Below are 144,179 nucleotides of genomic sequence, written 5' to 3'. Positions count from 1 at the left end.
AATGGAAAATACACTAGATGCTAAAGACTATGCAAAAATTTCCTTAATGGCGAAATTACTAGATAAGTATCAAGCCAAGGATGACCCTTACAACTTTATCGAGTAATTTCAACAAGTTTGCAAGGCTAATAATCTTCTTATCGATGCCACGCAAGCACAAGCCTTTGGACTTTGCTTAGGAGAAAATGATCAAACTTGATTCATGAGTTTTGAGGTTGTTAAGAAGACCTCTTTACACTACTCAAGAACTTACTCATGAAATACTCCATTGAAGCAAGACATGGATATAATCTCATTGTTTAGCTCATGAAAATCGAGTACTCAAAGAACAAGGGTGTAAGAGATTACGTTTCTAAAGTCTCGAGTCTATATAAGTGGATCCCTATTACAAAGAGACCCACCACCAAGGCACTTATGAAAGCTTTTATTAAGGACATTCACAATAAAAGGATCTACAAAACCTTAGATGGGAACTTTGAACTCAAGTACTTGAACATCAACAATATTCTAACAAGGCTATCTATGTGGATGACCTCCGCCATGAATGCAACAAAGATAAAAGGCCGTATGGATTCCATCAAAATATACCTACAAGATCCACGGGACAAGACCACACAAAGTCCAAGAAGGCCCATGACTTGCTCATAGATTTTAGGAAAGAAGCAACACTAAGAATTGATTAGGATGGCTAAGCCATTCAAAGCCTCAAAACCTTACCACCAAAATGTGCAATGTGTTCATTGTGGAGAGGCCCATCTACCTTTGGAATGTCCCTAGCCACCTTGACATTGCATAAACTATGGCCAATTCAACCACAAAGTAGCATATTGTAGAGCCTTGCAAAGGCTCCCTGCTCCCAACTTTTCCTAAGAGTTAAGTTGAGGAACTAATCATGCTAGGCAATCCCCACTCACCCCACAACTGGCATTGCTAGCCCACCAGCAGCCACACAACATGGTGAGATTAATCCCTCTTGAATTCTAGACCTCTTATGTCGATTGTCACACACCCACCTAGTGACGCCCCATTCCATTTCATCGAAGGACTAAGGGAAGATAAGGAATACATGGATCCTTTTTTATGTTGCAGAAGAAGGGCACCCAATCCTTATAGACTATACATTATTATATTAGCACAAGGCTACAAGCGAGGCACATCTACAAATTGAGATCCCATAACCTGTTGGAACTACGAACAGCTAGTTCACGTTTCCTTGAGATGCCCCCCAAAAAAAGAGCAATCTAAGGTCAATGATATTGACAAATGTTGCCTTGAATACAAAATCAACCACACGTACCCAAATTGTCCACAAGGCAAGGCAAGTAATAGCAAGGCGATAGTGTCATATGTTCCTTTGAGCCTACTTGCAATAGAAATTATCAACAACAAAGACAGTATTCCCATTCTAGTGCATGCCATCACTCATGCACAAAGCAAAATTGGAGCGACAAGCATTGTAGGACCTATGACGATTAATGGATTGGTTATAGAAAAAAGGAGAGCCAAGAAGAGAAGAAAGAGATCTGAACTCAAGCTTAAGAATGAAGAGCTCACATATCATCACCCAAAATAGCTCCTATCTCTAGCATTGAGAGTGCTACAGCTACACCTCAAACTACTAAAGAAACTATCACCAAGTATGAGAAATATATTTCATGTATAGCAAGCCAATGAGATATTGACAAGGACAAAGAATGGGTCAAGGTAGCTCAAGACGAGATGCATGTATAGCAAGCCAATGAGATATTGAGCCTCCCAAGCCTGTCCCATGTATTTTAGCAAAAGAAGGCTCAACGTCTTGACAAAATAAAAACTAAACCCTTACATGAGCCTACCAAAATGACCAATCAAAAATGCTCATTTGACATATCTCTTAATCAAGATTCAAGCCTACCAATTGATCATTGGTAAATTGTATCACCTAGGGCAAGATGGGATGTTAAGATGATGTGTCCATGAGCATGAAATTGAGCATGTTTGAGAAGAAGCTCACGAGACATAGTCGACAATCACTTTGATGCCAATACGACAACCCAAAAGCTACTTCAAGCCCAATTGTGGTAGTCCACTCTCTTTGAGGATATAACCAACATTGTCAAGTGGTGAGTGCCAATGCACAAAGTTACCCATTTGAAATGATAAAATGGAACTCATGATGATAATTTCCCATCAACCCTTTGAGAAATGGGGCATAGATGTCATGGGATCCAATAGTCTATAGCCACTCAATGCTCACAGGCTCGATATATCATTGTAGCCATCGATTACATGACTAAATGGGAAAAATGATGCACAAACCATGACATAATTTCTCTGGGAGGAAGTTATCTCACAATTAAATTGCCCCATTGAAATCAACAATAACCAATTGACACACTTTCTCAACCAAGTGATTGAGCATCTGCTATTAATGTTCTTAATTATCCACACGAAGTCTAGCCCTTATTATCCCCAAGCGAATGGCTAGGCAAAAGCCACAAACAAGGTCCTCATTAGGGTATTGACAAAGGCTATCTCAATGTCACATTCAGACTTGGATCGTAAGCTCACGACAACACTATGGACCTATTGGACCGGCCTACAAGACTACCGCATGACAAACTCCATTCTGACTTATATATAGCACAGACAATACCATTCTCATAGAGTTTTTAATCCCTAACATATGCATTGCTAACCAAGAAGACTAGGAAGACACTAGAACCTGGCAACATTGCTTCAAAGAGCTTGAGCACTTAACTAAAACATACCTACTAGCTACCCACTCCCTACTTGTTGAGAAAGCCCAACGAAAGGCCTGGTTTGACAAGCATGTTAAGCAATGATCCTTCAACAAGGGGGATCTTATATTACTCTATTTGATTAAAGGCCACAAGTAAAAGTTGAAACTCCAAGGCCTTCAACCCTTTCACATCCATGTAATCATAAGGATAAGGATGTCAAACTAGAGACACAAGACAACTAGTCCATTTGCCATTTTAGTGGTAGCAAAATTAAAAAATACTGTATGCCCAGATACCCTTCCTATAAACCACCCATGATGAATAATGAAAGCCCCTTGCTATGCATAGAATAGATTTTCTTTGAACAATTTGAGCAACTACAATCAGCCAGTCCTACACCACCCTTCCAATCAAATTCAATTGATGCCATCATAAATGTTCAAGCAATCACTCTTAAGAGTTTAGAAATACAATATGAACCCTTGATTCCAACTACTTACCTTTGTATTCACATTACAATGGCTAAGTCAATCTTGCCTAATGCACTTATTGATGACGAGGGGTCAAATTGTAATATGCTTACTTATTACTATTGGAATAGACTAGGACAATCACAGCTCTAGTCCACTAAGGCCAGATTGAATCCCTATGAAGGGCATCCTTACTCATTGTTGGGCAAATGTAAATTGACTGTCACTATTGAGATTGAGAGCATTCCACTCCTTTTCTATATTCTTTTGAACTCTAACGAGAGTGGCACTAAGATTTTGTTGGGATGAATATTCAAGTTCTTAACCAACTATAATGTCAGCTATGTTGATAAATACATCCATCAACAGTTGGCAGATGCTGGCATAATCACAACCTTTATTCCTAAGTGGTGCAAAGTACACCTACTCAAATTATCATCATGTCTCAAACTGGCTCTACACCTAAAACCGTCACACTTTGGTCCTAACTACTAAATGACCAAATTTGCAAGAAGCCCCCTATCAACTCCACTTCTCAATGAAAAGGGCAACCCAAGAACTCCACCCACCTCTCTTTGTGATATAAAATAGAGAAACAAAAGCAAAGGCATGCCACAAACATCGCCACAATTTTCATAACCCCCGTGCAATGGCTTGATGGATTCCAAAGGCCCTTCTCAAAGCACAAGGGTATTACGATGACTGTTGCATGATCTAGCGACCAAAATCATCCAAGGCTACACAAATAGCCCTTCACCATACTCAAATCAATGTTGTTACTCTAATGACACACACCTCATAAGTCAACCAAACCACCCCTAGTAAACATTTATATCGCACTTCTACTACAACCAAAGGATCACTAGCTCTTTTGCCCCCATTGGCGACGACTACTTCCAATTTCCCAGTCAATACAATCTCTCAATCCTCCAAATCACACACCACTATTGTTACCAATCTACCTCCATAAGAGGATATTCTTTCTGTCATATATCAAGCTCCACCATATCGAGTGAGCGAATACCAACCTCCCCACACCAACCACATTAAGGCTGCCTTGTCAATGTCATCCATCTATAAAATGACAGAAGAATTATCCACCCAAGCAAGGAAGCCCGTGTCTGAATGCTTTTTGTAGCTTGACTCCATGTTTGGCACCTTTGCTAAACTATTCACCATGGTTGACCTTGGGCTAGCTCGTGCCAATATGATCATTCTCGCTTCACAATGGCACCCCACTTGGGAGGAACATGAATACCTCTCCCAAAAAAGCATTCTTGTACAAGACCAACTAGCCTAGAAGATTCCCAAACAACAACTATAGGCTTTCCATATACTCCTTTCTTTCACCAAGGTGAAATGTTCATTGAGGATCTTTCTCGCATTAAGAGACTTCACCATCCTTGTAATATGACCACTCATTTTCTCAAGTGATGGTATGCTATGTGTTATGAAGCTACTATTGCAAGAAATAGAGTGATCACCACAACTAAACAACACAAGATTGTCAATGTTCTCACTTATGACCTAACATACTGTGAGAACACATCCTTATGTGCCATCATCGAGGCCCGCATGATGACACCCCCAAGCAACCATTTCACTCTCCCAAGCTAGGAAGCTTGATCCACTTTTGCAAGGAGGAGATAGGAAAGACCGAATTGACATCAATGCTAGAATTAATTGAGTGACTATGGTTCATATTTACCTCCAAGCTCTATTATTACCAATCTATTAGATCAAATTATGTTGGAGGATATAGGGGATAGCACATTTTCCATGTGTTCACACCCATTCTTTCCAAATGCTTCATTTTGCAGTTGTGGGATCATTGCACCTAGGGCAACCCCCTATATCTTCCACACATCACAAGTCAAGGTCTAAGCTTGCCTGGATGATCTATCACCTTGAGCAAAGCATTGCACTATACTCCACCAACTAGGTCCTCAAGTGTGGGATGAGGTTCCAAGTTTACTTAGAGCTCAACCCATCTCCCAATTACACAATATGTGCATATCACTACACCCGATAGGGGCCACAATTTTATTTTTGAAAACAAATTATCATGTCATGAAGATAACCAAGCTCCTTCTCGTGCAATTCTATTCATGATTAACAAACACCAGAATGCCAGGTATGTGTAACATTATTTGTAATTAAGTAGGCCAACTATAGTAAGAGAAATTACTAATCATAAGGCCAAGAAAAGGACTAGATGCCTAAGGGGTATGGGAAAACCCTAACCGTTAAAAATATTTATTTAAAGAATGAGTTTGAATAGCACAAGCTATCCATGTGTGTGTAAAGTTCTTGTTCTTTCCTTCGTGCTTTTTGCGATTGTGACAAAGAGTGTGAGAGAGTGTGTGAGATTGAGAGTAAGAGAGGGAGAGTGTGAGGGTAAGGGACCAAGTGGTGAAGCCTCCTTCCTTCTGTTTGGTGCTCTCTCATGCCTGTGTCTATGATCATCTCTTATATGCAAAGGCTGTAGAGGATTCGAGAATCAAGAAAGTGCATCATGGATCACGGAGTTTGCAATGTGCATCTTTTGTGCTTGAAGGAAAGCCATGCATGTTCAATACAAATAGATCATAGCATCTATGACCTCATAATGGAGTAATGATTTGGCACGATGAATTTGGGAATTAGTTACTTACTCCTTTGATGAAATTTTGGATGTTGAAGCTATCAATGACTAGTTTGATGCTTTGTCTAATGCTGCAAATATGCCACCCATCATTGCTGTGATAACGGATATAGTTGATTCATCAATAGAGATAATACATGACTTGTGAATGCACACAATACAATGAAAATGTATGTAGATAATGTATTGACTGAGGATGTAGATAAAACCAATGATTTGATTGAGGAAGCAAATGTGATGGTTACAAATGATTCCCAATTTAAAGTATGGGTGGAAGGCATAAAAGACAATGAGATAAATTCACTGCTTATGCACATTCCAACTACACAAGTGTTGAACTACTCAAAACAAGATGAGATGGATGATGAAAAGTTTGCAAACTATATAAGAGATATGCAAATTGAAGATGTGGGTTGCAAATCTAGAGGGGGTGAAGATAGTCTTATGATACAAGGTAAGCAAAATAGATATTAGACAATGAACAAGCATGCTTTCACATGAATGATTATGTCAAAAAATGGATTGAGTGCATGCTTATGAGGGAGACAGGTATTTGTGATTACGATCCAAGTAGATATTATGATGCACATGAATTATGTCAGGAATCGCTTAGTGGAGGGACTTGCTCGAGTTGTTATACTCATTATACAAAAGGAAGCTCACTCAAGAACACAAGAAGAGATATGGAAGCCATAACGTTTTTTTGTTGGTTTCTTCTTCTTCTTTCACCCACAATACAATGTACAAAAATTATAGATAAGATACAACATAAAGGAACGTGGCCTACTAAGTCAAGTACTTCACAACTAACTATACTAATTGACTGGCACTATAACTATGCCAGTTGTAGGTAGGTGCAACAAACTAAATATAATAAGTGATAAGTGAGTGGCCATGTGAGGATCGTAATGACCACCAACATGCTAAGTGTAGATATGTAAACCTATCTAACTAGGTTGTCCATCATCAATGTTTGCACATATTGAGCTTGCCATCTCAACACTCCCCCTCAAGCTCAACTGTATCTCTGCAACTCCTAGTAAGCTTTGAATTTCTTTAAGCTTCTCTACACCTAATGCCTTTGTGAAAATGTCAACTATCTGAACCTGTGTGTGTACCAAGTCAATCTCACCTACAAGTACCTTCTCTCTCACAAAGTGGTAATGCACCTCAATGTCATTTGTCCTAGCATGAAACAGTGGATTTCTAGCTAACTGTATGATGCTCATATTGTTGTAGTGAATGACAACTAGACCATCTCTATATATGTCTAAAACACCCAATAACTTTTGCATCCATACCACCTCATATACTGCCATGATAGCACCTTTATACTCAACCCCTATACTCGATAAAGAAATCATAGATTTCTTTTTGCTGCTCCACATAACTACTGCACTAACCAAGGGAAAACATGAATCCACTAGTAGATTTTCTGTCATGCTACCAACCCAATCTGCATATGTATATCCAAACATCCATATATCCTTACCTATCTCATGAAAAGGTCCATAATGGAAAGTGGACTTTACATACCTCAATATACATCTAACTACATCTAAATAAGACTTTTTAGACATCTACATAAACTAATTGATAAGGCCAACAGCATAACTCAAGTCTAGCCTTGTGATAGTCATGTAAACCAGACTCTCTATTATCCTTTTAAACATAATAAGGTCTTCTATCTCATCCCCAACATTAGCACTCAAACTTCACATTTTGTTACAATGACACTAAAAGAGGCTTGCATGCTATCATACCATACTTGGACAACATATCCAAGCCATACTACCTTTTGGGACAACCATATACTATTATCACATTTGATCACCTCAATTAGCTCACCCAAATCCTTCATTTCAAACTTCTTTTTCAAATGGTTCTTGACTTCTGTGAGATTGCACTCTCACTCTCACTATCACCTATAATGATCAAGTCATCTACATATATGACTATGATAATCAAACTTACATCTCTCTTTCTCATATAAAGTGAGTGATCAACATCGAAAACATAAAAGCCAATGTTGACAAGATACATAGATAGTAATATGAATAGCTTTAGACCAAAAAATATTTAGCATATTCTATTCAACCATCTATGCCCGTGCAACTTCTGCAATATGTCTATTTTTTCTTTTTGCAACCCCATTTTGTTGTGGGGTATATTTACAAAGTAAACTATCTATTTATCCTATGAGACCTCAAAAAGTCAGTAAACTCATTAGAGAGGTACTTTGCCTCTCCATTTGACCTTAAGCATTTTACTTTCAAGCTTATTTCTATTTCAATAATAGCCTTGAAAGTTTTGAAATACTTAAATACATCACTTCTTTTCTTCATAAAATATACACACAACGTTCTTAAACAATCATCAATAAACAAACAAAATATTTGTTGCCACCAAGAGATATGTTTTCTGTAGGCCCCCAAACATCTATATGCACAATGTTTAGTATATTCTTGCTCACATCTCTATCATACAAAAAATGTTTTTTTGCTAACTTACCAAACTAACATGCTCCATACACTTTATGAAATTTTGCAACTCTAAAAGCAAGCAACTATGTAACCAACCCTTAGGATTGCATTAATTTCAATATTTGTACGTTCGCATATCCTATATGTTTGTACCATATTTCAATGTCTACAACCACTCCTTTGCCTTTAGCATACATGGCAACATTCATAGCAAGAATTCCAATATCTAAGGTGAATATTGGCCAACTCTACTTCCTTTTACGACCAACTTGCACTTATCATTAAAGTCTTTCACAAAAAATATTTTGTATTAAATTGAACATATAATTCTTGCTCTGCTATTTGGCCAATAGACACTAAATTCTTTATGATTGATGGCACATGTAATATATTTGATATACTCTTTATCTAATCATCATACAAGAATAAGAAAACTTTTTTAATGTGTGAAATTTTGTGGCATAAATCATCACCCATCTACACATAACCTAGATTTTGTAAATCTTACATCTCTCCAAACAATTCAACTTGACTAGTCATGATTAGATGTGCCTGAATCAACATACCATACATCATCATGTGTTCCCTTTCTTGTAATAGCATTCATCTTATACTACATAACAAATAGATGTTCATTTCTCTCTTCATTTTGTCGTGAAGATGATGTATAATTTCCTTATTGTAATTTACCACTATGGATATTGTTGTTCTTAGCATAATACTTGGCTACAATATGACTTGTTTTGCCACAATAATGATAAATAATACAATATTTGCTAAAACCTCTATTCTACCATCCACCTTTTTCTCTAAACCTCTCCCTACCTCTAAAGTTTTCATGACCTTCTACCTGCATTTCACCTAACTGCTAATTTAACTTGTTTTGATGGACATCCCATACCCTGGTCTCTTGAGAAGGATTTGCCACATCCTCTCCCTAAACTTGAGTAAAATTATTAGACCTATTTATCACTTTTTTCAAATGATTCACCTTGCATGTTGATCTCCTCAATGATCACGAGAGAGACCAACTCATCAAAAATTGGAAACAGCTTCCATATATAAATAATAGTGACAAATGATTTTCAAGCCTTCTCATTATTTAGGCCTTCCAAGCTAGATGAAACCAAATCATCATTATCAAGCATTGCATCAATAGTTGTTAATGCATATGTAATGCTTCTCACTTTCAAAATATACTCATTTATAAACATCATCCCTTTCTTCAAAGTATTAAATTCTTGCTTGAGTTGAATCTTTCGTGCCTTTATGTTTACTAAAAACATATTCTCAAATATTATCTAAGTTGCATGTGAAGTTTATACATTTCTAATATCCCCCAACACAATGTTATCAATGACTGCAAACATTCAATACACATTACCTTTTTGTCTATTGCATTCCAGTCATTCCATACCATTAATTCTTCTACAGTCAACAGGATTACTTACCCGTTCATGCGAAGGGAGGTGCGGCGTGTGTAGCTTAGGGTGACAAGTCTAACCATAGGTGAGTGTTACCTCCCTAGGTATGTATTGCCCTTGAGGTGCCCTAAGCGTGAAGTGGGGAGTCAAAAAGGGCTAGGGTGTTAGGAATAGAGCCGGCCGACCGAGGCCACCGAACGTGCCTAACTTGAGGATCCCTAGGTGCAATGACTATGAGCTATGTGCCCTGAATTGTGTTTGGGCATGTCGCATGCTCCTTTCATTGTTATTTTTTTTATGTCTTTATGTTTGGCCTTCTCTTTTCTTTTCTTTACTTTTTTTTTTGTTGCTTGCTGAGTTACATGATTCGGGAAGTAGCTAATTGCTAGTTTTATCATCATCAGAATGTGGTGGGGAAAGGGATTTAATAGAGTGACTCAAAAATTTCCAGCTCTGCATGTAACCCTTAAGGTTCAAGCGGACATGGAGAGAGGTGGTGGAGAGGAATGGGTGGTTACAACTGGTGAATTGGCTGTCACTCATATCCTCGAGAATAGCTAGGCAGAAGGAAGGTAGAAGGCTGGCTCGCATCATTAGGCGGGTCATTACGTAGCTATCTATGGCGTTCGGATCAAAAAAGAGTGGGGGAGACCACGTTCTACTGGGGTGAGATCGTGCTTAAGTAATATTTTTAATAGCCTAAGGTAGTTGCATGTGGTAATGAAGGCGGGATTGGGACACGAGAAGAAGTCAGCAATAAAGCAGGTCATGGTAGCATCTAGGCTGTCCGAGGTGAAAGTGAGGGCTTGTGCTAAGGTAGTAGTATGGGGGTTATATATGATGGGGAAATCATAGCGACCATGGGTGTTTGTATCAAAATCTACTCCTACCCTACAAGGATACGCCATGAAAGTGGGGTTGTTTCTCTCAAAGGGGAGGGTATTACAAAAAGCCATCCAAGAGAACACATTGTCATCGCAAATGCATCTCTGCCATAGTGGTTGGCACTCGTATCTGGGCACAGACTGAGGCACTTCAAAAATCTTATTTTGCCAATATTCTACATCCTCGATGTCCCAAAGGGTGGGATTCTTCTCTCTTTCTTCCAGTCATTGTTGGTCTAGCCGGCTTCCAATGTCGATCACCTCTTCAACTACTTTAAGGGGAAGGACTCTGCGCAGGCCATTAGGGAGGAGGAAGCCAAAGTTAAAAGGTTGTTTCTCTTTTTCTTATCTCTCCCAGACTCTGAGTTCTACATGGAAGCTAGCCGATAGGTCACCTAGGCATGGTGGAAGAGGTACGGACGGCTGTGCCATAGGTTTGGCCCTCAATCTCTATCTGGCTTCTTCCACCATTTTCTTTCTCTTTTTCCTCAGGGTGGTTTTTCTTTTTGCATATGTGTCTGTTGATTGCTGTTGTTCTTCAGAGTGGGGTGAAGGGGATTGTGGGATCACTTCTTCTTCGAATCTACCCCTATCGAATTGCAGTTCAGCTTCACCCCTTTGGCGATCTTCTTGTTGTACCTCCTCTACAAACCCCAGTGCATCAATCTCCTAGGGGGTTAGACCGGCCAACAATAGATACTTGCATTGTTCATCAAGGGGCTCAACCCAACTGCAACGGGTTGTGGTGGCATGTGTAGCCCTACTTGCAAAGCTCTGCGTGCTATGCTTAGCTTCTTCTTTACCACCTCAAGGGACTCCCCTTCCTCCATGTGAGTGGCATCCATCAGAGTATTCAGGAAAGCTTGTTGTTGAGTATTGAAGCCCACTTGGGCTGCCTTTGCTCTACTTTTTGCTAGGACTTTCTCTTTTTCCACGAGAACCAGGCAACATGCCAAGGTCTTCAATCTTCGTTCATTTTGGCATGTCCATTCTTCAGCTCTCTTTCTCATAGACTCCTCCATATTTTCTCATTGTCTTTGTACCAGGGCCATGAGTCTCTACTCCTAGTCTTCCAATTCCCTGCTCTTTCTCCCCTGCTCTTTTCTTTCAAGGCTCAACTTTTCGGTCATGGTTTCCATCTCTCTATGGTATTGCTCCTCTTCTTGCTTCCTTTCTTCTTCCCTTGCACAGCAAACTCTTCCATGTCTCATTCGATCCGATCTATTTTTGTTGCCAAATCCTCATGTTGCATGATTAAAAGTTTATATCCTCTTGGCATTTTCACTAGCTCTTGATTTTCATCTTCGAGCCGTTGCCGCCAACTTTCCTCCTTGTCATCTTTGGCCTTTAGTTCCTATTTTAGATCAAATGTCTCCTTTTGTTGCATGGCTATTTGCCTCGTCTTTTCAAGCTTGAAGGTTGCCACTGACTCCTTTTCCGCCTCCAACTCGGCCACTGCTATCTTTCTTTCCTTCTTTGCCTTCTCTAGCTGAGAGAGCAGTTCAACAACATATTCATCATAGTTTGTTGGTGGCATCATAGTAGTAGAGATTGGGGTGGTCGAAGATTCCACCTTTTGGTGTTTCGGATCTTGCTTAGACTTGGTATCTGTGGCCAGTCTTTTCTGCCCAGTGGCCATAGTATCCACACTCTTTCCTTAGGCCAGCTCCTTATTAATGAAGTACTTCATCCAGGCCACAAAATTGTTTACATCGGCACTGGCTATGATGCTTGGAGTGAGAGTGGTTGCTTCGCTGGTGGGCACCAAGAGAGGCGGGATGGAATGGATGGGAGCCTTGCCCTTGCCTTCGATGACCACAAGCTGTATGACTTCGAGTACATGAGTTCTTAAACCATGTCCCTCATCCCTGGGCGAACTTAAAGCCCCTAGGTCATCGAGTTGGCTTTGATGTTCTATGGACCGGCGAGTTGCTTTGGCCATGTCTTCCTCCTCCTTTCTCCTCAACTCTGCCTCCTTTTTCACAACTCTTCTCTCTCTCTCTCTTCCTCTATTTTCCTTGATTCTTATGCTAGCTTTTCAACTTCTTCCTTCTCTTTCTTCTTTCTCTCTTCAACCTCTTTTTTTGACTCCTTCTTGGCTTTTATGGCTTCCTCTTTCAACTCCTCTGCCTCTTACTTTTTCTTATTCTCCCTCTCTTCAGCCTCTCTTAGGAATTCCCTTTTGGCTCTCTCTAGATCTTCTTTTTCCTTCTTCGTGCCCTCATCCTGTTTCTTCTTTTGAGCTATTTTTTTAGTGGGCTTCTTTGCTTTTTTCCTTCTAGATTAAGCCTCCTGATCCTCTTTCTCTGTCTTAGTTTCTATCATGTCGCTCGATGGCTCTTTCTCCTGGTGGATTGAAGACCTATCCGGAGTCTCATCCTCTCCTTCTTCTCCTTGCTAAGCTTCTTCTATAGCCTCCTGGATGATGGCTGTCAGCACACTTCCATATCCGATGAAAGAGGCTTTCGAGGAAGGTTTCTTTCTCTCAGTACTTTTAGAGGCTAGGGACTCTCCACCCATCGATCTACTGCTTTGGCATGCCATTTGGCTCATGTGGAAAAGGACAAAGTGCTAGCCGAGAGTAGAGCAAAGGCTATCCAAGTGAGTTTTGAAGCCCAACAACACGCCTTCCTGAGCACACTACTAGATGTCACTCAAACGGAGGAACGGGAGGCCGTTGACTCCACAAAGAAGAAGTTACGGATTGCAGGCAGGGCCCTGAGAGCATGCATGTAGACGCCATCGCAACTTGTGGGTGACAGCCTTGGCCTTAAGGACCAACGAAGCTATCTACTACAGGCAAGCTTGACCCCACAAGAAGCCAATCCACTAGGGTATGTTGAGGGGGCACAATAGGCAGACCAGTAAAGGAGAAGGGGCTACTACAAGCTTGGACGTGGGACCTCATGAAGAAGATTTTGTCCCACAGCCTCCTTCCCCATGATGCCTAGATGAATAGCAGTAGTAGGTAGACACCTCTACTAAAAGAAAAGTAGAGTTTAAGAAAGGAATAGACAATGGATGGTGGAGTAAGCAAAGCAAAGATTGAAGGCCAAGTCAGCAATAGTGTCAATCGCGCCCTTCCCACCAAGCCAGGACGATGGCCTCCAGTGAGATTTAATGCCGAACTTGTGATTTGAGAGCAATAGGAGACCACAAGAAAGCCCTTCAACCTTAATTTCCAATTCTCCACCAACTTGCACAGAGTACTGCCAATCAAGGTGGTGGAAGAGGTGATTAATGTGGGAAGCGGGCTAGGAGACAAATGGACCTTGGAGAGAGAGTAGAATCCCACCCTATGGGGGACTGAGGACATAGTTTTTTTGCAAGATAAAATTTTTGAAGTGCCTAGGGCTATGAAGGACTATGAGTGCCAACCCACATGGAGGAGGTGTATTTTTTATGTGAACATGGATGCTTGGATGGCTTTTTGTAACACCCTACCCTTCGAGTGAAATAATCCAACCTTCATGCCATATCGTAGAAGGATAGGAGTGGATTTTAACATAAGCATCCACAGCCAGTATGAGTTCCCATGGATCTACAATGTCAATGTTACTAAGCTTGAAGAGGCCCTCATTTTCATGCTAGAGGGCCTATTTGATTCTATAGTCCACTTCATCGAACGAATTCTCCTCTTGTCCCGATCCCGCCTTCATCACGACATGTAATTATCTTAGACTACTTAGGATACTACTTAGACAAGATCCCACGCCGCAAGAGCATCGTCTTCTGAGAGCTGGATTCTAGGACCCGATTTGGACCCGTTCTTGAAGCGTTAAAGCTTGTTTTGGAGCCAGAAAGTGCCCGAGAGGCATTAAAGAGCCAATTTTCATGAAAAATCAAACGGTGGTGGATGGCCGAGCTAGAATTTTTCTAGATGCATTTCGACATCAGGAATCCAACCCAAGTTTTGGTTCGTCAATCAGAGGTCGTTTGACCCCCCATTTAATCCCCGCAAGGTTCGGCGTTATAAAGCAGCGCTTTGGCTGCTTAGTCTATAGTCTTGCATACGTAGCCATTCTAGTCTACCTCATCCAAGGTGTGGGCTACCACATTCTCCAACATAAGCACACTAACTCAGTACACATGAGGGAGTTATAGCGCTAGCTGGAGAAGAGTGGGTGCACCAATTTTGTCTGCATGCAAGCCTTAGCATCGGGGATATCTTGTATGTTGACGCTGTCACTTGTCAAAACATCCTCCCTCTTCATCTTTAGCATAGCATACACATCTCTCTTATGTTTCTTTTCCACCTTAGGTTCCAACCCCAGTGCCTTCTCCACCAAGGCGGCTTGGTTCAATGGCACCTGCACCTGTTTAGGATTCTCCCCTCTTCCCACAGTCACCATTCCGCATTCTTGATCGGGGTTTTACGTTCTCAGAAATTCCACACACTTTGTGTGGTCATGCTCCTACACAAACTTCTCTAGGTACTTCAAGATATTACACTGTTCCACCACTCTCCTTGTAGCCTCCTCCTTGGCCACCACCTCCTCGAGGTTGTGGATATTGCAAAATTTCAGCTGATTATAAGCATGGTTTTCTAAGCTAATGCCGTACTCTCTCCTCCTCCATGAAAGGGAGTCGGTGAGCATGATCTTGCTACGACATCTTTCGTTCCTGTCATGAACCGTGATTCCCATTAGTGCTTTCAAAACAATTATTTGCTGAAGAAAAGACTTTGTGTCTCTTGAATGAAAACATTTAAGCTCCAAAATAAACTTTCCTTTCAGACTTTTCACTCTTTTTTTCAAAATTTTTGTCATTTTTCCTCAATCACAAGTTAACATGTTTCTTTCCTTTCGTGTTTAGGTGTAGACTGAGGTTTTCACGGCATTGTGTTTTTTTTTATGTGTTCATGCATTTGCTTGATTTTGATTGGTTCTAATTTGACTCGCCTTTCCCCCCTCCCCTTCCGGATTTGAGAAGAACCCTTCCTAGGATTAAAGGTTAGTGGGCCAAGGACATTCAGTGTACGGGTCAAGTGTTTACCTTCGCATGAGTCAAGCATAGAAGTCTGGATTGTACTCCAACTGAGCTTCGTGGTCTAGATCAAAGGGTCGGCTGCCTACATGTGTGATGTAAGTAAGGACATCCATTAGAAAGTCATCGGAATCGACATGGCTAGCAACATGTAAGTCTTCCTCAGTCATGAGGCAATCAAGATAAGGGTGCCCTTTTATGTGCTCTTCCATGGGTCGTCCACAAATAGTTGTTAACACCCTATATGAGGTTGGAGCTAGGTCATACTTCAATGCCTTGATTGCACGTTGCTGCTCAACATTGGTTATTATTTGGCATCCTTTGAGTTCCCATTGCAATCAAAGAGCGTACCAGTTCCGTAAGAACGGGGTTTTGGTTTGAGCAAGCTATTTCAACTCCTCAATTTCTTAGTCAGTGATAGCAAAAGTAGCTCGCTTATTGTATGACGTAATGAGACGATGTTTGATGGCTTACTCTCTAGATATCTTAGTGCTGAGAAACTCTACAGCAGCTGAGTGGGGTGCTTTGACAAATGCAAATTCGAATGTGTCCCATGACCAAGGCATCGTACGAACTTCGATTGCTAAGGGCTCTTGCAACAAGTCCAAGTCCAAGTGGTCATAGCTCAGAGCCAATGACATGAATGTGGCATCTAAGTGTCCAAGGCAAGCAATCACGTCATCCCCTGTGTCTTTGGCTAGATCTGCAGCCAATGTCAATAATGATTTTCGCTCATAGGAGGGTATAAGGCCTACGGGTGGTTGGGGTTTTACAGAACTAGAGAGTTTGGTAGCAGATGGTTGCGGTTTTGGTTGTTCTTGAGATTGCGATTGGGTCCCTTGTACAACGGGCTAGGAATGGACTGTTAATGGGGCACTACTACTTATAGATGTGGCTTCCTGGGTCTTGGTAAAATTACGTGGTACTGGTTTGGGAGTAGCAGGCTGAGACTTGGGCCGATAAACTTGGTTGATCTTCGTGGGCATAATCAATTGTGAGTCTATGGGCTTGGTGTCTCGAGGCTTATGCGGATTTAGGCTTTGACACATTGTATGGCTCGGTATGGTTAAGCATGAGGGCGGTGATTGATCGCATTACTTTTAGTTGTTTTAGCCTTAGGGATCCATATCCAAGCATTATCCTCATAATAGCCTTGCGCTTGCAATAGGGTCTTAGGAACCATTGCGGCTTGACCGTACGTCGCTATCTGTAGCTTTGTCTTAGCCTCCTAGGTTTTGAGGTTTTGTTCTTAGCCTTGCGAAGGCATGGCCAATTGCTCCTCAAGAGTAGGCTCTGATATTTAAGTACCCATTTGACATGGGGGTTATGGGCGTTGGCTTTGGCCTTAGCGGGTTGCTGGCATAGAGGCTTGGTGGGTTGTAACAAGTCACAACCCCCCTCCTTAGACTTGGCTACAAGTGTTTCTACCAGTGGCTTTGCCAATGGCTAGGTGGATACGTTGCGACTCATAATCGACATTGCAGTGAGATTTCTTTTTAAAGGTTTGACCTATCAATGACTTCGTCCCTGCATCTTTAGTGTTTGGCAACACATAAAAGATGTATGCTCTCAGACTTGATAGAAACTGTGGCCATGCACTTCCCTAAGAGTACGTATGATGAGCCCCCATATGGGCTTAGTTTGGTGGTAGTGGGTTGTAGTTGTGGTTTGCCAATGTTGGTCCAATGATCGTGGGTTAAGACATTGAAGTCTGCTCCCTCATCGATCAAGGCATTGAAAGGGCATATCTACTTGGTAGTGACCATGATGCAGAGGCAAGCAAGTTCTACGGCTTCCTCATTTTCATCATCAATCTCCATGATTGTGGCTACTCGTACCTTAACAGGGGGTTCTAACATTGGTGGTTCATGCAGAGGATGCATGGGAGGGTAGTACTTCTTGGTGCGATTGCCATTGAAGAAGCCTATGCCCTCACCTTCTAGAGTCTCGAGTTCGACATTACCAGCAGTCGGCTAATGGCATGAACCTTGAAAGGCCCTAGACCTTTAAACTTCATTTTCTGTCTATGCCCCTTAATGGAGTACAAGAGCACTAAGTCTCCCTATTCAAAGTCGTGTTGCTTGACATGCTTGTCAAACCAACTTTTCCATTGTGCTTTCTCGCATATGAGTGCATGGGTAGCTAAAAGTCGAGTTTTCGAGAGGCACTCAAGTTCAGCTAGATGTTTCGTCCATGCCTCCTTCCCTTCCCATCATTCATGAAGTGCGATCCTCAGGCTAGAAATGAAGAACTCTACAGGTAGAATTGCTTCAGTTCCATAGGTCAACCTAAAAGGCGTCTAGCCTACAACCATCTTATAGGCTGTGCGGTAAGCCCACAAGGCTGCCATCAACTTGTTATCCTAGTCACTATGTGAAGTAGAGACAGCCTTGGTTAGGACATCTACTAGAGTTTTATTTGTGGATTCCACTTGGCCGTTTGCCTGAGGGTAGTATAGTGAGGATTTTCGATGGATAATTAGAAAGGTGGACAGAATATGCGCAATCACTTCATTAATGAAGTGTGTGCCCTAGTCGCTAACCAATTCAATGGGGCAGTCGAATCGTGAGATTACCTGCTCCCATAAGAACTTGGCAATCTTTCTAGCGTCATTCTTTCTCGTAGCTCTTGCTTCTGCCCATTTTGTTAGATAGTCAGTGGCTACAATGATGTACTTGGCTTGCAAGTATTGTGTTGCAGGACTAATGGGTCCTATGAAGTTGATTCTCCATTTTTTGAAGGGTTATTGTGCAATTAATGGGGTTAGCTCCATCTGATCCTTGCGAATCGGGACCTTTGTCTGCTGACACTCATCACACTGCTTAATGAATCGTGCCGCATCGCGAAAAAGTGTGGGCCACCACAATTGAGACTGCAGCACCTTGCAGGCTGTCGTATCCCCACTAAAATGTCCTCCTCCAGCAATTCCATTGTGCACCTCTGAGAGCACATTGTGCATCTCATGCTCGCATATGCATCTATGCAACAATCTATCTTGCCTTAGCCTATATAGCTTGCATGATATCAATTGATAGGGTTGGATCTTGAGGGTAAGTTGCCTAAGTCGGGCTTTCTCTATCGGTCGTTCAGGTAGTCCATGCTCAAGCACTTGGATTATGTCGTCTGCCCAATATGGCGTTAAGTCGGCTCGAAATAAATCTCTCTCATTGGATAGGCTAAACAAGTGTGTGTCTGGCAACCCATTGGTGATGCCTTATCCAACAACCTCTCCCATGGGGATGTGTAACATGGGCTTGGCCATGTAGTACTGCTTTCCTTTTCGTACAACCATGGAGAAGTCGAATTCTAAAAGCCGAAGGAGCCATCGAGCTATGCGTCATGTAGCACAAGGTTTGTTTACTAAATATAGCAAGGCTTGATGGTCCACAAAGGAAGTGAAAGGCATGGCTAATAAATAATGCCAAAATTTCTTCACGACAAATACCATGGCCAAACCTTCTCCTTCTGTCGTCGAGTAGTTCATCTTGATCTCAGTGAGTTGTCTGCTAGCAAAGCTCACTAGTTGGCTAGTCGAGATTGTGTTCGCCAGGTTGGCACAACACTGCCCCCACGAGCGAATTTCGAAGCATCAATATGCATGTGGAAGATAATGGTCCAATCTAGGGCTCATAGAATCGGTGTTGTGGTCAGAGCCTTTTTCAATTCCTCATGTGTGCGTTGGCATTCTTTAGTCCATTCGAATATGATCAACAATTTGTATAAAGGTCTAGCAATCAATGCATAATTCAGCACAAACTGCCGATAATACCCCGTATGACCTAAGAAGCATTGAACTCCCTTATAGTTGGTTGAGGATGGAAGATCAACAATGACCCTAACTTTCAAAAATTCTGTGGCGATGCCATTCTTTGACACCACATGCCCTAGGATGCATCTGTGCTTTACCCAAATTTGGCACTTTAAGGAATTCAGAGAGAGACAATATATGTGACACCATTTAAAGACTACTCGAAGTTTTTCTAAGTGTTCTCTCTAGGTTGAGTGAACAAACAAGTCGTCTACAAAGACTTCTAACTCTTTCCTGAGCATGTCTTTAAATATAGTGCACATAAGGCATTGAAAGGTGGTTGGAGCATTAGTCAACCCGAAGGGCATGACTATGTAGGCAAAGACATCCCACTCAATGGCAAATGCAGTCTTATGCCTATCGTCAAGTTGCACCTGTACCTGATTATATCCCAACAAGTCGTCTAGAGAACTGTAGACCTCTTTGCCCACCACTCTCTCAAGCATGTGCTCGGTGCACAGCAATGGGTAGTTGTCCCTCTTAGTAGCAGCATTCACCTTCTTGTAATTGACCCACGCTCTAATCTTTTTTTTTGTCTTCATTACAATGACTATGGATGACACCCAGTCTGTGTGCTCAATTCCATAGATGAATCCCGCTCCCATCAGCTTGTCAATCTCTTCCTTGTCTGCATGAGCGTGTTTTGGATTCATAGGGTACAGTCGCTGCTTGACCGGCGTTGCATCTAGCGTCATGGGTATGTTATGAGTCACTACACTCAGATCTACCCCTTTAAGCTCTTCTAAGGACCAAGTGAATATATCTACATACTCTTGCAAGAGAGCAACAAGACTTGTCTCCTCTTCCTCCATCAAGTCATCGAAAATAAAGGCAGGCCAAGGTGTCTCCCCTTCCTGGGCTAGATTCACCTCCTTGACTTTGGCAAGTCTCTCAATGGGTTCACTTGCTTGCCCTTAACGTTTGGCACCCATCAAGGTCACTACCCTATCACCCTTCTTGAACTTCATAAATCTCTTAGGGAGGCCCTATAGTTTTCATTGTTCATCTGCTTGTGTGTCCTTGGGTTGTTTTGCCCCTTCTTCCTTTAACCGTCTATGCCTCAAGTGGACGGGTAGGTCCCCCTTGGTATGTCTAGTCTTGGAAGGCCTAGGTATTTCTGGGTCGCTCTCTGAACTCACTTCGGACTCAAAATCGAACTCCTCGTCTTTGCTAGAAGAGGTAGTCTATCTCGATGGTCGCAGCTCAGAGGGTGACTCTGTTCTAAGCACTAGTGTGGCACCTGGTTGGGTTAGGCCTGCTTGTTCAAAGTCTATGGCTCCTATATGTTCCAACCAAGCGTGGTCACAATCCACACGCATGATCACAATCCACACGCATGACCCCTCGCTCTATCCTAAAGGTGTTCTTTCTCTATGGCTTGGAGTCTGCTCGTATCTGTTCTATCTCTCGTCCTTTAATGTCGTATTCTATAGTATCTATCTTACCCTCACTCTCTCTTCACTGAAGGAGCGACAATCTTTTTATTTTTCATTGTCATTTGACTACTCGTCGTCTCCTAGGTCTTGGTATGTCTCGTGTCTTTGATCGAGGACTAGGGCCCAATTGTACGTGAGGTTTAGGTCATGCACCCTGGTCCATTGCCACCTTGGTTCATCTAAGAGATCTTGGAGTGGCTTGAAATTTGTTGTTGGATTGCCACCTAGCTTGCTGGTCAAATACTCTAAAATCTCCTGGAGTTCCCTCTTGTTGTTTGGCACTTGGAAAGTGACAGGGTTGGGTCTTCTACGAAGATTTCTTGCCATCATGCAGACCGGTACCAAGGATGTACCCTTGGCCTTTCCAATCATTTTAATGGCCTATTCGTACTCCTCATTATTCGAGAATGGCAAGTCGATGGTAGCAAGGACATGCATCCAAACTTGCTCGTCTTTAGGACATGGGATATACTTAGTCAGGGACCCATAGGATTTCTTGATCTGAGCATCACCCTTAAGCATCGCGGAAATAGCGTCGAGGTCGACTAGTGTAGTCTTCCAAGAGTCCATTTCTACCCTTATGACTTCTATTCTATTGCCTAGGAAGATGAGACCATTCCCCCAATCTTTGATTACTCTGGCATTATGCATCTAGGGTCGACCTAATAGGATATTGTAGTTCACTCCCTTCATGACCATAAAGTCAACTGAGAATTGGACTCCTGCGATTTTCATTGGCCAGTTTTTTAGCACTCTGAATGGATTCACTTTCATTCCGTTAGCTAATGTGACATTGAACCTAGTAGTTTCGACAAGTGGATTGCCCCAAGTTTGGAGCACTGCGTGGCTCAGTACACTAACTCCCACCCCTATGTCTACAATCCTTGTTGTGTCGCCTAGGGCTAAGACCAGTAAGACCGCATGCATCTCGGTGCCTTCCCAAAAAGCATTAACGTGCAAGGACTTAGGCATGGAATGCAAAGTCAAACTCGGTATCTGCGTCTCTGCATCATGTTCTTGTAGGTCTATAGCCGCTTGCTCTCGTGATCCTTCAACCCACTACTTCAAGTCTTGCCATAGGGTCGGATGCTCCTAAGCAGATCTCCCATGCTTTAGCATCACACGGGTGGTCACTAGAGTGGTAAGGAGGTTGTTGGCTGCTCGTCTTTCTCCTATTTCGGATTGTCCTGGCCCATGGCTGTGATTGATTTGCTGGCCCGTAGCGTTAATGCTTTGCTTAAGCGATACTACTTGTGGTGCAGTCGCATCTCTCGATTTTGGTCGAGGGGGTGAGACTTGCGTGCTTATGCTTTGATCTCATCCTCTAAGATGGGCTCAGCATCTTTCAAGTGCTCTTGGGCCTCCTTTACCCACTCCTTCACCTTCGCATTGGCCTCTAGTTGGCGCTTTGGGTTGGGGTACTCCCCGACCTTAGCACTTCCCTTTTCAATCGTCTTTGGGACTGATGTCTTTGCCTCAACGTCAATGACCTTCTTTCCAACAGGTTGCATTATGACACTCATTTTTTAGCGTGACTTTAGCTTTGGGTCTCTTCTTTCTTTGCCTACGGCTCTTCTTTCCTATCGAGGCTGCATCAAGATTGCTAGGACCTAGTAGTGATATGTCGGCCTGCTTTGTTTGTGCATGGGTCATGACATGTAATGGGATAGGTGTAGCCTTCCCATCGAGATTCTTGACACCAAGCAGTCCCAATGGGATGGATGGCACGTTAGCCGAACTTGAGGATGGTTTTTGCTTTAGACAATTAACGAAGAGATGAGTGATTCCACAATCATGGCACCTTAGGTCAGTCTTGTCTTTATTTTGTTGCTCCCTTTTAGGACAGCATGATGAGACGTGTCCTAGGTGACCGCAAGTCCAACATGTGATTGGTTCTTGGGTCTACCCTCCTAGGCCTCTACCTTGTCCCCTACCTAATGCCATCATCAGTACTGGTCGATAGTCCATAAGGATTGTGTTGCCCTCATCGTCATGTGAGATGTAAGGGTATACGTAAGTCTCTTCCTCATATGGCTCTTCCACGTGGTGGATTGGAGCGTCGCTTGGTGAATGGGTCACATAGCAAACCAAGCAATCTAGATATTTCAGTAGGATTTATGTCCATTCTAGGAGCAGCCGGCTTAACGTCATTTGGCATGGGAAGGGCCAATGGGGATCCCCTTCCGAAGAATTATTGTGGCCTATTCGGTAGGTAAGGTTGATTGTATGGTTGTGAGTACAAAAGTCTTCTATGCAATCTACAATGCACAACATCATGACCAAACCTACCGCAGTTAGAACAAGGTCGTGATCTGGGGTCTTAATACTCGGCTAGCAAGTGGTTTTTGCCACAGTACACGCATCGGATGTGTGGGCATGTTGGTTGTCTTAGCATCTCCTACATCTTGGATATTTCCATTTTTATGTCAACCAATTCCTGGTTGGTGTCGTGGCCTTTCCCTTATCTTGGGTACTTGTGCCTAATCGCTCATCACAGGATGCTAAAGCTCTCTCCGAACTTCTAGAGTTGGTCTCTTCTTGGTTCGAGTTCCTGGAGCTCCTCTCCTTCAGCTAGTCGTCTATTCGAATGGCTTTTTCGAACACCCTAGCTAGCGCATCTTGCTGCAAGCTTAAGTTGCCTGCCAAGGCTTTATAAAGCTCCTCATTTTGTATTCCAATGATGAATACCGTCAACACTACTCTTTTGGTCGGCCCATCAGGATTCTCTTGAAGAGACTCCTCACGTGGGTCACATAGTCACAAATGTCCTCTTTTTCTTTTTGTTGACATTCATAAGTCGTACTAGTAAGTTGCCAAAGTATCCGGGCTCGGAAAATATCTTCAATGAAGAGGTTTTTGAGGCCATTGAAGTTCGCTCGCTCTGCGGCATCTAGACTCATGTACTAAGTCCAACCCTTGTCACCTAAGAAAAGCTCGAATGCTTGAGAGCGCTAAGTCAAGTTGATGAGACCGTTAGCCTCGCAAACCTGCTCGAACTTCTCTATAAAGCTTTATGGATCATCATGGGGATGGTACTTATCGAGCTGCTTAGCGACAACTAGTATCTTAGACTGGCTCTTGGAGCCTTGGTTTATCTCTAACCCTGCTAGTAGTGATGTCGCTGATGGTACAACCCTCTGCTTTGCTGCTATGTTGTCTAGCAATCGCTTCATGAGAAGCTCACTCAACGTCAAGTCTCCTTCTAGCGCTCTCTCATGGTCAGTTCGATTCGTGCCCGCTAGATTCAGCACTCACTGTATCTCGCATCTCTGTGTTTTGTCTCAAGCTCCTAGTCTGCTAGTCTTAGTTGTATTCCACTATGCCTTGCAATGCTTTGTGGGCTAGCTTTCTTTCCTCCTCTAGGTCAACTATGATGGCTTTTGTCATTCTACCACAGTGCTCATACTGAGAGTGAGAATCATAGTTATTCACCAACTACTAGATCGCTTATGGGAAAACTCTTAAGTCGAGTTCCTCGTTCTATGTGCGGTCTAAGTTTTCTTCTAACAATTTCGTTCTCGTGCTCCACCAAGTTGTCAATAAGGTTAAGCAGGTCATGTAGATCCATGTCTGTGTCACTGTTCGCTTAGTCCTAATCTGGGCTTTGATTGCTCATCTATGTCTTGGGATCTTCTCCTATTGGTTGGTTCCTTCAAGTTCTTTTATCTGAGTGAGTTCCTTAATTATTGCATACAATCCTCAAATTACCTCCACTATGTGTGTGTGTGTGTGTGTGTGTGTGTTCTTTTTTATGCACTTGTGCTCAATCAAGCTTTTGGTTGTTCTTAGATGTCCTTCAAGTGCTGGAAATCAAGATGAGCGCGAAGAACAAGTGTTTAAGTGGCTTACACACTCTCATTTTGTCTTAGGCTTGATAGGCTTGTTCGATCAATTTCTAGTCGTCTTGATAGATTTTAGAGTTTCTTGTTGTGTCGTCTTACTCGTTTTAGGTTCGTTTCAAGGTCTATGACTCCACTGGCTGTTGTTGAGGCACTAACTCTCTCAACAACCTACTCAAGCTGCTAAGCGACTGCGTCTTGCAAATTCACCTATTCCTTGTGCCAGAATTGAGTTCTGGGCGTCGAGATGGCTCACAAAGATTTACGCGGTTGAAATCTGGCTAGGTTTAGTGCAATTTTCCAAAAATTTTGCAAAAATCTGACTCAGTCCAACTCGTCCGAATTGCAAGGGCCGAGTGGTAGATTCAAACGAGCCGAGGGTAGAATAGGAACAATGGCCCAATTTTTTGCTCGAACGGCCGAATGGACATGGCCGAGGGCCAAGTCAGGTTAGTGGGCCGAGTCGATCGTTCGAACGAGCTGAGTCAAAAGGGGCTGAGTGGGAATGGCCGAGTTGGTTTGGGCCAAATCAAGTTGGCCAAGTTGTCCGTTTAGATGGGCCGAATTGGCCAAATGCAAGAGGGCCAAGGGCCGATTCTAGGACTCAGCCCAGAACCAAGCCACTCGGACGGGCCGAGTTGCACGCAATGATGACAATGCCGAGGATGATTTCGTTAAATCTAGTGATCCAAGTAATCACAAGGCACACAAACTTCCAGATCACAACAAGGACATAGGAGGAAGGGTTTGATATACCTAACGCGTGTGAAGAACTCCCCGATGGCAAGATCGAATCGAATCACCAATGGAAGCTCTCTCTCTCTCTCTCTCTCTCTCTCTCTCTCTCTCTCTCTCTCTCTCTCTCTCTCTCTCTCTCTCTCTCTCTCAATTCCAGGGTGAAAAATGAGCTCTTCTATGGTCTCTTGGCCCTTAAACCCCTTCCCAAGCAAGGTCTTCCTATCCCCAATCACTCACTTGCCAACATTAATCATTTCAAACACTCTTTTTTTTCCGTTTACCATGATTTGTGCCCTGTTTTTCCCTATTCTATAGCAATAAACCCTATGCTTTTCCAATCCAGTTTCTTAATCCTAACCTATGCTAAATGCAACAAGAATCGAAAGCAAATAACTAAAATGATTTCCCCTTCTTTTCCAATCATCAAACAACTAAAATAACCAAAATACTTGCTTGTATCCAAGATTAAAAAACCCAAACTTCCTACCTATCTCAAGCTCTGTTTCGGGCATGAATCCCTTACTTCGATGCTCTATATGAGGCGCACAAGTACTCAAGCTTGAATCCATTGGTCCCAGCAAAACAGAACCAAAATGTGAAGACAGCTCACACTCAACCGCCAAGACCCACGGACCGCTTATTGTTTCAAGTGTTTCAAGCGAGCTCTAATAGCTATCTCTCACCTAGCTGATGCGCCTTCGAACATACGAGTATAGTGAGCTTACATGGATACCGAAATGGCTTGCCTCCTCCCTCGCACACACCGGTAGCTCCATGATCCTAGATGCTAGCTCAAGCATCCTCAAGCCTCCTCCATCAAGCTCTATCCACCATAGCCGTGCGTATGCGAGAAAAGAGAATAGAAGAGAGGAGAAGAAGAGAAGAGGAGATGGTGGAGAACTTCACCCTCTTGATCCTTCACTCCCACACACTCACTCCCTCACACTCTCATACTCCCTCTCTCAAGAGCACACACACAAGCAAGGTGAAGAGAAGAAGAGAAGAAGAGAGGTCTCTTGTTAGCCACACACCAAATAATGAGCGTCCATTCACTTTTTGAACTTTATATACAAGCCCTAAAATCCCATGGAATCCCATCCCTTTTTACATGATCGGTCGTTGTGGCAAGGCCATTTTTCCTATTTCCCTCTTCTTGCCTAATGCCTTAAGCCTACACCCGTCTATTCTTTTACAAATGGCATAGGAGGGAGCCTGGCGCTCTTTTACAAGAGTTTTTAGAGTTTTTTGAGGCGCCTTCCATTTAAAATTGTGCTTTTTGCCTCATCTTAGCTTTAGGGTCCGCCTCTGCACCTTTACTCTTTTTCTATCCTTTTTTTCTCTCTTTGCTTCATATTTCTGTCATCTCGAATTGAGGTTAACAACTAGATTGGAAAAGGTAAATCCCACTCTTTTATGATAGAAGCCAATCTTTGGGCTAAATGATGTCTTGATTGTGGGTCACATGTATGGTTTGTATGAAAGATGACCAGCTAAGGTGGATGGTATTGAGAGAATGGATGAGACTTGCACATCAATTTCATATGTATTCCACACTTTGCATATATTACATATGCCTTTTATCAATTGTTGAGAAATGGAAAATTTTTCCAATGGGATAAAATGCACACAAAGACAATGACAATGCTAAAAAGGTTATTGTGGAAAATGCCTACATTAAGAAAGGCTAATTATATAGGTGGAAGACTCATCATTATTATTATTAATATGAGCCCTAGAGGGATTGGTTGGGGACCATTGGATAGCTTGATGAAGAGGGACATATGTATATTGTAAGGTTTGGGGCTAAAGTGCCGAATGAATAACATAGAAGGTATCTACAGTTTAAAAGAGAGTTACAGGGAGTGGTTGCATCCTTACAATGCAATAAAGAGAATACTATTGGGGCTCAAGTTATTGAAGAGACTGATTGCTTATCACTTGTTGGTTTGATAACTAGTTGTTCCACTTTTGATATTGCTATACTTTAGTGGATTGCCTACACTAAGTCCTTGAATCCGAAGTTTTGACATATAGTAGGAAAAGACAATCCAATAGTGGGTGGATGATATGCTTTCAAGAATGATATGTGAAGATGAAGAAGCTATGGTTACAAATGATGATGAAGTTGAAAGTGCATGGACAACACTTAACCATGTATGTTATGTCTCTTCAATTGAGACTTTTTTAGAGTTGTATGAAGATGAATTGCTGCAAATTAGGTAGTACTTGAGAACTTTGACAAGAAGGGAAGGGTGGACAGATTTAGAGTTTAAGAGCATTCAAAGGAAAGCATATGGATACTTCTTAAGAAACGGTTTCCTATGGAAGCACCCAAAGCATAGAAGAGGTATCCCACCACGAGTAGTATGTGATGAAGATACTCAATTGCTATAAATTATGAAAGAGTTTCATGAGAGCTTATGTGCTTGTCATTGAAGAGTTTGGACCATATTTGGGAAATATACACATAAACGAGAGATATTAGAGGAAAGATATATAAAGGAATGTTTTGCAATTTGTGGAGACTTACACTATTGTTAGATGTATTCTTCTATAAGACATCGCGGTAGTTTATATTCGATTTTCCCACTCTCTATGCATTATAAGTGGGTTCTAGACTTAGTAACCATGTGTATAAGTTTATGGTAGATGAGGTGCATTGTACTTGCATGAGAAGATCTCATAGACTAAGTTGAAGGCTAAGCCTTGAGGACAAAGCGTACTAGTGTTCCATGTAGGTCCTAATTGAAAGATGCAATATGTCAGTATGGATGTGTGAAAAAGATCACACTTAAGAGAAGAGTGTTAGATGTTGATGAAGTTAGAGATTTCTTCTCTAAGATGGGGAATATGCTTGCACTTGCATCGGAATACAATCTTGAAGGAAATGGGAAAGGGTTAAAGAGGTCATCCATTGATCATGAAGGCTTTCACTAAAGCATGTAGAGGAAAGATACAAAAGTGGCCAAGGCTACTTCCATATGTTTTCTAGGTTGATCACACTATTCATTGTGCTACTATAGGCTATATGTCTACAGAGTTGATATATGGACAAAAGCCTATCATGCTGATAGAGGAAGTTGCAACTACATGGAATGTACTACCTTGGGAAGCAAGAATGAGCAAAGAAGAGCTTGCCCTTTATATTTGAAAAAATAAATATTTATTTAATGTAAAAAAGAGCGAATTTTACCTTTTAAATAACTTATTCAATATGAATTTAATTTTTATTCGTGAAAATTTGCTTAATTAGGGCAAAAAAGTACAGAGGAACTATAATCTTCTTTAATAAGAAAAAAGATGAATAGGGAGACAAGGGAGAGAGAGAGAGAGAGAGAGAAAAAAGAGAGAATGTGTGTGTGTGTGTGTGTGTGTGTGTGTGTGTGTGAAGAGAGTAAGGATAGAGAAAGAAGAGGGAAAAAATAGGATAGAGAGAAATAAAAGAGAAGAGAGTGGAGAGAGGAAGAGAGAAAATAGGGACTATGAGTAGAAAGAGGAAAGGGAAAAGAGGAGAGAGGGGAGAAGAAGAGAGAAGAGTGAGTATAAAGAAGAGAGGAGATAAAGTAGATATTAGATAGTAAATTAAATCATTAATCATGTTTTAATATTAAAAAAGAGAGGGAGTAGAAGTAGAGAGAGGAGAGAGAAAGAAGAGAGAAGAAAGAAGAAAGGAGAAAAAGGAAAGAGAAGAGAGACAAGATAGAGGAGAGGAGAGAGAAGAGTGAAGAAGAGGGTAAAGGATAGGAGAGAGAAGAGAGAAGAGCGAGGAAGTATGGCTAGTTCTACAGTAATAGGAGGCTCCTCCCTAAAATATCACCCTATGTATCTCAAAAACTTGCTTAGGTTGCATATGTTTTTTCTCCTCGTGGAAAACAACATCATGGCTACAAGTGACCTTCCAAGCCTATGGATCCCATAGGCAATAGTCTATCTCACCTACATCCCCAAAACCAAGAACGATGCATTTCACAAACTTAGGATTCATCTTATTGCATTTGTCCTTGGTAACATGGCAAAAAGCCTCACAACTAAAGACACACAAATGAGCATATAATGGAGGTTTTCTAAACCATATCTCTACAACATGATAGTCAAGAGTAGTGCATGGGAATCGATTAATCAAATGTACAATAGTATTAATTGCCTAGCCTAAAAGTGTTGTGGTAAGCTTTCCTAACTAAGCATATGAACTCCCTCCTAAATCATCATGTTCATGCACTCAACCATACCATTCTGGGGTGGGGTATACGGGGCAGTCAACTGATGCTTTATACCCTTCTCATCACAAACTATTCAAAGGCTTTAGATACATACTCACCCCCATTGTTAGATTATAGGCATTTCATCCTATACCTAGCCCGGTTCTTAACAAAAGCAAGCCAATGCTAAAATTTAGCCAAGACTTTTGAATTCTACTTTATGGGATATGCCCAAACACTATGTGAGTAATCATCAATGAAAGTAACAAAATAACTTGCACAACCTAAAGACTTGCATAACATAGATTCACAAACATCAGAACGAACAGGAGCCAAAGGCTCACTCATGCATATAATGCCAAACTTCTTATGTGAACTACGAGTTTGCTTACCATAAAGACAATGATCACAAGAATCAAAACACTTATAGTCAAGGGGTATAAGATACTATAAAAATAGATAAGCATTTCCACTCCCTTTTTAAGGACATGTGTCCAAGGCAATGATGCCATAACAATACATGTGGTACTATGGCCACTGCCAAAACATGGTCTATAGATCCAAATACAAGTAAGGGATGATAAAGAGTGGCAAACTTGGCACCTTGTACAATACAAGATTCCCATGGGTAAGCTTCCATGAGGAATCATCAAAAGAGATAGCATAACCTACATCATCCAAATGTCTAGCTAAAAGTAGGCTTTTGGTCAAATCTGAAACATGGCATACATCATGCAAAGTAAATATATAGCGTGAAGGAAACTATAGCTGGACATCTCCAATACCAACAATATCCAATGCCACCAATTGGACAAACCTTGTTATATTGTAGTAGAAGTGAAACTACTCTTAATGATGGGTGACATGAAATGAAGCCCCTAAATCAAGCAGTCAACACTAAGCATAGGTAGACGAGGCATCAATCAATTGCAAATCATCAACAGAAGAAGTTGCAAGTATGTATCCATAATCAAAATCAATCATCAACACAACATTAATCTCATCCGTCTTGACACTAGACTTGTTAAGGACAATGCTGCAATCATCATTCTTTTCCTACACTTTATCCTTTCCCTTTTCTTTGTACTTCTCATCGCACATTTTATGGCACCATGGCTAAATATAACCTTGCTTCCCACAACAGTGAAAAGTCAATGCAAACTTATAGCCACAGGACTTACTGCAAGATTGTCCACATAACAATTGAGAACGAGACTTTTGAGAGTCTCTTCCACGGTAGTCATTACTACCCCTACCAATATTGCCTCTGACTCTCAAAGTATAAGAGGTGTGGACAGCATCAACATTCCTTCTATTAACCTCTTCATTGAAGAGTGCACACTCTACATCTTGCAATTTTAGTAAATCAATAGGAATATTTGCACACATAGTAGTACGGAATGTTTCCTATGACTCAAGCAATGTAGCCAGTAAGAACAAGGGAGGAAGATTGTCCTTAAATTCATTCCCTATGAAGAAAAGTGGATGAAAATAGAATGAAACTCATTTAAGGGGGTGGACATGGAAGTCCCCTCCTTCATATTATGAAGGTCCATGAGTTGCTTTAACCAATAGATCTCAGTGTGGCAAGACTCTACTTATCATAAATATTACGAATCTTATCTCATAATTGCTAGGCGATGTGCTCATCAAAGATAATATTATGGTAGACCTACTTAAAGATTGAAAAAATGATGGTAGATCTACATAGCTCATCCAATTCAGCCCAATCCTCTGCATCAAAGCGTTCGAGCTTTACACCCTCATATTTGATTGGCTTAATTTATAGTTTTTGCACTAAAACCTACCAGATTTGTACCTTCCAATAAGTTGTAATTTGTGCCATCCAACATCTCAATGTTAAAGATAGCATTGCCATTCCACCCACTAGCCATAATGCAAGAGATAAAAGCACAATCCAAGACAAATAGGCTGCAAGTGATCATAAATAAGAAGGGAAAAAGACCTAACATTGAAAGCATGAGCTTATTGTGTCCAAATACAAAGATAACGTTACTACACCATGGAAAGAGCAAGATCTTAAGAAAAGAGAGACTCTCCCTGGAGAGTTCCTATAGCTGTCTGCATAAAATATATTTTTAGTTGATTATATGCAAATGTGCATCATGATATATCTCTCCTACCTTTGCTCAAAGGCATGAGGTGCCTACAACATCTTGCTAGATAAAAGCTAGTGAAAATTAGTAAAGAAGGAAATTGAAGAAAATCCTAATAACTAAAAGTAGTAGAAGAAGGCGGCTTGTGCGTGAGTTGTGTCTAGCTGGACATCACATTTTTGGGAGTGGTAATTATGCCACCTTCAAAACAAACTTTGTAAGCATAATGTTATTTAGTTTATTTATTTCTATTTACATGTGTAGTTTTTTGGGATGTAGTAATTGTGTGTGTGTGTGTGTGTGTGTGTGTTATTCTTATAAGTTCTCATCCATAGGTTGTTTCTCACAGACTAAATTGGAGAGGGAATTAGGGCAATGGCATGGCGTGGAATGTCTTGTGAACAAGCTAAACAATGTGGAGGAGAGGTAATAATCTTTAATCCAACAATTTGTGGTTCTATATGTGCTTGCACATAATGTTTGATCCAATTAACCTTGATTCTATATCTCTTTCTTGTTGCAAGACTACTATGCTAAGCTATTGCAAAAGGACAAGATCTTTGATTAGAGATCTCATCATGCCCATTTTTTTTCTATACATGGATGCGCATATCATGTTGTATAGATTTTCCTTATATATTTCTCTTTATATATGGATCTATACACTTTATAACATTCTCTCTTTTAAGTACATTTATCAGGGCCTAGTATCCCATTTTTGGACTTTATTAGTTACAATCTATTTGTGTATGTCCATTAGGTTTCATACAAGTCTATGCACCAATGTCCTATTCTATGTCTGATCAAATAGCAAACATAGATAGTAGGGATTTGGCCATTTGTAGGGCCAAATCCTTGCTAAATTTTTTCCCCTTTACAAAACCAATCTATAACAAGTTTTTGGTCGTTGAGGAATGTCCTACACTATCATGGCCATTGTGGTCACTTATATCCATCTTGTCTACTTGAGGCTTCTCTCTCCTCTTGTAGCTCTCCTAGCAACATGTGAAGAAATAGAAAATTCAGACCCTATAATATGATGGTAGTGTTGCCTTGTTCACTCACTAATGTGCTCCAACTTCCATAAGGCTATCTCTACTTGATCTAACATGCATAGAATAGGTAAGTGTTTATCATTAGACACTTCAATATTTATGATCAGGTTGATCAACATAGCTTTGCTATGTGGTGTCTCCATATTAGATACATCATCACTAGCACACACATTATATCAAGAACTGGCAAATTTGATACCCCTTACTACGTGTCTTTCATTAATCCTGAAGGGAAACCTCAACATAAGTTGGCCATAAAGAATAGAAGAGTTGCAACATCGACGAGATAAGAGATGTCATGGTGGTTGCTTATAAGGGAGAGTCACAACCAGAAAACGGGAGAGAGAGAGAGAGAGAGAGAGAGAGAGAGAGAGAGAGAGAGAGAGAGAGAGAGAGGTGCAACACATTTGAACCTATAACAACTCGTAATGCAAGCCTCTCTACCATCTAACTTGTACCACCCCACCACCAAAGTAGCCCATAAGAGGGTCCCATCTAAACTATGCAAGTGGATGCTTATGCTTGTTGGAAAAAAGAGGAGAAGAGGGAGTTGTAACAATGATAACAGGGCATGTTCTGTTTTTGTAAGTACACCTCCTTCTGCTTGCAACACACGTGCATGCACATATATATATATAGAGAGAGAGAGAGAGAGAGAGAGAGAGAGAGAGAGAGAGAGAGAGAGAGAGAGAGAGAGGCACCTCAAGCAAGAAGAGGTAACCAATGACATTGGAAACTTCTAGTGCCTACACATCTCTTGTTGCCTCTCTAAGAGCTATTGGAGAGAGCTAGGAGTTGTAAGGGGATGGAGGATAAAGAGGAGATGAGGTCCAAAGGGGCTTTTAATCTCAACCCATGAGCCCCCCTCATTGTAGTGTGCCCAAAAATTGCACATTGTTAGCAAGTTTGACAGGTCGTTGAGCATTGAAGCTTCCAATGGCATGCACACTATATTGAAGGTGGTGAATACATCCTTTGTATTTTGATTTTCTTTTTTCAAGGGAGAGAGAGAGAGAGAGAGATTATTCTAAGGAGGTGTTAGCGATTGAAGGCGTAAGTTGAGGTTTGGAGGAATTGGCATATCGGCACAGGCCGAAAAGGCACGTTAGGCCGTGAAACGCTACGTGGCAGAGAGAGAGCGAGTGTGTGTGTGCGCGCGCGCAAGCACGCAAGCTAGCTATCGTCGTCGCAGGGCCTGCGATCACACACACCCTCGCGGTCACTGGCCGAGGCTGAGAGAGGTTGATCATCGGCAAGCGCCCACGAGAGAGAGATAATGTCATCGAGCAGCGGGAAGTACAAGGCGCCGTCATCTCTGAGCAACAAGGCGAAGGGGGAGGCAGCGGCGAGGGAGGGGAGCAACAGGTGCCACTACAGGAGGCCGAGGGAGGTGGAGGAAGAGGAGCAACAGCAGCAGGAACAACAGCAGAGGGTATCGTCGAGGAGGGGAGAGATAGAGGAGGTGGCAGAGGAGGCGGAGAGGAGGGAGGGAAGAGGGGACCATATTCATCAGAGGGATCATGACGGCCAGGCAGCAGCCATGGTGTCGGAGGAGAGGAGAGGCGGGGGGGGCGCCGACGCGCGCTTGCTGTTCCGCGCCGACCGCGTCAACCTGGCCGAGCTGGACGCCGCGCTGGAGCGCGTGCGGCGCGTGGTGTCGTGCGACGGCCTGGGGCCGGCGGACGGGCGCGTGCCGGGCGGCACCTGGGACGGTGGAGGTGGCGGCGGCGGCATGCGCCGCAGCCGCAGCTCCGCCTTCATCGCGGCCAGCTCCCAGGACCCCCTCCTACCCGCCCGCCAGCGCCTGGCGTCTGCCCGCCCCTCCCGCCAGCCCTGGGAGATCGACCCCTCCAAGCTCCTCCTCAAGTACCTCCTCGGCAAGGGCACCTTCGGCACCGTCTACCGCGGCACCCTCGACGGCCAAGAGGTCGCAGGTACGTACATACATACATATATACATACACACATACATGCATGCATATATACACACATACATGCGTACATACATGCATATATACATACATTACATACATACATGCATACATCACTACAATACTACCAATACCCCCAAGCAGCATCATAACCCCAATTCCTTTACCTCCCAATTTCTTTTTAATGCGATATTTTTAAACACAATGCTTTGCCTCTCAATTTTTTTAAAAATGAGAAACCCACTTTAAATTATATTTATTATCATTACCACAAAGACAATACAGCTCCCCAAGAGGAGAACACAAGTGCTAGGAGACTCTATTCACTACTTACCTTGCTTTGGCAAGAATCTTAGGAGCACCTTTACTCGAGGAACAAAGATTTGTGGCTTTCCAAAATAGCAATTACCTCTCTCTCTCTCTCTCTCTCTCTCTCTCTCTCTCTCTCTCTCTCTCTCCAAAAGACAAAATCCATGACCGCTTAAGCCCACAAATTAGCTTCTTCTCGACCCTTCTAAATAGAATACCGATCCTTTACCGCCAATTGATTTCTTTCTTTTCTTTTTGGAATGCTTGTCAATTTATTTTACTATTGGTTGGGACATCACCCAATGCTAAAAGGCTAGCAACCATTTTCCCAAACAAGAAAAGTAGTTACACACTACCCTTGATGGCCAAGAAGTGTGAAAGCTATCCAACGCTTGTTTTGCACATTGCCCATGCATAAATGCAACACGAAAAGGTATCTGTCCTAGTGTTTTCAAATCCCTTAAAAGGGATTGGTAGGGGTTCAAGGCTTGTCAAGCATGCAATTCACCTTTTAAAATATTGCCATTGTCTTTTAGTAAGTTGGACACATAAAAAAATTTCATCAAGGGAGATCCTAGTGCACAAATCGGATGTCGTATGCATACGTAGCGAGTACCGGAAGGTCCCCAAGAACAAAGAACTCTACTTTTTGCTCAAAATCCAAGAGAGTAGACTTGCACGACATGAAGCAAGAAGACCAATTGGGTACAATCATTTACACAAGCAAGGGTTGTACAAATGCTTTAATGTTTGATTTGCATGTAATAATGTAAATGTGTGAATACCCCATTAACCATGAGAAATTTTTAGTTGGCAAGCAAGTAGATAGCATACCTTCAGCTTCCAAACAAAAAGTTGAAGCTTGGATCAAGTGGTTTTTGTCATAACATCCACAAATTTCTCATTTATATGACAATCGTACCCCACCTAGCATTGGCATGTAGGACTAGAGATCTCTAAGACTACAATGAATAACAATGGTTAGTTCATCCATTCTCAATCTTTTTTAAAAAGATGCAACCATGTAAGATTTTCTACCTTACATCAACCCTACAAGTGACAATGGAATGTGATGTTTTATTAACAAGAATGGACATTGAAGTTTTATCAAGCCTACATCACAATTCATTGCAATTAGTTATTACTATTATCCATGAGAATTCCTTTAATACAAAGCATATGCCTAATTCAAGTTGCCTCCTTAATAGCCAACATGTTGACCTATAAAAAAAGAGTGGAAATTTTGGAGAATGGAAAAATATGATTTGCATTGGGTGCCTCTTTAACTGGTATGTTGACTAAAACCATATCATTGACCCATTTGGCTTCAATCCTCCTTTACTCATCACGATACCACATGGCAAAATCATATTTGTTTTAGCTCATACATGTTGTTAGCATGCAAAACAAAGATACCTCAAGCATCCACTCATCATGAGACATAAAAAGTTATGCAACTCTTAGTCATCTTTACTTATAAAGAGAAATCCAATGCATGCTATTATCGATCAAGAAGCATGTGTCATTTTAACGCAAGGACCTTAGTTTACCACATTGTTTGTGGGAGACCAATTTCTCCCAAGTCAGCAATGAATGTGGCATGCCATCACCTTTTTTTCTCCATAATAAAGGCACTAGCATCCATGGCTTCGCAGCAGATTTGTGTAATAACGAATGTCCTACTCAAGGCCTTGAAATGACTCTTCTTACTTCCATTCTACCACACTTACATCCCTAGTTGCATTCTTGGTCATGCATACATATGTCATCATTGTTTACTTGGTCAATCCATCGCATTGTTCAGTAGAGTTTGATTTCTTCCAAGTGAATCATAGAAGTTGTACTCTATTCATAATAGAACAATAGATGAAACATTTGAAGTCTCTAAATGACTCTACTCCTATTTTATCAAAATGCAAAAAGAATTTTTGTGCTAGATTATAGAAATAAAAATGTTGTTCGGGCTGGCTATCCATCCACATGTAGTGCTGTTTTCAAGTTTTTTCTTAGGCTTTATCGAATTCAACTATTTAAAGTCTATGATGCCAATGCATGGAGCTCATATATATGACATATTTAACTAAATAGAGATGAGATGTCCCGTTTAAATTTGACACCAAGAGTCAAAGGAGATCCTTTCATCATGCTCAATGTTGGTTCTAATCTCTGGGCTCAAATCATTTGAAAAGTGTATTGCACAAAAGCTTGACCCCAAAATGGATCTCTTCCAAAATCATTAGACTTTATCTATGAAAACTTTCCCACAAAATAAGCTTATGTAGTTGTGACCACACCATATTAGAGGACTTAGAGAGTGCCCTAACTAAAAGATCTAGATTCTCCACATATCTAGAACCTATTTAGGAACATCTTGAAATGAAACCCTATGCACATATTAAAGCCTTTCTCAAAGGTTCGATTCTATTAGTACCTAATTTTCATTGAATTTAAGAACATCTTGAAATGAAACCCTATGCACATATTAAAGCCTTTCTCAAAGGCGCGATTCTATTAGTACCTTATTTTCATTGAATTTAGAAGGACGTAGCTACTATTTTTTTTAAAGACGATAGCATAAAATACGGTTTTATAACTTCATAACTACATGAAGTGCAAATTATTTGTCAAAACTTCATTTCAAGATGTGCTAACATCTTAGCATCCATTTCGTATTGAAAACCTATTGACCTAATAGCCTCCAATGCAAATTAGAAGAGCAAATAAATTATTGTAAGAGTAAAGCCTTTCTTACATTCAAAATGCAAACCACCTTCTTTCAAAAGTAACCACAAATAGAAAAAAATGTCTATTTAACAATAATAAGGTATGAAGTGTTACTATTATTATTGGGATTAGCTTCTCCATATTACCATGACAAGGAATAATTTGTTGTATTTGGTGTACCCCATACATAGCCAATGCAGAATCTACAATGTTAAGAAATAGAAGTTCCCATTTTTAAATTCTTACTTAGTTTCATCTAGTCCCTACAACTAGTTTCCACTTATTCCATTTTAGAGACAAGGTAGGAAAACTTTTCTATAAGCCTAATGATCCTTGCATAAAAAGCTCACACAATCTATCACCAACTTTGCGCAATTGGAAGATTAGGACTACCATTTGCATGAGGCTCTCTTGCACTATGTTGTAGGTTGCCTAAGTAGGTAAGATCTTTTGTGCAGCATAAAATATATGTGAAATATAGAAAATGATCTAAGGCCACTCATAATTAGTGCTAGAAATTCAACAACGACACGCAACAACCAATAAAATACCAATATGAGTGGTTTAGTATGTCCATTGTTTAAACTCAAACATGCACATAGATATAAAATGTGCCGGTAATGACATCCAAGAATCTATAAAGTAGTCCTATAAAGTGGTTTAATATGTCAAAATTTTAAATGCAAGTAGCATGCGGATGCATGTAAATGCACTTGCACCAACAAATATGCATACATTTATGTGTTCCCTATGAAGATGTCCAAACAGAAATGTTAAGCACATGCACAAAATATTACATGTATGTGTGTGAATGGACAGTTGGAAATTCACAAGTATTTGTTTTGATAATTGACAGCGAAATTGTTGGATTGGGGGGAAGAGGGCAGCAATGATTCAGGTGATTATTTGCGTTTAATTTGCAAAGAGGGTTACCTTATATATCGACAATAAAAGTTCATAGCATAAGTTCATAACATGGAAAACTAGAGGAAGGTGGTGTGTTGACAAATGCACACAAACTTTAGAAAGGTTGATTAGGATTATTTATGATATTTGAGAAACTTGGAAGATGCCTAGACTCGAAGGGCTTCTACCCCTCGATTGTGTATTGCTGTAGTGTCGATAACGAGGCATAGAGACACGCTGTCAAAGAGCACGTTGGAGACAGTGAGAACCGCGTTTATGCAAGAAGTGCTCGTATGGATGGAGCTGGACCATCCCAATGTGACCAAGGTATCGATGTCTGCTAATAAAGATATGAATCCTGGTCGCCATTCTCCTATCTGCTTCTTCTTCTTCTTCTTCTTCTTCTTCTTCTTCTTCTTCTGACTGTTTTTGTTGTCTGGAACCAGTTTATCGGTGCCTTGATCGGCGATACCAAGCTGAAGGTGATCTCGGATAACCAGGACGACATCTTCGACCACGTCTCATCGGACGTGGGGTGTGTGGTCTTGGAATATGTGCCTGGAGGCAGTTTGAGGAGGTACCTTGACAGACACTTCCGGGAGAAATTGCCCTTACGAGTTGTTCTGCACTTAGCCCTCGACCTTGCTAAAGGGTGAGGCACTTCCTTTCAGGAAGCTTTTTATTAATTTTAATGTACACTTTGCTTTTCTTGCATGCATGATCGAAATATATATCTGAGAGAGAGAGAGAGAGAGTGTGTGTGTGTGTGTGTGTGTGTGTGTGTGTGTGTGTGTGTGTTCACTTGGTTGGCCAGAAGGCCCTTTGAAAATATTTCAATTCATTAATCAAAACTAGAGAGAGAGGGGGAAGAGGCAAATTGCTTCCATGGTTTCAGCTGGTGTGATCCTTGGAGGGGTGGCTGCTCCATGGATGGATATCATCCACACCACCCTGATTGTGCCTCCTCTGTGATCCTCTTCTTCTATTCTTGTAGCCTTGTGTTTTTGTAGCCTTTTGGCTCTATGTGTGTCTGCTACCTGTCTCTGAGTGTGCTTGTTGGCCAAAAGGTCTCGGGGAGAGAGAGAGAGAGAGAGTTTGCACTATTTTATGAAAAAAAAAAGAGAGTTTGCACTATAGATGCCGAGACAATGATCGATATGAGTACTTGCTCCTTTTGCAATGTTTTTGACTTTGGTTACGCTGACACTGAACTTAGCCGACTTTCTGCATTGCTATGGTTCAATTCAATGGTTGCATCCCAAAAATAAAAATTGTGTGCAGGGGTATGTTGTGCCTCAAAGGCATACACAATAAGGGCAGGTCTGCCTAATGGCACTGGCTACGAATAAAAAAAACTCAAATTCAAAGTTATGAATATTTGCTAGATATCGTTATGCTGCAGTTAGGGAGAGTCATTGGGATGCTTGTGGTTCATGTAACTCTGCCACAACCGTTCTTCATCTTGAGATACTGTCCACCTTCCTGCTTTTCTGTGACAACTTTTACCTGGCTAATTTTGCTTTTGTCTCCTTGTGTTGAGGAGAGAAGATGTGGGAGAGGGATTCTCATTGCTGTCTTGTTGCTCTTGGGTGCTGGTATCCAGACCCATCCAATAACAGAGAAAAGTAACAAGTCACAGTCTTAGATCTAGGACAAACAACTTTACCAGCATACATGTTGTCCAGATGGCAGAAATGTCATCGTGGATGCACAAAATTGGAACCTTTCAAAGCTTTTGTCTGTATTCAAGATTATGAAAAAAGAGAGATGTTAAATGGAGATAGTAATGACTGCACAAGCCTCACTTGGTTACGAAGCTCCAAACACAAATTTGGATTAAGAGGATAATTGGCTGTCTACTCATGCTACCTTGCAAGAAATTTTACTGAAATCAGATTATCACGGCTGAATACGTTTTTGGCTTTATGAGTGAGCATAAAAAAAGGAGCCTTGCTGTCATACTAAAGTGGTGCAAGGTGATGGCCCATGAACCTCAAACCAACTGCACTATGGAGAGGGTCTAGATTTGGCTATCTTTTAAGGTACTGTTAACATAACCTTGGTTGGTGAGTACAGTTGATTGCTTGTGACCTAGGAATATCTGAAGCTCTTTCAGTTTCCTTGGAGTTGGCTGCGCCATAATATACCCTAAATACTTGATCTCTTTTGCAAAGAATTCATGCTTGGATTCTTTGGCAAAAGGAATTGGCTCTCAACAATTGAGACTCTTTTAACAAATGCCCAAGTTGTTTTTCCTTAGTCTTTCTATGGATCAGGATAACATCAAGGATGATTTTCACACAGTGACCTAGATAGGGTTGTAATACCACTAGGGAACAATGAAGATCGACAGTAGTGTCTCCAGTCTCCCTCTCTCCAAGTATGCAAGATGATATGATACAACAACGGAGAATGGAGAGGAGCATATATAGGTCTTAGGACGAGACCTTAGATAATCAAATAAACCCTACAGGCTACAAGAGCCTCCCATTTACCTCTAAAAGGCACACAATGAAAGGCTAATCAAAGTGCCTAAAGCCCATGATATGCACTGAACTGACATTATGACATTGCTTCTTTAAAGACAGTTATAGTTTCCAAATCTACTCCCTCCCTAAAGCTAAATTTGCCTCTCATATTGATAATTTTGAATTGAGTCTTTTTTTATGCCCTTGGATCTCAATTTCCAATTTGGACACCATGCTATGTTATATTTTACTATCCTGTAAAGCAGTTAATGCTAAACTACCTAAAATATTGCTTTACTTTTTATAGTACGACAAATGCACCCCCAATCCTCTATAAATAGGAGTCTTGTGTGTTTGTGCATCCTAATTCCATCATTCCAGCCAGCCACACCACCAACTCTCTTATCACCCACTGCTGCTCACACCCCTTCTAGAGGACATTCTCAATTCGTGGAGTTTGTTCGGTACTGCCCTGCTACTAGAGAGTTACCAGCAGCTTGGTGACCAATTTTTGTGGCTGGTACAGCTGATTTCGCTGCTCCATATTGCCACCCCAGCCAATCACCCTCTTCCCCTTGACCTACTGCCCTGTATTTTGCAGTCTATGCAAGATGCCCAACGTCTAGACAACATCTACCAGCAGCCACGCCATCGGCTACCATCTGCATTTGCTGGAAGCAGGCCTGTTTCACCTCTTGCATCTAACATTTGGTTGCACACATGCCACCTTGCTGGTGGGCTGTTTTGCGTAGACTAAATTAGTGCTTAATATACTATAAATATGTCCGAGTGCAAACCCTAATATTAATGACTCAACACTCTTTATTTTTGTTGTAGTAGTGTAATAATTCAATATATTGTTCCATCCAATGCACGTGAAATCCAACTTCAAATAAGTCCCAAAGATCTGCATTGGCTTTACCCTTGACAAAACCAATTCGTTGTTGGTGTTATGAGTGAATTTTGCTAGCCTTGGGATGCATGCTCACTTTGCTTCAATTTAGATTGTTGTTCTACTATAGAGATAGTCAATGTAACAAACCTTTTGTATATCAATTGTTACGAAGACATATTGGCTCAATGATTTCAAATTAATTTGATGCTCATGTACTTTGAAAGGCGAATTGTATTATTGAAGTATTTCAAAATATGTTTAAATGTTTATCTTTCTATTTAAGGATGGCCAATTGTGAGAATGTCCTATAATTATACTTGGATCGCCATTGATGAGATGCCCAAGAGAAATTAAAAGTTTAGTCGAGCGGTTAGATAGACCAAAAAGCTTAGATGACTAAAACTTTTATACTCAGACAATCACATAGAACGAAAGTCCATATAATGAGTGGTTTCAGAAAGTAAAACCAAATGCTCATGATCAAAGTAACAAACCATGAACCGGTGAATCTATATAATGAAGCTCTCTAGAAGCTAAATTTGGTAACTTCTAAAGTTTAGGAGATTACTATTTTTAAAAGTTGCTCAAATGGAAATTTTGTTCGGATCAAAGGGTTCGGAATTTCACAAGGAACAATGCTATTTTAAATTCTTAACCATTTGAAAGATTTTGAGAGTAGAAGGTTTGAAAGCTTCTTTCTTTAGAAAAGTGACATGTGACATCTAGAATAGGACACGTGTCATTTTGGAAGAGACAAGTATAGGGGTGCCTTTACACGTTATTTTCAACAAAAACTTATCATTTGTAATCTCTACTTTTTACATGTGAGCACCTAAGCCCAACACCTATCTATCAGAGGTCTCTTTTCATTTGAAATAAGCTCTATGCTGAAATTTCAATCTCATGCTTTATACTCTCCTATCTATCTCTTATCTAAGAATCACTTTTTACTTAGCTTGATCTAATCCAAGCACTAAAGAAGAAAATTAGTTTGCTGTCTGGAGTTTAAAGACATTAGTTTTTTAAAAACCCAATTTTTAGAATTATACCAAATCAGCCGTATTGTATATGATTTAGGCACTTAGTGTCTGCGATTTTGTTTCAATACATTCCTATAAAGGAGGGGCCAGTTCCTCTCTTAATGTGGTGTCAACTCCTCTCTCTCTCTCTTTCTCTATCTTCTAATTTTCATGGTGAAAATTTGTCAAGTTGGTAAAGTTCAAACTATTGTCATTCTCATGTTCTTCCCAATATTTACATTGGTATTGGAGCAATGACTTCTTCTTTGAAAGAACTTTTCTAGGCAACGATATTTAGGTCTAATTTTCTCACCATGTAAAGAGGTAAAGATGAGAACTTTGGTGAAGAACCGGAAGGCTTCCAACACTCTGCATTTGTATGCTTCTGTGATTATAAGAAGATACCAAGATACAAGGAGTTGAAATGATCCATAAATTGAAGCTTTGATGGAGAGAAGGGCTAAAGCATGGGTTGAAGTGAAGGTCTGTGAAGATTAACTTACTGAGAAGGTTGTTGAGACGTGTACACTATTATGGCTACGAAGGCCTATCTCAGCATAAAAGGTATCATTGTTATTGATGTAACTAGGTCTATGAAAGGTAATACATTACCTATCAATCTAGGATCCACCCGAGCCGTGAATTCAAAGTCTCATCATACACAAGTTACTTCCTATTGTCCCAAGAATTACTCCATGAAAAAGGACAATGAGAAAGTCAAAGAACTGGCCATTTCCATGGTAGGTGAATCTCCAAAGGTGCTTTCAACAAAGGAAAACAATGCTAAAAGAGACTTTAAGCCTAGAGAGAAGATTGTTAAGATTGATGTTTTCTATGGTAAGAGAGATTCTCAAAAAGCTATGCCTTTTACTAGATAATTTGATGCTGCTTTTGGTAGTGAAGATTATACAGAAATAAAAAATTAGAATTGTTAAAATGCATATGAAAGATGTAGCTTTGAATTGGTGGCTGAAAGTTATTTAAGAGGGAAAGGAATCTAAGTGTTGGAAAGAGATTAAGGAGATGCTCAACAAGAAGTTTTTGTCTTCGTCCTTTGAAACCGATGTGCAAGAAAAATGGGATGAGCTGAAGCAAAGTCAAGGAGACTGTTGAAATATATATCAATAGGTTTATAGTTGTCTTTCTTAAATTTACATCTCTTAATGAAGTTTCTTCCAATATGGAGATGAGAAAGTTTATTTGTGGATTATATTAAATGGTATGGCGAGTTGTCTAGATGATAAAGGCTGATACTTTGAAAGCAACCCAAGATGTCGCCTTAGACGTTGAAGGAATGCATTTGCCATGGATGTGTCAAGATTGTGGGAGAGAAGGAAGGAGTCTCACTTGTAGCTTTCTTGCTTGCACAATGGGGGAATACACACACAGCTGGAGGTTGAAAACAGTTTTCCTCTTCTTAGTTGTGTAAGCCAAAAGAACCCTAGTACATAGAAATAGAAGAACCCTATATATGGGTCTCAAACCAAACTTAAGAAACTAAGATAGCATACTAACTGAGCCACAAACTAGAGTAGATAAGGATAGCTGTCATCTAGCTATTATTCATGGGCGGTGTACTAACCGCATCTGCAACTAACAAGTCGGTGACATAAATGCATAATGGTCACCCTAGCATATCACGAGTGGAGCTCGATATCTCAACACTCCCCCTCGAGCTTAATTCCAATTCTTGCACACCAAGCAGGTCTCTGAACTTGCGCAGCTTCTCTGCGTCCAATGCCTTCGTAAATATGTCAGCTACCTGATTCTTTGTGCCGACATAAACTAGATCAATAAGACCTAGTAAAACTCTCTTGCACATAGTGATAATGCACCTCAATGTGCTTTGTTCTAGTATGATAGACTGGGTTATTTGCCAAGTGTATACTACTCATGTTGTCACAATAAATGACAACTGGCCCATTTATAGACTGATGCATATCATAAAGTAGCTTATGCAACCAAGCTACCTCACATGCAGCCATTATTGCATCCTTGTACTCAGCCTCTGTACTCGACAAGGCAGCTGTAGGTTGTTTCTTGCTGCTCCAAGTGACTGCAGCACTTCCAAAAGAGAACACATATCCACTGGTAGATCGTCTATCAGAAATACTATCAGTCTAATCAGCATCAGTGTATCCATGCAACTGTATCTGAACCCCAGTCTCATAAAATAGTCCATACTGCAATGTGGACTTCACATATCTGAGTATGTGTCTAGCCGCATCTAAATGCGGTTTCCTTGGAGCCTGCATAAACTGACTTATCAATCCAACAGCATAGCTCAAATCTGGTCTGGTAATAGTCATATAAATCAAACTTACTACTATGCGTCTGTACATAGTAGGGTCTTCCAGAAGCTCACCTGTATCTACGCTCAGCTTCATATTCTGCTTCAAAGGAACTGAAATAGCTTTATAGCATGTCATCCCATATTTGGACAGCATGTCCAATCCATACTGCCTCTGCAAGAGCCATATCCCACTTGGTGATCTAATCATCTCAATACCCAAGAAATAATGCAGCTCTCCCAAATTCTTCATCTCAAACTTCTGCTTCAATAGTATTTTCACATGAAGGATATCTTCATCACTATCACGTGTGATAATCAAATCATCAATATAAATGACAAGCAGCATAATACATTTCTCTGTTTTTCTCACATAAAGTGAGAAATCTGCCTTGGAAATCTGAAAGCCAATAGTGACAAGATATTGTCCTATCTTGTCAGACCATGCTCTAGGTTCTTGTTTCAAGCCATACAAGGCTTTCTTCAACCTGCAAACAAACTAGGATGAACAGTATGCGCATAACTTGGTGGCTGTTCCATATAGACCTCTTCTTGCAAATCACCATGCAAGAAGGCATTCTTTACATCCATCTGATGTAAAGACCATCCCTTTGATGCAGCCATAGCAATGACTGCTTTTACGGTTGCCATCCGAGCAACCGGACTGAATGTTTCTTCATAATCAATGCCATATGTTTGTGCATACCCCTTGACTACTAATCTTACCTTGTATCTGTTCAGAACTATCTGCATTGTGCTTCACCTTATAAACCCATTTACAACCAATTGCATTCTTATCTTTAGGCAAAGGTACCAATTCCCATGTAGCATTTGCTTCCAAAGTATCAATTTCTTCATTCATGACTTTCTCCCATTTTTCTTTTTCCATGGCTTGCTCAAAAGAAGTGGGTTCTGGTTCCTGTATCACTTTGACTATATAGGCATAGTGAATGGCTGTAAATCCATCATATTTCAGCCTATCCACAGGATACCTAGCTCTGGTAGACTTGCGCAAAGTAGGCTCACTTTCAGATGCTCTTAAAACATCCCTGGTCTTCCTTACTCCAGGTGTAACAATAGAAGGAATACCCAACTCATCATCAATGCTCTGTTCTGAGCCACTGGATTCACCATCCACATAAGAGTGACCTACATTCACATCAAATATGGGCTGATCTACCTTCTCTTTTCCTTTTCGTGATACCTGCATACCACTATCTGCATTGCTTTGAGAAGATTCTCCTGATCTTAATCTGCCTGTCCATGGTGAAAAATGTGAACCACTGCTAGAGGATACTCCAGGTCCACTAATATCTTGTGACTGCTGCTGTGAATTCTGTGCAGCATTACCATTTTGTGCATCTACATTATCAATCACATTTACTAGTTTATACCAGCTACTCATCTCATAAAAAACATATCTGCTCACTATAAACTTACGAGTAGAAGGGTTATAGCATCTATACCCTTTCTGCTGCAGAGAGTAATCAATAAAGATGCACTTCTCAGCTTTTGGATCCAACTTGGATCTTAACTCATCTGACACATGAACATAGTCAATGCAACAAAAAATTTTCAAATGAGAAATATTTGGTTTCCTACCAGTATACCTCTCCTCTGGAGTCATGCTATGTATTGCTGCAGTAGGAGTCCTGTTCATTATGTAGACTGCTGTAGCAACTGCCTCAACCCAGTAAAAATCTGGCAGGTCTTTTTCATTGAGCATGGCACGAGATACCTCTCCAATAGGCCTGTTTTTTCTTTCTGCAATTCCATTTTGCTGTGGGATATGACTACATGAATATTGCTGCTTTATGTCATGCTCCTGCAAGAACCTTGCAAACTCATTTGAGAGGTACTCTCCCCCTCCATCCGACCTTAGGCATTTTATTTGCAGGCCTGTTTATTTTTCAACCATAGCTTTAAGAGTTTTGAAATGCCCAAAAACTTCACTTTTCTTTTTCATAAAATACATCCAAACTTTTCTGTTATAGTCATCAATAAACGTGACAAAATAATGACAGTCTCCAATAGATGCAGCTTTAGTAGTCCACATATCAGAGTTGATTAATTCCAATGGTTTCTTACTCTCTTGAACATGTCTAGGAAATGGTTTTCTTGCCTGTTTTCCAAATTGATAGGCTTCACATACCTTGTGCATTTTTACAACCTTGAATTTAGGCAATCTTGCAACAATATTTTGGGCCTGCATTGATTTAAGTCGCTGTACATTAACATGACCAACGTGTTTATGCCAGATATCAATATCTGCAACTATACCGATTCCATGTGCAAACATTGCTGCACTTAATTCAGGCATGTCTGCATCCAACGTAAACATTCTGCCATTCTTATTTTCTTTTGCTATCAAGCGACCTTTATTTTTCATATCCTCAACAAAGTATCCATGAGGATTAAATCTGATCTGCAAGCCCTGCTCAACCATTTGACGAACAAAAACCAGATTCTTGGTGATATTTGGAACATGAAATACATCTGACAGGTATTTCTTTTTCCCATCGTACATAGACAAATGAATTTTTTCAATCTGCACAATAGGATGTGCAGTATCATCACCAGTCTCCACAAATCCTGGTTTTTCCATTTTCCTTGCATTTTGCATCCATTTTGCATGACTTGTCATGTGGTTTGAGGCACTTGAGTCAACATACCACACTTCGTTGCTTTCTTCTGCACTTGTCACAGAAATGTTCATGTGCTGTACCATAAACAAATGCTCATTTCTGTCATCACCCTGTCGACTAGAAGATGCATAATTCCCTTGTTGCAATTTTCCATTCATGATGTCATTCTGTTTTTTATAGCAGTCTTTAGCCATGTGACCCATTTTACCATAGTAGTAGCATTCAACATTGTTGTTTGCATTTTGGCCTCTTTGCCATCCACCACGACCTCTTTGGCTCCCCCTGCCTCTAGAGTTACCACGTCCTCCTCCATAGGACTGGTTCTCTTGAGTTTGCTGCATATTCTGATTTCTACCACGGCCTCCAGATCGGCCTCCTCTACCTTTGCCTCTGTCTCTTCCAGCATTTGAGTAGAAGACAATTTCTTTTGAAGTTCCTTCTGAAGAAGACACACCACCATTTCTCTGCTCCTCAGAAATTAGAAGAGCAATCAACTCCTCAAAATCAGGAAATCTTTCACGGACGGAAATGGATGTTCGAAACTGTGCATAATCCTTTCCTAGACCATTCAAGGTCACAGAAACTAAATCATCATCTTCCACTCGCGACCCAATGGAAGCAAGTGCATCTGCAATCTTCTTCACCTTCATGTGGTAGTCATTGATGCTCATACTTTCTCTTTGCACATTGTGTAACTCTTGCTTGAGCTGCATTTTCCTGGCTTGCGTATTTGTGCTATACATTTTTGACAAAGTATCCCATGTCTCCTTTGGTGTACTTGCATTCTGAATATGCACAATCATAGAGTCTGAAATATTGATAGACAGCCAGTACATAACTTTTTTGGCTCTCTCATACCATCCTTTAAATGCCTGCATTTGCTGTTGACTGGGAACATCAGGAAGAATTGGTTCTTCATTTCCTGCAACAAATTCCCAATATCCTTTTTCTTTCTATAAGGAAATTCGTTATTCTAAACTTCTATGCTTAGAAGTTGTTCTTGTCAAGCTTTTCAGTGACAATATGTGAAAGAGAATCAGACGCCATTACAGAACACTGCAAAGAATTCTATCACTGCAAAAAACACAGATTCAGCCTCACAAGGGCAAATCTGCAAAATTGACGAAAGTGGTATTTGACCACACAGTCACTTTCTAGTGACGATTTTGCATCAACAGGCAACAAGGATGATTGTGTATCTCCCAATGTCTCTATGCACAGGCATACAATGCAATTTCTACGGTGACTTTTCACCGGTGGTCGCACAGCAAAAAACAGGTCCTTTTCTTGAGTGCGTGCAGAAAACTTTCGCCTCCAAAACCCGAAATGGCCTCAAATCATAAAAACAGAGCAACCAAGGGCTAAAGCCCCGTCCCGCAGCATATACTGCCCTCTTGCTACACTGCGAATGGCGTCTCAATCTGAGACAATGCACTCTTGTACTTTCCGGCTGTGCTAGCTGCAGAGACTTGCTCCCAAAACAGAAAAATGAAAGCAACACTTGTTCTCTTACCAGAACACTGCGAACTTGGTTTGCTTTCTTGAGCTCCTTACCACGAACAAGGCTCTGATACCATGTCAAGATTGTGGGAGAGAAGGAAGGAGTCTCACTTGTAGCTTTCTTGCTTGCACAATGGGGGAATACACACACAGGTGGAGGCTGAAAACAGTTTTTCTCTTCTTAGTTGTGTAAGCCAAAAAAACCCTAGTACATAGAAATAGAAAAACCTTATATATGGGTCTCAAACCAAACTCAACTAACTAAGATGGCATACTAACTGAGCCACAAACTAGAGTAGATAATGATAGCTGTCATCTAGCTATTATTCATGGGCGGTGTACCAACCGCATCTGCAACTAACAAGTCGGTGACATAAATGCACAACGGTCACCTTGGCATATCACGAGTGGAGCTCGATATCTCAACAGGATGCTTGGTAAAGCCTCAAATGAAGAACCACAAAGGAAGAAAACCAAGGTGTTTGACCAAAAGAAGTCAAATAAACAAGAACCAAAGCATAAGGATGGAGATACATTATCTTTACCATACAAAAAGAAGCTAACATATCAGCAATTAGCAGAATATACAAGAGAAAGATGATGTTTCTCTTATGGAGAAAAGTGACACATGGCTAGTCAATGTTCTAATAAGGTAAATAAAGAAAACTAACCCCAAAAGACACCTCAAGAAAATGTTGTACCTAAAGAATCCTTGCAATAGGATGAAACTCTGTCAGAGAAAATGAAGCTTTTTACGGCTTGGGGTAAGATTACTAATCAACTTGTTCTCATTCATTTTGATATAGGGGCTACATATCATTATATCCGTCCTTGAATTGTCGAAGCTCTACATCTACCAAAGGAGAGGTTTGAAAGACCAGAAATGTTAGGTGTTGCTTTTCAAGGAATGGAGTTTGAAGTTACTCCCATTCTTAGGAAACTACGAATTGAGATAGGAGATAATGTAGATCATAAGAGTTTTGTCATGGGAAATCTTGGTCATTGTGATATTGTATTAGAAATACCTTTGTATGGAAAAATAGATCCAAACATTGATTGGAATCAGAATAAGTTTAGATTCCCTTTCAAGGGTAAAAATGTATCTTTTGATGTGGGAGTGGTAGGAAACTCTATTTTTATCTTATCCCACGTACAATTTTGTAAAGCAATGAAAAAGTCTATTTTCTCGCAGTTGATTTTTCTCAAAGATTCTAACAAAGAGTCTAGAATTGAAGAGTCCATCTCAAATATGAATAAGGACCGAATGAGTTTCATACTTTCTTAAAGGAGTATGAAGATTGTTTTGCAAATACTTTACTTGACGAATTACCACCAGAGAAGCTAGAAAATCATCACATTAATCTCATCCTGTTAGCTTACCTCCAAATAGGCCATCTTATTATGTGAGTACAACACAACAAGAGAAGATTATAAAGTGAATGAGCTCTTGGAGAAGAGTCTAATAAGATCCAATTTCTCATCTTTTTGCTTTCCAGTTCTCTTAGTGCAGAGGAAAGATGGATCTCAACGCATGTGTATGAACTATGGGACCCTCAATAAAATTACAATTCAGAATAGGTTTCCCATTCCAAGAATTGATGATGTCTTGGATGGATGCAAAGTATTCAATTAGTTTGACTTGAAGAGTGGCTACTATCAGATAAAGATTGCTCCTCAAGATATTCATAAAATAACATTTAAGACAACTTTTGGTTTATATGAATTTCTTGTGCTACCATTTGGTCGCATCAATGCTCATGCGACTTTAATGGAATGATGAAAAGAATCTTTAGAGCACATTAGAAGTTTACAATTACTTTCTTTGATGATATTTTGGTTTATTCAAAAGATGAAGAAGAGCATAAGCAATACTTGAAAATAGTATTTCAAGAATTCCACGAACACAAACTTTATGTGAATGGTAAAAAGAGTGAATTTTTTCTAGAAGAGATTCACTACTTGGGCCATATTGTATCCAAAAGATGAGATTTAGATGGATCCACCAGAAAAAGTCAAGGCTATTGTAGAATGGCCATAATTGACTAGTGTTTATAAAGTTCGAAGTTTTTTGGAATTATGCTCTTATTACAAGAGATTCATTAAATAGTTTGTAGTGGTTGCTGAATCATTGCATGATTTAACCAAGAAAGCAGTGGCATTCCGGTGGACCAAACTATAAAAGAAAACTTTCGAAGCTCTAAAGTTCTATATTAGCAAAGGATCGATTTTGATTTGACCTAATTTATTGAAACCTTTCTTTGTGAAATGTGATGCTTCAGGAGATTGCATTGATATAGTCTTAAACTAGAAAGGGCATATAGTTGCTTATGCAAGTAGAAGGTTGCAAAATGTAGAAAAGAATGCTACTACCTATGAAAAGGAGTTGATGGCCATAATTTAAGCTTTAAAAGATTGGAGACACTATCTTTTATGTGGAGAATTTCTCATTAAGACGGACCATGACATTTTGAGATAGTTTCTCAACCAACCAAATATTTTTGAAAAGTATATTCAATGGGCCAACTATTTAGCTCAATATTTCATATTCCTGGAAAGCAAAACAAGGTAGCTGATGCCTTGTCAAGAAGACCTTAGATTCATACAGTATCCATGATTCATTATACAAATTTTAGTAGTATCAGGGACATGTGCTTTTGATGAAGATTTTAAAATCATGTGAGAGAATTTACAACTTGGTAAAAGGGTAAACTTCTATGTTACCAAAGGTGAATTTCTTTTGATGAAGAATAAGTTATGCGTTACTAAAGATTTTAGGCCTAAAGTAATAGAAGAATGTCATACTACTCTTTATATGGCTCATCTTGGTATTTTAGCCACAACCAAGGCACTTGAAATGTGTTTCTTTTGGCTAAGTCTTTGACGAGACATTGAATAATTTATCAAGAGAATGTATTGTGTGTCAAAATATTAAGTTTGATCGCTAAAAGCTTGTAGGGCTATTGCAACAATTACCAATTCCAAGTCAACCTTGGGAAGGCATTGCTATGGATTTTATTTTTGACTTGCCAAAATGATCTAACGGCAATGATGACATATGATCTATTATCGATTGGTTTAGCAAATAGACTCATTTCATTGCAATCAAGAAGACTATTAAGTCCCAATATATGGCTAGTATATTTATTCAACAAATCTTTAAGTATCATGGGTTATGTAACCAGCCTTCCTTCCGTGGATGGGTGGTAAATCCTTGATAACAACTTAATTACAATAGCAAACAATTAATGCAAATTTGAAAATACAAATTTATCTACTGATCTTGGATAATGCACACCCAATTGACCCCAAAATTGGTGCCCCTTTCGGTATTTTTTTAGCTTTATTGAAGAAAAAGTTGATTTACAATGGGATTCTCCTGATCCCCTTCGCAATCCAAACTCCCCTTGCTGTCCAAAGTGATCAGTAAGTCTTCAATCCGATTTGCCCCTTGATTCGGGTACTTAATTGGCCTTGACCCACTTCATAGACGATGGAAATGCCCCAAATTCAATGGCTTCTAGTCCTCCACCTAAATTTAGCTGAAATTCACCTAGTAAAACCAAATGCTCATGATCAAAGAAACAGACCATGAACTCGTGAACCTATATAATGAAGCTCTCTAGAAGCTAAATTTGACGACTCCTAAAGTTTAGGAGGTTATTATTTTTGAAAGTTGCTCAAATGGAAATTTTGTTTTTATCAAAGGTTTTTGAATTTCGCATGGAACAATTTTGTCTTTAGTAGCTATCTCAAATCCTTAACCTTTTAAGAGATTTTGAGAGTAGAAGGCTTGCAAGCTTCCTTCTCTAGAAAAATGACATGTGATATGTAGAATAGGACATGTGTCATTTGAAAGAGAGAAGTGTAGGGGTGTCACAACTCTATAGAAACAGAATTTGTATCCTTTTTCATTAATTTGTCTATATAATGATTTATTAAATTTATTTCCTTTGCACTAATTAGATATAAAGAAAAGTGCATTGGAGCTGGCCATTGATGAGTGGTCACAGGTTATGGTGGACCCACGCGGTGGGTTAGAGAAAAGATAGTTCACACTTCCACCTATATGGCCCGATTGGGCGCCTGTGACCAGAACTCACGCATATCAGGGTTAGACTCGCACACAGAAAAGATTGATGCCTTGAAGTGTGGGCTAGATCCACCAGAACAGACAATTACAATCAACAAGATGGCATGATCATGAAATGCTTGTATAATGTGCATGTGTGGGTTGAAAGCTTGAAATGCACATTTCTTTGCATAGGAAAGTCACATGGAGATTCTAATACCGTTTTTGGGATGAACACGGAAAAAGCTTTCATATGACACTGATATTGGGGGGGTCCCTAAATTTTAGGAGATCCCTAAATTTTAGGAGGTTCCTAAATTTTAGGAGCCTCGAATTAGCCTAAAAATGCTAGTCCTAAAAAATAGGGATGTCATTCTAAAAATAGTAAGTTCTGTACTATGACTGTGCTTACTAAATTTGGTTGTTTCTATTCTTGATAGTATTCAGCCCAAAAAGGAAGGCCATAGAGAAGAGACAAGTGCTAAGATACTTGTCACACAAGTTTCCAAGTGTCCTACCACTTGTCACATCTCATGACATGTGGCTGGACACGTCTTGTGCTACTCCACTTTCCCCTTTTGTACTAGCTCTTCCCTCTTCTATAAATAAGAGTTCGTTTTTCTTCATTCAGCATCATTTTTCTTTGCTGTAAACTCATGTACAGCATCCCTAGATAGCCAAAAACTGGCCCCATCTATCCCCATCATCATTCCCCACTTCTCCATTATCAAATTCCTCCATATTCCCTCTTCTATCACTGCTGTTTTACAGGACAGCAAGCCTGTAAATTCATTACAACACCTCCTTCTCAAGCTCTTTCTTCCATTTTAGCAACAAGAAGCAAGCCCTATCCATGTACTACTATTCAACGATGGAGAAAGGGTGATTTCCCCTCTTTCTTCTCTCATACTGTAAAGAAATCAGTTCTTATAATTGCATAATAGATAATGCATGTGTGTTTGTACATCTTTGCATGATCTTGTGAGAGTGAGAATTACTTCTCCTCACTCTCAAGTTTACTGTAACTGAGCTCTTCCCTAAGGGACTTGGGTTGAGCAGAAATACATTTCTTCGGGGGGGGGGGGGGGGGGGGGGGGGGAAGGCGGGGTTGCCCATCTTCAACCCTCAATCTTGTCTCCATTACTTTTACATTTTCATGGCTGTAATTTGTGAGTAATTTTCATTTTCAGCTTTAAGTGTTCATTCTCTTTTATATTAAATCTCGAAAACAAGCGAATATCATAATTATTAAGCATACTACGTTGTTCGGAGCGTTCACAAGGGGTGTCCTACACTTGTCATTTTCAGCAAACACTTGTAATTTGTAGCCTCTACTTTCCAAGCAGGGTTGTCTTCGTACAGTACGGTACGGTACGTATCCGTACAATTTAGTACGAAAAAACAAGTACTTTTTGGTCACTCTCCTTCAAGTCTGTAATTTTTTTTTTCTTTTTTCTTATTTCTCTCCCTCAAGCCTCTTCTCTCAAGCCTCTCTGTGTATGTGTGTGTGTGTGTGTGTGTAGCCTCTTGCTCTCTCAACTATAGTTGCACTAGTACCACGTACGAAAGGTTTCATACTATACCATACTTTACGTACCATACCTTACGTATTAGTACTGTAAGGTATCAACTTAATGGATACGTCTTTTCCCATTCAAATTGCACTTTGGGATGAGCTAAATGCTCCTTATATTAATATGATCCTCCCATGAGATTAGGATATTTGAGATTCGAACAATTTCTCTCAATCTTCTCTCTCTCAAGCCCACACTTCTCTTATTTGTATAATCGTTCATGTAGAATGTATCCACTCCTATCTATGTAGTTACAAGTTGGAGGTAGCAGTAGCGTATGATGTGCATGTAGCATTAGGTTTTGGCATGTTAGCCTCAAGTATTCATCTTATATACTCTAATAGCATTGCAATTTGCTATTTAGACTTGAAATATCTATTCTATTATTTTTAGTCAAATAATCCAGTTTTTTAAAAAAATTTGGTACCCATATTGTACCATACCTCATAAAATCTTAAGGTACCATTTAGTACCGTATTTTATCATACCGTACGATATTTTATCTTTCGTACCTGACAACTATGTTTCCAAGTTCCACACCCATGTATTGTGAAGGGGATGCAATGGCAGTGGAAAAGGAGAAGACGAAGATGCGGGAGAGAAGAGCATACAGAATGTAGGTGCTGTCTAACTGAATTGCAGCCGTATTGCACTATCATATTATATATGAATAAAGAATGGGTGGTCACAGTGTACACGGGCAGGCCTAAAGGCCTTTTACCCCAACAAGCTCCCACTAAAAGGCCAATGTGGCTGGGGAGTGAAAACAAAGAAAAGAAAAAAAAACAAGGTGAGGAATCACGACATCTCACCCAATGCCCAATTGGAAAGCGAGCTGTGCAAGAAGTGTTGTGAATCTCTGCAAAAGAAGAGTCAAGCATCCCCGAGTCCATGACATCTAGGAGATAAGCGATCCCGCAGCTCCATACAATGGAGCAATCCAAGAATGCTTCTCATGGAGCAAGCACAACTCATCAGTGTACGGCTATAAAGCATTAGAGTAGCGGATGCAAGACAATAGAGAGTAGTCAAACTCTCTAGAGTCAATCACTGAAAGAGAGCCAGCATCCCGGACACTCGTTCAACGGGGTCTTAAGACTACATGTGGCGTCAGTGAAGCGGAAAACTGACATATGGCTGGCTGTCCAACCTGCAAAACTACAAGAAAACGGCTCTCATGAGCCTGCAAGGGGTCTAGCAATTGACCATCAACATCCTGACCTTGACTGCTATGCATAGCTATGTCATCTGGGCCAATAAGTGCCTCATTTTCAGCATAAACAGCTTGCTGTAATGGCACTATAGCTGCTGTAAAATCAGGCGTAAAGCGTAGTGAACGCTCATCAAGAGGCTTGAGAGGTGTTTGCGTCTCATGGAAGATAGCTTGATGGCTGCCTATGACTTGCTGGGCATTCAAATTCCATAATCTATAGGCCTTAAAGTCACCATCTCCATAACCAAGGAGGATACATCTACGTGACATAGGCTCATGTGACATACATACAGATGCCTAGCAGCCAAACATCCTCAAGTAATCATAGGAGGGTTGCATGCCACTCCATGCCTCATGGGGTGTAATACCATCCAAGGTCAAGCACGACGTCCTGTTAACCAAATAGACTGCCGTCATAAGGGCCTCAGCCCAAAAGCCATAAGACAACCCAGTTGTGGTAAGTATAGAAGCAACCTTTGCCTGTAAGGTTAGCAGGCACATGCCATGAGCAATCCCATAATACCGTGGGCACAAGAAATCAATGCCATACTGTTGATAAGAGGTCCGAAAGCTGGGAGGAAGAGCATGACTCTCATAATCCATCTGCAAGCACCTAGGCCTGCTATCAGCAGAATCCATAAACTTGCCAAGCATAACTGCAGCATCCTCAATCTGCACCAAGGGAAAAGCCCAAACACGGTGGGTAGCATGATCAACAAAGGTCACAAAGTACGACGCTCCACCAAGTGATTGGGAAGGCATAGGTCCATATACTGCACAATGGACAAGATCTAGAGGAGCATGCCTCGTACGATTTCCATAAGCCAAGGGGGCTCTGCAAGGACCAAGAGTACAATTAGGGTAAGCATCAAGATCTGTGAGTGACATAGGAGGCAGCAATGAGTCTGAACGAGACAAGATCTCCATCTCTCTGTGGTGCATATGGCCTAGGTGATAATGCCATAACAATGCATGTGGTATCCAGATAACTGCAACCATAGAATCTCCCACATGAGAGATATACATTGGGTAATGAGAACCAACTCTAGAACCTCTGGCCAAAATCAAGTAACCACGATAGATCTTCCATGACCTATCCTGAAGAGAAACAGAGTAACTCTCATCATGCAATTGACTGACAGAAATCAAGCTCTTACTGAGCATGGGAACATGTAAAACATCCCTAAGCATAAGAGAAGTCCCATTAGGCAAAGCTAGGCGTATGTCTCCTATACCAAGAATAGCATAAGTCTGCTCAAGGCCCAAAGAAATACATCCGTCAACCTCCATGTAAGAAGAAAACCATGCTCTATGAGGGTAAGATGACAAGATGCCATAGAGTCCAAAAGCCAATCAAACACATAGGCTTGATCACTGAGCAAGTAAGCTGTAGGGAAATAAGATGATAGGAGTACATACTCAATTGCATCATCATGGGTTGCATCATCATGGGTAACTGCATGTACCTCACCACTAGTAAGAGTGGTAACACCTGTTGCATCCGCTGTATCTCTGACTCTTTGCTCATGTTGAGTTCGTCTTTGTCTTTGCTGCTCTCTAATCCGTCTAAAGCATCATTTTCTTTGAACATGCCCAAGCTTCCCACAATGGAAGCAAACAACATCTGAAGTAGAAGAACCTGTAGAAGACGACACAAGGAATCCAAGTCATTATAAATTGGGCTATCCATAGCCTCCACGGAGCTCAAGCAGTCGAGGGCTATTTCAATGGAGGGAACTTGCTCATAAAGACAATCATTTGCAAGTACACCAATGGTAGAAGCATGCTGCAAAGGCTCATGAAACCTCAACGGACGAGAGGACATAAAGGCATCAACCAAGGATGCAAAAGCTCCCACATGAAGAAGAGTCGTAGCCAACTACATAACATAACCAACCATACTACGGTAAAGCATAAGACATCTGTCATAAGAGCGTATGGTATTCAGCCATGAAATCAGCCCATAACCATAACGACAAACATGACTCTACAATATATCAGACCACATAGTAGCATCCAAGTCAATGCAAGACCGGTAAGTGGCCTAAGATCTTGCAATGGTCAAGCTCTAGGAGAAGCCCAAGTATCTGTACAACAACATCCAAATAAGTGGCTCTGTAAAGTACATGACAATAGACAAAGTACATAGCCGTGTAAGCATCAAGAGCAATTGCTCTTTGACCTATATGGGCAAAAACAACCCAACTAGCATAGAAGCTAGGCAACATAGAAGCAACAAAGCCATAACTGCTAAACCCAAGCATTGTCAAGAAGTCTAGTGATCAAGGAGTAACCCGCAAAGAACCAAGCATCAATGAGTAATGAAATCTCAATAACCAACTGCCAAGACAATGGAGCAAGCACTACTCAAACATGTATCTGTATCTAAGTAAATCCAAGATCCATAATCGGGGCATTAAGGGCCAAATAGCATCTAAGTTGCATAAATGATAAGCCAACCAAATGCAAAATGCTCCACAAAATTCTCAAATGCAAGTCGATTCAAGCCCAATGAAGCCAAGGAACACTTGCAAAATGCTGAGGATAAGGGAGAAAATGGGGGCATACAAGGTGCCCAATGAAGCCAAGGAACACTTGCAAAGAGCCTATGAGAGCCGGGAGATGAAATCTTACCTCGAGGAGAAGAAGCCATGGCTGGCATTGAAGCTCCAAGCCTTAGGTCTTCAATCTAGGCTGAAGTAATGCCGGGCCAAGCTCCATGATCAAGCTCTGATCCAAAGCTCTGATACCAATTGAAGAGGATGCAATGGCAGTGGAGAAGGAGAAGAGGAAGATGCGGGAGGATCACGCACAATATAGGTGCTGTCCAACTAAACTGATAGCCTTATTGCACTATCATATTATATATGAATAAAGAATGGGTGGTCACAGTGTACACAGGTAGGCCCAGAGGCCTTTTACCCTATTATATTGGAGGTCTCTCTCTCCATTTGGAATAAGCTCTCATGTTGAAATTTCAGCCATATGCTTTTTACTCTCCTATCTATCTCTCATTCTTAGCTCGATCTAATCCAAGCACTAAAAAAGAAAATCAGCATGTTGTTAAGAGTTTGTAGAAATTAGGGTTTCAAAACCCTAATTTTTAGAATTGCAGCAAATCAACTCTTTTGTATATGGTTCAAGTACTTGGTGCTTGTGCTTTTGTTTCAATAAAATCTTGTAAAGGGGTAGGGGTTGGTTCCCCTCTTAATGTGGTGTCGACTCTCTCTCTCTCTCTATATATATATTCTAATTTTCATGGTGACAATTGATTGAGTTGGTCACGTTTTAAGTATTGTCATTCTCACGTTCTTCCCAGTGCTTGCAATGAGCATGTGTCCGACTTATGCGTTAATGCAACAACAATGAATTTTGAAATTGTGAATGCAACTATTGCACTCATTACTTCTCTTGGTGCTAGTTGAATGTGGAGCAGCGGCAGCAAAAGGATGAAGCTATTGCAAATAGAAAGAATTCAACAAAAGAACAAGAACACATGAACTTAGAATAATGAAGTTGTGCAATGAAATTTGCATGTATAAAAGCACAGGTTGTGCCAATTAGGAGAGTGCTCCTTTTCTCCCTCTCTGCAGTAGGATGTACTATCCATATATGAATGCTAATGAAATGAATGAGAGGTAGCCTTCAAATAGGTTGAAATCATATAACATAAGGCGGGGGACAGCCAAAAGTAGGAAATGGGACGAGCGGTGGGATGGAGGAGGGGACGACATATATAAGTAATAATTTAAAATGTATGCATGTGATGTGGTGGATGGATGCGTGGGTGAATGTGTACTACCAAAGAACATATGCATGTGGTGGATGGATGTGTACTACAAAAGAACATATGCATGTGCATGCATGCGTACATGTATTCTCCATTGTAGAAAAATTGTATCTGTAATGTGGGACAACCAAAAGTAGGAAATGGTGATGGGGGGAATGGGGTGCGACGGCATACATAAATAACATTGTAAAATGTATACATGTAATGTGGTGGGTGGATGTGTACTACCAAAGAACATATGCATGTGTATGTGTGTATACATGTATATTCCATTGTAGAAAAAATTGCATGTGTAATGTGGGCTGATTTGATATGACTTTATACAAGAGTATGCTGATTTTGTATACATGTGTGTGTGACAAAGGGGAAAGAAACAAATATAACTTACATATTAAACTCCTTGGAAGAAGGTTGAAATATCCACCCACCCACAATCCTAAAAAGAAAAAGGGAAAAAAAGTCACTTGTTAGCCATCCTTGACAAGGGGACGTGATAGAGGATGACCACCTTGTTTGAAGTGGATGCAGCAATGGAAGCATAAACAAGTGCTGAAATAAACTGTTGAACACAAGATAGAAGAAAAAGAAAGAGAGAATACTGCAAATAAGAGAATTTGGAAGAATGCTTGGAAAATGGAATTCATATACCAAACATGAGATAGTCGCATATAACAATGAGTCACTAGTTGCATGGGCACTAGCACCCGATTCTCTCTCCAATTGGAAGTGCACTTGGTAAATGGTGATGAATGAAGAGGAGGAGGAGTCCCACTATATATAGGCATAAAATAGGCCCCAAATAAATGTCGGTTAGCCAACATTAATGTTTGGCCGATTGGTATCATAAATACCAAACTGACATGAAATGTCCATTAAAAAAAAAACCCTAAAATAACTACAATGTGACCAGCCCTAAATGGCATGCATTGACTCACATGAGTCGATAATCTTGCTGATACTCTCTCTTAGATCATGGGTAATATGATACAATGATACAAGGAGAATGACTCATCATAGTCTATATAACATGGAATCATCAGAGTAGATTCATGGATACCCAATCAGTGGGTGATCAAGCCACCACTAAGGTGCCTTAGATAGAACATGATGCTGATGTCGATTGTACTAGCCCTTGAAAATAGAGAAGAATCATAGCACGTTTCTATGTTCGTCATCAATATCTCACAGTAGACAGTAAAACCATCTTGTCAAAAATGCCTTTGAACATATGTGACCATGGATTCTCAGACTTTAGCCAGACCGCTAGAGTGTCTTGTCATGTGAGCACAAGTCTAGGAGCCAAAGTCGCGCTTTGTCAAATATGAGCTTATCATGAACTTGGATGTTAATCCTAGGTCCAGGATTTGAAACTGCCAAGCTTCAGTCGATGCTTTAAGGACGTCCCTCCTTGGATCATGAACCTAGATGTCAATTTCAGCTTCAGGATTTGAAATTGCCAGGCTTCAGTCAATGCGTCAAGGATGTCCCTCTTTGGAACTTGTGCAATTGTATGCCTATATAGATGAGACTCGGCTGCCCCATGTCAACCCTCCACCCTCTCTCTCCTGCTGTGGCACTAGAGAGTCGTGAGGGATGATTGCATCACCTGTACTAGAAAGTAGCAAAGAAAGGGGTAGCCAAGCCCTTCCCTTGACCTAAAGGAGTAGATTTCTTCCACGCCTTGGACATCTTTTTATTTGGAGGATTGGAATTAGAGTTAGAGTCTAACGCAAAGAATGACTTGTTGAAGGAGTCTACATCCCGTGTCTGTGTCTTCTTCTTCTTCTTTTGTGAGATTGCTAACTCCTTGTAGTTCTTTTGCAAATGCCCCTTCTTAGCACAATAATAACATTGGGCCTTCGACTTCTTTTTCTTGTTGCCCCTCTCTAAAGCAGTAAAGGCCTTGGTGCAACCTTCATAATGAGATGGAAGCCTCCCTTGTAAGCATAATGATGCCTCATACTCAAGTAGCATTGAGGATGTATGCGTGAAGCTCACAGGTGTAGAAGATGTCTGCGCCCTCAAAGCATTGGCCACTCCATCGAAGGGGAGCTTGTGGAGTACCATTGCAATGAGATGTGCCTTTGGAAGGGTAGAGTGCACGTGTTGAAGTTGGTCCTCTACCTATGTAACACGTAGCAAAAATGACAGAATGGTTCCCTAGGCTTAACTTCAGTTGCTGAAGTTGGCCATAAAGGGTCAGTGTACACATGGTGGAAGGTGCCTTATACAACATCTGAAGCTTCACCCATACTTTTGGAGATGTCATGTAGGAGGTAACCATTGGTAGAATCCGATTGAGAAGTGGATATAGCAATGGAAGCATAAACAAGTGCTGAAATGAACTGTTGAACACAAGACAAAAGAAAAAGAAAAAGAGAACACTGCAAAGAAGAGAACTCAGAAGAATTCTAAGGAAAGAGAATCCATATACTAAACACAAGACAATTGCGTACAATAGTGAGTCCTTGGCTGCATGGATACTAGCACCGGCTCCTCACTCCAACAGGAAGTCCACCTGGTGAATGATGATGATGAATGAGAAGGAGAAGGACCCCCACTATATATAGGCATAAAATATGCCCCAAATAAATGCTGGCCGATTGACATCATAAATGCCAATTGACAAAAAATGCCTAAAATAATTACAATGTGCCCAGCCCTAAATGGCATGCATTGATTCACACAAGTTGACAATCTTGCTAATAGGTCGTGGAGGGGAGGGGGCGGTTGCTGTCAAGGATGGGATAGGGATGTCCCTCATTTTATTTTGGCATCCCCTTCGGTAGATCTATCTGGGATGGTGTTTTTTTGTTTTGGGGGACATGGGACGGATATTCTTTGTTACTATGGCTGAAATAAAAGAAATGGTGATTAGGATCGAGCATTTAATGAGGCCATTAATATATGTCAGCCAGCCTTAAATGTGCTGCCTACTTAGAAACAAAATGCACTCAAGCATGATGCGAGTAGAGCTAAGATATGTACAATACTAGCACCCTCTCTTAGATCATGGGTGATGATATAATAAAATAGACAATGATGAAAGACTCACCATAGTATGTATAGCAATGACAATCAAATAGTGCCATATCCAAGTAGTGGGTGACCAAGCCATTACCAAGGTGCCTTGAAAGACACTAATGTCGATGTCACTTGTACCAATACTTGATCATAGAGAGTAGAAATAGTTGAATCTCAATGCCTATCACAAACTAGCTCCATGGAAAGCACATCATGACTATAGATTCCCCCCTTTAGCCAAACGGCTAAAGTGCCCTTTTATGTGGGAATCGCTCTCTATCACACCTCCCATAATGAACTTAAAAGGAAAACCAGCTTTGGATTTGAACTTGCCTGAATTAAATGGCGCCGATAGAAAGCCATGCTTAGTGATTGCTATATTTACATATGGATGAGGCTTACATGCCTAACTACCACCACTTGCTCACACTCCCTCTTTGGCATTGGAGAGTCATGAGGGATATTGACACCATCGAGACTAGAAGAATGATTTCGAAGTCACCATGACCTTCGCCGCATGGTTGAAATCCAAATTGGAATTTGAGGATGATGCAAAGTTAGAGGAGTCCTCATGTTGTTGCTTCTCCTTTTCGTTTTTTTTTTTTTTGGGCAACACTGCTAGCTTGCAATCCTTGTAGAGGTGGCCCTTCTTGCCATAGAAGTATCATTTGTCCCTTTTTCTTTTCTCTGTTACCTTTGTTCGAAGTAGCCAAAGCACCCGAAGGGGGGACTATCAGAATGAGATGGGAACCTCCCTTATAATTGTAAGGCAAACTTGTGATCAAGTAGCATGGATGTGGTATGTTAGAAGCTGATGGGAGAATTCAATGTTTGCTCCATAGGTGATTCATAGAAAGCAAACCCCACCAGATGGGCTTTGCGAAGAGGGGATGGCATGTTGCAAAGCTGATCTTGGATTTGTATCACTCTTAGAATGAATGGCTGAAATGTATTAGACACCTTGAATTGTACTTTTGCAATTGGCCATTGAAGGTAACAACCCTCATGGTCAATGGATCCTTCTACATGAGCTAGAGCTTCTCCCACACCTTGGGAGATGCCCTACAAGAGGTAAGTTCTGGTAGGACTCCCTTTGAGATGCATCAAAGACGTGTTGAATACAGTTCGACACCATCATTGTCCAAATCTAGGACTGCTTCCTCACAGCTGCCTTCATTCCAATTGGATGGAAGAGAGGGTTTTTGGGATGCAAGGCAGGACTTGAAACAAGTACTAGAGGTGCTTCTACACAAACCACACTTTCATCACCACACTCGAAGTTAGATAGTCGAGGCCTTTGGGCTTGTCATCAATTTTACAACATGGAGGAGCTGATTGATAGATGAGATGCAGAGAAGATCAGCAGGAGGTTTAGAGAGAATACATGGGGCATTTCTGGTTAATAGGCCTAATACCAAGAGCGCAGGAGTGTTCAGATTAGAGACAAGAGAGGAACAATATGTGAAGTGAGTGTAGTGAACAGAGGCACAGCAACTGTCATGTGTGAACCTTCCCTGAGAAGAATGTGGAAAATATGGAAATGCAGGTAGGAAAATGTTGATGCTTGTGTAAAGAAAATTGAAAACAACTGCAGAAATGGGGAAAATGTCAGCAGCTGAGTATAAATGATGGCTGGGCTGAGCAAAATGCAGGCTGAAGCAGTGAAAAAGGAGGGTGCAACACCAAAAACACAAGGTAAATAGGCCACCTGACATTGAAAACTGCCGCCCCGTTGTTAGATGAGGTGTCCAAGCCAGCGGGATGTCAACAGGAGTAAAATACAAAGTTTGAAGCAATTGTGAGGATGTATCAGACCTGAAATAGCAGTTAGTAGAAGAAAATGCACTAGAACCAAGACACTTGGGCTCTGATACCATGTCAGATGAATGTAGAGCAATGGAAGCAAAAAGATGAAGCTACTCGAAACACAAAGAACAAGAATAATGAACTTAGGAAATTGAATCCATATACCAAAAACATGAGTCTGTACAAAAGCATGGGTTGTGAGCAACCATCAGAGTGCTCTGAGTCTCCCTCTCTCTAGTAGGATGCAGTGTGCATGTATGAATGATGATGAGATGGAGGAGAGGTAGTCTTTAAATAGGCTGAAAAAGAGAAAATGATGACCATGTTAGCCAGCATTTAATGAGGCCATTGATGCAAGTCAGCCAGCTATAATTGTGTCACTTACTCATAAATGAAATGCACTCAAGTATGATGCCCGTACAGCCATGACATGTACAAGGCTAACACTTGGACTCGCTATGTGTCAATTTCTGCACTGTCAAAGGTAATCCTGTGATTTTGTGCCTATTACACCAGTAAGTGCACTCGTGGCTTGTTTTTGCAGTGGCTGGGACTATTGTTTTTGCCGCTGATAGAACCATGGGGCTGCAATCAATGCCCACATGGTAGTTTTGATGCAGGCGACATTATTTACAAACCTTCTTTGATCAGGCATTGAATCTTGTTGCAGTCATGAGCACTTTTCGAGCAATGGTCTCTCATTTTTGAAGGTCGTATAAAAAAACAAATTTCTAAATTGTATTTTTTTGCATCTTTTTCCCCAAGGTCTTGTTGCTGGTATTGGAGTAAAGTAAGGCTTTAGTACTTGCTGGTCTGAATTGCAAGTTAGGGGTTTAGCAATTAAATAGTGAAGAGAAGAGAGAGAGGAGTGTATGAGCTGTATGATTCACCTTCCAATCTTGGCATGACCCTTTTTGTAATTAATTACATTGATCCTCAGCAAGTGTGGTGTATGCTGATCACATTACCCACATATGTGGCTCTACCCCTATACACAGACATTAATTGGCTGGATCCCTGTGTTTTAATCCTTAGCAAGTGTGGTGCATGTGTGTCACATCACCCACTCACTTGGCTCTAGCACTATGCATGCACTTTAATTGGTTGGAGGCTTATGTTTTAGTGGCTGCTTGCCACATCCCCCACCACTGACTTGGCTTTAGCCCCTGTGCACATGTGCTCATTAGTTGGAGTCTTGCATTTTAAATCTTTTAAGCCTGTGGTCAATGTGCCCTTTATGTGTGCTAGTTAGACGTGCACCCTTGAATGCTGTATGTGCATAATCTATGATACATAAATGGTCGCAGCTCCTTTTAGATGTTTCCCCCATAAATGTCACATTGATTAATTGACACTTCAATTCACATGATGGAGGGGTTATACACTTGTCCTGGTAGGATCAAGCTCCCCTGATTGTTTTGCTTGTGAGCCACTTTTCCTCGTGGCTATTTTGGAGAGAGTGTCTCATCTTAGAAAATTTAAGACTTTGAATATACATTTTTTTTTTTGGGTACATTTGCTTCAATATGCCAAGCATGTTGCATTTGGAAAGTATGAAATGTTTTCTTCCTGGTTGCATGCTTTGAATATTGAAACCCTGGGAGCAGAAGTCAATTTGAAGAGAACTGTAGACTGCAGTTCCATGATGTTATTCTTTGATAATTGTCTTTTCCTTCTCAGGTTTCAGTATTTCTGATGTGGTTTGCTGACAAGTTTACCTTATTGCAGATTGCAGTATCTTCATTCTAAAGATATTGTTCATAGAGATATCAAGTCTGATAACATCCTTCTAGACAAGAACACAAATCTTAAAATAACAGACTTTGGGGTGGCAAGAGTAGAGGCAAAAAATCCAAAAGATATGACAGGTGGAACTGGAACACTTACTTACATGGCACCAGAGGTAAAATTTCAAGTTTCAAAAGCTTCTTGTTGCTTCATGTAAGGCAACATCTCCATGTGCTGAGCCAGCCTTTTAAAATCAATATGTTTATATGCACAACAGGTCTTCTATGGCAAACCATATGATCGGAAATGTGATGTATTTAGCTTTGGAATTGTTCTGTGGGAGATCTATTGTTGTGATACACCACGGAGGATTGGAATTAAATCCCTATCTTCAAAAGAGTTTATAAAGGTTTGTATCCCCTTGAGCAATTTTTGTAGTAAGTTCTGGAATTTCTCGTTTTGGGTAGAGAATGAATCAAAATCCAGTTAGGTCTTGGGTTTTCTGGCAATATGGGATAATCTGAACCATATCAGCTGCACCTAAATAACTTTTGATGTCTTCCTTCGATGCTCATACAAACAGAAATTATGCCCACCTATTCCAAGATGCTGTCCCAAATCTCTGGCGGCTATAATAAAAAAATGTTGTAAGGCAGACCCAGATAAGAGGCCTACTATGGAAGATGTGGTCGCTATGCTGGAGAAAGTAGATGTTATTAAGGGACGTGGAATGACTCCATTGGATGAACCACAAGGATGCTGTGCTTTCTTCAAGCATTCATAACTTGGTCTCTGCATGGTATGATTGTTCTCTTCTATTTTTGAGGCTTCAAAGGTAAAGTTTTTAGGTAGGCACTCCGGAAAATGGATTTATGTGGTTAAGGTTCTCTGCATGACCACTTATTGAGTCTTGTGGCATAGACTAGCTGTTATGTGAATTGATGATGGTGTTTTAATCAAGACTAAGCAAGTGCTAGGAATATTGTAGAGAAACTTCATTTGGAACCAAGAAGATCAGCTCTTGTAGAAATTGGAAGTGGATAGGGTGGCCATTGAACTATATGTAGAACAAAGAACATAAGTGACTTGGCAGGAGTGCTGGTGAGGACTATGGGTGACTTCTTGATTAATTATTGTCTGTATATTCTTTTCAAGTGGATACGGATGTAAGAAAGGTATCTCTAATTGGTGAAGGAACCGTGATTATTCCTCTTTGCTTGTGTGTTGCGCAATTGAGTTTAAGGATTACTTTATGCTTTTGCATTGCACAATCGTCCTCTTTGCCCCTTTGATTCACAGTAGGAGGAAAGTTGTCTGCTTGGTGGAAGTGCATCTTGCATTTGTCAATGTTATTTAATACACAAGGTGTGCTTTTAATTGCCACAGTTTTTTCCAATTGCTATAAGAGTTCAATTGTGAAGAATGCACAATGCTATGAAGTTCTACTAGTTGGGTTGCCCCAAGTTGCGACTTCTAAAGACAACTTGGTTAGACTAAAACAGGATAAATGCGCATAGATGCATGCACTAGAGTTATGCAAGAGGCAATGCAAGTGACTATGCTCATGCAAAATGCTATGCAACGGTGTCACTTGGACTAGTGGCCTTGTAGGAGAATTGTTCACTTCCCTAAGTGTCCTTTTATAATCATGGGCATAAACTCAAAGTGAATAGTGCCTAGCTCAACTTGCTCTTTGGTGAAGTGAAAGTGTACTTAAATGTATCTCGTCCGCAGAGTGATGATGGAGTTACAAACTAGTGCCATTGTACTTTGGTTGTCACAATAGATGAGAGTTGGGGTAGTACAAGGAAACAGAAATGCCATTGTAAAGAGCCCTATATTTAGCCTCCGCCATGAAAACTGCCATCATTTCTTACTTATAGTTGGACCAAGAGATGGGAGCCGTGCATGAGGAAAAGAGATAGCCGCTATGGGAACACCGGGTATTGAGATCTCTTGCTTAGTGTGAATCAATATAGCTTTACAAATACAAATCATGACCAAAAGTCAAGCCATGAGAATAAGAACACCGTAGGTATCTCAAAGCATGCAAGCAAACAATCCAATGTGACATTTTAGATGCATGATGTATTGACTAAGCAAACTAACCGAGTACACTAAGTTTGTGCAAGTGTGAGTCAACCAAAGAAGCTTTCCTACAGTAGACTTGTAGGTGCGCTCATTGAAGGGCTGACTGAGAGCATCCTTAGATAAGTGGATGTGGGATCAAGAGGTGTGGCCACAAACTGTGTTTGATCAGTGCAATATTGTTCTATTAGTTGAAGAACGTATTTTTGGCATGACACAAAAATATATCCCTCAGAATGAGCAAACTCTATCCCCCCAAAAATAAGACAACTAGCCTAGTTTAGTCATCTCAAATGCAAAACTAAGCATGGGCTTGATTTTTGCTATGATAGCAGAATTTGAGTGAGTAAGAAGTAAATTGTTAACGTATAGTAGGATATAGGCGATCCCCTACAAAGTGATACATATATATAATTTTGGTTCATAATGGGTAGATTGGTATCCATGAGTCCGAAGGAACTCATTCATCCTTTGGAACCAAGACCTTAGTGTTTGCTTTAGCCTATAAAGAGCCTTTCACAAATGAAAGACCTTATCTTTCAGGTCAACAAAAAAAAATCTAGATGGTTACTCCACATAGATGTCCTTCTTCGGATAAGCATTTAGAAAGGCATCCTTGACATCCATCTAATAGATTGGCCAACCATAGTGAGCGGCTAGTGCAATCAATAGACAAAAATATGTCAATTGTGTGGTAGAGCAAAGGTCTCTTCATAGTCAATACCTTGCTTTTGTCGAAATCCTTGTATCATAGGGCGAGCCTTGTACTTGCCTAAAGTCCCATTAGCTTTTAGCTTGGTCCTAAAAATCCACCTGGTCTCAATGATTTTCTTGTGACTCGGATGATCCACCAAGGTCCAAGTTGTGAAGATATGCTAGGGTTTGCATTGAGGAAAAAGAACATGTATGATCTAGATTGAAAACCAAAGAGACATATAAAGACAAGCAAAAAACCCTAAATCCTAAACGCAAAACGCAAAAACTCAAAACTCAATAACAGAGATAAATACAGAGAGAAAGAACTTTGAAGTGAATGAATGCCATGGTTGAATGTAAGAGTATATAGAATGCCCAAGGAAAGAGCAATGCAATATTGGATAGTGACGTCCATCAGAGATGGATCCCAAGTGCTATGACTATTGGTCAGAGTGCGGAAGTCAAGGAAAACACCAAACGTTGATCATTAGAGAGTTAGACGATTGAGGCGATAGTAGGGAAGGTGTCTGGAGTAGAGGTTGGTAGTAGGAAGTTGCGAACGCAATTGTGGGATGGCTGTGAGCAGGGAGATGATGGTCGCGAGTTGCCGCGTGGGGGTAAAAAGGCTGAACGTAGACTGTAGAATTGACACGTGCTGAATGACGAGGGAGGGCTGCCACCTATCACTTGGCTGATTGAGAGTTGAATGCATGAAGGAGGTAATTTGTGGATTGGCGATGGTAGATGGACCAAATGCAATAGAGTGAGAACTTGCACTGAAGGCATTAGGGTGAATGGTGGGCAGTTTGCAGTTATAGATGTTGAAGGGTGTCCCAAAAAATTAAGGTTTTTGGGGACCACTAAAACTCTCTCAAACCTCGCACCATGTTTGCATTTTTCATTAATTAAGTGTGTTTTGGGGCTGTTAAAAAATGCTAATCAGACGTATATTGGGAATAAAGGCCTCGTGCCTTTAAATGTGCTCGGGTGTAAACACATCCTTAGCACTTGTATTACACACATATATATATCTATCTAAAAACCTTAAGGTACACACTCGTCATTGTACCTAAAAACGTGCACACTCTCTACTATGCTCTCTCTCACGCTCTTTGTCTCTCGGCGCGCAACAAACACCTATTGTCTCGATCTTCGTGCCTCTCCGTCACTACAAATTGGTATCAGAGCGGGAAAGAGACAGCTCAGGTGTTGCAGGAGTCTCAGGTGGACTCGACGAGCAGCAGTCGACAATCAACAAGCGAGCAGGTCGTGAGGTCATTTTTTGACCTTGCAAGTAGGCGGAGGCAGTCAGTTACAGCAGTTGACAGTTGGTTGCAGCAGCTGACGAACGATAGGCGACCCTAGAGGACACACTGTAGACAGACGATTAGGACCAGATGAAACGGGCTGCAATCGCGACAGGCGTTCTATGATTGATTGCCGCATAACGGGCGACAGGGGGCCTGCACTAGTGACGGACGTAACGTAGCCGCATGGACCACGGGCAGTCAATGCCCGTTTTTTAAAAAAAAATTGAAATCAGAAAATTTCAGTCTGAATTACTTTCCGTTACCGGGTGTTCACACCTACAAGCACAGAAGGCAAATCTGTGTCTTGAAATTTGGGGGTTTTTCCAAAATTGTGCCTGACACCCATTGCAATGTTCTCTGGACTAGAAATTGCAGACATTGAATGTGCAAGCCTCAGAAAATTTTTGGGGATTCTCAAATGCAAGTGAGATTTTTCTTGGATGAGTCAATTTCATTGAAATCTGTGCAATCTTGGCCAGAAAATTTGGGGCTTTTCCCAGATTTGGGAAATGTGATGCAGGACAAACAAATTTGTCTCAGAAATTGCAGGAATTTGTGACATTTTTGTCCCCAACATTTGGGGCTTTTCATGTACATGCACAAATTGGGCTGAAATTTACCCAATTTCTCGACATGATGTACATTGGACCCCGTGCAATTTGGGGCTTTTGCAGTTTGGGCAAAATCTGTGCAGCATTTAGTCATTTTATGTACATGCAGGTTGAATTCCATGCAATTTGGACATCAACACTCGGTAAAATTTTGGGGTTCTTCTGAAATTGCTCTATTTTGGCAAAATTGGCATGTTCTATGCATGACAGAGAAAATGCAGATGTGTGGTTGGTGCTTTGAGCACAAAAATTTTGGGGCTTTTGACCGTTCATGTCAAATTTTATGCCCGTGGGTACATGTATAATAGAAATTGCAGCTAAAATTTGGGATTGCTCATGTAATGTGATGCATATGCCCTTGGAACAACTGTAATCAGTTGTGGAATGCTGTAGCACATGGTTTGGTGCTTCTAAAAATTTAATTACAGATTTGAAATCTGTGCTTCTAAGTGGTCTTTATTGGTTGGTACTTGTTTGTACCTTGGTTACTTGGGTGACAGTTTTGGGCCTGCATTTGCTGTTTTTTTTTTGTCACATTTGGGTTGAGAATCATGGCTGGCAGCAATGATATCAGTAATCTAATGCACATAAAGAAGCTTGAAGAAGCACATAACTTTGTAGTTTGGCAAAAACAGTGCTACAATATCCTGTTGCAAAAGAAGCAAGCAAAACTGATTAAAACCAAAGGAGTAAAGCCCATAGACACGGAACAGGAAGATTGGGATGAGTTAAATGAGCTTGCACGCTCAACCATCAAGCTATCGATTTCTGATGCCTTGCTGCTTAACATTGAAGGTTTGGATTGTGCATATGCTACATGGACTCGACTGGAAGAATTGTATGCACAGAAAAGTGCTGCAAGCAAAGTGTATTGGTTGAAAAAGCTTATGGATTTGCGTATGAAAGAGGGTGCAGCAATGTCTACTCACCTGAGTGAGTTTAACTCTATTTTTAGCCAGTTGGTTGCCTTGAAGTTCTTGATTGATGAAGAATTTAAGGCTACGTTCTTGCTTTGCACTCTTTTAGAGAGTTGGGATACATTCAAGACTGCTATGAGCAATTTGAATGCGATTCTTTTGTATGCTGATGTCGAGAGTGTTCTACTCATGGAAGAAATGAATCGGTAAAACAATGCATCCAGTAAGTCTTCTAGTGCTTTGGATACTAGGGGAAGATCACTATAGAAAGGCAAATCTGATAGCAAGGGACGCAGTAAATCACGTGGCAAAGATGTTGAATGCCATCATTGTAACAAGAAGGGTCACTTTAAATGTGACTGCTACAAATGGAAGAAAGAGAAAGGAAAGGGCAAGAAGACAGATGATAGCAAGGAAGAGAAGAAAGACAGTCAACCTAAGAAGAGCAATGTCAAAATTGAAGAGGTGAATGTAATTACTTATGACAATGATAGTGGGAGTGACGTACTCTTTGTCTCTTCACACTTTGGTGCACATGCTTTACTTGCAGATACAAATGATGACATGCATAGCTGGATTCTCGATTTAGGTGCTTCCTTTCATGTCACCTCTCATCATGAGTGGTTCTCTGTCTATACAGGGGGTCGACACGGTGTTGTCCATCTTGGGGACAACTATGCATGTGACATTGCAGGTATTGGCAGTGTGTAATTGCAGTTTCAGCATGGCTCTATCTTCACTCTTCAGCATGTACGGCATGTACCTCGGCTCAAAAAGAGCTTGATTAGCACAGGGCAGCTAGATGATGATGGTTTTCATACCACCTTTGGTGATGGAAAATGAAAGATTTGTAAGGGATCTAGGGTTATTGCCAGAGGTTGCAAGAGTGATACTTTATATCCACTTCATGTATCTAGTGTGCGTGACCATGTTGTTGCCGTGATCGAGCAGCCAAGTGTTTCTTTGTGGCATGGCCGGTTGGGACATATGAGTCAAACAGGAATGGAAGTGCTTTCTCGTTTGGGTTACTTGTCTTGTCTTCGTTATGCTGATTTTGAGCATTGTGATCATTGTATTTATGGCAAACATGCACAAACATCTCATAAAAAGTCTCTTTCGTTTGAAATCTTCTCCTCTAGAGTTAGTGTATGTCAGATGCCAGGATTATCTTTAGGGGGAAAGAAATATTTTGTCACCTTTGTTGATGATGCTACACGAAAGATATGGGTTTATTCTATTTGTAGCACGGATGAAGTGTTTGACAAGTTTAAAAAATTCTTGGCATTGACTGAAAATTAGACAGATAAGACACTCAAGTGCCTTCGCTGTGACAATGGTGGGGAATATGTGTCCAAGGCCTTTCAGGCATTTTGTGACAATAAAGGGACAAAGAGGGAGCTCATTGCCCCTTATAATCCACCCCAAAATGGAGTTGCAGCCGTATGAATTGGACCATACAGGATAAGGTCCGTACGATGCTGTCTCATGCTGCATTAGCCCATGGCTTTTGGGCAAAGGCTGTTATGACAATCGTACACTTGATTAATCGGTCACCAAATAGATCTTTCGGGGAGGAAGGGAGTTTCTCAAGAAGTGTGGTCAAGCAAGCCACCTTCATATGCTCATCTGAAAGTGTTTAGCTGTGAGGTTTTTGTGCACATTCGTAAAGAAAAACACAACAAACTTGAGCCAAAGTCCTGTAAATGCATTTTCCTAGGATATGGTGACGAGGGTGAAATGGGGTATAGATTGTGGGATCCCAAGAAAAGGAAAGTAGTACGTAGCAATGATGTTATCTTTTGGGAAGATCGCATGCATAAACAGCTCGAAAAGATTGAGGTCCATAGGGTCGTATTCCGGGAAGAAATATCTTTTGGATAGCAAAATGTGCCGGCTGTACAGCAGCAAATACTTGCTGTAAATGAACCTATAAATGCAGAAAATAAAGCTGAAAATGATCAGCTAGCTATTGCCCATGATAATGAGCCACTACATGTGTAGGAACAGCCAGGATAGCAAGCTGTTAATTTTGATTTGCAGGCTGAAATTCCAGGATAGCAAGCTGAAAATGCTCAACAGTCAGCAAACAATGATCGTTGGGTTAGGAGATCGTCTAGGGCTACTAGACAACTTGACAGATTTGTTCATGGTGCAAACAATGTGGCTGATTATGTCATGTTGACAGATTGTAGTGAACCATCTTGTTTCAAGGAAGCAATGGACAGACAGGATAGCAAGAAATGGTATAAAGCCATGTTGTCAGAAATGGAATCTCTTGAGAAAAATGGCACTTGGGACTTGGTGTAGTTGCCTAAAGGGCAGAAAATGCTTCCATGCAAATGGGTTTACAAGATGGTCACTTTTGGTTCCTCACCAAAGTATAAAGCAAGATTGGTTGCGAAGAGGTACAAGCAGGAACATGGAATTGACTTTGATGAGATCTTCTCTCCTGTAGTCAAAATGACTACATTGAGAACCCTTTTGGGCTTGGTTGCAGCTGAAGGTATGGAGCTCATACAGATGGATGTAAAGACTGCATTCTTACATGGTGATTTGCACGAGGACATATATATGCAGTAGACTAAAGGTTTTGTTAAAAAAGAGAAAGAAAAGATGGTATGTAAACTCAGGAGGAGTTTGTATGGGTTGAAACAAGCACCAAGAGAATGGTATCATAAGTTTGATACATTCATGTAGTCTCAAGGCTTTCATAGAAGTCAAGTGGATCATTGCTTGTACACCAAGAAGGCAACAAATGACAGTCTAATTATCTTGGTTTTGTATGTTGATGACATGCTGATTGCTGGCAGGGATATTCATGCCTTGAACTCACTGAAGCAAAGTCTTCATAGTAGCTTTGAGATGAAGGATCTTGATGATGCAAATCACATCCTTAGCATGCAAATACTCAGAGACAGGTCGACATGCTTACTCTATCTATCTTAGCAAGAGTATATCTCCAAGGTTTTGCAGCGTTTCAATATGGAGGGGGGGGGGGAAACAATTGGGGTTCCATTGCTTCCATATGTGAAACTCAGTGTAGAGGACAACCCTACATCTGATGATGAGAAGGATGAGATGGCCAATATACCATATGCTTCAGGTGTTGGTAGTTTGATGTATGCTATGGTTGCTACATATCCTGACATTGCCTTTGTAGTGGGAGCGGTTAGCAGATACATGGCAACCCTTGGCAAGAAACATTGGGATGCAGTGAAAGGTATCATGAGATATCTCAAAGGTACAAAGGAGTTGTGCATCTACTTTGGAAAGCGGAAGGCATTTGTTGTTGGCTTTACGGATGTAGACTATGCTGGTTATGCGGATTGCAGAAAATCCACTTTTGGGTATGTGTTTACTTTTAGAGGAGGAGCAATCTCTTGGATCTCCAGTCTACAAAAGTGTGTTGCATTGTGTACTACAGAGGTAGAGTATGTGGTTGCCACTGAGGCGTGCAAGGAGGCTTTATGGCTTTCACGTCTGGTGGGAGAGCTTGGCATCACAGAGTTACTTTTTCTCCATTGTGATAGTCAAAGTGCTATTATGCTAGCACGGAATCCTGTCTTTCATGCAAAGACAAAGCACATACAGGCGAAGTACCACTTCATTAGAGATGCACTTGACATCAAGAGCATTGAGCTTGTCAAAGTGCATACAGATGATAATCTTGCAGACCTTCTCACGAAGGGTCTTTCAGCAAAGTGGTTTGCTCATTGTCAACAGATGATGGGAGTTGGATAGATATATGCATTTCGGCTTTGTACATACTAGACTTAGCTGATTCTTTTCTCCTCTTAAGGCACATTGCCTTTAGGTGGGAAGTTGTTGGGAATAAAGGTCTCGTGCCTTTAAATGTACTTGGGTGTGAACACACCCTTAGCACTTGTACTTACACACATACATATATATATATATCTATCTAAAAACCTAAAGGTATACACTCGTCATTGTACCTATAATTGTGCTCACTCTCTGCTTTGCTCTCTCTCACTCTCTTTGTCTCTCCGTGACTAAGGAACACCCACTGTCTCGATCTTCATGCTTGACACATCACTACAACGTAAAGCATGTTTTAGCTCAACAACCTCTCTCAGGCCCAAAACTGAGCCTAAAAGGGAAGGTTGACGATGTGTACCCCAAGGTGTCCCACCCCAAAGTAGCTAGAGCATCATACAAAGGCGCATGTTGGTTGCGCAACGGTCTACCGAGACTACAAAGGCGATGGTTATCTTACCAAGGGAGTCCAAGTAGTTACCCTAGAGAGGACAAGGCATCGAACAAAGGTGCACATACTATCCTGTAGCCTACCAAGCCGTAGAAAGATGAATGAAATCACATTGAACTTGTTTTTTGTTTTTTGGTTTTTTTTTTGGATTTGTGGAAAGTTAATTTTAGTGGTGGTAGTCGATTAAGTAACATTGATCCATAAGATGGGAGTAGGGATGGTATTTCAATACATCACAAAATAGTACAAGCTTACCCAACCACTCGAGAATGGCAATGATGAGGGAAAGGTGATGAAGGATTGTATGAAGGAGGATGGTCGTGTAATCCACCGGTGGAAATAGCTTAGGATCTGCGTAGTGGTGCTTTGCACAATCGGATGCATAGTATATTACATACTGAAGAATGCTCATGCAGGAGGTGCCACTTGGATAGTGTTTCTTGTGGAGTTAATGTTCACTTATCGAAGCACCCTAGTACAAAGATGATTAAATCATGCAATGCATAGGGGAAGGTACAACAGGGGAAAGATCAATGTTAAAGACAAGTGCCGAAACCTATAGAATACCAAGAAAGGTAGAAACCCCCTCGCAGCTTGGGTGTCGATGCCGAAGAAGTAAGAGGATCTGGAGGGTCTTTATATGGTGTTGAGAATCATGTGGATGAAGATGATGAAGCATCTCTATTGGAAGAGTAAGGATAGAAGAGATTGCCATGATAGCATCAGAAGAGATGCTACACGATTTGCTGCGGGAGGAGAAGCCAACGTGTTGTTAGAAGAGAAAAACTCTAAGTAGATGGAACCATCAAAGGAATGACGCACATCTTCTATCTCTGGCTCAAGGAGGATTGATGCAAGCTTGCATGCTAGCTCTACATTGAAATACAAAACCCTGCAAAAGAGAGAAGTTTGCAAGTATAGAGGTGAATAGTGATATGCTTCAAAAACAAAACTGAAAATAAAAGAAAGCAAAGTCAAGTGCAATGCAATGAGTATGTAAGTGTGCAACGAAAGTCTAAAAAAAAGAAAAAGGCCAAGTGTGTCGTCACCATTGTGTACGGCGAGGAGGGAAAGTGGTTCCAAAAGGTGTAGTGGATGCCCTAGGAATGGATGCATAAAGTGTAATAGGTGAGCCACTAGCTGACCAATCAGCTAAGCCTTTAGGAGTAGTGAAGGATATAGGTTGCTGAGGCTGTGTGCATGTCATATGTCTAGTAGCCATGGGGAAGATGGAGCGGATGGTGCATTAGTGGGAGGCGTAGCCCCATTGGACTGGCTAGCCAAAGTGGAGGTAGTCACAACAGTCTGTTGTGGTTTTCTAGATGGGAAGACCTTGGGCTTTGGTATGATACTCCTCATCCACATGACCCGATCTTTGGTAATTTGTGCAAAACTGATTTTTGTTAGGAATTTGTTGCCAAAACGGTCGTATTTCATTGGTTCCGTTGGAGGAAGTGGCGTTACCCTTGTTTTGGCTTTCCTTCGCATCTTGCGAGTTTTTCCTACTAGTGGTTATCCCTCCCGAAGAAGAGACAATCAATCCTCGCCCCTCTGAATGGATGTGTGTGGTGGACTTCTTGTGGACTTGATCATGCAGGCTCGCACTATGCAAGAACTGACACTCAAACTTGTAGAAGGTCAGCAATCTAGGGAGTGAGATAATATGTTGGATAAAATGGAAGTATTTGTTTGGCAACTTGTTCAAGAAGAACGTGACCTGATTGTTATTTAACTTCGGGGAGCCAGTAGTTGCAAACTTGGCTAGTGAACTCCGATACTTAGTCAACTTGACTTTTAGATTACTCCCTTTCTTAATGGAAAACTCTCGAAACTCACAATCAAGATTGATACGACGAGTCCAACACTCAAATGCGAGGGGAAAATGTTGTAATTAAGAGTGGAGCTCAAGAAGCAACCCCTGTATTGACTCAACATTGGCCGTGGCATTGCGAGCTCTCCATTGACGGATGTGATGAAGGTGAGCTAATCAAGGATCCTTGGTATCGATGACGAGGTCCCAAAGTCCTTGAGATTCAGGTACTCGTTACATGAAGTTCGACTAAGTGGTGTAATTTGACCCATTAAAACAAGTCTTATTTGTGAATGCATTTTTGGCCGTTGCAATAAGAGTGGTAGTGCTAAGAGAGAGAAAATGTGTATAATGGGGATAGGGTGAGTAGGGAGGTTGAGTGTAGTACACTTGGAAAGTAATCCCAGAGTGCCCACCATGCATATGAGAAGTGTGTATAGTGGATTCAAATGTGGGCATGGGCGGATTGGGGATGATAACGGCCTAAAGAGCTCATGGTGGAGGGATACGGACACGAGGAGCAGAGGAGGGAAATCCCTACATAGTAGTGACCCAAGGAATGTGGAATGACAATCCATAAGCAGAGGATGGATATCCTTGCATTTGAAAGGTTGTGTGGGGGGTTTGTGAGTGTTCGGGGATAGTGAGGGGGGTTCCCATTACAATTGTCCTTGAGTGGAAGGATGTGGTAAAGTGGAGGTATGTGGAAGGTACAATGTTAAAGGGGGCATTCACCCTAATGATGCACCAAGAGGTGGAGTGAATGGAGAGTAGGTAGATGGCGGGATGGAGAAAGAGAAAGTGTTAGGAGCAGAGATGGAAGATCCAACCCCTAGTGTGCTTTGAGCGGCAGTGCAATCTAGTCCAAGATTTTGAAATGAAGATGTGAGTAGATTAGAATGTGGAGAAGATAGTGGTGGGATGGGACAGAGTTGAGAAGTGTGGTTTACGTGCTTAAATGAAACATATGTTAGAGATATACTTGATAAAAGTTGTCTGCTTCGAGAGCCTCCTCTATTAAAGTTAACATATTGGAAACCATTTGGATCCTATACATCAAAATGAGAAACAAATGAGGGTTTTGGCTCATATGACTCAAAAGGGTTATAGGAACTTGACACCAGGCTTGGTTGTGGTGAAGGAGATGGATCTCCAGACACGCGGAATATCGTGGTTCCTCCAAGATCAGGGAGAAGGTTAGTCTCACCAATTGGTTCAAACGGAATAGTAGCACTTGTTGGAGGAGTGTAAACTGAGCTCTACGTGATGTGCAAGTACTCCTCAAACTTTTCATTTGTGTAAGATGACCAAAATGAGAAGAAGAAGATCGTAAAGGTGAAGGTGTATCTACCTTCTCCTTAGATCGTAATGCCTTCTTAAAGCCTCCAATGATGAAGAAGCCTGATAGGGCATTATAAGGTGTCTGAGGCATTATGAGTCAGAATCAAGTCGTGTGTGAGTCTTACACAAAGACTAGCCTCCAATCACCACAGGATACTCTTTAGAAGAGCACCAACTTTTATACCATGTGAAGATATGCTAGGGTTTGCATTGAGGAAATGCAACATGAATGACGAAGATTGAAAACCAAAGACTTAGACAGAGACAAGCTTGACTCAAACCCTAAATGCAAAATGCCAAAACTTAAAACTCAGACACAGAGACAAACACAGAGAGAAGAAACTATAAGTGAATGAATGGTGTAAATGAATGTGAGAGTGTACAGAATTTCTAGGGTAGAGCAATGCAGTGTCGGAGAGTGAAGTCCACCGAAGACAGATTTCAAGTGCTGTGACCACCAGTCAGAGTGTGGAAGTTGAGGAAAACACCAAATGTTGATTATCGGAGGGTCGGATGATTGAGGTGATAGTAGGGAAAGTGCCTGGAGCGGAGGGTAGAAGCAAGAAGCTACAAACTCAGTTGTAGGATGGTTGCCAACAAGGAGAAGATGGTCTCCAACTGTTGTTTGGGGGTGAAAAGGCTGAATGCAGATTGCAAGGCTGAAGCCTAATGATGAGGGAGGGCTGCCACCTATTGCTTGGTTGATGGAGAGTCGAACGCATGGAGGAGGAGGTAGTTTGTGGGTTGGCGATGGTAGATGGACTAAATGCAATAGAGGACTGCAAACTTGCATTGAAGGGATTAGGGTGAATGGTGGGCAGCTTGTCTATTATAGATGTTGACGGGTAACCCATGATAAGTTGAGCAGAAGCAAAGAGAATACACACATCAATCGAGGTGCAGCAAGAGTTTAGTGAACAGTGAGTGAGTGTGAGAGTAAGAGTCGACAAATAGGTGTGTATCAGTGTGGTACACACAAAGAATAAAAGAATGTATACTTAGGGTACAATACACTTACATCCGCAAGGGTGAGTTCACAAGTGTCAAGTAATATACACATGGGAGAGCATAAGGGCCTTTACACCCAACAATCTCCCACTTAAAGGTCCTAAGTGAACCTTTAACCAACTCCCACAAGTTTAATGGAATGCGCATGTTGAGCCTTTGCAAGACTTTTAGTGAGAATATTTGCAAGGTTATCCTATGATTTGATCTTAGCCAGTGTGACTAGACCATCATCCAGAACTTGTCTGATAAATTGATACTGAACATCAATATGTTTGGTACGTGCATGAAACATGGCATTTTTAGCTAAGCATACAACACTTTGTCTATCACATCCAGGTACAGGTGTTTTGGTGGGCAGCCCAAAATCCTTGACTAAACGACTAAGCCAAACAACTTCTTTTGAAGCTTAGTGGTTGAAATATATTCAGCGTCAGTGGTAGAAGGTGCTACTATCTTTTGTAATTTAGAGCACCAAGAAATTGCCCCACCAATCAAGGTAAATATGTACCCGCTAGTAGACTTGCGAGTATTCAAGTCACTTGCCATGTCTGCATCACAATGCCCTTGCAGATCTAACGCACCCTTTCCATAGCAAATACATTTTCTTTGTGTGCCTTTAAGGTACCGTAAGATGCATTTCACTACTTCCCAATGTGCTTTGCTAGGATTTGACATAAACTTACTCACTACTCCCACTGCATGAGCAATGTCAGGTCTAGTGGCAACCATAGCATACATAAGTGAACCACAAGTTGAAGCATAAGGAACACCCTTCATAGAGTTGGCTGCCTCATCATCGTTTAGGCAATCTGCTTTGCTAAGCTTAAGATATGGTGGTAAAGAAACACCAAGGGGCTTAGCATCTGCCATAGAAAAATGATCAAGTACTTTGCTTATGTACTTTTCTTGTGAGAGAAATAAGATGCTCTCTATCTCTTGTCACACGCATGCCCAAAATGTGTTCAGCTGCACCCAAATCCTTCATGGAAAAAGCTGAGTTCAGCTATTTTTTCAATGAATTAATCTGGCTTTTATACTTCCTAGCAATAAGTATATCATCCACATAAAGCACAAGTATAATAAGGCTTCCATCATCAGCCTTCGTAATATATAAGCAGTGATATGTATTACTTCTTTGAAACCCATGTGAGAGCATGAAGGCTTTCCTTGTATAACAGAACCTTTGGGCTGCTTCATGTAGAGCTCTTCTTCCAGATCACCATGCAGAAATGCAGTTCTAGCATGCGTTTGATCAAGTTCAAGATCCATAGATGCTACAATGGCAAATAATACCCGAAGAGTGGTCATTTTGACAACAGGAGAAAAGCCTTTCTGAAAATCAATGCCCTCTTTTTGTGTATAGCCCTTAGCCACAAGTCTGGCTTTGTATTTGGGTCTACCACCCACACATTCGATTTTATAGACCCATTTGTTAGGAATGGCTTTCCTATCCTTGGGTAATGAAACCAAATCCCAAGCATCATTCTGATACAATGACTTCATGTCTTCTTGCATAGCTAACTCCCACTTTTTCTTTAATTCACATGATAAAGCCTCTTTATACATGAGAGGCTCACCTTTGTCTGTGAGGCAAATGCAGTTCAAAGAGGGATCAAACCTTTGTATTGGTCTTCTGACATGTGTAGACCTTCTTACCCAATGATCTGTGCTATTAGGTAATGGATCCATATCCAAAGGAATGTCAATGACCTCATTATTTGGTTGCTGAACTGCATGTTCAGGTTGTTGTAATACAATTTTAGGCTGTTGTAATTCATTTTCAGCATGTTGATTTGGTTTCCCTAGCTGATTTTCAGCATCCCTTTACTGCCCATTTTCATCTGGCTCAATGATGATACATTGATTATCATAATCAACATCAAATGGAGCTGAATTCTCAGCGACTGATGGCTGTTCAAGAGGCTGATCATACTGAAATTTCACTTTCTTTTTGTTTGAGTAATTAGATGTGACATTTTGCAGCAACTTTGACTCATTAAATACCACATCCCAACTATGTAGCATCTTTTTCATTCTTGGAACCCAAACTCTATAGTCCATTTCACCTTCATCTCCATAATCCATGAAGATGCCTCTATGAGATTTCATATCAAGTTTGGTCTTGCTATCAACGGGTACATGTACATAGCATTCGCAACCAAAGACTCTTAAGTGGTCATATGAAGCAGGTTTGCTAGACCAAATCTCTTTAGGAATGCCACTTTCAAGTGTACAATGTGGAGATTGGTTGCAGATATGGACTACGGTTTTAAGTGTCTTTCTAAAACGATTGCGGGAGATTAGCCATGGACAACATGCATCGTATCTTCTCACATAACATGCGATTCATTCGCTTACCCACACCATTAGATGATGAATTATAAGGAGTTGTAAGCTCCCTTGTAATCCCATTGGCATCACAAAATTTTTTGAATTCTTTAGATATATACTCTTCCCTATTATTTGTTCTTATGCATTTTAATTTTAAACCCTTTTGAGTACTAACAAATGCATAAAACCTTTTAAAAGCATCCAATGCCTCACTTTTTTGCCTAAGCAAGTAAACCCATAGCTTTCTAGAATGGTCATCAATAAAAGACACAAAATAACAAAAACTACTATGAGTTTTTATTGGCATGGTGCATATATCAGAATGGACTAAATCCAAGATACATGCCTTTCTAGAGGCTCCATGAGAGTATGGACTCTTTACATGTTTACCCATTGCAAAAGTCGAGCTTTGAGTTTTTCACATAAACTCTTTCAAGTGAAGAAAGTGCTTGTAAACTCTTTTGGTTCATGTGTCAAGATGCTTGTGCCATAACTCCATGTGTGATTGCACTTCAACAATTGCAACAAACTTTTTAGTAAGTGCCTTGTAGTAGAGACAATACAGAGTTCTCTTTTTACCACCTCTAGTGATTAGCATAGAGTCTTTTTGTATCTTCCACATTCCACCACCAAAAGTAGTGAAGTAACCTTTACTGTCTAGCTGCCCAACTAAAAGCAAGCTCTTCTTGACGCGAGGTACATACCTAACATCATGAATGATCGATTCTTGACCATTTTCAAGAGTCAGGTGTATGGTGCCCATTCCTTCAATATCACATGTATGATTGTTGCCTAGGTAGACTTTTTCAAGATTACCTTTTGCATAAGAAGAAAAACACTCCAAAGATGGAGTTACATAAAATGAATCACCGCTGTCAACAATCCACAATTGTGACAAATCATCATGAGTTGACAACAAAGTATCTATCGCATCCTTTCTAGTGATATACATGTCCTTCACTGTCATAGTATGTGGATCTGAAAATGCAACTAGCAAATTAGAATCTTTATTCTCTTCTATCTTCTCAACAAGGAATTTAGATACCACATTTGCTTTTTCTATCTCTTTAGGGGTAGAGCTGCCATCTTTTTCATTCTTTTCGCCTTTTGCATTAGCCTGCTTTTTGCGTTCTTGTTCCCTTTTAAAGTACTTGCAATCAAGCCTTTTATGCCCTTTGCAATCACATTGATCACAAGTTACATCTTGCTGTTTTTCCTTGCTTTTCCTTGCTTTTACTGCGTTTTTGTTCTTATTTGCAGCATTTGATCTTTTTTCAGTGCTTCCTCTTGCATTGTAAGTCGATCTACTCTTTTTCCCACTAGTCTTCCTTCTTGCATTGTATGCTTGTATAGGGAAAGATGCACTGTTGCACCATGCATTGTGTACAAGACATACAATCTTTGCACATATGGCAGTGAGGCTTATATTAATGGGTGTCAAATCAGGTTGCCCTCCTATATTCATCAACAACAAAGTGCGAGATAGAGGGGCGGTTGAGTGTGACTAATTTTTCCTTTCATCAACTAAGAGGTGAGGTTTAAGAGATGTTACGATACTGAAACTTCATTGAGAATAGAACCATGCACACCATCAAATGTCAAGTTGGGATTATTGGTCAATGACAAAACCAATGCTTCCCATGAATTGGGCAAAGTCATGAGCAAGAAGATAGCCCTCAATTTAGGATAAAAAGTTGGCAAGCGTGCATATTGTAACTGACTCAAAATGTTAGTGAAAGCATTTAAATGCTTTGAGGTAGGATTGGACTCGTCAAGCTTCAAGTTGACCAACTTTCGCATGAGATGTACATGATTAACAGGAGTTGTATTTTTATAAGTAGCCTTGAGTTTCTCCCAAATTGCATAGGCAGTATCAATCCCCTTTATATCAACCAATATATCATCTATGATTGCCATTTTAATGTAAGTAATGACCTTTTTATTCATTTTAGCCCAATCCTCATCTGGCAAAGCAACAAGCTTATGTTTTGCCAAAGCATCATCACAATCCTTTAGAAAGAGTATACCTTGCATACAATCTTTCCAAAGATCAAAGCCATTGCCATCAAATTTACGAATCTCAAAGAGATTCTTTGAGTCAGATGTAGATGCACTGCCAACCATCTTCAGGAATTAAAAAATAAACTGCAATAAAGTGCTAAATGCTTTCAGCCAATAGCAAGGTTGCTGAATGTAACAACAAGTACACACACTTGTATTTCCAAGGTGTCCAAGAAGCAAATGTTTTGCTGCAATTTCAGTCTCAAGTACTGATTACAGCATATACACGAATTAAATCTGATACATTTGCATTAATGACAACTCCCACTTTAGTAATACATCACCATAATGCCCAAATGCAATAACCCAAATGCTGTATATACCATTGTTTCATTGCACAATGAGCATTTAGGAATACATATACCAACAGAAGCTGCCCTTCTACAACATTTGAAACATCCAAAGTTCAAATTTCTTCCACTTAGCAGTGAATTTGCTGCAAATTTCACTATTAAGACTCAAATCAACTCAAAATGCATCATCAATATAAAAGGCCCCAAAATTTTTACAATAAATTTGTCCCAATTGCATCAATACATCTTCCCGAGCATCCAATGTGGGCAAATGTTGCAGAAATTTTATAAATTCTGCAAAATCCCCAAATTTGGGGGTTCAAGAGTGTACAAATTTCAATGAAATTGGCTCAACCGAGCAAAATTTCACTTACACATGAAAGCCCCAAAATTTTTGAGGCATGTGCACCCAATGTCTGCAATTTATTGGTCAAGTGTCACTATTATGTGTGTTCGGTACCAAATTTGGGAAAAGCCCCAAATTTCAAGAGCAAATTTGCATAGATTTGTGTTTTGTGCTTGTGCGTGTGAATGCTCGGTAGAGAAGGGAGAGAGAACAAAAAATTCCAGATTAAAAAAAAGATCATCGACCTGCTCGTCTGGCCCCATTGGTTCGTCATGCGCTGCCTGTTTGCCGCTTGGCCTTGTCAACTTGTCATGCTGGTTAACCTGGTTGCGTGCTGGTCAGCCCCATCACTTGTCTTGGGCCCATTAGAACTTGGTCGCCCTTTAGCGCTTGTTGAGATGAGCTAGCACTTGTTGTGATGACCTGGAGCCCCGCCAGTGCTTGTCGCCCGCTTGTTGCCTGTGGCTTGCAACTGGTGCTTCTACCTGTCGCTTGTGACTAATCCCTGTAGCAGATGTTGCAGTTGCCTGTCACGTCTACCTGCTTGGACCGTTGTGCTTTGATATCAGTATGATAGGCTGAGCAAAAGCAAAGAGAGTATGCATGTCAATTGAGGTGCAATAGGCGTTTAGTGAACAGTGAGTGTGAGAGTGAGTGTTGACAGATAGGTATGTACTAGTGTGGTACACACAAAGAATGAAAGAATGTATTTATACTTAGGGTACGATACACTTACACCTGCAAGGGTGAGTTGTGTAAAGTAATATACACACGGGAGAGCGTAAGGACCTTTACACCCAACACCCCAAAAATATAGGATTTTGGGGGATCATTAAAACTCTCTTGAACCACACATCATATTTACGCTTTTCATTAATTAAGCGTGTTTTGGGACTGTTAAAAAATGCCAATCAGCTGTAAAATGTGTTTTAGCTCAACACAAGTCTCATTCCAGTCAATACTCTCTAGCTCCTTTTCCGTGGCCTCTCGCGATTGGGGGTGTTGAAGAGTCTCTTGTCAACTTTCCAGCTTGGAATGTGCTTTGTAATCTACAGTGAATAGACACGCAAATGAAGCCTGAGGGGCAAGTCGGGAAGATCTTCTAGGTCTTTCCGAAGTGGAATCTGGTGAAAGGATCCTTGAATCCCACATGGTTTGTTGGTACCATCGAGGTAATGGGTTTTGCGGAGGCAGTGTGGGAGTTGAAGAATCTACGGGAAGATTAGGAGCAGGTAGTAGACTTGGCTTAGAAGGCACTATCTACATTTGAGAGGAGATAAGTGGAAAAGAATGCTGATTCCTCTTCTCTTGGAAAGCTTCAATGTTGTCAATCTTGTTGAGCATCCAAACAAAGCTCCTTGTCTTAAATATCAGCTACCAAAGGTTGTCCAAGCAAATGCCAAATTAGGCAATAGATGCCCTCAAATTGAGCCCCAATGGCTCCTCAAGCTGGAACACGTGTTTGATTGAGATGTACAGCTTAGCAATGAGAGTAACATCTATCAAGATGCAGACAACAAGCATGAATGTCGTAAGAAGCAGCTTGGATCCCGGATCTCTGTGATGAAGCTTCATTCCTCAAGCTCCTTGCTCCAAGCATGAGCTCTCTCAAATGCTGCTTTGATATCAGTTGGGAGTGAAGCAATGGTGGGATGTGAGGTAGAAGCTATGGAGTGCAAGATGGTTGAGAGAGAGCACAAGAGAGAATTTTTGGGTACAATGAACAGTACCCCTATGCATTGTTATCTTCACTTATATATGATTATTAAGTGTGTATTTATAGAGGGGTCTCTGCTCGGCTATTGGCCATTGGCCTTTACCCCAACACTTAGTTCACCCCTCGGTGATTGGATTCTTATTTCCACCCATAACCTAGGATCTGATCTTTAAGTACAATTGATTGTGTACACCCTAAGAGACTAGACACCTTGTTTTGAGCATTGGGTGCACCAACTTGTTGGGCTGCCCTCTCCAGACCCAATACTTATCCCTTCCATTTCTTCAAGGGACGTTACACATTAGGGGTGGCTCTAATCACCACCTAGCTTGTAACTATTAGGAGATATGTTAGTTCATGGTTGAGTTTGTGGCATGTATAGGTGATTCAGTGGGCTAGGGCGTTAGGAAAATTTTTTGATTATTTAGGCATTTTATTTGGCCGTTTATGATGTGGTTTTTGGCATTTTCAGCCAGTTGGACAACATTTAATGCTGGCCGACCTGTCATATTTCTTGGCACTCTTTTGCCCTATATTAGTCAGGCACTCCTCCTCCACATTATCATTCTTCTGTCAATGCCCTATATTAGTCAGATTCTGTTGGAGAGAGAAGCCAATGCCACTGCCTTCATAGTCAATGACTCACATTGGTTTTGTATTGTCTCATGTCTTGGTTTATGGATTCCATTTCCTGAGCATTCTTCTGAGTGCTCTTCTTTTGCAATGTTCTTTTCTCTGTATCTTGTGTTCAACAGTCTATTTCAGCATACACATACGCTTCTATTGTTGCATCCACTTTTGACACGGTATCAAACTATAGGATCTATGTTCCTAGTGATGTTTTTCTACTGATTATAGGTATGTTTTACCTCTTCTGATCATGCGACCTGTTGCTGATTGATTCCAGCCTGTTTGTCATCCACTGCAGCCTGTGTTTTCTACACAGCAATCTGCGTTTCAGCCTGCATCAGCCTCCTGCCCTACTTTCTTCAGTTTGCCGCATTTATTTCTTAATTCAGCCTATGTTTTGGCTTGATTGCTGGTTGGGTGACTGTGTTTATAGGTCGTTTGTGTTGTTTCTGGCATTTTTTGGCTGTATTTAACTTCTTGCAGCAATCACCCTCCTCTTTTGATCGGATTTTGGTTTCCACTGCATGTAAACTCTCCTTTTGTGTAGTCTTTGCTGTTAGTTTGGCTGTATTCTCTCTCTAAATACCTTCCATTCTCTACCTTCTCTTCGTGTCCTCTCCAGATGGCTCCTTGGTGCACTTCTGCTCGTGATAAGTTACATGGCCATGACTATCTAACTTGGAGTGTTGTTATGAAAGCCTGGTTTGTGCAAAAGCGGTTATGGTACATTGTTTTGTGGTGCTATTCCACGTCCTTAGTATCCTTTTCTAGTTCCAAAAGATTTTGATGAGGATAATCATGAGGAAGTTGTGCTTACTTGGGATATGGATGGTGTGTGTGGCTATTCTGCTATTCTTCGATGTATTTCTAAAGAAGTTCTACTGGTGGTTCCCTCTTGTAGGACATCTCAAGAAGTATGGGCAAAGCTTCATGTGTTGTAGGAGACATCTTCCATCATATGTGCAATGACACTTTATGGCCAACTCCAACATATGAAGTTTGAGTCTAAGGACACCGTTCGATCATTTTTGTTCTATGTTACATAGGTACAAGACTAGCTTCGGCACATGCAATTAGCTCTTTTAGAGGCACATTTTGTAGGGACGATCCTCTACAAGCACGCCTCCCCCCCGGTGGAGTTTGATGGAGTGGCCAATGCCTTGAGGGTGCAAAGGTCCTTGACATGTGTGAGCTTTACCCATATTTCCTCCATGTTTCTTGAGCACAAGGCATCTTTGCGTCTACAAGGCAGGCTTTGGTCTTATTACATAGTTTCTGGTGAGGCTTCTTGCAGCTTCCAAGAGTGGTGACAGGAAGAAGACGTTGAAGGCTTGATTTTATTAATTGGGATAAGAAGGGACACTTGGAAAGGATTGCAAAGAGTTAATGGCTGCAAAGGAGGAGGAGGAGAAGAAGATGAAGTAGGATCCAGACTCTTTTGCTGAGTCATCCTCTTTCTTAGACGTTGATTCATATCTTCCAGCCTAGGCAAAGGTCAAGGTGCTTCAGATCGAGGGAAAGGCTTCGTTGCCCCTTCCTATGTTGCTTTCTAGTATAGGTGATGTGGTCTTCCCTTACGACTCTTTGGTGCCAGAGAGGGAGTGTGAGAGGGTGGTGAGATGGGACATGCGTGCTTCATCTATACATGCATACAAGTGCACAGGTTCTAGAGAGGGATGTCCTAATGCATCAATTGAAGTCTAGCAAGTTCAAATCGTGGAGCTGGAATTGACATCCAGGTTCATGATGGGCTAGTACGTGACAGAGAGTGGGTGGGTTTGGCTCCTAGTCTGGTGTTCACATGAGGGGACACTTTAGCGGTGTGGTCAAAGACGTAGACTCCATGGTAATATCTGTTCAGAGGCATTTTTGATAGGATGATCTTGTATGCTATTGCGAGACATTGTTTGATAGACATTGAGAGTTGCTATGATTTTTCTCTATTTTTAGGAGTTGGTATGATCAATATTGACATTAGCTTCTTTCCGAGGCACCGCGGTGGTGGTGGTGGTGGGGGCTTGCACACCCATTGCTTGGGTATCCATGGTTTTACTCTGGTGTTCATTGTTGTATGTATTATGATGGGACATAATCATTGCATATTGTATTGTATTAGATCACCCATGATCTAAGAGAGGGTGTTAGTAGATATGTCAAATTCATGGTTTAAGTTTGTGCAGGTGATTTAATGGGCTAGGGCATCAATATAATTTCTTGATTATTTAGGCATTTTATTTGGCCATTTATGATGTGGTTTTTGGCATTTTCAGCCAATCAGCCAACATTTAATGTTGGCCGACCTGTCATATTTCTTGGTATTCTTCTGCCTCATATTAGTTAGGCACTTCTCTAGAGTTATCATTCATCTGCCATCTATAGGTTCCTCTAGAGAGAAGAGCAGGTGCTAGTGCCTTCACAACTAGTGACTCTCACTAGTTTTGTATTGTCTCATGTCTTGGTATATGGATTCCATTTCTTGAGCATTCTTTTGAGTTTTCTTTTGCAGTGTTCTTCTTTTCTTTGTCTTGTGTTCAGTAGTCTATTTCAGCTTACATATAGCATACGTATACGCTTCCATTGCTGCATCCACTTTTGATAGTAACCACAATGATATGTTCCTTTATTTCATTGATACCACTCAATTGGCAGTTCAGTTTACCCCACCAATGAGTCTGGTACATGCCATTAGCAACTATTTCTCTCCAATGCATAAGGGACGCATTGTGTACCCTTTAACCTTACTAGCACAGCCTTGCCTAGGCTCCACCAGCTCCATATGGAAGAGAGAACAGAAAGCACAACACATCCAAGCATGCTGCACAATGAAGTAGATAATGCATTTTCCTTGCTTTTCATGAAACCATCCTTTTCTCCAAATAATATTTATCTTCCTCAAATTTAACCATTACCATACAACAACCAATTCAAACTTGCGCCTAAAAAAATTGATTTTCTTGTATATTGAATCGTCCATTTGTGGGGCTAGAGTTGTAGCTTCCATGTTGGGGGTTTGCCATGTCTTCATTGATTGTGGCTTTTGTTGGCAGCAATATTGAGCAATGGTAGATAGCTATGTAGCCTCCTTGATTGATGGCCTCAGACTTGCTTGGACTAGTGTGGCCAAGGAAGACTCTAAGGAAGAGCTGGGTGATTTCAGCAAAGCTTTTGTGTTATAGAAATGAAACACAAATGCAATAGAGAGACAAAAAATAACCTATATTTTCCAACCTTGGAGTTCACTTTCTTTTTGGCGGTTTGTAATTTGCACTTACACTCTCATCTCTGAAGGCTCTTGAGGCTGGGCATTGGCAATACCTACACATGTTTAGCGAAGGAAAGTTGTGTTTGTGATGGGAGGCATAGTCTTCCACATGGTCTTCCAGAAAAGCCTCAAAAAACAAAAAACACACCCATTTGTGTTAACCTATATCTCATGATGAATCAAAGTATTGAAGTGTACTAATGAGGTTTATGATTTTAATTACCTCATATCAAGTGCTTGAGTAATTAAAAAAAGGCAAAATGTAATATCCTTGTCCTTTGCCATCCAGAATGTCTACTAACATGAAAAACATTTTAAGTAAGGTTGTTCCTTTGCCATCAAGAATTTCTACAAATATATTAGAAAAACAATAAGAGCAAGGTTCTTTAAAAAATCATTTACTATCATCACTCTATAGATCTTCTCGTGTGCAACAAAACTTGCAATATTCTTGATAAATTGCAGGGACATTATATTCTCTTACTTTGAATAGTGAGGATATAAGATCCTCTTGTCTTCATCTTGACAAGAACGGGGGGTATTCTTTTACAAGGGAGGTTTCTTCAATCCAAGTAGCTTCACTCCTGTAGGTAATCTTTCCATTCCACTACACGGTCATTAGATATTTTTGAAAACCATTTAAATGTTTTGAGTGCTTGTGCATTGGGTCCCATTTGGATTATCTTTGACACTAGAGAACAACCATTGGTGGGAGGGAATTGTTTATTCATCCCATGAGGCATCCACAATTCTTGGCATTTCTTGTATTGCTATATCTTGTTGCTTTGCATTTACCGAGCATAAATTTGTGGTATCAGAACTAGATATGTTTCCCTTGTCCTTAGGGTCGACTTGCACAAAAGCAGGATGCCCTACTGCGCTAACCCCATTTGGCATCCCTTGGTACTATTTGTATTTTACATTAGTTATATCACTTGGTACCTACATGTGGCTAGAGACATGTCTACACCTGTGTGATGTCAACATTTGGGTCAATTTATTGCCATTTGCTTCTCATATCTTTTGTTGATGTCATGAGCACATGTATTTTTGAAACCTCACTTAACATGTGGATTAATTTTTAATCACATGATTAAGTAAATGTTGCATATGTGAGGTGCAATTGGGGCTAAAGTAAATTTATGAGCCCGGCACCCGAAGAAATCATGGGATGTCAAAGGCAAAAGTTACTATAAGTTATGTTGCATAGGTACTTGGTGGTATTTGGTGACACTAGAGAAGTGGCGTTTAATGGTACTTAATGCCAATGGATGGTCAAAGATGGCGCAGAGACACTCAGGAATCGAAGTTGCCTAGCCAATTTAATTATTGGCCAGTCAGATTATTTTTCAAGGCACCAAAATAATTATTAGATTAATTTTCAGTATTTAAAGACTGAAAATTAATATTTAATTATGAAAAATGCTAGAAAAACCATTTGGGAAGGCTGTCACTTGTCAAAAATGCCCATGTAAGGCTGAAAAACGTCTTTAGAGGCTAGAGAGGTATTTTTATAAATTCAGGTTGTAAGAGAGAGGGAGGAGAGGCTGTTGGTTTGATTTGCAGCCATTGGAGGACCTTCTGAGGCAGCCAAGGGCGGGCAAGAGAAGAACAATCAACAGTAGGTGACAGTATCTACAGGCTGTTGAGATGGGGCAACAATAGTAAATGACTGGTTTTCTTCAGTTCTTTGCATCTACAAGCTATTGTGGTAGGGCAACAACTGCATTTGAGTGATTTTCAGTCATTCTTTGCGACAAAACTCTGAATTTTCTCTCTCTACAGCTTTCTCTCTCATCTCCCAACCATTTCGCAACCTTGCTCCGAAGATCTCAGCATTTGGACCCTTGGAGATTGAGAAATTGCAAATTTCTCTGCTGCAAATCCTAATTTTTAGCAAAAATCAGGGTTTAGCAGCAACCTCAGGAAGCGTGCTAGAAATTGGAAGCTCCAAGGCTTGGATTCAACAGGGCTGAAGGTGAATTTCAGCTAAATTCAGGTGGAGGACTAGCCAGCCATTGAATTTGGGGCATTTCGATCGTCCATGAAGTGGGTGAAGGCCAATCAAGTGCTTGAATCAAGGGGCAAAATAGATTGAAGACTTGTGGTCACTTTGGACAGCAAGGGAGTTGAAATATCGAAAGGGATCGGGAAAATTCCATTATAAATCAACTTAATGGACTTCTTCTTTAATAAACCTAAAGAAATACCGAAAGGGGCGCCAATTTTGGGGCCAATCGGGTGTGCAATTGTCTAAGATCAGTAGGTAAATTTGTATTTTCAGATTTGCATTAATTGTTTGCTGTTGTAATTAAGTTGTAATCAGGGATTACCACCCATCTGCAGAAGGAAGGTTGGTTATATATGTTGTGCAAATTCTGCAGATGTTCTCATGGTTGTGTTAAATATGTTCTCTGTCTCCTTTACCCCCAGCTTCTTTTAGCTCATGACAAATTCACAAGGGATTAATTGAACTTTCATTCTATGTACCTTTACAATGGCCTTGGTTATTCACATTTTGGCAAGATGGTTGACCACTTAAATGGAGAATTTTCTAAGTTTTTAGATTGTCTAGTTTAAGATCTCTTGACAATGGAGACTCGTGACTTCATAGCAGGCTCAATGGTAACCCTTATTAGAAAGGCTGAAGTTTTGGCAGCTGAATAGACACTTTGAGATAATCTCTTGAAAATTGTAACTCATGTGCTAAAGCTCAGCTCTTTTTTAATTATGATACATGGTTATTATCAGTTGTCCAGCTAGGCTGATAGATTTCTCTTTGCTGCAAACTAGTTAATTGCAGGCAGGGTGGATGCATTAGATTGCCTTGCCAAGCAACCAGATGCAGGTCTGGCAGCTGCCTTCTTGAGGAAGCTAATGACGCATCAAGCCACTAACTCCACCTCTCTCCTGGATCTGAATTCCTGGTTGGGAGAAGAGTAGATTACAGGTATGCTTTTAATGGAAACTAAAGCAGTTTCAAGGTAAAGCTTCTGATCTTGGCTTGTTGATCTCTATGCGATGGATGTTTGACAAGGTGGTGGTCTCGTCTATTTCCAGATTTTTATAGAGGTTGCATAAAAGTGAAGTACAAATTTTGGTCGCTAAGTACTAATTTTTGGTTTTGTTTCTGAGAATGACCACCTCATTTTTCATGCTAACACAATTTAAAGGAAGCATGCTCCATAATTTTTGGTTTTGTTTCTAAAAATGAGCTTCTCATTTTTCATGCTAACACAAAATTTAAATGAAGCATGCCCTGTAAGTTGACCACCAGTGAGTTTGTAAACCATAGGTGACAGCAATGGCTCTTTAGTCCATTTATGTTGTAAAGTCTTCTTTGGTCATATCTTTCCCTCTTCTATCGTATCAATTCTCCAGTTTATATCATTTTGAAATGGTGAAGAGGAGTGTTGTGTCCTCTAGTCTGGCTTTCAAATTGTATCGTTTGGGTTTTTTGGACCTGTATGAAGCATACATAGGTTTTCGAGATGTTCAGGTTTGTTCAGACTTGAATAGATCATACATCTATTTTGAAGAAGGTGAGCAGGGTTGTCAGTTGGATGGACTTTGTTAACTCTTCATCAGGCAAGTTTGTTGACATTTTTGAATATGTTATGATGAAGTTCCTTTTGCAGCATGGGGAGTGTTGTACTACTGTACTTTTAGGGGTGGATTTCTAGTATGTTCAATGGAATAAATAGCCAAAGTTCTCTCTTAGTTGCTTGGACATAAACCAAAAGAACTGTTGCTTCCATTGCTCCACTTCAGCATTGTGTTTTTATCCCCTTTGGAGAATTACATGTACCAGCCTTGTGTATGAACAAGGTCCCCTTGCTCCTGCGTCCAAAACTGATGTTTACTGATAACCATTTTGTACATCAGAAGACTGCTGATTAAGTTACGCTACTTCAGCTCATACGTATCTCTTGTTTATTCTACCTTGCGAGCTTTGGCTATTGAATATGATTTTTTCTGCTAGTTTTTGCCTGTAATTTGCTATGTTAACATGTAGATGTTGGTACTGCAAGATGAGAGCCGTCGTCTCTTCTTATGGCACTAAAATTAGCATTTCCCAAATAACCGGTCACAGCTTTGGCACTTTGGAAATCATTAGGGTGGTGCAAGGTGTCATTTCCTATGTTGTCATCACATTGAACTAGAGCATTTTAATATCAGGAATCGGAAGTTTATAGGAAATAAGTCACTTGTTAGACTTTTGTGTAAAATAAATTTTGATTCTTAATGCTGCTCGTGTTTGTGCACAATAGTTGCTCTATTACATACACATACTAGTTGCATTAGTACTGCCATTTCTAGAGTACTTTTGCTACATGGGATGAGTGCACAATTATAGTGCAGTCATGTCCTACACTTCAGCTTTGACAACTGTGCTGATATGTCTTTTTAGAATATTAAATGAATGGATAGTGTAATTGTGCAAAAAATTTCCATCTACTACACTACATTGGGGTTTCGATATGTGGCATCAATCCTAGGGTATCTAGATGTGTCGTTTTCTTTAACACCATTGTGGCTTCTTAGATTGAAAGATGGACATAGAAACATGTCTAGAAGGTTGATAAAGATGTTGGGGATTCTAAAGCCAATAATGTTTTCTTTGCATCTCTCTTTTGTCCTCGTTATTGGATTCTAAATTTATGGAAACAAAGAGGTCACTTTCCACCTCCATGCCATCAATGAAATATGTCCCTTTGAGTATTTTCCATGGTCCTAAGACTTGTGTGATCACACAAATCATTAGAATGCATTATTATAGCTAGGCTCAAAATTGTTTTGTAGCTATCTTGGATACTCCAAGGTTACATAAATTAACATTAATGTTGATAGGAAAACTTGGAATCCAAGGTGGTTATTGATGATGAAGCATGTGTTTTGAAAAGCAACATCAACATTCCTTTCCTTCAAGAGGAGCTTCACATGCCAAAAAGATTGTTGTTTACAAATCGTCCCTTCATGATTGGACTTCTCTACTCTCTTCTTTTTGCAAATGATTTTTCTTTATATTGTTTCATTTACTTTACAAGACAATTATGTTTCTCAACAAATCATTCACCCTCAACATCCAAGTGATGATGGAGGAGAATACACTCCTACGTTTTGACCATTTTGCATAGATCATGGGATAGCATGAATACTCTTTATTCGCCTTAATGAGATGTCGCTTCAAAACAAAAGAAAATCAAGCATTAGTAAATTATCTTGAATCTAGTCTACTTCATGCTTACAATCTTGTTTTTCAAGTGTCGTAATTATTATAGCCATATGCTATCAAAATTGTCTTTCAATAACTACAAGTAAAGGCATGACACCTTATGTAGTATGGACATGTCATAATGTTGGAGAATATGAGATTCATCAATGTGACAAAACCAAAATAAATTATCTTGAATCTAGTCTACTTCGTGTTTACAATCTTGTTTTTCAAGTGTCATAATTATTATAGCCATATGCTAGCAAAATTGTCTTCCAAGAACTACAAGTAATGGCATGACACCTTATGTAGTATGGACATGTCATAATGTTGGAGAATATGAGATGCATCAATGTGACAAAACCAATCTTGCGATAATGTATTTTTGAACCTATTGTCTTGTGACAATATGAGCTATATTATTGCTTAAAGAAAAGCTTGAACATATTTATACACCTTAAGGCAGTAGTAAAGTAGTAGCAACATCATCTTTTCAAAACATCACTTAGAATTATCAAGTCCCACACTAATATTTTGAGACTAATGCTTTCAACCAAAACAATTGGATATTGTTGTAGATTTAGAACGTATAGAATTCATTGTGGCATGCAAGCGACTAAATTTGTTGTGCCAATATGTAAGTCACGAATACGAAGAACTTTGCAAGGTTTAGGCTTTAAAATCAATAATAATTTTGACTCGATCTTGCATATGAAGCTCAAATGTTTAGATAAATAATCATGACCAACAATAAAACTTCTTGATGAGCCCATATGGCATTCTATTATTTTTTGAAGCAATTTGAAACAACATGATGATATCTTTAACAATAAGAACAAGCAATGGAAGGCGTATCATGGTCATGAAATTTATGAGTGTTGGATGGTATTTCAAAGCAAAAACCAAACATAATGCCCATTTTGACCAGAATATGTGAACTTATGTCATGAGATGGATGGTATTCCAAAGCAAGCGACAAGATATAATGCCCATTTTGACTACGATAAGTGAACTTACATCATGAGATGGGTGAGATTTTATTTCAAATTTCCTCAAAGATGTTGCGTTTTATAGATAAGTAGTGTTACAACAATGCTTTGAATATCCATGAAGTTGTTGATAATGTTTGAGTAAAGAAAAACACAATGCATCAAAATCTAGGACTTTGTTTTGCAAGAGCCAACATGTTGATGAGAAAGCTAGAAGCTTTGAAGGTGATGCAACAACTTTGGTATCAAATGTTTCCATGGAATAAGATTGAGTACTAAGAAGTTGGTTCACAATATCCTTGAATACTTTTGCATGCGTTTCAAATGATTGATAAATATGATTGTAAGATGGTTGCAAGAGTGGTAATAAGATGCAAAACCTCATAGTTATATTTTTTGGAAGGTTTTTCCCAAAGTTGTCTATATAGAATAAGCAATCTTATGTTGTACAACATCCATCATTTTTAAAATAAAAGAGCACTTAGGATATATCATGGAGAGTTGCTTATCATGTTTATCCCACACAATACAAGTAGCTTACTAATCTTCTTGTAGGGCTTCTCGTAGAAAGAGCATCTTTAATGGTAGGTCACTTTGGTCGAGTAGTAATCTCACAATGGAATCAAAATTATCACATTCAAATAACCAAATGATCTATTCTCACCAAGTAGGATATTGTCTTTTGTAGAATAATGAAATAATTCATTGTCTTGTTGGAAAAAAAAAGATAAAATTTCTTACTCTTGAAGATAAAAAATACTAGAAGCACAAACACTAGCATGCCAAGAAAGAATGTTGACCAATTTTGTAGACTTATAAATTTGAACACTATGATAATCATCAATGTCAAGATTATAGAAATATGACCAACATCAAGTATTAAAACTATAACCAACGATCAAGTTCATGCATATGTCCATAAAGAAATGCGAGGATAATCACCATTTCCATCTATACATGCCTCAATCAAATGACCATTATCATGTATGATACCATAAACTCATTGTAGAACATAGCTCATATGCGTCAAGCATTAGTGACTTTGGTCATGGATATTTTCAACAGATATATATTCAACACGTCTACTAGGTATGACCATTGTAATGTGAGGACTATGAGTCATGTATAAATACCTCAATGAATGACCACTATCATGTATAATGTATAAACTCGCTAAGATACACAAAGCACTATTGAGTTTAATCATGTCAATATTAAAAAGATCGACCATCATCACCAAATCTCCAACCAAAAAAAGGGTGCAACAAGATAATGGTTATGATGGGGTAATTGTGGAAGAACATATATAACTAAAATAAAATCTTCACAAAGATTTTATTTTGTGGAGATTTTACAATTGTGGAGCTGATAAAACCAAACTATTATTTGATAGCAATACCATTATTATATGATAAATTCAATCCTCAACCAAAGGTCTTATAATGATGTTAAATAAACAAAAGAGATGACCATTTGTGCAACTTGTAAGGCACATCAATATTTATAATCTTTTCCAAAACATTTCCTATTGCTTGTTGTATTTGGCCTATTCTATCACAACGCAAACAAGAATAATCGCTAATACAAAAATTTGCCTTGACTACTCATAATTTAGCCATAGATTTCCTAATTAAAAAAATGATAGAAAACATCAAATAATATTCAAAAAAATGGTACAAAATTTTAGGACACATTGTAGACAATAGAAGGAAAGTGCCATCATGAAAATAATGTAGTCTACATTCTTCTTGAATGAGAAAATAATAGAAAACGAAGAGCCTGTATATGTTGGCTTTCATGTTCTTGAAACTTTTGATCTTTAGGTTGCTGTTGTAATTATCATTTTTGAGTTTACCATAGCACTTCCAGTTGCTTGTCTTGTATTTTAAAATGCTGTAATACTTTCCATTGTTGTTGCAAGAAATCAAGTTGTTTCAAGAAGTCAAGTTGTAGGAATTTTGGTTTTTGCAATCCATACCATAATTCTAACACTATTATCAAACATGATTACTCCCAAATTGTTGAAAATTGTTGCAAACTTGAAACTTCTAACAAACCTAAAAAATAATATTGCAAATAGACTTAAGCACTTCCAGATAGAAAAAACTACAATACACTTCCAGTACTATTCTCCAACTCATTAAGAATCATAATTGTCATACTCAACAACTAATCAACATGAACTATACCAACAAGTCCTACTATAGTATGAAGTGCATAAAGATCAACTTTAGGTAGTATTCATGTTTGCTTCAACTTCCTTCCCAAATTGATTAGAGTTTTCAAAAACTTCAAGAATATTAGGTTGAAGCAAACCTGAATACTCTTGAATTGTTGAAATTTGTTGCAAACCTTAAAATTCTAGCAAACCTGAAAAATTATCTTATGGGTAAAGGACTTGAGCACTTCTAGATAGAAAAAAAAGAAGTACACTTTCAATCCTATCCTCCAACTTATTAAGAATCACCACTTTCATACTCAACAATTAATCAACATGAACTATATCAACCATTCTTGCTATAGTATGAACCGCATAGAGATCTACTTTAGGTAGTTGTACAATACCATTTGCTTTAGCTTCCTTTCCAAATTGATTAGAGTTTTCAAAAACTTCAAGAATATCAGGTTGAACTAAAAAATCAACCACTTGATCATTCAATGTATTAACCACTTGATCATTCAATGCACATAAATCCTCAATAATAACATCTTGACTTGGAACATGAGAATAAGCCACTTGAGTATGCAAATCAGAAATTTCATTATCCTTCAACAAAACAAGTTTCTCAAGAGTATTAATAACCTCCAAAGAATAAGAAACTTGTAAATCCATTGCATTCTTAACATGAGAAACATTTTGTTGAAGCAATGCTTTCTCTTCCTGAAGGTGATTGATAACATATAAAGCTTCAATTGTTGCAATTTTTGATGCATTCCTTTCATTTTTCACCCAAAAGAAAGCCATTGAACCATCTCATTTAAGATTGATTCATAAAACATTCATCATGTGAATCTTCTAGAAAACCACCAAAATTGATCAATTTTTGTAAATCATGACATTCAACTTGCTATTGTAAACCTTGTTGAAAATGATACTTTGATGTCTTGAAAACTACTCATATGGGTAAACAACCTGAATATTTACAATAGTAGAAACTTGCTAAATTTCTTTAGGTTGAATAGTGCAATGACCTAAAATAATATCCTGTGTGTTGGAAATATTGGTATCTTGAATAAAAACATAAAAAAATGAAGTATTTCGCACAATGGATAGTGGCATTTCAAGTACTTCCAAAGCCTTTTTGTTGAAATCCAACTTTCTAGATACATCATCTTCCTCGAAAAGCAATAAGAGAACCAAGAAAATTAGCAACAATGACATCTTCAATGAAAAAACCATAATCTTGAAATTGATTATCCATGATAATATAATACTCTTGAATACACAATTGATCTTCTTAATCATCAAACTGATCAACTTCCTTGATGATAGCTTCATTACGTCTTCCTTTTTGAGTAAAAATGATTGGAGATTGATTATGATAGCTTCCAAGACATCAAAATATGGAAAATACCTTCAAGTTACTGATGGAAGGTATGTGATGCTCCACTCTCTCGTTGGTAAGCTCCTTTGTTGGGTTTGGGGCACTTAAGGATCCTTTGCTATTTTGGCTCTTGTCCTTTCTCACTCCCTTAGCCTCAATCTTTGGAAAAACCATATGTAAAGGGTAGCAATCATCATCATCACACTTGAATTTGAATCCAAATTTGAAACCAAAACATCTTCATATCTCTACTTCATCTTTTCAACTACTTTAAACAATCTCCAAGCATGTTTCACACTTGGATATAGCTTAACTTCCGATCTTCATGGTCATCATGACACTCATAAGCATCATTAAGTACATTCTCAAAAGAACTCAACTTTGAAAGGTAGAGCTTGAGTGGAAGCACACAAGCAAAAGAAACAGCTATGATGGATGGTGTAAGAGAGTAAGAGAGAGAGACACAAGATGTGGAAACTCCAATAATCACAATGTGTGACTTGCCTTCCCTTATCTCCAACCACCTCACATGGAAGATTGGATTCTTGGCCAATTGAATAGCACTGATGGAATTTGAATATGGTGTAGGAGTAGTAGTAATATCAAGGCCTTTGCCCCACTAGACAGCTTAACCATAGGGTCTCCTTGCAAACCTTAGTGCTACAACATACTTTGCCTTAGCAATAGATAAGGCTATGCATTTCTACACCCTGGACATCCAAAAACAACACCTCTCGAAAAAGTGAAGATATACCCAGAGGTGGACTTCCTATTATCTGCATGTCCTGCATAGTCAAAGTTAGTGCAACCCACGACTATAGTATCCTGACCACCATCGTAAATGCTCATATATGTAGTAGTGCCTTTCAAGTACCTCATGATACCCTTCATGACATCCCTATGTTACCAGCTAGGTATAGCCATATAACATGCCACAACTACTACAAATGTTATGTCAAGGCAAGTGGCTATCATGGCATACATCAAATTGTCCACTGCAGATGCACAAGAAAACTTGGTCATCTCATCCCTTTGCTCATCTAACTAGGAACAATTTTCTTGATTGACCATCACATGGGAAGATAGAGGATAGTCAATAAGCTTAACATCGTGTATATGGAAGCATTTAAGTACCTTCATGTATGTACTCTTTCTATGATAAGTAAAGGAGTCCTTGAGAGTGATCACATGTGATGTGCATCTCGACAATATGTGAGGCCTACTCCATGTCCTTCATCTCTCAAAGCTCTCCTTGAGCTAGGTTTTCAAAGCATCCAACTTCTCACGAGCTCTCCCATCAATCAATATATCATTCATACAAAGTACCAAGTTAACAAGGCTGCCATCACATACATTCTTTATGTAGAGACATGGATTTATACCATAGCGGGAGTAAGACTGCTACCATATAAATGCATCAAAATTATGATACCATTTCCTAGGTGTCTACTTAAGACCATAAAGGCTATTTCTCAACTTGTACACTAGGTGTTCCTTAGATTGTTGCATATAAATCTCATCATGCAAGTCCCCATGTAAGAAAGCTGTCTTAACATCCATCTGATAGAGATCTAGATCTAATTGAGCAACCAAGACTAACACCAAGCATAGGGTGGTCATATTGACTACATGAGAAAAGGCCTCATCAAAGTCAATACCATGCTCTTGCTTAAAACCCTAAATAGAAAATCTGGCCTTATATGTTGGCTTGGGGCATCTAGGGGTACTCTTTAACTTATACACCCACTACAACACCATGCTCCTGCTTACAACCCTTAACAACCAATCTGGCCTTATATGCTAGCTTGGGGCATCCAAGGGTACTCTTTAACTTATACACCCACTTGCACAACAATGTATGTTTCCCACCTTATATGCTAGCTTGGGGCATCCAGGGGTACTCTTTAACTTATACACCCACTTGCACAACAATGTATATTTCCTATTGGGCAAAGGAATCAAATCCCATGTATGATTTTTCTGCAATGTGTCAAACTCTGATTGTACGATTCTCTCCTAAGAGTGACTATCATCTCTACGTATGTCCTCCTTATAAGTAAGGGGCTTCCTAGAATCTGTCACCATAACATAGTTCATGGAGGGTTCAAACTAATCAAGCTGATGTCTATCTCTAGTAGGCCACCTTGAAACAAGCTATGGGGCTTGTACATCCTCTCCAACATCATGATCATGGGCCATTGGAACATTAGCTATAGGTTGTCTAGCTAGTTGTATCATTGTAACACGAGGCTTCTCTTGAAATATCACATTGTGTACCTCAACTATCTACTCATGCTGCTTATGCATCTTCTCCTTAATGAAAAACAACATCATGGCTACAGATGACCTTCCTAGCTTATGGATCCCATAGGCAATAGCCCATCTCATATGCATCCCCATAACCAAGAAAGATGTATTTCACTGATTTAGGATCTAGCTTATTGCATTTGTCCTTGGGAACATGGCAAAAAGAAAAGCCTCACATTCTAAGATACACAAATAAGCATATATGATGGAGATTTTCTAGACCATACCTCCTCTACAATCTAACAACCAATAGAAATGTATGGGGATATTTTATTAAGTGTATGCCAATGGTAATTGCCTTAGTCTAAAAATGCTATGGTAAGCTTGCCTTGCTAAGCATACTATGGACTCTCTCCTGAATTGTTCTATTTCTGTGCTTTGCAATACCATTCTAGGGTGGGGGTGTAAGGTGCAATCAATTGATGCTCAATACCCCACTCATCGTAAACTTTCTCAAATGCTTTAGAGACATATTCAACCCCATTATATGACCTTAGGTATTTTAGCCTATACCTAGACTAGTTCTCCACAATAGCAAGCCAATGTTGAAAGGTAGCCAATACATTCAATTTCTCCTTTATGGGATATGCCAAGATCTTATGCAAATAATCATCAATGAAAGTCACAAAATACTTTGCGCTAGCTAGTGAGATTGACATGGCATTGCGCCACATACATCAGAATGAGCAAGAACCAGAGCCTCACCCATACGCATAATGCTAGACTTCTTGTGAGAATTGTGTGTCTACCTACCATAAAGGCAATGATCACATGAATCAAAACATTTAGTCAACAGGGGGAAGATTCTGTAAATAAGAAAGTATTTTCATTTCTTTTAAGAACATGTGCCCAAGGGGACAATGCCATAAGTATGCCAGTCACAGCCAAAACCTGGAACATAGATCTAGATACAAGCAAGGGATAGAGGCTACTAGCCTTGGCACCACAAGCAAAGACAAGATTCCCATGGGTAATTGTCCATGCACAATCACCAAAAGATACATGATATCCTGTATCATCTAAGTGTCCCCAACAAAGAGTAGGCTTTTGGTCAAAGCTAGAACATGGTGTAAATCATGCAAAACAAAAGTGCTACGTGAAGTAAACTATAATCAAATGTCACCAATACTAATAATATCCAATGCCAAGTACCTATTAGGTAGAAATAGGAATGAAACCAATCCCTATGTGGGGTAACATGGAAAGAAGCCCACAAATCAAGCAACTAATATTGAGAAAAAGTGGACAAGGCATTAACCAACTGACTAGCAATACCATGATGGTCATTATTTCTCTTACCACCATGTCTAGCCCTAACAATCAATTATGAGAAGTATGAGCTGCATCCATATTCTTTTTGTTTATCTCCTCTGTGAGTAAAGAACCCTCAACATCAAGCCATCCTTAGGAATATTAGCGCACATGGCTATACAGAAAGTGCCCCATGACTCGTGAATTTTCACAAGCAAGAATAAGAGAGAGAGAGAACTTGATGCCTTGCAAAGTCAATTGATTGAAAATAGAATGAAATTCATTTAAATGTGTGGTCACACTAGTCCCCTCCTTCATGTGAAGGTCCATGAGCTATTCCAACTAGTACATCTGTGACATAGGACTTTGCTTGTCATAAAGATTGCATATCTTTTCCCATAACTACCAAGCATTATTCTCAAGTACCATAACATTAAAATAAATCTGTTTTGAAATGACAATATAAGAGTGGATTTACATAGCTTATCCAACTCATCGCAAGTATTGTGATCAATGCCTTGAGGCTTTACACTCTTGGTTTTCACAGGCCTTGATTCTTTTGAACCAGTACTACCTGCCATATTTGTGTCTTCCAATAGGTGAAATTTGTACCATCAAGCTTGTTAAGATTGAAAATAACACTATCAATTGAAGAATAACCATAATGACAATATACCAATGTAAAATCCAAGAGAATGGATTGTTGTAAATGACTGCAAATTAGCCCCAAAAAACTCAGACATCAAAACAAGGGCAAAACAGAAGGGAATACCAAACTATAGAACTATCCACCAACTACAAGAGCAATAGACTGCTAAAGTACAATGTTAGCTCTCTAAGACAATGCTGAAAATTGTAATTAAAGTAATCCTAAAATAAAGACAAAAGTATATGTCAATCCAAATGTGGACAAATAGCCAAGAAAGAAAGCTCCCACTACCAAAGATACAAGAGTAGCAATTGGGATACAAAGAATGCAACTAGCAATGACTAATTATACATCATCCGTACTAAAGACTATCATGAGCTCAAATTATTAGTAAACCATACATCCCATAAGCATATAAATCATTGATAAACTACAGATAGAGGTAAGTACTACTATCCAAAGCATATGAAATCAAATCATCCCATAAGCGAAGGTAACTATGTCCAATAGCATACAAGAGAGAATTTGCATGAACGAAGAGTCTCACTGTCTCAAAGAATCAAGCTTAGTTGCATAAAGAATCCAAATCCAAAATCCAAGGTACATTCGAGAGCATGAAACCCAAGTAAGTCTTCAATCCTGCAATGTCAATGACTAAAGCAATTGAAGCACAAAGCCAAAGCCCCAAAGCATTCAATGTTCTCAAATCTGATTTGGTAAAGCCATCCATAATCATATCCAAGTCCAAGTATCAATGCTAGATATCAATGCATGTAAGTGGCATACCTGAATAATATCAAGTTGGCTCAATAGGCATAAAGTTATTGTTAATAGCTTGCTACCCAAACTGTTATTACAGTAATGGAAGTATGCAAAATTGAGCTAATCAAGCTCTAATCAATCCAATAGCATCCCAAAGCATAATTATAACATCTAGACACAAAAATAACATCATTAAGGTATTAAATATGCATAATGGAGCTCATTGTTTGCTCTCCAAACTAGAACTATTCTATTTTATATAAAATATAGAATTGAAAAATTCACATAGTGAGTATTCAAATATGTAGCTACTATCACGCTCTTTGTTTCTAGCTATAAACACCTCAATCCAATATTGTATGCAAAAGTTATGGCCAAAATACCAAAGTGTTGTCAAGTTGTTATAATTGTCCACGACTTTCATAGCATACTCTATATCTACTCAAAATGGATAGGATGGTTGCTCCTCAAGTCAATAAGTACTAAATAAGGCTCAACTAAGCCGTGGGAAGCTCGTCAAAAAGCTGAGAGTAAGTTGAAACAAGCCAGGAGAAGGGAAGACTCAATGCATACCTTGGGAGGAAGAAACGATGACTGCTATGAAAGCTTGAGTCAAGCTTTGAATCTTGGCTAAAGAAAAGGATGAAGAAGCTCCTTAAATACCCACTTTGATACCAATTGAAAGGTAGAGCTTGAATGGAAGCACAAAAGTAGAAGTAAGAGCAAAGTAAGAGCTATGGTTGATAGAGCAAGAGAGTAAGAGAGGGAGACACAAGATGTGGAAACTCCAACTGTTACAATGTGTGACTAACATTCCCTTATTCAATAGTTATTGAAAGAATAAAGAACAAATTGATAGTGTTTAGCTCTCACCCAACTGTAGTGTACAAGTATGCAGTCACAGTGTGTAAAGTAAATATAGGGTGGTGTAGGCACAAGTGCTTTTACCCCCAAAAACAAACTTTTCCCATACTCTATCTATCCTTGAACTTGAACCCTTCTTTGCTGCTGCTGAAGAAAACTTATTCTAGATATCATTGAACTGCTTACATAGATCAAACATGCAAAAATATTTACATAACTTTTTTCTTTCACAAGACTCATGAATATATGGACACCATTTTGAAATATGTCCATGCTCAAAATAAAATTTGTACCTCTTTTCCTTCTTAGATTTACCCATGATGAAACATGCTTGCAGTTCAAAAATGGCTAGCTTTTCTTTTTGCCAACTCTTAAGTTCTATATAATGATGAAGTAGTACGTTTTAAGCCTATGATATTCAAGTTTTTCTTATAATTTCAATAGTTCAGGCTGCCTAAATTACTATATTTATAGGAATGGCTTTAAAACTTCTCCATTAGTTAGTTTCTTTAGGTTATCAACTTGTCTCCAATAATTTTCCACGATCTAGGCATTAGCAATAGTTTGAGATCACTTTTCGGCCTTTTAGCAGAGAGAGAGAGAGAGAGAGAGAGAGAGAGAGAGAGAGAGAGAGAGAGAGAGAGAGAGAGAGAGAGAGAGAGAGAGAGAGAGAGAGAGAGAGAGAGAGAGAGAGAGAGAGAGAGAGAGAGAGAGAGAGAGAGAGAGAGAGAGTCACCTCCAATTCAAAATTAAACTCGCAATCCTCACTAGAGGAAGAAGCTTCCCATGGTAGTTGAATCTTAGTGGGTGCATTTGTCCTAAGCAAGGATGTTGTTGGTGATTGGGCTATCCCTGCTTGTTCGTAATTGATCGCTCCCACATGCTCCAGCCAAAAGTGATCACGTTCCATCTGCATGACTCTCCTCTTGATCCTGTGAGTACTCCCTTTTTGGGGCTTCGGGTCGCGGGCCTTGAGTTGTTCTATCACCCTTCCTTCAGTGTCATATTCTATAGTGTCTACCTCCAGCCAGGAGCGATCGCATTCCATCCGCATGACTCCCCTATCAATCATGTGAGTACTCTCTTTTTGGGGCTTGGGGTCGGCCTTGAGCTGTTCTATTACCCTTCCTTCAGTGTCGTATTCTACGGTGTCTACCTCCTCTCCGGTCTCCTCACTATTGGAGTAGCAATCCTCATACTCATCATTAGAATTGGCTCCTCCTATTCGATCGTCATCCTCTTGACTCTTGTCTCTAGACTGTCCTTTGTCGGTTACTAAGGCCCAATTGTACATTAAGTTCAGGTCATGCACCTTAGTCCATCTCCACTTAGGAGCGTTCAAGAGGTCTTTGAGGGGCTTGAGATTATCGGTGGGATTGTTAGTCAACCTACCCACTAGATACTCGAGGGTCTCATGCAGTTCTAGCTTGTTGCTAGGAACATGGGAAGGGATAGGTCTAGGTCAGCTACTTGAGCTCTTGGCCATCATATAGAGTGGCACTACGGGCTCCCTCCTTGAGACACTTACGATTTTTGTAGCCTGTTTGTATGTCTCCTCCTCGTCTGAGAATGGAAGATCGATGGTTGCTAGTACGTGCATCCAATCTCACTCTTCGTCATGACAAGGGATGTATTTGGTAAGGGGTTTGTGAGACTTCCTTATTGGTAGGTCACCCCTGATGAGCATGGCAACGATGGCATCCAGGTCAATAGGGGTTGTCTTCCAAGGGTCCATCTCAACCTTGACCGCTTCTGTTCAGTTTCCTAGGAACATTAGACCATTGCCCTAGTCTCCAATGACTCGAGCCTTCCTCATCCAAGGTCATCCTAGCAGAATGTCGTAGTCCACTCCCTTCATGACAATGAACTTCACATAGAATTGGACACCTACAATCTTTACTAGCTAAAATTTTAAGACTCCAAATGGCCTTACTTTCTTTCCGTTAGCTAGAGTGATGTTGAACCTAGCGGTTTCGATGGGTGGGTTTCCCCAAGCCTAGAGCACAATATGGCTCAACACACTCACTCTCACCCCGGTATCTACAATTCCTTTCCATGTGACGTCTCCTAGGGCTAGGATAGGCAAGACTGCATGCGTTTCAGTGCCTTCCCAAAATGCATTAATGTGTAGTGACTTTGGCTTTGAGTGCAGTGTCAAGCTGGGCATTTGTGTGATTGCATCATGATCATGCAAGTTAGCAGAGCAGCATGCTCCACCAGTTCTTCCACCTAGTGTTTCAATTCTTTCCATAGCATGGGGTGCTATCTGAGGAGGTCTCCGAAACTCACGGCCACTGGGGTGGTCACTAATGTTGTGAGGAGGTTGTTGGCCGCTTGCCTCTCTCCTACGTTTGTGCTCCTTGGCCACAGGTCTTGACTGACTGGCCGGCTCGTGGTGTCTAAAGTTGGCTTAGGTGGCGCCGCTTGTGGCATGGGTGCATCTCTTGACCTTGGTTGTGCAGGTGAGATTGGCGTGCTTACACTAGAGAAGTCCTCGATCTCATCTTCTAAGACATGTTCAACATCCTTAAGGTGCTCCTAGGCTTCTTTTACCCACTCCTTGACTTTGGCTATTGCCTCGAGTTGGTACCTAGGATGGGGATATTCCCCTACCTTGGCACTCCCTTTCTTTGCCGTCTTTGGAGGGGTAGTTTCTGCCTTTGCATTCGTGACCTTTTTGTCGGTCACTAGCATTGTTGCACCCTCAGTCTTAAGAGTGACCTTTGCATCAATCTTTTTCCTCCTTCTCCATCGGCTCTTTTTTCCTATTGAGGCTACATCTACATTGCTAGGTTGCCTTGGCAATGATAACATGCTTGCTTTGTTTGTGCTTCGGTCATGACATGTAGTGGGATGGGTGTGTCCTCGTTGTCGAATGTCTTGACTCGAACAGCCCCAAGGGCATTGAGGGCACGTTTTCTGGATCAAGGGATGGCTTTCGTCTAGGGCAATCAGCCAAGAGGTGAGTGATGTTGCACTCAACACATCTGAGGTCGACTTTTTCCTTTTTCAACTGTTCTCTCTCTCGACAGCGTGATGTAATATGTCCTAGGTGACCACAATTCCACACACAATTGGCTCTTGGGCTTGCCCTCCTAGGCCTCTACCTCTCCCTCTTCCCAATGCCATCATCACAGTACTAGTCGATAGTCCATAAGGATAGCATTGCCTTCCTCATTGTATGACATGTATGGGTTTACATATGGCTCATTGTTGCTAGGCTTGTCCATATAGTGGATTGGGGTATTGCTCGGTGGATGGGTCACGGGGTCCAAGTAGTGTAGGGATACCTGTAGGATTGATCTCCATCCTAGGGATGGTAGGTTTAGCGTCATTTGGTGTCGGAAGAGCCAACAGGGCTCCCTTTCCAAAGAAGTTCAGTGGCCTATTCACAAGGTGGCTTGACCATAAAGCTGCGGGTATGGGAACCTCTGAGGTGATCGACAATGCATGGTGTCATGGCCAACGAACCTACCACAATTAGCACAAGGTCGTGACCTAGGGTTATGACACTCAGCTGGCAAGTGGTTTTTGCCACAATGCACACATAGGACGTGTGGGAGCATTGGTCGTCTCATCATCCCTTGTAGTTTGGCTATGTCCATCCTAATCTCTGCTAGCTCTTGTCTGGACTCAATGCCCTTCCCTTTGTCCTGAGTGCTTGAGTCTATTCTCTCACTTGGTGTTGAGGCTCTCTTGGCACTGGACTCTTCCTGATTTGAGCCTCTAGAGCCTCTTTCCTTGAGCTGGTCATCCACTCTAATAACTTCTTCAAAGACCCTTTCCAGTGCATCTCATTGCAAGCTTGAGTTGTCAACCAAGACTTTGTAGAGCTCCTCGCCTCATATTTCATCAATGAATATCGTGGATACTGCCCTTTCGGTTGGTCTCTCACCCATGGGAATTCTCTTGAAGAGACTCCTTATGTGGGTCACATAATCTCGAATGTCCTCTCTCTCTTTCTGCTTGACATTCATAATCCACACTAACAGGTTATCGGAGTATCCTGGTTTCAAAAATATCTTAATGAAGATATTTTTTAGGCCATTGAAATCTACATGCTTTGTAGCATCTAGACTTATGTACCAGGTCCTTGTCGCATAAGCACAGTCTGAAGGCTTGGGAGCATTAAATAGGATAAGTGAGGCCCTTGGCTTTGTAGACCTGCTCAAACTACTCCACAAAGCTGTATGGGTCATCGATTGCTTGGTATTTATCCAACTGCTTTGCTACAACAGGGATTTTTGATCAGCTCCTAGAGCCTTGGTTGACTCCCAGGTTGACTCCCAACCCTGTCAGTAGTGATGTTGCCAATGCTGGGGCGCTTTGTTCTACGTCCATGTTATCTAGTAGCTACTTTGTCAGGAGCTCGTTCAGCATGAGATCTCCTTCTAGCGCTCTCTTGCTCTCTAACTGATTCTTGCCTGCTAAGGCTAGCACTCTCTGGATCTCTCGCATTTCTAAGATCTGGCATAAGTTTCTAGTTTGTTGATCCTGGTTGTACGCAGCTAGGCCTTGTAGAGCTCTACGGGCCAATTTTCTTTCCTCCTCTATGTCTGCCATGATGTCCTCAACTGGTCTACCGCGGTGTTCTAGCCAGTTTTAGCATTGTATTTGTACACTAATTGTTGGATAACCTCAAGAAAGTCTCCTAGGTTAAGCTCCTCATCGCTTCTATGGCCTGAGCTGCCTTCGTCCATGCCTAGGATTTCCTATTCTACCAAGTTGTCGATCAAGTTGATAAGGTCGGGTAGATCCACTTCTGCAGTATTGTTTGTCCTTGTTGCATTCAGATTTTCGGCCGTGTTCTCTGCTTGGTCCTACCGTTGGGGATTCGATATCCCTTCTATGTCTTTGGGTTTTCCCTTATGGTGGGTTCCTTTCAGTTCTTAAGTCCAAGTGTGTTCCTTATTACTTACAACCAGTCCTCAACTTAGCCTCACTCTATGTGTGGGTGCACATGTATGCTCTTTTCTGTGTACTGTGCGAAATCAGGCTTTTAGCTTTCTTTAATTGAGCTTCGAGTGATAGAAATTAGAGTGGATGAAAAAACAAAGTGCGTGTAACTCTAATGCTCTTGCCTACGGGTTGGCTTGACAGGGTCATGTGTTTGGTTTCTAAAATTTCATGCTAGCTTCTAGGTTTTCTTTGCTGCGCTATCTTGTTTGGCTTGGTTCGAGTTGAGTTGGGGTCTTGCAATCAGCCCACAACACCAAATATCCTTTCAGACCGTTCGACCACCATCCCTAGGTTTGTAACTACGTGTGAGGCGATTGGTGGGTTCTTCCAGGGTGGGTCATGCTTCTCGTTAGTCGGGGTTCATCAAAATCCCAGGCTTTCCTTCCCAGGCTGCGTTCAATTTACTAGTGTTCGATTTTCAAAATAAAACGTTCAATTTATCAGTGTCCAATTCTGGGGATCGGACAGATTTGGGTCCATGTCACAATCGGACAAGTGTGTGTTCGATCGGACAGCTAGAGTTGGTCCGATTCTGGCAGTCCAACTTTCCTGAGTCTGATTCTAGGAGTTTGATCATAGGAATAGGACGTTCGATCAGATAGTGTCCGATTTTGAATGTCCGATCAGTGTATGTCCAACGGAAAAGGTTGTTGTCCGATTCTGTGGTTCGATTGTTGCGATCGGACGTGTGGAGCATCCGATCGGACATGTAATGTGTCCGCCAATTGGAGTTGGTCTGATCAGTCAATTGGATGTCCAGGTCTGGTTCAATTTTTAAAATTAGACAGGGTGTTTGGTTGGACGAGGTGGGTTTGTCCAAGTGTTCGATTTTGGGAATTAGACAATTCGCTCGGTCAGATTTTGAGAATCGGACACTGTGGGAGGCATCCAATTCCACTGACTGAAATGCGCAATGATCACTTATTTGCCAAAAATCTAGATATAGATGTTACTAGTAGCTACCAAAAATTCTAGGAATCAAGGAGGAGTGTAGGCCAAGGGAATTCCATACTTGAATCTTACTAAAAGTCCTGATATACTCCGATTGATCTGATGTAGACCTAGACGTGCAAGCTCTCTCTCTCTCTCACAAAGACAGAACTGTAAATGAGGTTTTCCCTGGTCACCTAGGACCTTAAGCCCTCATTGGCCTGCACCTTAGCCTTCCCAATCACTTGACCTTCAACTCCGAGACCTTCTATCTATCTCAAGCTTCGGTTCGGGGATGAAACCCTTACTTTGATGCTCGATTTGAAGTGCGCAAGTGCTCAAGCTTGAATCCGTTGTCCTCGCAATGGAACCAAAATGTAGAGGCAAGCTCAAGCTCAACCTCCAAGACCCATGGACCGCTTATTGTTCAAGCATTCCAAAACGAGCACTAATGGCTACCTCTCACATAGTTGACATGCTATCCATCTCTATGAGTGTAGTGAGTTTACCTCCATACCCAATCGAGTTGCCTCCTCTCCCGAGTACTCTGGTAGCTCCACGATCCAAGTGCAAGCTTCAAGTAAGCTCCATCCTCAAGCTCCACGCTCCAAGCTCCATTGTCGTGAGCAAGAGAAGAGAAGAGAAGAGAAGATGGAGAGCTTCTCCACCATGGTCCCTCACCCTCACACACTCACTCCCTCACATTCTCACACTCCCTCTCTCAAGCACAAGCTCAAGCAAGCAAGCAAGCAAGCAAGAAGAAGAAGAAGAAGAAGAAGAAGAAGAAGAAGAAGAAGAAGAAGAAGAAGAAGAGGAGGAGGAGGAGGAGAGCTACTTTCGGCCACACACAAGAATGAGCTCTGATTTATCTTTTGAACTTTATATACAAAGCCCTAAATCCCATTTGGGTGGTTATCCCTTTCTTACATGGCCGATGCCCTTTTCCATTGTCCTCATATTGTCCTAGCTTTCTTCCTACCACCCATCTACCTTTACAATTTGCACAGGTGAGAGCCCGACACTTCTTAAAATAAATCATGGTGCACCTTGCGCTCTTTTACAAAAGTATTGACTTGCGCTTTTTCTTGTATGCCTTTCTTCTTGATTTAGGACTTTTTTTACTCTTCTTGTGTTTCCATATTTTTCTTGGCATGCCTTTGTCTTCCGTTTCACTTTTGCCTTGGCCTTGTCCTCTGCTTTAGAGTTTTTCGATTTTTCACCTTGTTTGTCTGAGGGTTAACAGTCACTACCAAGAAAAGTAGGCCTCTTCCTAGGCTTAAGAGCTCCCACATCACTTGGTTTTGACCCTCATGTGCATTGAATGTAGCATGGGATGCTACCAAGCAAGGGAGGCCCCTCATTGGGATGATGGGCAAAGAGCATCACTTAGTGTTGACCTTCATGTGCACTTGAACGCACTATGGTTACCAATAAAATGAGACTTATTTTAAAGAGATTTGTTTGTCTTGGAGAATCAATCATTTTTTGCTTTTGGATTTTTTTGTGGGCGCAAGAAATAGGAAGATTGAATTGGTGTTTAAGGATGATGTGGAGGAGACCCTAGATGAAAATCTATACATGTTTCTCTACAATGTTGGTGCTCACTCCCATGCTCTCAATTTGTCATGCATGTTCAAGTTGCTACTTTCTATTGAGAAATCATTGGGCTCCTTTGGGAATGTACTAGCTGAGAAAATGGAGGAATACCAAAGAATCACATAATCTAGCATGTTGATCATTGATGTAGAGGAATATGTTCACCCAGATGACTTTGCGACTGACAAAGTTTCCAGGAGAAAGTGAGCTAGGGTATTGGATAAATTACCCACCAGTGTACACATGCGTATAGAGGACTACCTAGTATACTCAAAGAGGTGTCATCTACTTTATTCTTCTTTTGTGTTTCTTTGCTACTTGCATCTCCTATCGACAAATGGGGGAAACTTGCAAGGGACTTCACAAGCACTACACACTAGCGACAAGAGACAACATGCTATTACTAATAGAGAGGCTAAAGAGGTAGAGGATATTATAGCCTTTGATGCAGAGGAGGAAAGAATGGGGATGCTTAGCAAATGCAAAGTTTTGACAGAGCCCTAGTTAGTGTCCCTGTTGACCTAGAGGATGCACTACCACTCAATTCATATACTAAGGAACGAGGCATGCATGTCTTTTGCTTGCCTCTATTTGCGATATCGGATGACCAAGTCTACGTGTAATAGAGTAAAAGCGCCTAAATGCCTTAGGCAATATTTAACCTACTAGGGTTAAGTATAAAAGGCTAAGTTGTAACTAGCCTAGCATATTTTTGCCATTTTACAACACTACATGTTTGCGGTCTCAACCTCCCATCATCTAAAAGGGTGAATACTCTTGGCCACCATAGCTTGGGGTGCATGTCATGCCACAGCCTCTCATAATTTGATTCTTAGCCAATATTGATAATATCATTTCATGCCTAGTCACCTTGGCTATGGTTAAAAATTCTATTTCTTGTATTTTTAGTTTGATGGCTTTGTCACGTGCCTGCCTATTGGAATCATGTTTTAGTAGTCCATTGGCGGGGAACTATCCTGAACGTCTTCACTTGGAACTCGTGAGAATGCATGGGGTCTATCATCTAGGTTTCCCAGAGTCCACCCCATGTAATGGAAGGTATCACCCTTCCCCACAAGGATCAACCTACAAGCTTGGGGTCCTAATTTGACAATTGAGGTCTCGATACATCAGCCAGCTCCATCGAAGGTGTCCCACAAGGGCTTCTCGTCTAAGTTGAGCGATCGTAGTTACCCTTGGTTCATGGAATGTAACACTTTTTCCCAGTAATGGTTAGGATTCAAGGAACCGTAATGGAGTTCTTGCACAGCCGCTGCACTTTTCCCCTAAGATAAATTTTTATCAAGGTTTTAAGACATGACCCTAGGTAAGTCAATGCTCGGCTCTACCTAAAATTTTCTAATTAATGCTTTGTTCAATCACTTGAGAGAAGCTCCCAGCTTACCGGGCCACCTATCTGTAGGATGGATTCGTCAGGGATCTTTCCCACCCACTTCCCACAAATGGTTTTCTTTAGTTTTCTAATTAACTATCACATTAAGTTATGACATATAAAAGCAGCTTCATTAATTAACCGGTTATCACAGGTTTCTTTACGTAATTTTAGGGCACAATACAAAGAGAGAGAAAATAGACTTATGGCAAAACATATTTAATAAAGTTATTTACAATGATTTTCCCCTTTTGCCTACACAGAAGATAAACCTCCATTTGCTAAAAAACCCTTCTATCTGTGTAGAATAAAAGAAACCCTCCAAGATTTTCATCCCTTCACTAGTATCGAGGACTCAAGGATTCCATCCTGATTCGTGTGAGGGTCAGGAAGTACCTAAGAGAAATTGAGAGGCTTACGGCCAGAGCCCCCTTGGCACTCACGCCTCCTTATGCTTAACAGATTTCTCACTGAGTGACCTCTCACTGTCACGGCTGGTCCAAATCTCCTCGCGGTGGTACAAAACAATCCCCCTTGGAGCAGGGTTCCACGTCTAGCTGTGGGAGTGGCATAGCATGATCTTTCCTCTTATTTTCCTAATTATATATTTACAATCAAATCTAAGTGCTTCAAGCACAATCAACCTTTCTTGTGCAACCATAATGCGCGCACAAATAAAAAAGAAACAATAGTAAGTCTTTTTAGCATAGGAAGCATCCCCACCTAAATCCAGGGTTTCTCTTTTTAAGGTCCCATCTTATTCTCAGGGTTTCACTTTCTACTTGCAACATCTTTTCAGGATCCTCAAGTTATTTTGCAAATCTGATTAATTATGGGAGTCTATTTTATCCTTATGAAAAAATTAGTATTTTCGCTAAAAGATAATATGGGCATTTATGCTTATGGCAGGCAATTCATGTGTTGCCTTGCCCTAACCCACACTTGGCAGGATTTCAAATGCTTTTCCAATTTTGTTTAGACTTTAGAACTTATATCAACAAATTCTTATCAATGTCCAATAAGTCCTACAGACTTTTGATCTGCATTTTACCAAATTGTTGATTGAACCTGTTTTGTTGGTTATCAGCAGCATGTCCCATACCACGACCTCTCGAAGAGGATCTACCATGTCCCCTTCCTGAACTTGAGTAAAATGCTTGGACCTGTTCACCATTTCTTTCAGATGAATCACACTGCATATTGATCTCTTCAGTAATCATGAGAGAGATTAGCTCATCAAAATCTGGAGATGGCTTCCGTACATATACTGAAGTAACAAATGATTTCCATGCCTTCTCATTGTTAAGCCCACTCAGAGTGGATAAAACCAAATCATCATCGTTTGGCATTGCATCAATCGCTGCTAAAGCATCTGCAATGCTCCTCACCTTCAACACATACTCATTGACATGCATTTTTCCTTTCTTCAAGGCATTCAACTCTTGCTTGAATTGAATCTTTCGTGCCTTTGTATTTACTGAAAACATGCTCTAAAAAATTGTCCAAGCTGCATGTGAAGTTTATGCATTCCTGATATGCCCCAGCATAGTATTATCAATGACTGCAGATAGCTAGTACATCACCTTTTTGTCTTATGCATTCCACTCTTTCCATGCTTTAAACTCATCTGCAGTCGGAGGGATACCCAACTCTGGCTCCTTTTCTTCACCTGAGGCAAACTCATAAAGGCCCTTTCCAATGAGGAAGTTCGTCACACGAAACTTCCATGAAGGGTAGTTGTTCTTGTCGAGCTTCTCAATAATGGGATTTCCACTATTCTCTGCCATTATCACAAACAAGGATACAACACAACAAGCTAGTCTTCTGCAATATTTCACAATACGTGCACAGCAATACACCAAGCAACCTTTTTCACTGATTGTTCAATAGTACATGTAATCTGCAACTTGTTTGCAGATAAACCTTATGTTTGCTTCCTGCAAATACCTCAAAAATTACAGATTCGCAATCTGTAACCTGCGCATCCACTTTTGGTCAATACAACTGAAATCACAGTGTACCCTGAAACTGCTGTTCGCAACCTTGCGGCTCTAAAAAGAGGCCTGAAACGGCCTTGGACGCCCAAAATAACTGCAGAAACGGCCTAAAGGACTTATTTGCAGAATATACAATGATCTACTCGCACACCAAATCTCACAGCAATCTGAGATTTTTGCTCGACCCTGCTTCCGGTGCCTCCACATGCACTATCCAAGAGAGAGAGTGGAAGAATGGGAGAGCTTCTTACCTGTTGCTTTCTTGCTCGAATCTTACTTCTTCTCCTTCACTTGAGCCTTCAAAATCAGCCTCTCTCAGTGGCGCGGCTCTGATACCATGTCAAGAATCCCGTGATGGGGGGATGTGCTTGAGCTGCTATGCCAAACACACACTGTATATACAAGAGGAAGCTCACTCAAGAACACAAGAAGAGAGATGGAGACCAAAACGTTTTCTTGCTGGTTTCTTCTTGTTCTTCCATACACTATACAATGTACACAAAGTATAGATAAGATACAACATAAAGGGAAGTGGCCTTCTAAGTCAAACAGTGCATAACCGACTACACTAATCAACTGGCGCTATATCTTCGCCAGCTGTAGGTTGGTGTAACAAACTAAATATAATAAGTGATAAGTGAGTGGCCATGTGAGTATCATAATGACCACCAACGTGCTAAGTGTAGACATGCGGACTCATCTAACCAGGCGGTCCATCATCAATGTCCGCATGTATTGAGCTTGCCATCTAAAAAAAAAGCCATACTACACAAAAAAGAGGCAAAATACATACCAAACATGTTGCTATAATATCTACGAATAGCCCCAAAATCATTGCAAAAAACAATTTGAAAACAAGAGATATTGACCAAATAATGAGCTGTCCATAAACTATGACCAAAATAGCATCAAATGGAAGGGACCGCTCTCATAAATAATACAACAGTTTGCAACACATGAGCAGAAGTTGAAGTAGCTCAAGATCAACTATAAATAAAATCCAAAGCTCAATGCAACATCTAAGTGTGAAGTAAGCGGCTCCTAGTGGAACAAAAGTTAGATGCCAGATGAGCAAACAAAGCTCAAATCCTCATGTGAGTGGCATCCAAGCACCCAAGATACATCAAGTAAATAGCTAGAGGTATAAGGCCCAACAAAAGCTTCAAGCTTATAAGGTCATAGATCTCTGAAGCATCCAATGAAGTAAATGACAACCAATATCAAATGTCCTAAGCTCAAATCAAAGCTCAAATGCATTCAATAGCATAGCCAAGCATAGAGCTTCAATGTCATTCACCAATACATATGATAGAATGCCTGAATAGCATAAAAGAGCATTAGGCATAGACTATCCCTCTTAAAAGCTTGTTGTCCACTATATGTACAATAGTAAAATGATAGTCAAGACTGAGAAAAAGTGAGCTCAATCGAAGCCCAAAACATTCCAAAGCATGGCCAAGGATGTGGCATCAACATAGACATCAATGTATCATCCCAAGTAGCCAAGAAGCATCAACAAGCAATCGGCATATGCTTTCACTAATAAAATAACCTTCAGCCCCTACTTATGATAGTAGTAAAAATGATAGTAAAAGTGAGCCAAATATGGGCTGAAATCAATCCAAAAGCATTCCAATACATGGGCGAAACATTCCCCAAGTGTCCAGCATCAAATGAGCATTTGGGAAGCATCACATAAGCCAAGAGCATGACATTTCCCAGAAAAATAGCACTGAGTCCTATTAAGATAGCAATCATATAAAAGAGTGCTCAAATCAATCCAATAGTATCTCAAACCAATGATATATGATCCCTATTTTACAATAGCATGCTACCTTATTTGCACAATTAATAGCTGAAGCTCAATAACTCAAAACCAATGCTCAATGTTTATGGTCAATGTTGGGAGGAGTGGTAAACAATGCCAAAGCCTTTGTCCACTGCTAGGGAGTGTTTGAGCAAGCACAAGTGCTTGCAAATGGCCACAGCTAAAAAAACATGTTTGTATTTCCAGCCATAGATATTGAGCTAAATACTCCCTGGAAATAAGCTCAATGGAGGCTCAAGAATGTCCTGAGATAGCCTCAATAGGTTCTATTAAGAAGTCCTAGAGCAATGGGAGTTCAATATGAACCTCAAGAGATGAAGTTATGACTACCAATGGTGAAATCTTGATGTAGGTAACTTGAATGAGAGTTGAAGCAATGCTAGATTGAGCTTGAACTCATTGAGAAGGTCTCTAATACCAGTTAAAGGGAGAAATCCAAGTGGAAGCATAAGCAAGCAGAAGTAAGAGAGGTGCGAGTTATGGCAGATGGAGCAAGAGAGAGAGACTCAAGATGTGAAAACTCCAACAGCCACAATGTGTGATTGGGCTTTCCTTTATTCACATGTCACTAAAAGAATAAAGAATGAAGAGACAGTGATGGCCGCCCACTACATGTAGTGTGCAAGTGCGGGTACTATCAGTCTAGTAATACATGGGTGGCTAGGCACATGTGCCTTTACCCCCAACAAGTTACTCCATGGAAAATTTCTATCTTGTGATTTAAGTCTCCATGAGATGGTGGCCATTCAAGTGGATAATTATCAGAAACATAATGAAAATAATGTTTATATAAGTCTAAGGCTAATGAGTATGTGCTTTTTGGACTACCTTGATCTTCCTTGGATCAATTGCCATTCCTTTTATGATGTGATATGTCCTAAAAGAACTCCCCTTTTTTGAGTGAAATTTGACTTAAATGGATTAAAACACATTCCAAACTTGCAACATCTTTCAAAACAGAGTATTAAATGTTGTAAATGATCTACTCTCTTGCCAAACACACAGAAATTATCAATAAATACTCTCACAAATGTAGTAAGATATGGGTCAAATGTTTTATGTACTACCCCTTGAAATTCAGACGGGCCGTTCTTTAAGCCAAAATTCATCACTATACTAACAAAGCTCCCCACTTAGTAAAATAAATGCAATTTTATCTATTTCAATAGGGTGCATTATTATCTAATTGTAACTTGAAAAGCTATCTAACAAGCTATAGATCTCATGACCCGCCACATCATCCAACAAGGAATTTGTAAATGGAAGAGGGAATGGGCTAGTGATGGTTGTTGCATTCAATTTCTTGTAATTAATATAGACTCATATTTTCCCATTCTTCTTGGATACTACTACAATAGGTGATAGCCAAGTGACTTCATTCATGGGCTTGATTAAACCCACTGTAAGCTCTTTGTCATTTTCTTTCTTTACTTGTTTAGCATAATTCAAATTTTGTGATACCTTTTCTACATGATGGACTTGGCATCTACCTTTAAATTAATTCTATGGTAATACACCTACATATCAAAACCCTTCATATTTGTATATTCCCAAGCAAAAATATCCTAAAACTTCTTGCATAGCTGAATAAACTATTCCTTAAACTCTTCTTTCATAAATATAATCATTTTAATGGATTTAGTACCTATATTAATGTCCAAATTGACCTCTTGAACATCATCTTCTAGGACTCTTATTGACTTGTTCATGATATGCTCATATTTCAATTCTACATCAATAATAGCTTATTGATTAGCTTTATCCGAGGCCTCTTCCATCTCCATTGAAGTATTATCTTACTCTTTTTGAGTCTCTACATCATCTTCTTTACTTCTTATAACACAATCGATGCTTACTTCACCCAATTTGCTGCTTGCATGTATTGAGTCACTATTTAGTGACCCTATTTCCTATAGTGATATTACTGCAAATACATTATATTTTGATAAAATATTTTCAATATCCGCCTCAAAAACTAGGACAATGGTGGGATTAGCTTGTAACAATAGTTTCTCTTCATCATCTTCTATTTTGGGTGCTGCATTTATTGTTTGAGCCACCAATGATGAATGGTATTTAGGTTTCAATATCACTTGATTAGCTGTTGAGAGTTTTACCTCCTTGCCTCCATGAGGGATGATCACTATATCAACTTCCCAATCCTGCTTCAATTTTGACAACTGAAACAAGGGTTTTTCCAATAACATATTGTAAGAGTCTCCCAATCCTTTCGTTTGAAGAACAACAAAATTGACCTTAAACTTCAAACCTGCAACTCTTATGAATTGATTCTTGAGAATTCCCAAAAGTTGAAGTCTTATGCTTGTACTTGCGAGAGTGATGTAATGCCTTAGAAATGATATTTACTCCAAATCCTGTGTTCAACAAAACAGCATCAAACTTACTACCCAAATACTCCACTTGAATAGTGGGCACTTTGTAATCCATAGCTTTCAATTGTGGGGATTCTTGCTTGGAAATCCGGTACATTCTTTTGATTTTCAACATGTTGTTTCCATACTCTCCCTTGATTAGAGTATGATTTTAGACAAAAACTACTCCTTAAAGCCTTGAATCAAGTCAATGATTTGTTCAATAGTTAATTGTAATGGAAATTTTGCTAATGCTTTAAATATTCATGTGAGGCTTGACCATGCTCATTAGAATCTAAATTTCCTTGCACACAATTTTACTGCTATAATGACTACTATAGGACACTGTCATATGGCGCTTTGCTCATGACTCTCCTATAATCCCTGCAGCAAGTCTACGAGACTGATATGTGGTAAATGCTTTTTCCTCTACAACCTGAACACTTCTTTTGCAGCTACTTCTCTAGCCTTTTCTTGTTTTTCCTAGTCCCTCTTCTTCTTAGATTTAGAAATGTTACAACTAAGACTCCCATATCGTTTGGACAGTCCTCTACAATAATAAATTGGAGCAATCACAACCGACATGTTGTCCTAATCCTTATTGGTCTTTACTTAAATCTCCATTAACTAGCACCTCTTTCTCCCTAGTTTTCTTGCTCTTTTGCTTTAGCCATTGGCCAATCACCTGGCTCTTTGTGATCTCTACAGGGATCTCTACTAAGAATATTTCTATGAGTGCCAATGGTCGTTGACCATGGGATGTTCATGCCAATTTCATTTCTTGTTTATTCCTAGTATGCATCCCTCTCTCAGCCTTGTGGCATACCCATTGCTCGTAATTTAGTCCCCACATGTGCCCTTGCTAGTAGCAAGGCCCTTTTTGTTACTGCCAAAGATTACTCCATTGTCTTGGTTGGTCATTACCCCACTACTTTGGTGCCTGACCCTTCCTACCAAAGCCTCAAAATCCTCTTTCTTGTACCATTTCTAGTATAAGTAGGTTCACTGGTGTTATTGGAAATGCTACTTCATTCTCATATTCCACACCAGTAGATTAAACCATCATTCTTTAGCCTCATGGCCCATCTTCTGATAGATGTTATAAGACTTAACATTCCTTGTAGTAGTAATCACTCCCATACCTAGAGGATATTTTTATATTTTCTTTTCAAGCCTCCTTTCAAAGGCCATTTTATCTTCTTTACCATTGCTTTTATTCTTGTCCCTTGAGGATTCGCTATCCTTCTTGGACTTATTTTTCTAGCATCTTTGCCTCCTCTTCTCTCTCTCATCATCCAAGTCACTTGACTCTATATCTGAGTCTGAGCCTAATGAGGAAACTTCATTATCACTGACACCATCTGAATTTGAATCTGGAGATTCGAAGTCCAAAGAATCCCTACTTGCTTTTTTCTTAGACTTGCTCTTGCCAAGCTTCTTCTCCACTCTTTTGGTAGCATTTGCCAACACATCAATTGTAGCATTTGCCTACAATTCAACATTGGCAATTGCATTGGAAATGGTTTTATTCAAACCTTTTACAAAATATGAGCTCTGTAGGTCCAAAGAAGGCTATAGCATCCAATTTGTTTAAAAGATTTTTGATTTTTTGTGAATAGTCTTGCACAAGCATTGATCTCTATTTAATCTATTTCAACTTCTTTAAAACATTTGTAGTAGTCTTATGCTCCCTTTATCTACATAGGAAAGCATTTTTCAGTGCATTATATGTGGTAAAATGAGTTGCATCATAGATACTACACAATCCATAGCCTTCTTCTTGAAGATTGCAATAAATTGTTGAAGCTTAACCTGATTCCTACACATAATATTAAAACCACTCGTAATCCAAACTAAGCAATGTAACAATTCGAGTCATGTTTCTTCCTTCCCTAGAATTTGGAAGCTCTAACCTTGCGATCGACAGGTTTATTGGGATTCATGGTATTCTAATTTTTAGACTTCGTCAATGAAGGTAAGGGATTGCAATTCAATGACCTCTTTTGATACAATTGTTGCACTCCATAATAGCATTGCCCTCCCAAGTCTAAGTATTGCAATCTTTTAGCTGCCTACTTAGGAGGGGTAGGTTGATCTTGAAAAAAGAGCATTGCTTTCTCTTCATTTGAAAGACCTTGAATATTTGAAGGAGTTGGAGGACTTAGAGGAGATTATGTAGATGTAGCAGGAGAATGATACACCATAGCAATACGCACAGGGGTATTCACATATTCATAGTCCTTTGTATAATTTGCAATCTATTCTTCATCTAGTGTGCCAAATCCTCCAACTTATCCTTTATCATCATTCACTTTTGCCTTGCTATTATTTCCTTGCCCATATTACTGTGAGTTCTCTGGATTTGCTCTTCACATGACATTTGATTGATATGGGTGACTCTCTGACATATGCACAAAGATGCAATGTTAAATCTTGAAACTACATCATCTTGCTTCAAGAAATATATCATTACTTTAGATTTTGTAGCAAAATTAGGATTTCTATCATAAATGGAAGTCTTTATAGGTTGAGGTTTAAATTGGATGTTCACACAAGCAATGGCAGGACATATACATAGAAAACCCTTTGAACTGCATATAAGAAATTCATGATTAATCTTTCATAAAACAAAGTCATATTTAATAGTGCTTGAAACTAGAGGTTCAAGATGACAATGGCAAGATACCAAAGTGTCACAATCCCTAATCTATATGAAATACATAATAGAGTTGCAATGTTGTATATAGGAATATAGCAAACTATTGAAGATAGTGCAAAAAATAACCCATATCATATCAAGAAATCAATCTAAAACTCAGAAATAATGTCATAGAACTATGAGAATACATTCTAGAATACTCATAATAACAAAGCAAAGATAGAAATAAGAGAATATGATGAGAATATATAAAAAACACAGAGATAGAATATGGTGCCAACTATTAGATATCATGAATAGTCAAGAAATCTCATCATACATCAAATCGTGATAAAAAAATAAGACATGAATAATAGACTTTCAAGCCATACTTGTAACAATATATATAGCCATACTACATGAGGCATCTAAAGTCTACTCACATAGGAAAATACCAAGGAGTAAGGTATAAACCATGCTAAGGGTAAATAACATGTGTCAACCCATGGCTAATGATGAGAGTGATTACATTCGTGATAGTGATTATATCTATGATAGTGTTATGCACTTTACAAATGGAGAAGCCAAGAGAGTGTTGCTTGGGCTTATACCAATGGTTAATGCTGAGATACAAACTAACCTAATAGAATCACTCAGAGATTTATGTACTAGTGACATAACACTTTTGTAGTTTTATCAAGGCCAAGATGTAGTTCAGCCACTTATATCAATAATAGAACAATCCTCTCAACAACGACAAGAATATGAAGTGGAATTGCTTTCCATTCTTACTATAGAGGTTGTTGCTAATGAGTTAGCCAATGGTAGCTCACACACCTCCATTGGTCAACCATTAGGCATGAGTTTTGTTGGATGATCAATTGGCAAGGTCAATTGTAGAATGCATGACTTCATTGGTCAGGTTACTTGAGGTAGATTTTGTTAAGACCAAGATCCATGTTGCCTTCATACTACTTCACCTTTGTATTCATAATGCGAGTCTTCAAGCTTGTGGAAATGGTCAAAATATTTTGTTAAAGAATGTTGCCCTGAAAAGAAAAACACTTGCATTGAATGTTTCTTGGTACAATCATGAGCGTCGAGTTCAACCATCCTTATATGTTGTGAGCATCTCATTGGAGCTTCATGAGAAGGAGCACCTTTAGTCTAAATTGGAAGTAGAGACTCAACCAAAACATGATGATAATTCATCTTCTTCGAGATAGCATAAGTGTCACTATGAGCAATAGCCACTCTATTCTCTGCCATGTAATTAGCATGAGCACCATGGAAAGCAAGATGTTATATCTAGTACTAAGCTAAATAATGTGATGTTGATCATGTGGAAATACCCCGCTATTGAGCCATACCAATAAGCCCTCTTTTTGTTTTTGAAGGTAAAAATCTTAGGGGTCAGGATGGAATGTAAAGAGGGGGATAGATAGGATAGAAATGGGGTTAGTACATGGAAAATTTCGGTTACATCAACAGTGTATATAAGGTGTTGAGAGACTCGATTAGGGCATCAACTATTCAATAATCAAGTCCCTTTACCTTTCTCTCCAACTTCCATGGCTTCCTCTCCTTTCTCTCTCTTCCTATCTTTCTCTCTCTTTCTCTAATATTTCTCTCTCCTATCCTCTCTCTCCTCTCTATAGTCTTCTCTTTCTTCTCTTATCCCTCTCCATTCCTCTTCATTACATCTTGACAATGTGCTTGATGCGATTCTGGCCTTGGAATTGACATACATGAAATGGGGTATTGAGAAGGATAAAATTCCCTTCTCATAAGATTCTAGAATGCATGAAATGGGGTATTGAGAAGGATAAAATTCCCTTCTCATAAGCGTTCTTTGAAATTCATGCTTAAGGTATTGGCCTTCTCCTTCTTTCTTCATGGAGGAAGAGTCTTCAAATAGGAGAATGTAACTAAATGGGGTGTCCAATTCATATGGAGGATAATGCATTCTAGACATGGGCTTTTTCTCCCCCATAAGCCCATGTTTTGAGAAGGAAAGGCTACTCCTTAGTTAAGAAAAGTGTCTTCAAAGTGAAGTGTTGGCTTGATTCTCAGTACTCACTATAGAGCAAGGTTTGAGCCCTTGAAACTTGTCTAAACCATACAAACTTGCATGGGAAGTGGTGGCATAAAAGGTTCAGGGCTTGTTGCTAGTTGGATTGCCAGATGGCCCCACTAAAACTCTACCAATTACTTTGAATTGGATGGGAATAATATTCTACTAAACATGCATATGCCAACTATTAGGTGAATCTCGAATAACTGTGTTATATGGTGGATGATAGATAAGGGTGATATGGGGAGTTGAAATCTCCAAGTCTAGGCTTGAATCCATTGTGAAAGGGGTTTGGGTCTCAAAGCTGCTTCTCAAAGCTCAAAATCTTTGCTTTTGAAGGGTAATTTGCAAGCCTTTACAACAACTATTGTTGATAAACTTGGACAAAAAGGACTTCTTGATGGCAAGTGCAAATGTGGGGAAGAGGAAACTATGAGGCATATTTTTCTTAATGAATATATTGGTCGAAATACTTGCCCAAAATGTGGTTTCTCACATCGATCATTTTGAAACTGACGTAGAGTTGGTAGTTTTATGTGTTTTCGTGGACAGGCTGAACAAGGATGGACCCATATTATTAGGCATGCATGCTCTCAGAATAATGGCCTTGCAAGATATCTGGGATGCTAGGCTGGCGCTAATTTTTGGGGCAATTATAAGACTTGGGAAGATATCCATAGTTTGGTTTGGTGGTTTTTAAATACTACATCTAATTATGGGAGTTCTGAATCAAAAATGATGTGGCGAAGTTAGGCTCTCGACTTGGTAGGGCTGATGTAATCATGTGAACTTAATGAAGTTGCATCTAATATTTGTTATCATGAACTTATGGTGTTAAGAAATGCACCATAGAGTGCAAGGGGGGGGGGGGGGGGGGGGGCAGGACTTTTGTCCTCGGATAAAGGAAACCAGGTGAGTTGAAGTCCCACTTGCACGTGTTCTTGGGAGAGTCTGCCAACCTTTCCTTGGGCACATGAATATATTATATGAGAGAGAGAGAGAGAGAGAGAGAGAGCGCAGTGCTCGATAGTTGATTGGATGATTAGCAGCAAGGTAGGCCGCAGCAACCTTGTCGTATGTTATTGTTTCTTTTGAATATATACGAGAGGAAAGCAGCAGGCAAGGTATCGTGGCCAGTCTCTGAGCCAGCTAAGGCTTTTCCTGTGCGTACCAACATCCATCCAGAGGACTACGCACACATCGAGAACCTCTCTCTCTCTCTCTACATGGCCTCAAGCTTTACCTGTCCTGCCTCCTATCAGTACGCCTGCGCAGTATGCATGCTGTTGATGTTCACTCAGATCTCACGTAAAGACGCTGCTACCCCTCCCCCCACGAGTGTACCCCTCAGCTAAGGTGCATACAACATATCCTTTGCTATCAAATCAACTCGCCTTGGGTTTAGTGATATCTGTCTATTACCCATGCGTCATCGTGATCATACGCCAAACTTATTCCAAGGCTAGCCCCATTTTTACCAAGGTGTAAGCCTAGCGAGACTCACACTCTTTCCCCCCATCTTAACAACTTATCTTTCCAACCCAACAAATTACAAGCTTGCATACTCTCATCTAGCATGTGATTATCCACACCACAAGGCACCACTCTTGCCATCAAAAAGTGAGAATGACATAAAAGAGAGCATAATTTGTATTCACGTATTCCTTGGGTGGCAGAATCTAGTGACAAGCGGCTCAATTGCTTTCTAGCCCCTAGTAGAAAGACACTTCTAAGGTACTCGGAAGGACAATAGATACAACATCGCTATAACACAAATTGCCCTCTTAGTCTAGATGCTTAATCCTTCAAGAATGCCAATTTCAATGCACTCTTGACACCATATCTAAAAAGAGACCTCTATCATGTAGACAATGAATCTTTCTCTAGTATACATACATGTGTGTAATTCTAATAGAAGCTTGCGTGTGCACATGTGCATGTCTTATATTGTGCATCCTTATTCATATGCTTCATACAGATTTCTCCACATATGTTATGTGTATATATATCTATATGACCAAACGTGTACATGGACACACACACACACACACACACACACACACACATCCATCTATATATAATCTCTCTCTCTCTCTCTCTCTCTCTCTCTCTCTCTCTCTCTCTCTCTCTCTCTCTCTCTCTTTACATAGATACATGCATGCATGCATGCATGTGTGTGCGTGCGTGCATATATCTACATATATGTATGTGTGCACATGTGTATGTATGCATGTATGGATGTTTGTATGTGCATGCTTGTGCATATATCTACATATGTCTATATGTACACACACACAAAGAGAAAAACAAAGCGTATCACATAAGCACATCAAAGGTTGCAAACAGAAGGAAAGCATTTAAAGTTGGAGAATGACATGTGCTAATCAATCAAGTGCCTTTAGGAAATATAGACTTCTTTTTCTTAGGGTTTACAATCATTACTAAAATATCATGAATACATCAACCTCTAGAACATAATGGATACATCAACCTTTTATAGTTTTCTATCTCAAATTAAAAGTTTCACCCACTCGAGTGAAAGTGCTAATTCATTTACCTATTTATCTCTTTCTTTACATGTGCATATATGCTATGTTATATACATAGATCTCAAGTTCCCTATTTGCATGTGTGCATGTGCTTGTGTACACTTATACATATGTACATGCATCTCTAAGTGAATTTTGTGTGTGTGTGTGTGTGACTATGAAGCAATTTTTTTGCACTACTTAAAACATATGTTTTATCAATAGTAGAAGTCACAATACTAATTTAGAGAAAAGGAAAGGTTACAAGATTACTAGCAGTTCGCTAGAATTATGCAATAATCATTACAACACAAGTCTAAAAATATTATGTAAGAGAGAGGGATTGTTTGATAAGCATCAACAATCCAACCTACATCATAGGTGTCAACAATAACCCTAGTTGTTATCATTGTCACTCATATATGCTTATGTTACCTTGATTTGATCCATAAAGAAATGCACGGATGATAGACCACCATTAATGTAGAAAATTTTGAAGCAACAGGGGTAGGGATTATGCTTACACAGGAAAGAGTGCACAAGAGGCAATGAAGGAGAATAGCGATAGAGTATTCGGGCTGAGATAATGTGGTATAAAGTATGGTTGTGTTCCTTTAAACAGACATATGTGAAGAGGATCAAGTAGCTATTGGAATATAGCTAGAGAAGGGCTATGAGAGCAATGATATTCAGTAGAAGGAGAAGGCAAGGGAGTTTGTCAAACTCACGTCCACGTATACCTCTCCAAAAATCAACCTATTGAGTGAGTAGCTCTTTTTAAAGGATTGAAACCTTGGGTTTGGGAAAAGGGTTCTCTTTTTTTCCCTTAGTATGAAAACACCATAGGGAAAGAGCTTTTCCAATAGGATTATGTTAATCAACCACTTTGTAACATTATGCAAAGGGTACATGTAGAACATAAAAGGCTTGAAAAATAATTGTCCCCTTGAATTAAAGATCCATCCATAGTGCATGCATGCACATGTGTGTGTGTATATGCGTGCGTGCGTGCGCGTGCACACGCATGCACATGCGTGTGTGCATGTGTGAGCTTGGAGATGTAGATAAGTACCTAAGATGTGTGCACATAACCAGTGCTTGCTTGCGTGCATGCATATAAACGAATTCTAAGCATAAGGGAGCATAGTTTGGAGCAATGCATAGAGTAGGCTAAGGTGCGAGGTTTTCAACACAACTAAAAAAGAGGGGTTGAGCTAGGGAAAAGGGGGTATTCATATGCAACCCTAATTTGCATCCTAGGGTTTGATGGACTAAATGTGGGACCCTAAGGTAACATAGCTAGGGCTAGGTATTGGGTGATTATGGGCACAAATAATGGTTTTTCATGGGATGGTATATTCCCCATATGAGTTTGTAGGGATTTAAGGAGCAGATAAGTACATGCACATCAAGGAATACAAGTTTCAAAACCATCAATAACTGTTCCGTGGTCCTTGACGCATTGAGATTGTGCATGCACGTATTTGGGAAAAATTTAAGCCAAGGTATCATTGGTCTTTTAAGGGGTTTGCTATTAGAAATAATGCACAGTTTAGATTCACGAATGATAGAAGTCTATCTAGATAGATAGGCTATCTAACAAAGAAGCCAACCTTGTATGGTGCAATATGTCCATGGATAATCAAGATAAGGATGTAAAATCAAGTCTACATGTGTTTGTGTGTGTGCGCGCATGCGTGCGTGCGTGCGTGCGTGCGTGCGTGTGTGTGTGTGTGCGTGTGTGTGTGTGAAATAACTATTAGATATTGAATTTGTGTGTGCACGTGTGTGAAATTACTATTAGATATTGAATTTGTGTGTGTGCACGCATGTGTTCGTACGAGCATATATGGCATGTGTTCACATGAGCATACATGTGCATTCCAACCAAGTATTAGCCACTAGCATAATGCAACAAATTCGAGACATCTTGATTCATAATCAACATTATGTAACCACATTGGAGCTTCATATCTATAACAATAGCATTACAACAAAGTCAATATAGCTCCACCATTATACTCAAGTTTCAGCCTGAACATAAACAAAGAAAACATATTCAATAGGGAGGGATACCACCTATTACATGCACATGCACGTATGTGATGTGTGTGTTCAGTGTTGCTTCTTGTCAAAAATTGTGGATACAAACATGATTTTTGAATAAGAACACTAACCTAGGTTTACTTAATCACTATCGGATAGTTTAATATTGGGAAAACAACCAAATCTTCTCTTAATTGTATTATTTTCCTTACTTGACTCCCCTTCCTTCTCTTCCTTTTGCCTCATCTACCTATTAATCGACCTTGAGGGCAACAATAGTCTTTGTTTGTTTCTTGTAGAATACAATAGGCTAGATGAAGAAACACTTTAGGCTTGAAATCTCAATCATTTGGTTGTAATCCAACACTTGTGAAGTGATAATAAAATTAAATTCTTCAAAATCCCACATGCTACTAGGATCACTAGTGACTCTTTTGAGTCGTGCAAATTGCAATGTTATGTGCTTTGAGAGAGGTAGAGAATAGTGATTGGATTTTCAAGGTTTTTTGTAAAGCATTAGGCAACAACATTAGTTGATAGACTTATTCTTTGGATGACATACAAATTTTACTTTACTTTCTTAAAATACAACTCTCTACATTATAGGGCATTATAAAATAGAAGGTTGTCATTTTGTGTCTAATACATGAAGATAGGGATTGAATATCTAGACTTTAAGGCTATCTATATTCATTTTGAAGTTGAAGGTGCTTCCAAACTTGAAACATATTCTATCCATTAGTCATTCATGGTGGAGGAAAAGCTTACAAAAAGTATTCTCTCTCTCTCTCTCTCTCTCTCTCTCTCTCTCTCTCTCTCTCTCTCTCTCTCTCTCTCTCTCTCTCTCTCTCTCTCTCTCTCTCTACTATGTGTGCATCTCTCCTTCTATCTTACGCAATTTTGTGTCTTTCTCCTTTTGATTTTGCAAAGGGTTTGTTGTATGTGGGATGGATACACCAAGAATCTTTTGGGTTGAATATAGCTATTGCTTAAACAATGGTAATTTAAGTTAAAAGATAATTCTTGACCATTTTCCTTCCCATGCTTACATGCACATGCAAATTTTCTCCTCATAAATGATAGCTTATCTAGAACACATCATTCATCCCTATATACCTAAATATTACCTGCAATCAATGATTATTCAGTGAATTGATACCTTGGTGATGCCTCATGGTTCTATAGGTATGATGGACCTTATGGTTAAAAACTTTAATAGATCAATATATTCAAACAGATCCATGGTATCAATTGTAAATGCACATTTGGAGCTTGAAGTCCTTTGAGATTCTCTATAATTATTACATGGGATCTGCAAAATCATATTGTGTGTGTGTGTGGATGTGCACGCGCGCACGCACACACCATATTCTCTCTCTCTCTCTCTCTCTCTCTCTCTCTCTCTCTCTCTCTCTCTCTCTCTCTCTCTCTCTCTCTCTCTCTCTCTCTCTCTCTCTCTCTCTCTCTCTCTCTCTCTCTCTCATTCATCAACATTACCATGTGTGCACCCCTCCCTTTGTCTTTGACAATCTTGAAGTATCTCCTTTGGGATATTTTTGCAAAGGGATTACATGGATTGCATGTGTGTAGATTGAGTACATTTCTCTCTTAGTGCCTTTGTGTTTGACTTTTTTGGGGCTTCTCTTTATTCCACCTATTTGAGATTTGGGGGTCAAGAATGAGCATTGTTTTATACACATTGCACAAACCAATCTACATCAATGCATAGATAAGTTTGGAAGCAACTTTACCTAGCAAAAATCAAATCCATCCAATCCTCCATGTTTGGGTTAATGCCTTCATTGGAATGTGTTTCAATGCATTGTTGTGCCTTGCTTTACCTCGCTTTATTCTTGAGATAAGACATATTCACACACTTGCTTGCTTTAATACCCATAGGGAGCACAAATCCCCTCCAAGCATTAGCTAGTCAAGAGTAGAAGTAAGAATCATGCTAGCATTTTTCCTATGTGCAAACATGATAGCTTGCAAAGCAATTGAATAGTGAGGCATTATCCATAGGGCTCTCCTCGTTGATGCTAGTGAGGAGGAGGACCAACCAAGTCTTTGAGTCAAGCTTTACATGAGCATACCATGTGCACATGTGTCCAACCAAGTGATGCACTCACTGAGACTTGAACCCACAATCTCACAATTATGAATTGAAGTGTGAATAACTTGGCAATCACCTTCGGAATGTGCCTTGGTCTAGCTTTTCCACATAGAAATGGGAAAATAGTCATGGCCACTAAATTAGGAATCAAGCTCAATAGTTTGAATCTTGTATGATTTGGTAATCTTCATTGCAAAAGGATGAAAATGATAGGAAGGTTGTCAAACAAAAGTTAAGATAGATCCCTTGGAGGAAACCTTGAAGCTTTCAATTGCATTTTATATGGTAGCGATTGTTACACTATACTTGATGGAGTAGGACATTAAATAATTCAATGGCCATGAGAGCAAGCATGGGGCAAGGGATGCAAAGGGTGAAAGAGACAAACCACGTATAACGGAACCAGCCTAAACTCAATGGGTTGATGCCTTGAATTGCAAAGGTATAACGGACCACATAGTTGATAACTTCAATGGATAATGCCTTGGAGTATGAATTGTAAATATACACATAAGGGAGTTGGAAACCTTCGAGATTCCGTGCAATTGTTAAGTGGGATCCACAAAATCATTAAAGAAGGATTGTTAGCTAGCATCAAAGTGATGAATAGATGAATAGACTATAGTATGGGTGACTCAAAGGGGGGGTTTGGGGGGGGGGGGGTAGTAGCAAAGTGATGTATAAACTATAGTATGGGTGAGTCGTGACTCGTGACTCAAAGGGGGGGTTGTAGGCCACTTGGAAAAGGAGGCGGCTGAAGGGAAGGACTCGAGTCTCAAGGAGCCAAGGAGAGCTGAATATGTATGTATTATGACTCATGAGAGAGAGAGACAGAGAGGGGCAGGCACAGCTCTCGATTTGTGCCCCATCAATGGCTCGAGATCGGTAGCAGACACTCTCACAGTGTCACACTCCTTGTGCTTTGCCACAAGCCACAAAAGAAAACCTCCAAAAGTCACCGCCAGGCATGAACAGCTCGCTTTCCTAACAAACAAAAGCCTGCTGATCTCTCTCTCTCTCTCTCTCTCTCTCTTCGTGCTTCACACGCTACTAGGTCCCCCTCTCTAGCAGCTTGCTCCCCCCCCCCCTTTCCATCCAGAGAATCTGCTTTCTCTTCCCTTTCTGCCAGTCTTTCTGCTTCAGCCTCTGCTTCTTCTTCTTCTCCTTCTCTCCTCCCCCCCTCCCACTTCCCTTCTTTCCTTCATTTCTACTCTTCCTGCATGTTCCAGCTTCTAACGCACTAATACATAACACCCTTCCAGACTTTTCAGTACTCTCCCCTGACTCGACGCCCGGCCATATCAGTCACTATCATGAAGAATATTGAAATCCTTCGCCATATCCATATGATCTACTCCAAGGATCAATTGCAGCCATAATTTAAGCGCCATTAATTTACTGGTTTGCAGCTGATCGGTAGCCATGGCCGGCGCAGAAGCTGTGGACAGGTGCTCCAGCTTACCCGCGACGGCCGCTACTGCGCCAGCTAAATTATCTACCAGCGATCCGATTGATGACACATCGCAGCTGCTGCTGAAGCAGAACGGAGCATCAATCTTGAGCTCGACCAATCCCAAGAACATCTCGTCGTCAGCTCACAATCTACCGGTGTCTAAAGATGCGATGATGGAGGCCACGTTAATGAAAGGCGGACGGGGCGCGGAGTCCTTCAGCTCAGAGGCGATGCTGAATAGCGGCACGGATGGTAATCATATTGCGAATGATGCATCCAAGAAGGGCTTGATGAAGAAGCTAACCTCGCTGCTGTCCACCAAGAGGAAGACCTCGACTGCAAAGGCGACCAATAAGTCGAGGAAAGCTGATCAATCAGTGTTAGCTGATCATCATAGCAGCAACAACAGCTCGAAAGGGGCTGATCTAGAGCTTCTTCTAGCTCAGGCAGAGGCGACATTGGGGGACTTGCTTGTTGCAAAATCAGCTGCCAATTCCTTCTCTAAAGATGCTCCCAATCGCACCTCTAAAGAGGCTCCCAGTTGCGCCGCTAAGGATGAACCTAATTCCGCCACATCTATCGAAGCGCCGGCCCGGCATGCCCCTAACTCTATCTGCAGAGAAGCTCCCAGTTCCATCTCTAGAGATACCACCTTCAAAGACCCCTCTCTCTCAGCCAGGAATGCCTCACAAGATGCCCCTAATTCGATCGCTAGGGAGGCTTCCAATTCAATCTCTAAAGATAGCCGGACTCCCAGCAGTAGCAGCTTACCTAGCAGTTCTGTGGGCATGCTTTATTCATCAAGTCATCTCTTGCGCGGGGCAAAGAGGCACAGCTTCAGCCGCATCTGGCAGCACCTGGGAGGTCGGGTCTTCTGCGGCGCCTCTGCCGCAGCAGCAGCCATGGAAGACATGGGGCTTGCCCCGCTCGCTCGCAACGAGGGGCCTCTCTACTTCGCCGGCGGCGACGACGCCGACCAGGCAGTCGACGAGGCCTATTGGCAGTCTCTCGCGGATGCGATGCTGAGCGAGTCCCGGAAACTGCACGCGTCGGCCATGGAGGCCTTGGAGGAGGAGACGGGGAGCATGGACGGTGCAGGCAGCGAAGGGGATCGATCAGACGATCAGGCGCTGGCCGGAGCTGCAAGCCGCGGCGGTGATATATTTGATCATCATCAGATGTCACGGCCGGACGTCGTGGTGCAGCAGCTGCAGCAGAAGGCGACGGAGATAAGGGAGGAAGGTGCGGCCGCAGGAGCTATGGCGGGGTCCTTCGACAGCAGCAGCTCGCAACAGTATGCGCCTGTGAACGTGCGACGGTTCTTGAGCAGTGCCAGCTCGCGGCTCAACACGACGCTGGAGGAGTCGCCGCAGCTGCTGCACAGCTACGGGAGCAAGCTGCTGCGCCCGGCGCCCGTCGTCGTCGACCCGCCGGCGCCACCAATATCGTCGCACTCGTCCTCGCTATCGTCGCACGCCTCGACGGCGACGGCGACGGCGACGACGCCCGCCAAGCCCCGCAGCCGAAGCAGCGGCGCCGTCGACGACCTGGCGAGCGCCGTGGTGGCGGCCGTCTCGAGGCCACTCCAGAAGCTCCTCTCGCAGGCGCGCGTGGAGACGTGGTCCGCACCCTCGTCCGCAGCAGACGCGGCGGCTGCCTGGGGTGCTGCCACGTCAGCAGCAGCGACCGCTGCGCCAGCGAGCTGCCCCGCCATCGCCGCCACGCCAGCAGGCTGCCCTACCACGTCGGTGAGCCCCGCCATCTCCGCCACGCAGGCCGCTCCCGCCCCGCCGCCCGACACCACGTCGGCGCTCGCGTCCACGTCAGCCGCTAACCGCGTCTCTCTCCTGGCCCTCCTCTACGAGGAGAAACACGTCGATCACCTTCCCTCACCCACACCAGAGGCTAGCCAGTACTCAGCCACGCAGCGGGACGGAGCTGACCATGATCCTGCCGCAGCTGGTGCAGCCCCAGCCGCCATGGCCGACAGCTCCTCCTGTAGCTCTGTCCGAAAGGACCTCAGCCACAGGTCCGCCTCCTTCGCCAGCCACGACGGCCACGACCCCTTGCTCTGCTGCGTCTGCCTCGTCGGCCGGAAAGGCGCCGCCTTCATCCCCTGCGGCCATACCTTCTGCAGAAGCTGCACCAAGCAGCTGTTCGCAGAGCGGGGCGCCTGCCCCCTCTGCAACAATCTCATCGTCCAAGTTCTCGACATCTTCTAATGTCGCACCCGTCGATCATTGTTGGCCTCTTCTTCTGTCGTCAAATTTGTATCACCATATCTCTTCCTAAATTTCCAACCGTAGGTAGAAAATGCAAACCTCGGTTGCACCCTTGCAACCACGTCCACCCAGCTGGCTTTGATCCTAACACCTAAAAAAATTATCATTCTTGAATAATGGCTTATTCCGAAAACATTTGAGTGGCATTTTCCCTTTCATCGAGAAAAATACAAGGGTCCTAGTGAAAATTGCATGGCTCATGCTAACCATTGTTGTGAGGGCATGTTTTTAAAAGCTTGAGGAAATAAAGAAGCTTTCCCTTACTCTAATAGAAGCTAGCTCTCTCTCTCTCTCTCTCTCTCTCTCTCATATTATCCCCTTGCATTACCCTATGCTTCTTTTTCTTAGATGTGGATATCCATACGTTTATTGGTATTTGACTATACATGGGTGGAGATTCTTACATTTGTTGCATTCTCATTTACCCACTTGAGAGGGCTACCACTTTTGTAGAATGAAAGTTATCAAACCTGAAAGTTGAGATAGTGGCGTCAAAGAGTCTAAATTACTTACTTTTTCTTTCGTAGAAGCATTAGTGGCAATGAAGATTAAATAATTTACAAAAATGAGTTGATTGTAGCATGTTACAGTTGTCAAGTTTAATCCACACGGTGCATATGTAGGTCGAAGGCTCAAAGATCAAGAGGAGGTAGCCTGAATAATATCTTGGATATGTTTTAAGTATCCTCTCAAAATATAACACAAATAGCTTGCTTTGGTATTGTTTAATAAGATGGACTAACATTCTGTGTGCGAAGTAGCTTCATGCTATCGTGAAGCGACAAGCAAACGACAACTTCACTCAACAATCCATTTCTCGTCTTTTTCCTCTCTGTTTCTTCTCTCTCTCTCTCTCTCTCTCTCTCTGTGTCTTTTATTCTAGTTCATTTTCTCTCATTTCTATATTCTCTCTCTCCATTAAACTTAAAACTAAAAGTAATTTATAAAATTTGTAATATAGAACACCAGATATACATACAATTTCTTTTATGCATCAATCTTATAAAATTTCATCTATACACAAAGTTGGTACCAATTGGACATCACAAAGTTTGAAGTTTAAATCGAGCCTCACTCACACACACACACACACACACACACACTCTCTCTCTCTCTCTCTCTCTCTCTCTCTCAAGGGTTGCCCGTTTGTTTATCCTCTCGGTGCAAGGAGTCATCCACATACACGACACCGCTCACTTCATCCTCTACACACAACTTGTCCCCCATAGCGTTACCATCCACACTCTCAACCCCACTCACTTCATCCTTGACACCCAACTCAACTCTCTCTCTCTCTGTCTACCTCTTCCTCTTGCTTTCTTCTTCTTCTTCTTCTTCTTCTTCTTCTTCTTCTTCTTCTTCTTCTCTCTCCATCTATCTATCTATCTATCTATTCATTTTCTTTCTCTTCTCACCCATCTCTCTCTCTCTCTCTCTCTCTCTCTCTCTCTGTGTGTGTGTGTGTGTCTCATTTCCTCTCACTTCTCTTTTGCCTCCTCTCCCTCTCTTATCTTTTTTCTCCCTCTCTCTCTTCCCGTTTTTTTCTTTGATATCTTTTCCCTCTCTCTCTCTCTCTCTCTCTCTCTCTCTCTCTCTCTCCCCCCTCCTCCCCCTCCCCCCTCTTTTTTTCTTCTCTCTCCTACTTTTTTCTTTTCTCTTTGTTATTTCTCTCTCTTGCTCTCTCTTTATTTTTACATGTCTCCCCAAATCTCTCTCTCTCTCTCTCCAAAAATTTTAAAATTTTTTATCCTCACCTCCTCTCTCTTTCATATTTTATTGTTCCTCTCTCTTTCCTTGTTTCTCTCTCTCCTCTTTTTTCTTTTATTATTATTCTTCTTGTTCTCCTTCTCCTATCTCTCTCTCTCTTTGGGAGTAAAGATGCTTATGTCTAACTGCTCGTGTATTCATTACCTACATACATGTATACTATAGGTGGCATGTACTCATCTCTTACTTCCATTCACAGGCTTCTACTCAAGGCTTCCTCCCTTCAGTTGGTATTAGAGCTAAGATCGAGGAGGCTTTTCTTAAATTTTTCTTGAGCCTGTGAATACCTATAGTAGTTCACATTCTTAGGAGCCATGGCTCTTTCCACTCCAGGTGAGCATTGACCTTCATTGCTTCAAGGCTTGTTTGTGCCTACTCTAGGACCTTCTTTAGGTTGCTTGGGCTTTGTCTAAGGCTCCATCAAGGGCAGCAAGTATAGTAGTAAGTACAATGACAACAATGTGATTTGCACCTACTGATGCTGCCCCACTCTTGGTCAGTTCACCTCCTCCTCAATTTCCTAATCAACCTTGGCAATCTAGGCAATCATTGTGGCCACTCCCTTGGTATTGGTCTTGTGGTTTTGAGCACTATTTGAGCTTCATACTCTCTACTATTTGTTTTATACAGCAAAGCAGCAAACCTACTATCATATAAGTTTGAGAGGGTCTACTTCAGTGGTTGGACCTTGTATATGTGCTTATTGATGTCCGTATGCATATGCATTGATGTTGATATAATTGGCAAATTTCTTGAGGTGCTAATGGTTGGATTTGAGCTTGCATTGGGTCAATTTTAGGAGAAATTTCACTATTGTAATATAATGGACATCAAGCTTTTATCAAGGAAAACTAAATGGCTACTGCTCTTGGATGTCATTTGGGTGCTTCATATCAAAGTATTGATCCTTAGCATTGGTCTACGCACTTGAATATGCTATTGAAAGCTTTTGAGCTTGGTGACATTTATCATGGTTGTGGTTGCATACCTTGGTCATTTTAGTGGCTTACACAGTTATAGGCTTGAAGAATTTGTTGGATTTTATGGTCCTGACTTATGCTTCATGTATCTTGGATACTCCAATGTCATGTACTTGATGTTTTTAATCTCGCATTGCGCATTTGGCATTCAATTTTATTCTAGTGGGAGTTAGTTGCGCTACTTGGATACATTTTTGGGTTTATGTAGTTGAGCTTACTTCAATGAGAGTGTGTGACTTAGTTGAGTTATGGTCATGCTTTACAGATGCTATTTGGATATAGTTATTCCTAGTGGGCTGATTTGATCTATGCTTTGAGCCTCGCACCTACCTCTGTTAGTTTGTTACTAGTGATGCGTACACCTCATATGGCCATGTATTGAGCTTCCGTTACACTTGCTTAGTCAGTCATGTATCTGACCACTCTCTTTCGTTATCTTGAGACCGACTATATGCATGATAGTTATGCCTATTGGATGTATCTCTCTTTGACACATTGAGTTTGCTTGATACCAAGTGATTGCTAGTAGTTTGTACATATCCCACTTCTTGTAGGATATATCTGGAGAAGTTTATAGATTGGATTTTATCAGTGATTGCTTATACCTAGCTTTCGATTTTACAACTTTTTGTTGGGGGTAAAGGCATTTGTGCCTAACCACTTGTGTATGAGTTATATTGACAGTACTACTTGCACACTAGTACACTATATAGGTAGCGAGCACCCATCACTGGCATTTCATTCTTTATTTCTTCAATGACATTTGAATAAAGGGAAGGCCAATCACACATTGTGATTGTTGTTGGAGTTCCCACATTTTGTGTCTCTCTCTTTCTTGCTCTTGCTCCTTCGAACATAGCTCTTGCTTCTGATCGCATGCTTCCACTTCCTTCAGAGCTCACCTCCCTTCAACTGGTATCAGAGCCATCTTCTCGCAAGCTCGGCTTCTTGCATTTGAAGGTTTCTTCATTGGCAGCCATATCTTCTCATTCGAAGGTATGCTTTTAATACTTTTTGTCTTCTGGGCTACTTTCAGTTGCATTGGGCCTCTTCCAGGCCTTCCTTGGCAACCCTTGGTTTTTGCCTTGCTCCCCATTCGCCTTAGCATGCTTGTAATATCCCCAGAATAGGCTACATAATCTGCTCTTGTTCTTGGCATGATCTTCCTAGATTAGTTTGACTACTACTCCAGTCTCGAAATGGTTCCTAGAACTCTTCGCAACCTTGATGATCATTGATAACACCTCCCAACACTTGTATTCGACATTGGGAATCAATCAGTTTTAAGCTCAGAAGTTTATAAAGGCTTGGAAGATATGATGGGATTGATAGATAATGGACCAATATAGGTTATTGGTGCCTATGTTGGTAAAAGAGTGGATTTGCCAACTTCTTTTACTGGTGGGCCAAGGCACATGTATTAGTTGCATCAAGATGCCATGGCTATAGTGTGGAGTAAGGGAAAACTAGATCTCTTTATAACGATGACATGTAATCCAAATGGTCAGAGATAACTAATGCCTTGGTGCCTAGACAGACTACTTAGGATCATCTTGATTTGACCACTCGGGTTTTTCATAAAAAACATGTTGATATGATGCATACATTGCTGAAAATGATTTTTTTTGGAAATGTCATAGGCTATGTTAGTGTGATTGAGTTTCTAAAGCGAGGGTTGCCACATTCTCATACTTTGCTAATTTTGGAGCACCCTTTTAAACCTCTGAAGTATGCCATTATGATAGGTTTGTTTGTGTTGAGTTTCTTGATAAAGCAAGGTTTTCATCTTTGTTTGGAACTATCTCAAAGTGCAATGTCCATGGTCCTTGCGGTGCGGTGAATCCCAAGAGCACTTGCATGTGTGATGGTCAATGCAGTAAAAATTTCCTCGGAGGTTTGTGTATGTGACAATTGTTGATAGCTCTGGCTATCCTATTTATAGAAGACAGGATGATGGAAACACAGTCGCGATAAAGGGTAATACTATTAATAATCAATGGATTGTTCCATACAATCCTTAAGGAAGAAATGCAATGCACATATAAATGTTGAGGTCTGCTCAACAATGGTAGCTATTAAGTATTTGTATAAGTATATATATAAGGGACATGATCATGCAACCATTAAGTTTTCTATTGGAAGCTTAGGGTTGAATGGTATGAGCATCCGTGAAGTGGACGATATCGAGAGTTATTTAAATGCACAATATCTTTCTGCTTCAAAAGCGTATTGGCAAATTTATGACTATGCATTGCACAATGAGAAGCCTAATATATAGCGGTTGTAGGTGCACTCACCTAGTGAGAATTATGTAGTGTTTCGAGATACAAAAAATATATCAGATGTTATGAAAAATGAAGATGTTAAGAAACCACTCTTATAGAGTGGTAATGTTAACCCCAACACGAAGAAAACAAAAGGGAATAAAAAAAGACGCAGGACAAAGGCAGAAAAAAGGTATCCCGACAGAAGAAAGAAGAGGAGAATCACTGAATAGGTCTTTGGGGGGGAGAGTCCCTTAGGAAGAGTGGTCAGGCAAGCCACCTTATGCTCATTTGCGAGTGTTTAGCTACGAGGCTTTTGTGCACATATGGAAAAAAGAACGTAGCAAACTAGAACCAAAGTCATGTAAATGCATATTCCTAGGATACAATGATGAGGGTGAGATGGGGTATAGACTTTGGGATCCCGAGAAATGAAAGATAGTACGTAGCAATGACGTCAAATTCCATGAAGATCGCATGCATAAGCAGCCTGAGAAGACTGAGGAAGTCAAGAGGGTTGTTTTCAGGGATGATGTACCTTTTAGACAGCTATTTGTGTCCAATGGACATCAGTGTATATATGCTATAAATACTCCTAAAAATGTAAGAAATTTTGTTGAAAATGATGAGAAAGGTATTGCCCATGATACACCTTAGTTTTGGCCTGAAAACATGCAGTTAGGATAGCCTGAATTGTCAGGACAACATGCTCGAATTTCAGGACAGCAAACTGTACATGCAGAATTGCAGGCCCGTATTTCAGGATAGCAACCTGTAAATGCAAATTTGCAGGCCTAGCAGGCAGAAAATGCTGAGCCTTCACTCCGTAGGTCAACTCAACCATCGAGACCACCTAGCAAGTTTGTTCTTGGTGCACAATATATTGCAAATTATGTCATGTTGACGAATTGTGGTGAATTGTCATGCTTTAAGGAAGCAATGACTAGACCAAACATCAAGAAGTGCTTCAAGGCCATGCTGTCAGAGATGGAATCACTTGATAAGAATGGTACTTGGGACTTGGTGCAGCTGCCAAAAAGGTAGAAAACTCTTCCATGCAAGTGGGTTTACAAGATCAAGGTCACTTCTAGTTCTTTGCCAAAGTACAAAGCATAGTTGGTTGCAAAGGGGTATAAGTAGGAACATGGAATTGACTTTGATGAGAACTTCTTTCCCATAGTCAAAATGACTACTATAAGAACCATTTTGGGCTTGGTTGGAGTTGAGGATATGGAGCTTATACAAATGGATGTAAAGACTGCATTCTTACATGGTGATCTACATGAGGACATATATATGTAGTAGCAGCCTAAGGTTTTTGTTGCTAAAGGCAAAGAGACGATAGTCTATAAACTGAAACAGAGTTTTTATGGGTTGAAACACACACTGCAAGAATGGTATCATAAGTTTGATATTTTCATGCAGTCTTAGGGATTTTAGAGAAGTCAAGTTGATCACACCAAGAAGGGAGCAGATGATGGCAGCCTGATTATCTTGGTTCTGTGTGTTGATGACATGTTGATTGCTGGCAGAAGGGATACTCATGCCTTGGATTCATTGAAGCAAATTCTTCATGGCAGCTTTGACATGAAGGATCTTGGTGATGCCAATCACATTCTTGGGATGTGGATACTCAGAGATAGATCAAAGGGGTTACTCTATCTATCTCAGTAGGAGTATGTATCTAAGATTTTGCAGTGTTTCAATATGGAGAGGGGGAAAGAAATCGGAGTTCCATTGCCTCCATATGTGAAACTCAGTGCAAGGACAACCCTATATCTGATGATGAGAAGGCTGAAATGGCCAAGATTGCGTATGCTTTAGATGTTGGCAATTTGATGTATGCTATGGTTACTACACATCCAAACATTGCCTTTGCAGTGGGAGTGGTTAGCAGGTACATGTCAAACCTTGTCAAGAAGCATTGGGAAGCTGTGAAAGGTATGAGATACCTCAAGGGCACAAAGGAATTGTGCATCTGCTTTGGTAAGCAAAAGACATCTGTCATTGGCTTTATGAATGTAGACTATGCTA

At 40.5% G+C, this 144,179-nt stretch overlaps 2 protein-coding genes across 4 annotated transcripts; both read left to right on the top strand.

Annotated features, from left to right (window-relative positions):
* Window positions 1–33,932: 33,932 nt before the first annotated feature.
* On the top strand, window positions 33,933–96,504 carry LOC148026929 (serine/threonine-protein kinase 52-like). 3 transcript variants are annotated; one of them, XM_087691460.1, is made up of 8 exons: window positions 33,933–34,740; window positions 38,627–38,668; window positions 38,888–39,003; window positions 39,123–39,328; window positions 66,698–66,872; window positions 66,975–67,106; window positions 67,281–67,496; window positions 94,147–96,504. In XM_087691460.1, the coding sequence occupies exons 1-7, from the start codon at window positions 34,083–34,085 to the stop codon at window positions 67,479–67,481; spliced, it is 1,530 nt and encodes a 509-aa protein (XP_087547586.1). In that variant the 5' UTR covers window positions 33,933–34,082; the 3' UTR covers window positions 67,482–67,496; window positions 94,147–96,504. The 3 variants fall into 3 exon arrangements, with proteins under 3 accessions (XP_087547586.1, XP_087547587.1, XP_087547585.1); XM_087691461.1 differs by lacking the exon at window positions 94,147–96,504 and adding an exon at window positions 67,686–67,812; XM_087691459.1 differs by having other exon boundaries at window positions 33,936–34,740; window positions 94,137–96,497.
* A 37,613-nt stretch (window positions 96,505–134,117) lies between these two features.
* Window positions 134,118–137,577, top strand: LOC148026928 (uncharacterized). The gene has a single exon (XM_087691458.1). The coding sequence runs from the start codon at window positions 134,822–134,824 to the stop codon at window positions 137,072–137,074; it is 2,253 nt and encodes a 750-aa protein (XP_087547584.1). The 5' UTR covers window positions 134,118–134,821; the 3' UTR covers window positions 137,075–137,577.
* Window positions 137,578–144,179: the final 6,602 nt, after the last annotated feature.

The sequence above is a fragment of the Lygodium microphyllum genome, chromosome 13, assembly GCF_053477565.2.
Source record: "Lygodium microphyllum isolate KBCC chromosome 13, Lygodium_microphyllum_v1.1.10, whole genome shotgun sequence".
NCBI lineage: Eukaryota > Viridiplantae > Streptophyta > Polypodiopsida > Schizaeales > Lygodiaceae > Lygodium > Lygodium microphyllum.
Note: the sequence above shows the minus strand (reverse complement) of the source record. Positions and strands in the feature narration are given on the sequence as shown.

Excerpts from the sequence above, each read along its gene's own strand:
- LOC148026929 (XM_087691460.1), top strand. The coding sequence starts at position 34,083 with ATGTCATCGAGCAGCGGGAAGTACAAGGCGCCGTCATCTCTGAGCAAC. Across the intron at positions 39,004-39,122 it reads ACCATCCCAATGTGACCAAG|TTTATCGGTGCCTTGATCGG; the intron begins GTATCGATGTCT and ends GTCTGGAACCAG. Across the intron at positions 67,107-67,280 it reads CTTCAAAAGAGTTTATAAAG|AAATTATGCCCACCTATTCC; the intron begins GTTTGTATCCCC and ends TCATACAAACAG.
- LOC148026928 (XM_087691458.1), top strand. The coding sequence starts at position 134,822 with ATGGCCGGCGCAGAAGCTGTGGACAGGTGCTCCAGCTTACCCGCGACG.